Raw genomic sequence first — 142,911 nt, forward strand, 5'->3', positions numbered from 1 at the left:
GTGTTGAAGGGGATGAGAGAATATCCCACAGCTGGAAACATCCTTTGGGTAGACATTGACCATGATCAGCCCCCTTTGAACCACAAGACTTCCTCTAAAGGAACTGAGCCCCAGTCTCTTAATTCAACAAAATGATCAACAAATGCTACCCTTCTGAAGCAACTTGAATTGAACACGAATAATTACGAAGTGAATTGAAGTGACTGCAGCCTAAGGTCATGGGTGCTCTGGCTTGGAGGTGGCCTTTTTAAGAGTATCCCATGTGTCTTTAAGAGTGTCCCATACCAGGGCTTCATGTCTGGAATTTGGGAGGGCAGTCATGCTGATAAGCCCAGAACAGTTCTTTATGCAGGACGGACAGGTTCCATTATCTTGATGAGTTTCTTTTGGACACCATCCAGTTTCCTTGTTCTCATTCTTTGCTCCCCAAGCAAACTGTTGGTATATAATTTTGTCCCTCAAGCAGACTAATTCTGGAGCCAAAGTATACACCCTATTGGAAATGAATGAATTGGCCTCCTGGTGTACCAATTAGTTTTTGGTGAGTACAATTAGTGTACCTGGGTTTCCTGGAACCTGATCACTCTGGGCCGAGCAAACTCTGAAAGGCTGAGGCTTAGTGATGCTGTCCTGCCTGAAATGGCTACCCCTGGCTGGTGCTTTGTTGACTTTGTCGTTGGACCTGTAACCAGGGTTTCTCTGCTCAGTTCCAATAACCCCCTTGGAGAGGCAGCACACTGTGCTTCACCAACCTCAAGTGCCTTAATGGGAAAGAGTTGCAAAATAACTTCGGGAGGACAGTGATTGTTGGTGAAGCAAAATGGCTCTTGGGATCTGGGGTGGAGAAATGAGGGTAGTACAGAAGGTCCGGGAGCGGGAGTCACAGCTTCAACCTCCTTTTATTTTCCCCCTTTCCTGTAAACCTCCCCTGAACTGCTAGTTGCCTTTGGGATTATAACCAGGTCGGTGTAGATCTAGTGTTGCCATTAAAAATATTCCCCCTTCACTCTTTTGGGAATAGGCCACTTACCACCTTTTGTAGAGCTTATGTCAAAAAATCTGCACTCTTCCTGATGACCTCAGAGCCAGTTTTCCTTCTCCACCTATTCCTTTGAATGGTTCCAAATAGCAAGATGTCCTTTGTTGGAGGGGACTCAAACCCATCATTTGAATGGAAACATAGTCTTTTGGTGGGAAGGGGAAAGATTCAGCATCTTTTGGAAAAATACCAGGTTTTGGGGTCAGACATCGATTTAAGCTCTGGTTCTGCCAGTTTCTGGGTGTGTGACTTTCAGCAAGTTACTTAACCTCTCTGAGCCTCAGATTTCTCATACCAGGGGCAGTGAGTAGGTTAATGTGATGCCCTGTCCAAAGTCGTCCTCCCTACCACAGCTACTTTCTATGCCATTGCATTGTTCATTTCCTCCATCATTCTTACCACAATCTGAAATCCTTCTCCCTACTGATTGATTTCTTGTCTGTTGTCTGTTTTGCCTCCCTGTGAGGACAGGGAGCGTGTCCATCTGGCATCAGGCTGCAGCCCCACTCCCTAGAGCAGTGTCTGGCACATTGGAGGCATTAGTGTGTATTTGCTGAATGAGCAGATGAATGAACAGCATTATCCTTTGGCAAACACAGAACTCACTTGAACCATCTGTGCAGAGGGGCCTGGTCCTCCTTTTCCAGATCTGCCCATGCTCATCCAGTCAATTCAATCTGCAGATATATATATATTTTTCTTTTTGAGATGGAGTCTCGTTCTGTTGCCTAGGCTGGAGTGCAGTGCCATGATTTCAGCTCATTGCAACCCTTGCCTCCTGGGTTCAAGCAATTCTTCTGCCTCAGCCTCCTGAGTAGCTGGGACTATAGGCATGTGCCACACTCCCAGCTAATTTTTTAGTATTTTTAGTAGAGACAGGGTTCGCCATGTTGGCCAGGCTGGTCACAAACTCAAGTGATCTGCCCACCTTGGCCTCCCAAAGTGCTGGGATTACAGGCATGAGCCACCGTGCCTGGCCTGAATGCAGATATTTCTTGAGCATCTGCTACTATGTGTGAAGCATTGTTCTATGTTCTGAGTATACAGCAATGGATAAAACAGACAAAAATCCCACCTTGTACAGCTTGCATTTTAGTCAGAGCAGACAGGCAAAAGAATAAAGAAGTGAAATAGAAGGAGGCCAGATGGTGAGGAGTGCTGTGGGGAGAGGATGGGAGTGTTAGGGAGTGCTAGGGAGGAGCAGTCGGTAAGGCTGCATGGAGGAGGTGCTATGTTAGAAAAACTCTGGAGGAGGGGAACGAGTGAGTCTCCAGCCATTTGGGGAAAAAGTCTTCAGGCAGAGGGAGCAGCGAGTGCAAAGGCCCTGGGCCTGGATGATGGTTAGAGTGGGCAAGAGGGAGAAAGAGGCAGGGGTATCTCGTGCAGGGCCTTACAAACCATGGGGGCGCTTTGAGCCTTACTCTGAGCAAGACGGGAGGCATGCAATGGGATTTGTGTGTGTCAGGGGTCCCTAGAGGGCTGTTTATTGCTGGAAGATTCTGTGGTTGGATAGCATCCTGATGAACGTGGAGCTCATCTGTCCTTCAGATGGGAGGCAGCAGCTGCTATGAGTGCTGTCCTGGACATGGTCTCAGCTCTGTGTGGATGAACGTGGAGCTCATCTGTCCTTCAGATGGGAGGCAACAGCTGCTGTGAGTGCTGTCCTGGACACGGTCTCAGCTCTGCGTGTCATTTCCCCTTTCTGGACCTCATCATCCCCAAATGGAGGCTGAGTGGTGAAGGAGAACTGGCTCATCACCAGCCCCCGTTGAACCACAAGACTTCTTTCTGGGGACCTCTGGACAGCATAGGTGAGCCGCTCACCATCCCCACCTACAAAGTCATTGCCTGCCAAGCACCTGCTCTGCCTGGGGCACTGGAATTACAGAGGGGCAGCAGGAGACAACGGGTCTCAGCTTGGTCCTCAAAGCCCAGCAGAGAGGTGTGGGGTGGTGGGGGCAAGGGGGAGTGGGTGAAGGAGGGTAGGAAGGGGTCCCCTTGTAACCTGATTGGGAAGACCAGCTCTCTGAGCAACAAAAATGAGTGACATTATAAATATCAAATCCACAATGTCAAAAGATTGTTACAACGATAACAATGACTAGCAATTACATTGTGCTACTCAATGAGGGTACAATTACGGTGTGCTACTCAATGAGGGTACAATTAGAGTTTGGGGTCAGACTGACACCTGAAGGGGAGCTCTGGTCACACAAATTATGGGTTGCAGGGACTGGAAGGCAATCAGCAGCTGCCGGAAGGTGCTACAGCCCCGACCCTTCCCACCAGGTTCCCGTCCTTCTGTCCTCCTCATCTCTCTGTCAGGTCACCGGCTCCTGGCTCAGAAATCAGAGAACCCTCAGAGGTGGGAGGCGGGAGGGGCCCTGGGCTGCCTTCCTGATCTCCATCTTCCTCTGGCTTCCCAGGGCACTGGTCTGTGGGTAGAAAGAATCTTTAGAAAACGGAGAACAACGGCCTGTTTTGGGAAGTCTGCCTGGGACCCCAGCTCAGCTTCGTGGCAGAGATGTGTGCCTGGCAGCCCCAGGGGCCCTGCTGGGCCTCTCAGTGCCCTGTCTTATGAAGGGAGGGCTTGGCCACCCACAGGTAATCCTCAGCTCTGACGGCAGGTGGCCCTAGGGGAGGGGCCTGGAAGGGGACTCCCTCACCACAGTCAGGAGATTCCACTGCCCTGTTTTAGGTTTTGGGGCTTCCCCATGAATTCCAATTTAGGAAAGGATTCTGTAGCTTTAAAAAAAGCCATATATGGCTGGGCACAGTGGCTCACGCCTGTAATCCCAGGACTTTGAGAGGCCGAGGCAGGTGGATCACAAGGTCAAGAGATCGAGACCATCCTGGTCAACATGGTGAAACTGTCTCTACTAAAAATACAAAAATTAGCTGGGTGTGGGGATGCACGCCTGTAGTCCCAGCTACTCGGGAGGCTGAGGCAGGAGAATCGCTTGAACCCGGGAGGTGGAGGTTGCAGCGAGCTGAGATCGCACCACTGCACTCCAGCCTAGCGACAGAGCGAGACTCAAATAAATAAATAAAAAGCCACATATGACCCTTGTAGGGGGCTCTTCCCCATGAAGACCAGTCTTCTGGTGCTGGGATTTAGGGGCTTGGTCCGACCTCCTGGAGTGTGCTGTGAGGAGCCGCTTAAAATTGCCTGGGGAAGGTGCTTTGCAAATGGGGCCTGGGCGCTGAGTCTCTGAGCTTTAATGGGCTTCTCTTGCTTCCTGTTGTTCTTCATGGCAGTTCTGGGATGAATCAAATGGAATTTTGTGGTTGTGGTCTTCCGCCCCATGCTGTTTAAGCAGATGCTTCTAACCAGTAGGCAGGGGAAGATGAGGGTCCTCTGGGAGCGGCTGCTGCTGGAAGGGGTTGTCCCCCCAGAACCCTTCTCTTCCTCCAAGGAAAGACCTTTCTAAATGGTGTCTTAGGAGCCACAAAATGGCCTTGGGACAAGATGGGGCACCTGACGGTGAAGCCCGAGGACCCACACAGTGTTGGCAGGTGGCCCTCAACCCCATTGTCTTCTGCCCGCACGCCCGGGACCACCACATCCTTCTTGTTCCACTGATGTCACCCATTTCCCACCTGGGATGCCTACCTGGGCTGGCTTTGAAATGACAGCTAGCCTTCACCATTTCCTTCTTCCTGGTGTCTCCTGAATAAAAAGCTCACAAGCCCTTATTGTCTTAGGATCTTTTCTGCTAACCAGCGTGGACAAAGGATGCGGTCAAAACAACAAAAGCAGGGAGGTTGCACAGTTCAGAAAATCCCACACATTCTCAAGAAGGGTGTCCCTGGCAAGCTGAGAGATAGCTGGGACATCACGCTTTCCTGGAGGGGAAGGCTCCCCGCCCCCATTCCTGCACAGCTGGGAGAATCTCTCCTATTCCTCATCCAGTCTTCTCACTCTCATTTGCTGGGCTGACCCCTGCTGGTATTTCAAGACTGTTTGGTGCCACCATCTCTGAGGGATGGCCTCCATCATCTGATTTAGATGCTTTTCTTTACGTTCTCATAGTAGCTTGTACTAATACTTGCTACCCCCTGTTGAAATTGTCACCAGGCAGGTCTAAGACCAGGCAGTCTGCTTTTGTCTCGGAAGGACACTTATTACCCCTTCCCGTTCACAGGTATTGAGTATTCTTACCATCATCTTTCCCTGCTGCGCTCACGGCAGACAATGCTAATCTGTCATGACACTCTCGGAAGGACACTTATTACCCCTTCCCGTTCACAGGTATTGAGTATTCTTACCATCATCTTTCCCTGCTGCGCTCACGGCAGACAATGCTAATCTGTCATGACACTCTGAGGATCCCAGACCCAGCTGCATAATCATTCTCAGTCCAACACTCCAGGAACCAAGGCATCACAATCCCCTTCTAAGAGGAATCCAGCATGTGTCTGGTCTTGGGCATTCCCTGGTGGGTGAGTAACCCTGTTCTCTCATCACTCAGTGCTTATCAGTTGCTGATCTGAAAGTAGGAGGATGAAACACAGTCAGCCTATTCTGTGTTCGTGTTCTCCTCAAGGGGTGAAGAGGCACCTGGAAACAACAGGAAGAGTTGTAGGATTAAAAAGGAAATCAAAGATTGAATGTAACTTTCATCTGGATGAAGCCAAAGGCAGACTTCCAGCCCTAAATTCTGACTGGTGGCTGACACAGGACATGGGTTCATGGTACCCTTCTAGAATGCAGCACAGACTACTGATGAGCAGTGCATGGCAAAGAAGCCAAGTGTCATTTGATGGCCTCAGCCTCTCAGCTGAGAAGCAGGGCACAGCTCATCCAGGCTAGGAAAACAGAGGCAAGTCCTGGAAAACTGCCTGCCTTTAACTAAGAGTTACTGGCCATCAAGTGTCTTTTCCAAAAAATAAATGTCAGGCAACCTTCTCAGTAGAGTGTGTGGGGGGATTGTCAGACTCTGGTGATGACTTCTGAGGGTCCCAAAGAGTGAAGTGATATTTACATAGCAAATCCAATGAGGGGGATTGTGTGCAGTGTAGGTGGAGGTTGGGGGCAGGTTTTGTGGGTTTGCCAAGCTCCGAGGGTCATACAATGTGCATGTCAAGTATAAGAAATCAAAGCCGTGGAAATGGTTGGAGGTGGTTCAGTTTGAGGTCATGTGTTTCTCAGCTCCTGTTGTGGAATTAGTGTGAGACCCAGAAGACTGTGGCCAAAGTTATTATGGACTCATGGTCTCCATGGAATCATCCCTCATGCCTTCTGCTCTCCGGTCACATCCACACTCATGTCATCCTCATTCTTCCAAGGTGAGGTTACTTGCACTGCACAGGGGCTGATGAGAGAATGTCCTGCCAGGAAAAACCATCCCAAAGAGATTCTTTCCCCCTTGGCACTGTGTCTTGTATTTGCTCAGCAGCCCACATCCTGTTCTGCCCCAAACCTTGGGGCAAACTTCCCACAGGTTAATTTGAACTCCCCAAGATTAAAATCAAGCCCATATTCAGGAAACACTTAGGAGTCTTCGAGGTTCACCTAGAAGGAAGTTGGAAATTGTTCACTTATGTCAGTGCGTTTGCAGTTGGGCAACAGCCAGATTGTTCATATGGCAATCAATCAAACACACCTAAGTTTTTCCCACAGATTAGCCATTGACTGTTAGCAAAAGCCCTCACTTCCTTATATTGATTTATAGCAGCAGTAGAAATATGCCACTCTAGAGGACACACCTCCTTTTAGCTAGGTACCTATAAATGTCAAGGATTTTCTATTCAATTAAGAACCCAGCAAAATGGGGATCTTCACGGTCATCCTTGAAATATGTCTATTATGGGGACAAGTTCTATCTACAGGTATTACGTTTAATTATTATATTCATTAATTTCTCTCTTGCAGACTCAATCATGGCAAATTATATATACTGGTTTCCATTTCAAGGGAAGTTTTATATCAAAGAGTAGGTAGCCCTTTGCTGATAATTCTAATTGTTTGCAGGTATTCGGGAGGAATGGCTCTTTTTTGTTTTGTTTCTGGCTGAGAAATATAAATGGTTGTAGTTAGAAAAAGCCAGTCATTATGTCAATGTTTTCAGTAAGTCATTCAACTAAAGGAATGATTGATTGGTCTTAGAAAAATCCCTGAAGTTCAGGAAAGGTGGATGTGTATTATTAAAGAGGCCCTCAAACTTTGCAGCAATTGGTTAAACACACAATTTGTGTGCTATGAAAATGGACAGAAAGGATTCCCACTGTAAATGCCCTTTATGCGGCTTCTTTCTACAGGTGTGTCTGGCTTGATGGCTAATATTTGCCGAGCAAAATCAGGTCAAGTAATTGAGCACAGACAAAATCATTAAGATTCCAAGTTTGTCTTGGAATTCCAAGTTTGTCTGTCATGCACAGCTTTAAACAAACACTTGAAGCCCAGTCACTCAAGCATAGCTGTATGTTCTTAGAGTCAGATGATAAACGTGAGAGAGCCATCGGCAGAGTGTGCTGATTGCTGAATCTCAATGGCATTTTGCAGAGATACTAGGGGAACAAGTGATTCTCAGTTTCCCTATTCTGTCTCTCTCTCTTCCTCTCTCTATGCCTCTGTCTGTCTCTCTCTCTGTATCTTTCTCTCTTATCTATTGTGTAGTTATTATCACCTTTTCTCTCCCCTCTCTCTCCCTGTTTCTGTCTGCCTCTCTGTTTCTCTCTTTCTGTATCTTTCTCTCTTTCCCATCTTTTGGGCAGCTATCACTTTTTCTCTCTCCTTCTCCCTCTGTTTCTGTCTCTGCCTTTCTGACCCTGCCCGCCTCACTGTATCTTCCTGTCTCTCTCATCTCTCAGGCAGTTATTACTTTTCCTTCCTCCTTCCTCCCTCCTCTCTGTTTCTCTCTCCATCTCTCTTTCTCTTTATTGGGGAGATGTTATCACCTTTCTCTCTGTCTCTCTCTTCAACTATTGAGCAACTATTATCACCTTCCTTCCTTCTCTCTCTCTCTCTCTCTCTCTCTCTCTATCTCTCTATCTCTCTCTCTCTGTTTCTCTTCATCTATCAGGCAGCTATTACCACCTTCCCTCCCTCTCTCTTTTTCTCTCTCACTCTTTCTCCTCATCTATCAGGCAGCTCTTATCACCTTTCCTCCCTATTTCTCTCTCTCTCCCTTTGTTTCTATCTTCCTACCTTTCTTCCCTCCCTTTTGCTTTCTCTTCCTCTCTTTATTCATTTCTTTCTTCCTTCTTCTATATTTCCTACTGCCATTTTTTTTTCTTTTGTGTCACCTTTTGCTAGATTTATGAATTTCAGGAGACACGGTAAAAATCACCTAATTTTCAGATAACTTCCAGAACTCTCACTCTCCCCCTAGGCTCAGTGGGGGAAGCATTGAAGATTAAGTTTCATTTGGGAGGTTGCTTTCATGAAAGCAGCACCCCAAAATCCAGCCCTCACACCCGGGTGGTAGGGAGCAGGCCCACGCCCTGTGATGAGCGTGTGGAGGGGCTGGGGGTCACCAGACCCAGGACCTCAGGGGAGTGGAGACTGGGCATCCTCATCCTGCCTCCATCAGAAGCATCTGAAACTGGGAGGCTGCGTCCTCAGCCCCAGCTCTTGTCAGTACCGAGTTCACCCTCCAGATTGTCTCTGAACCATGACATGGAATTCGCGTCAGCCACTGCAGATGGAGTGAATTACCCTGTCTTTATCCACAAAGGAACAACAGGCAGCAGTGCTGTTGGATTGAGGAAATTTGTAGTTTGCCCATGATGTTACGTGCATGCATATGGACAGACACGCACACATGTGCAAGCAGGCCTGTGTTTGCCATTCAGAGGTGGGAATTCATGCTCTCTGAAATGGACCCGTATTCTTTTATTTAAATTTGCTAACATTCCTGAAGTTAGGAACAATTATTTCCACATTTCAGGTGGGGGAACTGAGGCTCAGAAAGGTTATTGACTTGTCCAAAGACAGCACTGGTGAGTGGCTGTGTTAGGGCTTGAATCTGGATCAAATTCATTAGCATTCAGATGACAACTCTGGCCCACTGGCCCTTGCTGATCCTTGTAGGGAGCTGAGGTGATGAACTGAACCGTGGCATCTTACTCAGTGCTTGGAGCCTGGTCACAGAGCTTTGCGCTGGAAGTACCAAGGTGGCAAGCACCTGTCAGCTTTGGTCTTCACACAAACTCTTGAGAATGCCCAGGTTTGTGCTGGGCAGGAAGGGCTGTGGTACCCACTGGCTGGCCCCAGCAATGCCCCTCCTCTGCCACTTGCCCGCTGTGGAGCCTCTGCGAGTCTCAGTTTACTCATTTATAAATGGGGGTTATGTTCCAACCCATGCAGTGTCTGGCACATGGACAGAGCCTCAGAACCATTTAGTGTTGCTACTCTAGACATTTTCCTCATGTTTTATCCAAAAGCAGCTTCCTAAAAGTAATGTGAACTCTTGGATTGGATCCTGGAACAGAAAAGGAAAAACTGGTGAAATCCAGATAAAGCCTGCAGTAAACTCAGTAGGAAGGTACCCGTGTTTGTTTGTTAGCATGGGAATCACTTGAACTCAGGAGGCGGAGGTTGCAGTGAGCTGCGACTGTGCCACTGCACTCCAGCCTGGGTGACAGAGTGAGACTCTGTCTCAAAAAAAAAAAAAAAAAAAAAAAAAAAATTAATAAATCATTTTCCAGAAGTGATTCTTACTTCTACCAGGAAAAAACAAGAGTAGCAATTCTTGCACTTTCACCAGCTCTGAAGTTACTGTTCAAAAATCTTGGCTGAACTGCTGGATGAAAAAATGCCATAGAGTCATTTAAGTTTGCATTTCTTAGTCTACAGTGAGAGTGAACATTTTTAAGCCATCTGTACTCCTTTCTTTGAATTCCTTATGTATTTTGTCCAATTTTGGGGAAAGTTAGTGTCTTCTTTATTGATTTATATAACCTCTATATATTTGGGATACTTATACTTTGCCATTATATTGATGACAAATATTTTCCCAGTTTGTAGTTTGCCTTTTAATCTTGATTTTTTTCTGCACACATATTTTATATTTTTATGTAATTAAATACACTGCTGTTTTTCTTTGTGATTTCTGCAATTGATTTTTTTTTTTTTTTTTGAGATGGAGTCTTGCTCTGTTGCCCAGGCTGGAGTGCAGTGGTGTGATCTTGGCTCACTGCAACCTCTGCCTCCCGGGTTCAAGCAATTCTCCTAGCTCAACCTCCCGCGTAGCTGGGACCACAGGCGCCCACCACCACACCTGGCTAATTTTTATATTTTTAGTAGAGATAGTGTTTCACCATGTTGGCTAGGCTGGTCTTGAACTCCTGAGCTCAGGTGATCCACCTACCCCAGCCTCCCAAAGTGCTGGGATTACAGGCGTGAGCCACCACGCCCAGCTGATTTCTTCTATTGATTTTAAATCTAGAAATTTCTAACAGGAATCAGATAAAAATGTAACTAGTTTCTTATTTTTGTGCCTTTAAAAAATAGTTCTTGAGTTCTGAAAATTATTTTACTTTCTGGTGTGAGTTATATCTGACTTAGGTTTTTTCTATATTTTAATTTTTATAGCTTTAGTTTAGTTTATCTCACTTTATTTTACTAATTTTGAGCAAATGTTTTTGAACACTGACTACGTGGCAAACACTGTACTAAACACTTATGTTTTCTGATTTTGTCTTCACAATAACCTTATGAAGTAGCATAATCACCCTTTTACAAATGAGGAAACGAAGACTGAGGAGGTCGCATGGCTTGTCTGTGTTCAGAGAAAAAATACATGGCGGGTCTAGAACTTGAACCCCAGTCACCTGCCTCCCAAGTCCATGGGGAACTCAGGTTCTCCCATCCCATTTCCATCCTCCTAACACCCTACCCTGTCAGTATTTTTTATTTTTCAAGAATGTATCGGTTATTTTTAGCCTATTCATTTGTCCTGGTGAACTTTAGAATTATTTTCTGAAAGAACTAGTCAAACAAAGAAAAACCCTTTGATAAAAATTATATGAAACCTATGAATTAGTTTTGAATGATCAACATTTCTATGCTCAGTGTCACCATCCAGAAACCTGGTTCTTCTCTGTCTGCCATGAGGCGCTCAAGAAGTTTTGTAGTTTGTAGCTTAATTCTTAGGAGGTTGTTTTGAAGGAGCAGTTCGTTCATAGTGTCTCTGCCTCCTTAGTGCTAATTTTAACCTGGACCTTCCCCTTCGCCTGGCTTTCCTCTGCCCATCCTGCCTGGTATAGCTCAGTGATTGACTTGAGGGTCAATCACATGTGACCTTTTGCTGTCCTCCTGAACATCCGTCCATTGGAGCCCTTAGTTTGCTATGCTCTACTTGCTTACCTGCATGTTTGCTGTAGCTACTAATTGCTTATCTGTACGTTTCACTCACTAGAGCCTAATTCCAAAGGGCAGTGGAGGCGTCGTATAATCTCAATATTCTCCCCGCCTGGTGGAAGAGCATCTATTATAGCCACAGCTCAGTATGTGGTTGTAAATGAATTCTTCCTTACCACACTAATAACATTGCTGCTACCGTTCCCTTTACACATGCTGTAAAACAGCATTTTTCAAGCTTAGTGTGTGTTAGAATCATGGGAGTGCTTCTGAAAACAGTGTTGAGTGCCACCTCTGAAGTTCCTGACTTTGTAAGTCTGGGTGAGGCTAAGACTTCACATTTTCATCAAGTCCCCAGGTGCTGCCTGATGCTTCCTGGAACCCACTGTGAGAATCATTTCTCAAGAATAACTCTTTTCTTTTTTTTTTTTGAGACAGAGTCTTGCTCTGTCGCCCAGGCTGGAGTGCCGTGGTGCGCAATCTCGGCTCACTGCAAGCTCTGGTTCCGGGGTTCATGCCATTCTCCTGCCTCAGCCTCCCAAGAAACTGGGACTACAGGCACCCACCACCATGCCCGGCTAATTTTTTGTATTGTTTAGTAAAGACGGGGTTTCACCATGTTAGCCAGGAAGGTCTCGATCTCTTGACCTCATGATCCACCTGCCTCGGCCTCCCAAAGTGCTGGGATTATAGGAGTGAGCCACCGCGCCCGGCCTAAGAAGAACTCTTCTCTAATGTAACTGAGACAGGTAGTTGATGGGTTATTCAAAAAAGTTGTTTAAAACGGGAAATCAGAAAATAGGATCTACACACTTTAGATGTTTCGTTTTAACTTAAAACATGTCATCCATACATTGATTCCCTAATTTGTTGATGTAGGCATTTCTCTCTGCAGGGATCTTCAGTAGTTCTGCAATGCTTTTCTGGCATAAACCACACCCACTATGCATTATCTATTATTTCTAATTTTAGTTTCTCTAAAGAGGAACCTGGCATTAAAAACATTTGCAAAGCAAATAAAAGTGCAAAAGTTCTATTGTTTTATTTTCCTTTCTTCTACTTATTTTTATTTTCTTTCTTCTACTGAATAAGTTTCTAAAAAGCATTCTGCCTTATCTTTATAGAAAGACATCTTTCTTTTTGCACCCATATTTCATTAATGTATTTAATATTTAATTTAATTTCATGCCAAGTACCGCTGGCACAAGTACGTTTGGGACTCACATCTGACTCTAGATGACCACACATTGCAGTTGGTTGGAGTGGAAACTGCCAGGTGTGCCAAATGTGCTTGGCCCACCCACACTAGTGCTCAGCAGGTTACAGAGGTTGAAGGGCTTCAGTTGACCTGGCTGGGGTTTAGCTAAAGGTCGGTGAAGAGAGCTTCCTGCCTACTGCCGCCTCTGGGGTACCTTTCATCCAGAGTTAACAGATTCCTCAAATAAAAATACAGGACACCCACTTAAATGTGAATTTTGGATACAAAATAATTTTTTTGTATAAGTTTGTCCCATGCAATATTTGGGACGTACTTACATTTAAAAAGTATTTCTTGTTTGTCTGACATTCAAGTTTAACTGGACATCCTGTATTTTATCTGACAATCCTATTTTTACCCCATTTTCTCTTGACACATGTCTATATCTCCTTCCAAACCTACGTGAAATATCCACTTCTCTGGGTAGTTCTTGCTCAGAGGGGCCCCGTGAATTGCTCCCTCTGATGTTTCTACTTCTCTACTCTGGGCCCCGCTTAGGCCAAAACCAAGTTATCAGGCACCAAGCTGTGTCTGCCCAAGTGGCCTGTGAGCTCCGGAGGGCTGAGTCTTACCTTTTAGGACAAATTCCTTCTTTTCTCCCTGACGTTTAATGCTTCATGGAGCAGTCAGAGATTATTCCATATTCACTGAGTGACTTAATTAACAAGTGACAAACCCAGTGAACCCCCAAACTAAAATGTAGTGTTGCCCCCCTCTCCTGCTCGAATTAAGAAGGGTGCCAGATCTAACTCTTGTTTTTAGATGACCTCTCATTTGGCCTTTTTGCTTTGCAATTTCAGCAGCAGTAAGCGTGAGACACGCCACAGAAACTGGTTTTCAGGAGACTCGGGTGATGACTGGTAATGCTATATCTAAGCTCTGGGGCTGGGGAGTGGTGCTGCCCAAGACTACCCCCAAGGAATCAGGAGGGTCTGCTGCAGAAGATCCTGCTGGGTTTTGTTTTAAAAGAAAATACATATATAGACATATATGTGTACATCTCAAATATATGTCTTGTTCTGATATATATATATATATATTTATATATATATATATATATATTTATATATATATTTGAGACAAGGTCTTGTTCTGTTGCCAGGGATGGGGTGCAGTGGCCTAGACATGGCTTACCATAGCCTCGACCTCCCAGGTTCAAGCCTTTCTCCTCCCTCAGCCTCTGGAGTAGCTGGGACCACAGGTGCACACCACTATGCCGGGCTATTTTATTTTATTTTATTTAACTTTTGTAGAGACAAGTTCTCGCCATGTTGCCCAGGCTGGTCTGCAACTCCTAGGCTCAAGCAATCCTCCTGCCTTGGCCTCCCGAAGTGCTAAGATTACACATGTGAGCCACTGCATCCGACTGCTGCTACATTTTAGACATAGGGCAGGGAGAACCTCCTTTAATGGGGTCACCAATGTTGGGCCCTTCAGCCCCTTCCTCCTTCCAGCTGACACGTCCTGGGCCTCCATGCCCACCCCTGCCTATGCATACCTCCTGCCTCTGATCTCTGCCCCCAGGCTGCCCCACTGGGTGTCCGGGGGATTGCACCCAGTCACCAGGGCAGCAGAGGCACATAAGTACAGCAGCATCTAACTGAGGACCTTTCGATATAATCCCTTATTTTTTCTCTTCTTTTCTAGAATTTGCAACACATCTTGAAACTTCTACCCTAGTTAATACTTCAAATGATAACTGCCTCCACTCAGTATTTCCTCATCTTATTATAGTTCTGTGTGTGTATGTGAGCACCTGTTTGTACAAAAGGATAGGCCATGAGTTGGGTCAAATGTTTCAAATGTTAACAAATATATAGCAGAAGGCAGAAGCGTGAAATGGTTAAGAGCAATAGCTTGAGGACATGTCCTGCTCTGTCACTTGCGAGTCAGTTGACGAGCAAGTGGGTGACCTTCTTGAGCCTCAGTCTCTCCATGGAGTTGTGTGGAGAATGAGCTAAGATGATACGTGTGAAGCTCTTGTACATGATCTGAGGTTCCCGTGTTAGCAGATGCCCCAAATCATCTGCCATGACTAAGCTTTCGAGATTGGCAGCTTGGGGCATGAGGGACTGGGGAGAAGAGGTATCAGGAGTGTGGAAGTGTGAAGCGCAGGGTTACAGGCACCTTAGAAGCAAGCCTAGCTCTCCCAGTGATACCTGGAGGGCTATTTTGTTTTCTGAAGGGAGCCCATCTGGAGTAATTCCCATCACAGTGCTGGGCTCACGTGGGGCACTTCCATTGGCGAGAAAAGGAGTTGCCGTGGGCAGGACAGGTTCTTCATAATTGGAACCTTACTTGAAAGGTCAGGCCAGAGGCACAGTGGAACTCGAAACTGATGATGCCACACAGGCCCCGTCAAGACGCAAGGTTGGCCAAACTCTACTGAAGAGTCAGGAAAGTCGAGCTTAAGTTCAAACAGGAAAACGCGCTGAGAAATCTGGGTTTTGGATCGTCAGTTCTTTTTGGGGTCCTTGCTCACAGTGTAGGGCAAGGGACAGAGAAGTGAAGTCTCTGTATCTCCCTCTAGATTTGACCCTGAGGCTGGTGAATGGAGGTGACCGGTGTAAGGGCTGGGTGGAGGTCAGGTACCATGGTTCCTGAGGCACCATGTGTGATGACTTCTGGGACATCAATGATGCCAACGTGGTCTGCAGGCAGCTCGGCTGTGTCAGCCCCAGGAAGTGGCTGGTTTTGGCCAAGGCTCAGGGCCGATTGTCCTGGATGACATACGCTGCTCAGAATATGAGTCTTACCTGTGGAGCTGCCCCCACAATGGCTGGCTCTCCCATAATTGTGGCCACAATGAAGATGCTGGTGTCATCTGCTCAGTTGGGCCTCCAAGAGATAATGCAAATGTGTAGCACAGGGCAGAGTAATAATAGTCATTATACCTATTCCTCCCTAAACTTCAGTTTCTCCAAAAGGAAAATGGAAATAATACTAATATCTTGGGTAACTTATTTTACCTCTAAGTGCTTCAGTTTACGTCTCTATAAGCCAAGAGGAAAAGCCCTACCATCACGAGTTGCCATAAAGACAAAATGAGATAATACAGGTGAAATGTTTAAAACACTGAGTGGTAGAAATTGTACAATCAGTCATCATCATCATTGATATTACTATAGTACCTAACCCTTGCGGTGTGCTGACTTTGTGCCAGTTAGTAGGATGAGAATTTCATCTGCGTTGTCCCCTTTAATTCTCCCAGTAACCTTATGAAAGGTAGGAAGTCTCAATAAATGATTATCTCTGTCATTTTATGGGAAAGAAAAGGCATTTTCATTGCCCATTGTCTCTGTCAACACATCACTTGACTTTTTAGAATTAAATGACCAAGTAATTGCTGATCTGAACTTTTAGCAATTTCATTCAGTTCATTGAAAGCTAGCAAATTAATTCAAAGCTCTCAAACTCAACTCCTCAGGCCTATAAATACAAGCTGGATGGGCTAATTTTTTCAAAGAAATAAGAAAAGCAACGAGTCCCACATTTGTGCACAAGCCTAATCTGCTTTTCCACTGTGATGAAGGGTTGATTGTATTTTAGTAAAATAACAAAGTATCTTCAGCAGGAAATATACAGGAGCAAATGTACAAGTTATTACCCAGTGTTTCATTAAACTTATTTTTAAGATATTGAGAGCCCTTTTTTTTTAATCGCCACATTTCCTGGGGCTGGTTTAGTATTTCACCTTGTATATGCTAAAGACTCAGGAAATTGTTATCAATTTGAATTACATTTCAAAAACAGACTATAGATCTGTTGATGGTGATTTATGTGTAGCCTCTATAACTCTAGTTCACAGCCCACTGTATTGGTTTGAAGGTGGGTGTTTTGGTCAGGATTCTTGTGGGTGAAACACATGTGTCTGATTTTTCTTTTATTTCTTTTCAGCTTCTGAATCATCTCATCTCACAATACCCAGTAAGCACTTTGAAAAGAATATCCTGTATTAGTCTATGATTTTAAAAAATCCTATATAGTCATTTATATCTTAAGAATAAACGCTGCTGCACTGAACTTTAATGAATGGTATAAGGACTGAATAAAACTTTGATTTATGTCCCTTCTTGAAATACAAAGGCAATAGAAACTTCTTTCAGTACAGCATAAATGGATTATAAATTGTGTTCTTTTTCAATGTTATTTTGTCTCTGCCTTAAACTTCAGTGCACGTCAGAATCAACTGGAGTATTTGTTCGAATAGGTCCTTGGAATTCCTCCCTCCAGAGACCCTGATTCGGAGGGCCTGAGGTGAGGCTCAAGAATCCTCAGTTTTATAGAACCACACGAGGATGGTTTGCAGACCACACTTTGAGAAACCATCCTGCATGGCCCAATACTGAATTAAACTTTGGTGTCTGCAATGTAATTTTGGAAGCACTACTTTGCTTAGAATTTACAAAGAAAGTGACAGAAGGGGTGTGTGTATGTGTGTGTGTGTGTGTGTCCTTTAAGTACTGCCTACTTTTATTTATTGTCAAGTGAATTTAAATTTTTTACATTTTCCCAAACAGTTCTTGGCTACATCATAAGTTTGACTGTTGATATTAAAGACTTTTTCATGAGCAGATTGGTAACACTGAACCTTTAACATTGACTTCTCAAAATGGCCTCGACATCCTTGCCACCTCATCTGGCAAACCCCAGTCCTCCTAGGAGCCTTCTAAGCAGGAGAGCCCACAGCTTGGGAACACATCCCCTGCCTTCAGGGATGACGCATCAACTGATCACACAGGCACAATGACAAAGTGTAAAAAGTGCTGGAGCCAGAGGTGCATAGCAGGAGAAGTGTGAGCAGCCCATCTGGGAGATCAACCCTGAGGAAGTCACAGGGAGCTGAGGTCGGGAGCAGGTGCAGGAGTAGCCAGGCAGAGTGGGGAAGGAGAGTATTTGCCTCTTACCCCCGGCACTGTTGAAAGAAACAGACAAGGACTTAGGTTGACTGTAGCCACCGTCCCCCAGCAGCCATATACTCTCCTCCCTGCTCAGCTACCCTAATGTGTATCTAGCCAGTGTGATGCTCTGATGGGAGGCTCTCCTGAGGTCCCATTTCTCTGTCTGTGTTCTTGATACACTTGCTGAAGCTCTAGGGAAAAAGACTGCTGATCAGTGAAGTTTTGAAAGTGGTGCTTGCCTGTGGTGGCGGGAAAATATTGGTCTTTGGGGATAAAGGGGTGAAGAGTGGGTGTGTGCACAGCTGTGGTCAGTCTTGGTTCTTATTTGCTTTCTAAGTCCTTGTCTAAATCTGGAGGGAGAGGGCAGGGGCAAGTCTGCAGACATAATCAGTGAGGAAATCTCTGGGGAGCTCATTCTTGGTCATGTCTCGAACCGACACATTAAGCAATGAACAATCCACCACTACATCCACTTTGTGGCATCCTCTACCTCCTCCACACTATCCCCTCGGGCTGTCCCCATTCACTTGGGGACAATGAGACTCCATGGCAAGTGCTCACATGAGGCTTCTATCCACAAAATCCTTAAACCGTGCTGAGACAGAGGCAGACTGTAGGGCAGAAAAGATAGTGCCTGAGAGTGTGTGCTTGTGATGGATGAAGAAGGGGGCTTACCACCTTCTTAAAGATGAAAACAGTGAAGATCAAAATGGTCTTATCTTGAATGGTGCTGCAAAGTCAATAGTAAAGCAATGTGGAGCTTTGGTCAAGGCTGCTGGGTGACTTCCCATTGAAGACCCACCTCTGGTGGGCTATGGAAAGTAGGTTGGCATGGACCACCTTCCTTGCATCAGCTAGAACCACAAGGAGTGGGTTGGTAGCAGACAGTGGTTTTGCAGGAGGCAGTCCAGGGGAAAATGGTGGACAGGGATGTTACAGTCTGTATGTCCTTGCCTACTCTGTAAACATCTATGCCTCAGTTCTCATCTGTAAGTGCAGATGACAGGGTTTATGGGAGGGTTAAAAGCGATAACATATATAAATAGTAAAACAGTATTATCTTCAAGAAATTATGAAGACACAGTAAGTCTTCAATGAATGTTTGCTTAGGTTCTCTTCCCGTAGTGCTCCTCCTCTTAGGCTTTTCTCCCAGCATCATTGGAGTAGCCTACTTGGTAGATATGGGCTGGCTTGATGATACCTTGCCTATTTTTATGTTCAAGCTCTTCATCAGCAGGTACATTTCTCACCTTCATGAGATTTGTGGCAGTGACTAAGTCCAAATGGAAAGGCGCCAGAACTCTTGGAAAATGCTTAGATCTTTGGGAAATACCTTGACAGATCTCTTTGTGGCTTCTGGTTGGGCCATTCTGATGGCTTAGCTATGTCGGACACTGATCCCCAGTGGTAGAGACCAGCCTATCTCCATTTCCTGGAAAACAAACAAGTGGAAGCTTCTCCCCTCAGACAATTTACCACCATTCCTACAATGGCAGCTGGAGTAATCTATAGCTATGTGGTTGATTCCTGGAAGACTACAAATTGGTCTCAATATGTGCAGAAAGGTCTATTCAAAGTGTGTGGACAGCAGAACCAGGAACAACTTCAATGTTCTGTTCCATGTTGTGGATGAGCCTTGTCAAGGCTCTGGAGCTCTGAGTTTCTGAGCTGGATGAGTTCGACTGCCATAGGATTAAGCAGGATACCTGGGGCCTGGCAGTGGGAATTGCATGCTGTCATGTAGACTGTGTTTAAATGGCAGAGTGTTGAATGGAAGGCTCTCTCAGGCACATCTGTCAGCTTGTCCTTGAGTGTGGGAGCAGGGATGGCATGTCAGAAATGAGGTGGGGATGTTCTGGTACAGATGTTCCCTAGTTTGCTATCTCTGTTGAAAGAATGTTCTGGTTTCTGGTTTCTTTTTTTATTTTATTTTTAAGTTTTTTATTATACTTTAAGTTCTAGGGTACATGTGCATAACGTGCAGGTTTGTTACATATGTATACATGTGCTATATTGGTGTGCTGCACCCATTAACTCGTCATTTACATTAGATCTATCTCTTAATGCTATCCCTCCCCGCTGCCCCCACCCCACGACAGGCCCCATTGTGTGATGTTCCCCTTCCTGTGTCCAGGTGTTCTCATTGTTCAATTCCCACCTATGAGTTAGAACATGCGGTGTTTGGTTTTCTGTTCTTGCAATAGTTTGCTGAGAATGATGGTTTCCAGCTGCATTCATGTCCCTACAAAGGACATGAACTCATCCTTTCTTATGGCTGCATAGTATTCCATGGTGTATATGTGCTACATTTTCTTTATCCACTCTATCACTGATGGACATTTGGTTCCAAGTCTTTGCTATTGTGAATAGTGCTGCAGTAAACATGTGTGCATGTGTCTTTATAGCAGCATGATTTATAATACTTTGGTTATAAATCCAGTAATGGCATGGCTGGGTCAAATGGTATTTCTAGTTCTAGATCCTTGAGGAATCGCCACACTGTCTTCCACAATGGTTGAACTAGTTTACAGTCCCACCAACAGTGTAAAAGTGTTCCTATTTCTCCACATCCTCTCCAGCACCTGTTGTTTCCTGACTTTTTAATGACTGCCATTCTAACTGGTGTGAGATGGTATCTCATTGTGGTTTTGATTTGCATTTCTCTGATGGTGAGTGATGATGAGCATTTTTTCATGTGTCTGTTGGCTACATAAATGTCTTCTTTTGAGAAGTATCTGTTCATATCCTTCACCCACTTTTTGATGGGGTTGTTTGTTTTTTTCTTGTAAATTTGTTTGAGTTCTTTGTAGGTTCTGGATATTAGCCCTTTGTCAGATGAGTAGATTGCAAAAATTTTCTCCCATTCTGTAGGTTGCCTGTTCACTCTGATGGTAGTTTCTTTTGCTGTGCAGAAGCTCTTTAGTTTAATTAGATCCCATTTGTCAAATTTGGCTTTTGTTGCCATTGCTTTTGGTGTTTTAGACATGAAGTCCTTGTCCATGCCTATGTCCTGAATGGTATTGCCTAGGTTTTCTTCTAGGGTTTTTATGGTTTTAGGTCTAACATTTAAGTCTCTAATCCATCTTGAATTACTTTTTGTATAAGGTGTAAGGAAGGGATCCAGTTTCAGCATTCTAAATATGGCTAGCCAGTTTTCCCAGCATCATTTATTAAATAGGGAATCCTTTCCCCATTTCTTGTTTTTGTCAGGTTTGTCAAAGATCAGGTGATTGTTGATGTGTGGTATTATTTCTGAGGGCTCTGTTCTGTTCCATTGGTCTATATCTCTGTTTTGGTACAAGTACCATGCTGTTTTGGTTACTGTAGCCTTGTAGTATAATTTGAAGTCAGGTAGCGTGATGCTTCCAGCTTTGTTCTTTTGGCTTAGGATTGTCTTGGCAATGTGGGCTCTTTTTTGGTCCCATATGAATTTTAAAGTAGTTTTTCCAATTCTGTGAAGAAAGTCATTGGTAGCTTAATGGGGATGGCATTGAATCTATAAGTTACCTTGGGCAGTATGGCCATTTTCATGATATTGATTCTTCCTATCCATGAGCATGGAATGTTCTTCCTTTGTTTGTGTCCTCTTTTATTTCATTGAGCAGTGGTTTCTAGTTTTCCTTGAAGAGGTCCTTCACATCCTTGTAAGTTTGATTCCTAGCTATTTTATTCTATTTGAAGCAATCGTGAACGGGATTCACTCATGATTTGGCTCTCTGTCTGTTATTGATGTGTAAGAATGCTTGTGATTTTTGCACATTGATTTTGTATGCTGAGACTTTGTTGAAGTTGCTTATCAGGTTAAGGAGATTTGGGGCTGAGACGATGGGGTTTTCTAAATATACAATCATGTCATCTGCAAAAAGGGACAATTTGACTTCCTCTTTTCCTAATTGAATACCCTTTATTTCTTTCTCCTGCCTGATTGCCCTGGCCAGAACTTCCAACACTATGTTGAATAGGAGTGGTGAGAGAGGGCATCCCTGTCTTGTGCCAGTTTTCAAAGGGAATGTTTCCAGTTTTTGCCCATTCAGTGTGATATTGGCTCTGGGTTTATCATAAGTAGCTCTTATTATTTTGAGATATGTTCCATCATGAATGTTCTGGTTTCTACTGTGAGTTTCTTCTTCATTTTCAGGGATGCGTAGCCACGTGGTTTCAGTGGCCCCCTTCCTAAGCCATCAGGGCAGCTGGGGGAGCCCATCATGGAGCTCACATTCAGACTGTTGAGGCAGGTGAAGAGGTTCTCTGACATACAGCAAGTCCTGTCACTGGCCTGTTGGTTCCATTAGAGAAATTCAAATCTCTGAACCATGATTGTCACTGCTATCAGGACCCACGTTTACAAAGAATCTGAAGAGCCGGGCATGGTGGCGCATATCTATAGTTCCAGTTACTCCAGGGCTGGAGGCAGGAGGCTCGCTTGAACCTAGGAATTTGAATCCAGCCTGGGCAATAGAGCAAGACTCTGTCTCTAAAAATAAAATAATAATCTGTCAAATGCCTTAATCCTCATTTTACCAGGAAGTAAAAAGAAAAGGAATAATGAAAGAAAGTATGTTGGATTGTTAATAAAAATTTAAACATAGCAGACCTTTTTGTATCACATAGATTTTGGTATATAAACATCACAAAAGACAAAAGAATACCATCACAGGTCTTTTTTCTAGCAAAATAAGATGATTGAAGTTCTTGCTGCAAAATATCATGTGATGAAATCCCTATCAAAGTGGGTAAGAGTATTGTATTTTATTTTTGTCCTTAGAATTGTATCTTTGGCTCCTGGATTCTTGAATTTGAGAAATTCATCTAGGATATCATCATCTGAGGACTCATAGTCTGAGACTTTTGTTGTACAATCAGTTCTACCATTATTTGTATCTGGAGTGCTATATCTTGTATCTTTATGTTCCTCTTCTGGTTCATCTAATTATTGTAAAAACATCTTCCTTTGTCAGTTTTCTTCTCTTTGCTATCACAAGTAGAAAATGAAAAAATTCTAATTCCTAACTGCATTCAATGAAAGCTAAAAGCAGACTATGAAGAAAGTATCTCTAGTCTTAAAAAAATCTTCTTGAAAGATAATACAATACTTTGGGCATGGAAGAATTATGACTTATTTCACTCGTTCATCTTCCTTCTAGGCAACTTGACCATTCTACCATTTTCTTACTATTTAATAATTGATGAATAATGATGCAATAATTTATTGGATGACAAAATAGTGAAATGTTTCAAGATATAGAAAAAATAAAATCAGGAGCCAATAATGAATCTTGGATTTATAAAAGGATCTAATGGATTCATATGATGATTACAAGATAGAATGAGTTTTATCCTTTTAAAAAATGAATAAATATTGTCTCTGATCTTTGAAAGACCTCTAAAATATATAAAAGTTGTGAAATATCAACACTCACAAGTATAGTTAGAACTGCTCAAAAAGAAACTCAAAAGCTACAGTTGAGTCCGACGGACCTTGTCTGGCCTCACTGAATATAAAGATCCAGGGATCTCTAGATTTCCATTTGCTTCAAGATAGAATAAAATGTTTTCAGGTTATGGGTCAGAAGGAACAGAATATGTGACACTAACATATTTTCTTATTTAGGGGGCATCCGAGTGGTTGTTGTCAATGCCAGCTATACTCAAATTTCAGACTGGACAACCAGCTTAAGCTGTCTTCTCTTGTTCAGCCCTTCTTTCCAAGCATAGATTACATCCTGTAGCTATAAGCTGTAGCCTTAGGGGCCTAGTAAAGAGACATGTGCGCTTCATTACATCTAAAATGATCAAACTCCTCATATCCAATCCCCTTGCTTTAATCTGCTATTGCAAAATTCATTTAGCAAGAACATCGGAGACACACAAACCCAAGATTGAGCCACAGCGCCCTCTGGTGTGATTGTACGGTGAAGCGAAAGCCAATTTCTGTGACTCATAGGAAATCATTTCTAAACAGTGTTTCTAAGACGAATTTGCGTTCTTTCCAGGTGAGTGGATCCCAAGTACTACAGACTACGGTAAGACCTTTTCTTCACTTGTCTTCCCTGGTGGGGTTGGCCAGTTCTCCTCTGCTGCTGTTGGCTAGTTGAGGCTGAGCACAGCCCAGGTCACAGAGCAAACACCCGCCTTGCGAATGCAGGAATGCCGGGGAGACAGGAGACGTGGGTACCAAGACCTGGGGCGTATCCCAAGTGCACACTGGATCAATCCCAGCTGTCGTTCGCCTTCCTCTTGCTCTCTGACTCTCAGTCATTTATCAGATGAGGTTAGCTTCAGTTTGGTGTGAGGAGAGATAGTTGAAAATAAAGGTCAGTACCTTTTCTTTCTTTCTTTCTTTCTTTCTTTCTTTCTTTCTTTCTTTCTTTCTTTCTTTCTTTCTTTCTTTCTTTTCTTTCTTTTCTTTCTTTTCTTTCTTTCTTTTCTTTCTTGGCGGAGTCTCGCTCTGTCGCCAGACTGGAGTGCAGTGGTGCAATCTCGGCTCACTGCAATCTCCGCCTCCCAGGTTCAAGCAATTTTCCTGCCTCAGCCTCCAGAGTAGCTGGTACTACAGGCACGCGCCACCACGCCCAGCTAATTTTTGTATTTTTAGTAGAGATGAGGTTTCACCATGTTGGCCAGGATGGTCTCGATCTCTTGACCTCGTGATCCACCCACCTCAGATTCCCAAAGTGCTAGGATTACAGGCGTGAGTCACTGCACCCAGCCAACCTTTCTTTTCACTAATAATGACAGATTATTGAAGATAACTAAACTCTACCAAGTACTTGCTATATACCATGCGTAAAATGATTTTCATGTATGAAATGAATTGATATATTTAAAAAATACTTAAAATACCACCTGGCACACAGTAAGTGCCCAACTAATGCACATAGTGAGTGCTATTGTCATGAAATCTTCCCAAGAACACTTTGAGGTAAGTAATATGATTATGCCCATTTTGCAGATGGGAAAACCAGGGCACAGTTAGCTAATTTGTCAATATTTCTATGTCTAAGATTATGTGTCTGGTGAGTAGCAGGGCAGAGATTTGAGCCTAGGATGGGTGCCTCCTCCTACCCCTGTCCTGGTCTTTGACTTTGGCTAAATGTCCCCGCCTCTCCAGTGAGAGTGCCTAAGTTTGATTTTTCAGGGTCTTCTATGTGTTCACTTAGGATGACTCTGCTCCTGGGCCCTTGGCCCTGTTGAGGTCAGTCCCTCCCTTTCCAAGACATGACTTGAGAGATCCAGAAATGGCCTGGGAAAGGCAGCTTTCTGACCAACACCCAGCAAGGGAGAGTCTGAGGCAGGGAGACTGAGCACTTTTCTGGAAGAACCATTCACAGGGTGACCAGGAGGGGGCGCATTGCCCCGCTGAGCCTCTAGGTTCATCTCTGCACCAGAAGAGGTGCAGATGTCATAGAAGGTAGCCTGTTTAGCTCCTAAGAGGAGCTCTTCCGAATAAGGCCTCAGGTCTGAACAGGCATCTCCTCCGTGGATTATGTCCCTGAATCTGGGGAGGGACAGAGCATGGGAGGTCCTGAATGTATTTTGGGGATGCCCTGAAGATGGTGCAGCTGGCCTTTCCTCCCTGTGGGAGAAAAAGCAACCTGCCCCCTTCCCTTGCATCCCATTCCAGCCTCTCACTCTGTGACCACAAGTTTCTCATAATCTCAAACTCACCATTGAAAAGCCACACCCGGGATCTGGCTGGTACTCTCAGGATGGTGGGCTGCACCCCTCAGGACCTGTGCCTCTTTTCCTCACACCATCAATGCAGGTTACCCCAGTGGGTGGTCTAGTGGCATTGTGTCAGGCAGGAACATGGTACTTATTGACTTCCCAGCATGGCCAGCTCTGTGGTGGGAAGCAGGCTGTTTCAGCCCCTCCCAGGATAGGAGGCTGGAAAAGTAGGTCAAAGCTTGCTCTTGGACTTGATCCTGATGGGACTGGAGAGTATATTGAAGCATTTTGAGCAAGGAATTGAATTGAATATATTTGTACTTTGTAAAGATAAAACTTGAAGACCACCTGGAGACTGATGAATCCTCTTAGCACGGAAATGGGCACAGAGTAAGCACTCCATCAATGCTGGTTGAATCAATGAATGTGGATGGACTAGAGAAAGGAAGAGCAGAGACTAAGGATTCAGCTGGGAGGAGGCCAGGTTCAAGGGGATGAAGGCTTATCCCAGTGAAATGGCAGTGGGAATGACAAGGAAAGAATGACCTTGGTGATGTTAGATATAGGACGTGAGGAGAAGGAGGAGTCGAATATGATGCCCTTGTTCCCAGCATGGTTGATGTGGAGCATGATGACATCCTTAATTCAAATGGAGGGAAGAGGCTGTGTTGAGTTTGGGATGATGTGGGGGATAGGATGACCAGGAGGCCACTGAAAATGCTGGTCTAGAGCTCAGGGCTGGGCTGTCAGGGCTGAGTCAGGATCAGAGAGGTAGATTTGGGGGTCTTCTGGAAAGTTCTCAGAGTACATGAGGTTCTCCAGGGGGAAAATACAGAATGAGAGGAGGGCAAAGACAGAACATGGAAGAACAAGGATATTTAAGGTCCTGTGGGGAGAAGGACTATAAATAGGCAGGGTGGTGAGAGGAAGAAGGGGGAGTGAGGTGGGTAGGGATGCAAGTCAAGGTGGCCAAGAGCACCAGGATAAGGGCTTCTCGCTGTGTCACTGCAGGTCTGCCTCTGAGACTGGTGAATGGAGGTGACCTGTGTCAGGGCTGGGTGGAGGTCCTGTACCAAGGCTACTGGGGCACTGTGTGTGATGACAGCTGGGATGCCCAGGATGCCAATGTTGTCTGCAGGCAGCTCGGCTGTGGCTATTCCATGTCAGCCCTGGACGGGGCCCACTTTGGTCAGGGCTCGGGAAACATTCTCTTGGGTGACGTGCATTGCTCGGGAAGGGAGCCCTACCTGTCAAGCTGTCCCCACAGCGGATGGTATAACCACGAATGTGGCTACAGGGAAGATGCCGGTGTCATGTGCTCTGGTAGTGTGGATATCACCTTGCTCTGTGTATGTGCAACTCTGAGCCAATATCAACACAGATGAGCATGTGTGTGTATGTATGTGTGTGCTCTGCAGCTTACTTGCTTTGCAGTAAGTCATGTCTTAATTGATATTGGAGGGCAGGTGGTTACCGGCCCATTTCATAGACAATGAAGGTCAAGGAATCATCAGCCTGTCCTGAAGCTGGATGTGGTGGAGGCAGGCTTCAGTCTCAGGCCCCCAGAGCCTGCTGATGCAATCACCTCACGGACTGGTTCTGATGAGCAGCATCACGACCACCCCTGGCCTCGGATACCAAATAAATATCTTCCTACGTGGCAGTTTCTCCTCCTTTAAAGGCTGAGGAAGATGGGGGAACTTAAAACAAATGTATACCAACATCAAATTGAGGAGTAACGCAAAGCATTCTCTTTATTGGGAATTAAATAAAGGATACTTAAAATCCTCAATGGAAAAGAGAACTTCTCCTGGACCCAACCCAGCAAATCTCAGTGCTGATGTCCTTTGTTCACATAGTGCCAGGATGTGCACAAAGACCAAGGGGTTCTTTGATCCACAAATAAACCTCCAAGGACACTGGCCAATGGCGTGCTCCCCAAAGAGGAGTTTCGGGTTAAACTGTCCACTTCTAGAGGAACGTGGCATTTGCTGTGTGGACTGGCCTGAGCCCATGCCTCTGTGCATGGGATGTGCCCTTGATAATCCAACCACCATGTAGGACTGGGCTCCCCAAGGGGGCATGGTTCTATATGCAGCCACTTTGTGAGTGGTTTAGTTTTGCATTCTGAAAAAGATAGTTTTCTTCGGAAACCACCTTTTTTCTGGTTGAATCACGTTCTCAGGGATGTTTCAGTGATGGTGAATATTTGTCATTTGAGGGTGTGTTTGAGCTATAGAAACGGCCAGGTGTTATTTGTCATCCAATCTTGTGACTAGGATGGGGCTGTGAATGGACTGGGTGACTTTTTGAATAGAGGCTGTGGCAGCAGAGCAGGTTGGGGGAGGGTAACAAGAGCAAAGGATGCTCGTGCGGCATCCTAGCCCAGCCTGGGGCCATTATGGTGACAGAGGGATTGGCAGTTGATTGGCTCTTAGTAATGGAGCCTGCACTTAGGCCCTGTGCTTCCAGTCTTTGCTTGAGAGCTGAGGAAGCCATGGACCAGCCCTTCCCAAGCGAGGGCTACCATCAATGAGCTCTTCCTTTCTCCACCCTGCAGGGTCTCTCATTACCTCGGAGGCGTCCCTGGAGGTAACATCAGCAGAAGGTAATGTCTACTATGGGGGATCCCTGTGGGTTCATTTCCCCACTGCACCCCTAGGTTCATCTCTGATCCAGAAGAGGTGCAGAGGGCATAGAAAGTGGTGAGCTGGCGTCATGTGCTCAGGTGGTGTGGATATCACCTTGCACTGTGTATGTGCAACTCTGAGTCAATATCACCACACATGAGCACGTGTTTGTACACTTGTGTGTGCTCTGCAGTTACTTGCTTTGCTGTAAGTGGTGTCTTAGTTGATGTTGGAGGGTAGGTGGCACTGCCCCCATTTCATAGACAATGAAGGTCAAGGGATCATCTGCCTGTCCTTCTGAAGCTGGATGTGGTGCAGGCAGGCTTCAGTCTCAGCCCCTCAGAGCCTGCTGATGCAATCACCTCATGGACTAGTTCTGATGAGCAGCATCAGGACCACCCCTGTCCTGGGATACAAATAAATACCTTCCTAGGGAGAAGTTTCTTCTCTTTTAAAGGCTAAGGAGGATGGGGGAACTGCTGGTCCTTAAGACATAAATGTATACCAACATCAAATTGAGGAATAACCCAAGGCATTCTCTTTATTGGGAATTAAATGACAAATAAAAGATACTTAATATTCTCAATGGAAAAGAGAACTTCTCCCGGACCCGACCCAGCAAATCCCAGTTCTGATTTCCTTTGTTCACACAGTGCCAGGATGTGTGCAGACACCAAGGGGATTTTTAATCCACAAAGAAACCTCCAAGGACACTGTCCCATGGTGTGATCCCCAAAGGAGGAGTTTCTGGTTAAACTGTCTACTTTGAGAGCAACTCTGGCATTTGGAGTGTGGGCTGGATTGAGCCCAGGCTACCATGCCTGGGGTGTGCCCTTGATAATCCAACTACCAAGTGGGACTGGGCTCCCCAAGGGGGCATCGTCCCCCANCTGTCTACTTTGAGAGCAACTCTGGCATTTGGAGTGTGGGCTGGACTAAGCCCAGGCTACCATGCTGGGGTGTGCCCTTGATAATCCAGCTACCAAGTGGGACTGGGCTCCCCAAGGGGGCATCGTCCTCCATGCAGCCGCTTTGTGAGTGGCTTAGTGTTGCATTCTGGAAAGGTTGGTTTGCTTTCGAAACTTCCTTTCTTCTAGTTGAAGCACTTCTCAGGAATATTCCAGTCATGGTGAATATTTGTCATTTGAGGGTGTGTTTTGTCATTTGAGGAGGTGGGGATAGGGTAATAAGAGTAAAGGATGCTCATGTGGCATCCTAGCCAGCCTGGGACCAGTACAATGACAGAGCGATTGGCAAATGGTTGGCTTTTAGCAATGGAGGGTGCCCTTAGGCCCTGTGTTTCCAGCCCTTGCTTCAGAGCTGAGGAAGCCATGGACCAACCCTCCCCAAGTGAGCGCTACCATTAATGAGCTCCTCCTTTCTCCACCCTGCAGGTACTGTGTTTCCCTCAGAGGCGCTCCTGGAGTCAACTGCAGCAGAAGGTAACGTCTACTATGAGGGATCCCTGTGGGCTCATTACCACTCTGCACCCCTAGGTTCATCTCTGATTCAGATGAGGTGCAGAGGGCCTAGAAAGTAGGGTGCTTAGCTCCCAAGAGGGCCCCTTCCACGTAAGGCCTTAGGTCTGAACAGGTATCTCTTGCATCGAGCGTGTCTGAGACTGCGGAGGTATCAACTTGAAGATACATCTCCAAGGAGTTCTCAGTGGACTCTTGTTTCTAGAGATTCTGTTATCCTTGCTTGTTGCTCGCTCCTGTGTTCCTCACCTAGCTGTGCTCATCTCTGGCCAGCCTATGGTGCTGGATCTCTGGGTACAGGGCCTTGAGAGGCAGGTGCCTACCTGCTAAACGTAGCCAAATTGCTAGGACAGCATCCTTGCCCTTGCCCTTTCTTTAAGCCCATGTTAGGCCACCCTTGTTTCTTCTTAACAGAGAGAAATCACAATCCTTCAACTTATGGGCATCAGAGGTCATGTACTTCCCCCTTGGGTACCTCCAGTGAGAAATCTGGGAAACATAGTAGCCTGGGATTCTGGCAGTCTGGGCTTTGGGAAGGGAAGTCACTTCCCATTTCCCATGGGAAACCTTGGCCCTAGGAGAAGCTCAAGGACAACATTCTCACCAAAGCCTCTGCCCTGCCCATGGTTGGCATGCAGCAGTTGGGAATGCAATGTACACGCATCGGGCCCTCCCATTCCTCAGGTCATCTCTTTCCTCTCCCTCTGGCCCATGGGGTGAAGCCTGACTTAACCTCTTTCTCTTTCCTATGATTAAGGACACAGAAGACACTAGAAATGAGGGTGAGACTGGCTTTATTCTGACTTAGCCATGTCCCTTGCCAAGATTCCCACATTTTCTTATTTGCAGCAGCTATAAGAGGAGAATCTGTTCCTTCTTCTGGAGTGGTTTCCCCTGAGGACCCTGTTACATGTTAAGAACCACATCTTGGCCTGACAAGCCCTTTGGCATAACTGGTCCAGCCAAGGATGGGAGCAAGAGGGTGGAGGGATTTGGCTGATCTGCCTGTCACACAGGATTGCAGATAGGACTTACTCGGAGTTGCTCTTATCAGGAACTCCAGTGTCAGGTGGGAGTCACATTTCTTCTAGATATAGAGACCTCATGTGGAAGCCCAGTGGAGAGCTCAGACAGAAGCTGAGTGCTGTGGCTGCAGTGGGTTAAGGGTAACTCTCAGGTCACTTCCTCTCCAAGCCCCAGTTCTTGTAGGTCAGTTCTTGTAGGTGCACTGGACAAATTCCAGGGCTCTGGAGCAATTCAAAAACAGAGATTCCAAGCCAGTATCTTACTTAAAGGGGAATATTAGAAGCATTTCCACTAGTGTGAAAAACAAGGCAAGTATGCCCTCCATCCCCACTGCTGTTCAATGTCATACTGGAGGTAGTAGCCAATGCAATTAGAGAAGAGAAATCAATTAGAGGCATAATAATGAGAAAAGTTATTTTTGCATCCCTCTCCTGGAGTTCTGTATAGGTTACATGTAGACATATCAGAATCAGAGTGAGTATGTTGGTACAGAAATATTTCCTCCACAAGCAGCCCTTTAGAATTGAAGAACTCAGTGCCAGACAGGTTTCTTGACTTTCCCAAAGTTACACAGCAAGACAATATCCAGATCAGGAGTGATGGCTTCTCAGCAGATCCTAGTTTACTTTCAGCCCATGAGTGTCCTCAGAGGAGATCTAATCTTATATTTTGTTTTTTTTTTTTTTTGATTTTGTTTTTCATCTTCTACAATTGGCAAATGCAGAGACTACCACCACAAATACCGAGTCTACTGTTGTGACAGATAATCAGTAATTTTGAGTCTGTTTCTGTTATGTCATGATGCCAACTATATCCATGGGCTTTACTGTTATTCAGGAAAAGTTTTAGGGAATGGGATGGGAGGGAATGTTGTGAGTACACAGTGATCTGGATCCCAGAGGTCAGCTAGAGTGAAGCTTCCTTCATTGCCCATGCTCCTGGGAGTAGGGAGAAATCAGTCAGAATGTGGCATCTCCAAGAGCCTGTGTGCTTTGGAAGCAGAGACCAGTGGGATCAGTCTCCAGTTCAGAGTGACAACCCAGCTCCCCCATCTCCACAGCTCTGTGCTGACCCCAGCCATCCTGGCCCTGAGGAAGGCTATAAGGCCAGGAAGATCACATGCAAAATGTGCTCCAAGCCAACCTTAGAGCTACAGATACACATCAGAGCTCCTTCCAGGACATCCTGATGTCATCACGCTGCTCTTCAGTGTGGGATGTTATGTGTCCCCTGTCTGAGTGAATCAGGCAGAGCCCATGGTCTGCTTAGAGAAGGGTCTTGTGTATCTCTAGGCCCCTTCCAGGATGCAGATTAGGTGGAGTCTTTTATTCTCTTCCAGCAGAAGCTCTAAGACTTGGGTTTGGGCCAAGCAGTCACTGTCCTCTTCCCCATGAAGAACTCTAACCTTAATGCATGTTAGAGCCCAGCCTAGTTAGAGATTCTCTCAAAGATATTTGCCTATGGGAAAGACCCTGAATGCCCTGCAGGCCCTGAGACCTTGTCTCTCAGTAGGAGTGTACAAGAGAAATTCTGTGCCTTCCTCTAGGATCTGATTATGATTTGGCCCTGAGACTGGTGAATGGAGATGGCAGGTGTCAGGGCCGGGTGGAGGTCCTGTATCAAGGCTCCTGGGGCACAGTGTGTGATGATAGCTGGGACACCAATGATGCCAACGTGGTCTGCAGGCAGCTGGGTTGTGGCTGGGCCATGTCAGCTCCAGGAAATGCCTGGTTTGGCCAGGGCTCAGGACCCATTGTCCTGGATGACGTGCGCTGCTCAGGGTACGAGTCCTACCTGTGGAGCTGCCCCCACAATGGCTGGCTCTCCCATAACTGTGGCCATAGTGAAGATGCTGGTGTTATCTGCTCAGGTAGACATCAAAGATCTCTGGAGGGTCAGGTGTGGTGGCTCACAACTGTAATCCCAGCACTTTGGGAGGATGAGGCAGGCAGATTGCTTGAGCTCAGGTGTTCAAGACCAGTTCTGGGCAAGATGGCAAACCCTGTCTATTAAAAAAAGAAAATCACTTGGGCCCATTCTGGGGACAGACTGTATTCAGAGAATATAGTGACAAACAGGTTTCTCACTCCAGGGCCCCCGCCCAAGACTTTCCTGGTTATCTGGTGGCTCTGGAGTTTAGTTGGGGCAACTGGCCTGTGGGTACAATGCCATGGTCAGCACGGATCCCCAAGCTGCAAGCAGTGCCCCAACATTGGTTTGGGGGTGACTGAGGCACCGGTGTTCAGACACAGGGTCCAGCATGCTGACATCGGAAATAACGAGCTTTTTACTCTGCTCTAGGAACGTCCGCATAACTCATAGCCCTGTTTTCCCCGATGCTCCTTCTCAGGGATGGCATGTTTCAGGGACCTGGTTGGTGAAACCTCCCCTCCCCTTGAACACCGTATTACCTTGAGTGCTGTCAGCCACTGACCCAGAGGGAAGGATGCATTTGTAAATAGTTCACTTGTGATTGCTGTGAAGAGAGGCAGGGAAGTGGGGTAAGGGTGGGAGGATGTCAGTGAGTCACAAATGGTGGGCTCACATGCGAGCTCAGCGTGGGGAGCAGGGGGACCTCCCAGAGGATCACCAAGAATCCATGTCAAACCTCAGACTCATTGCCGCTCAAGGGTGGAGAGTTAGGGTCTTCATCCACTCACTGCTTAGGGTGGCTGTTTGCTGCTCCCTGGGTGTTGATACTGAGGTTGTTGTGGCCAGTCCCAGGCACCAAAGTGACCTTCATATCCCTGGAGAGTGAGCTGCACGCACAGAGACGGAGGCAATGCCGGGGGCTGTGGGTTCCCTGAGGGACTGAGGGCTTCACGGTGGGCACTGGCAGGGCCCACTTGGTGGACATGTGATGGGCATCAGCTGAGGGTGTGGCTACCCCAAGTCACTTCAACCTTAACTCTAGTTGGAGTCACTGAGTGTTTGGTGTCTAATGTTGCTATTTTTTCTCATAGCTGCCCAGCCTCAGTCGACGCTCAGGCCAGGTGAGTCCCCAGAATCCTTCCTCGGGATACCCCTTCTCTTTCTGCTTGGTTACCCCTTCCCCAATCCACAGAGCCTTCCTGCTTCTCTGCAGATACTCTTGGGCATGTTATTTTCACCCCAGCTCTATAACTGAGACCCTAGCATGGTGCTTCTTAAGCACACGTAGGATTCAGCTTCTGCCTTCTCTTCAATCCATCTCAGCTTTCATCATATAGTTCCATGCTGTCCCAATGGAAAACCCTTATAGGTTCAGAAAGAAGCCACCTGTTTAATGAGCTTTGGCCCCTTTATGTTCTGGGCTGACATAACCTTTCTGAGAATTGAGGGTGAGACCCTCTAATGTTCTGTTGAAGGCAAGGTCAGTATAGGCCTGATACCTGCATCTCTCACTACTTGAAAGACCCTTGAAAGACCCCCAAATTCTGCAGGGCCATGTCTGCATTCAGAAGAGGCAGAGGCCATGCTCAGGTGAGAGAGAGGCTAAGAAATGTTTCTGGTGCCTTCACTTACCAGGAAACCTGATATCCCCCGGGTGGGCCCGCTAGTCCCCCGAATATCTTAGCTGCAAGCGTCAAGACTTGGCAGTGGTGTCAGATGAGTCAGACAGTCCATGTGTCAGTGGATGGTGGGAGATTGAGGTGGCGAAGGTTTCCTAATTGAGAAGAGGTCATCCCTGTCTCAGAGAGAGATGGAAGGGCCTGCATGGTGTCCTTTGTCCCTGAATGAGTTCTGTGGGCAGGAGACCTGGGCAGACACATGGGGAGCAAGTGGCTGGACCTGGGAGTGCAATTGTTTTCACAACCGGGTCCTAGGAAATGCCCGGTTTGGCCAGGGCTCAGGACCCATTGTCCTGGATGACGTGTGCTGCCTGGTCCAGAGAACTGCTTGTTTTTTACCTTTTTCCCTTCAAATCCAATTGTATCCTTTCTCTTTGTTGCTGTTTACAGACAGTTGGCCTGTCAGGACATCACCTGTACCCACAGAAGGTAAAGAATCCTCTCAACACTCCCTGGGGCTCACTTTCTACCTCTGCATACACTTCGGAGTTCATAGTTCACTTATGATTGCCATGAAGAGAGGTGGGGAAGTAGGCTAAGGGTGGGAGGATGGCAGCAGGTGATAAACAGTTGGCTCAACAGTGAGCTGGGCACTAGGAACAGGAGTAGGACCTCCCAGAAGATCATTAGGAATCATTAGGCTCACGATAGGATGAGGCTCAAGGTGGGCCCTTGCTTCTTCATGTTTCTGTGGGTTGGGTAGGGAGGAAGCTGGAGTCTCTGAAGACCCAGAACTAGATGTGATGTTGGAGAGTGGAGGGTGCTGGCGACCTGTCTCCTGTGGGATACTGTTCCAAGTGGTCAGGAAAGATCCTCATCTGTGTGCTCAGGACAAGCCTTGGGGGTCTCCCTAATCCTACGGGGACCTCATCCCTGCCATCTCTGGTACTTTCCCAGTCAGCCAGACAGGACCATGCTCCTGAATAAGGGAGGGGTCTGGGCCTGCCATCTGCAGCTGAGAAGCTCCATCCTCTGTGTACCCAACTAGATAGTGGGATATCCAGTCCTATCACCTCCACTGGGGTCACAGGTGCTTCCCCAGAAGTTGAGCATCCATAGACCTGGGCAGAGTAGGCTGTCAGTGCTACTTTCACTATAATTAAGCCTAATCTCTGGCTTCATTATGCAAAGGTGACTGCCTGCCTGGGTGACTTAGTTCATTAGGAAATGCCCTGAGTGTGGAACTTGCCCTAGATTGTTAGGGGTCTAGGCCTGCCATTTGTAGCTGTGTAGCTCCATCCTGTCTGCCCCCAGAGAGGGGAGTGGGGTGTCCATTCCTGGCCCCTCCTCTGGGATGTCATACATGCTTACCCATAACTTGAGCTTTTATAGACTTGAGTAGAATAGGGCATCACTTTTTCCACTATGACAAAGCTTAACCTCTGGGTATGGTAATCTTCAGTCGTGACTGCGTGTCCTGGTGACGTTGGCATTTGTATTCAAACTTGACTACTTTGCCTACTGCTCTGAGTGTTGTACATGCCTTATCCTTGACCTCATCATAGAGATGGATGAAGGGTTCTTGTGTTCCCCTGTAGGATCTGAATCCAGTTTGGCCCTGAGGCTGGTGAATGGAGGTAACAGGTGTCAGGGCCGAGTGGAGGTCCTATACCGAGGCTCCTGGGGCACCGTGTGTGATGACTCCTGGGACACCAGTGACGCCAATGTGGTCTGCAGGCAGCTGGGCTGTGGCTGGGCCACGTCAGCCCCAGGAAATGCCCGGTTTGGCCAGGGCTCAGGACCCATTGTCCTGGATGACGTGCGCTGCTCAGGACATGAGTCCTATCTGTGGAGCTGCCCCCACAATGGCTGGCTCTCCCACAACTGTCAGCACAGTGAAGACGCTGGTGTCATCTGCTCAGGTGGGTCTCCAAGACCTTGGGCTCCCTCTCTTGGAGTAGATTTTGCTCAAGAAGCAAGATCTCATGATGCTCTGATCTCCTCACTCAGAGCTTTTTCAACCTTTCCTATATTTCTAATATCTCCTTAGCTCTCTGCTAGGAAACAGCATGAGTGTTCATTGCCAGGTTTTGAGGAGGTCAGGCAGGACAATAGCCAAAGTGAAATAAGGGTCACACCTTTGTTCACCGAAGCAGCACAAGCAGAGGGAGAAGACGAAAGCGCCAGGTCTTTGCCTTTTAGTGTGGCTGGAAAGCAATAGCTTGGGCCGGTTTGTTCAGCTCAGCTTCTGCTGAGGGCCTCGGGCTACTTGTACTCCTGGCAGAAGAGGATGGGGAACTGGCCTGAGCAGAGGTCACATGGTGAGGGAGGAAGCAAGAGAGGGCAAGAGGGAAGGCCCAGGCTCTTTTCAACCACCAGCTCTTGCTAGGAACTAAGAGAAGAACTCATCCCTCACCAGGAGGGCAGTAAGTTATTCATGAAGGTTGGGTCTCCATGACCCAGACATGGTGCATCAGGCCTCAACTCTAAACTTGGGGATCCAATTGCAATATGACAGTTGGAAGTGACAAGCCTCCAAAGTATAGCACCCTGGCTCTCCAGGATTCCAACTTTCCCCTACTGAAAGATTTTGCATAAGGGTTATGTGGATGAAGCACATATAGGGGATGGGGGAGGGACTGTCTCACTGGAAGGAGCCCAGAACCAAAGGCTCCTGCTAGGAACTGCGGTCTTCTGCTTAGGCCCAATAAGGTGGTGTCTTAATAGACACAAGGCTAGGAGTGCAGATCTGTGTCTGTCTGTGTCTGGTCTGGGATTTGGGCACTGTGAGTCCTTGACCACAACTCCCTCCAGAGCACTGCAGTGTTGTGCCTGTGCACCAGTCTGGTGTGGAGTGTGCAGTTCCCATGAGGTCTGCTAGGCAAAGCCTTATTGTGAATGCTTGTGGGCTGGGCTGGAAGATCACAGGCAGGACTTTGGCTGGAGTGGCCTCCTCACATTTTTTGACTCAGGGACTGCTAAGATGTGCAAGGGAGAGTGTTGGTTTTGTGTCAACCTGATTACTATTGGCAGACACAAAGTTAATCACTTTGGAGTTGGCAATAGTGGACAGGATCTGCCTAGACACCTTCCAAGGAGCATCTCTGTGGGGATGTGCATGGCAATACCCCTCCCTCTGTGATGGAGACCTAGGGTGGACTGAAGGCATGACCTGTTTAGTTCCTTCCACCTTTGTTCTGGTTTTGCCAGCTTCGTAGTGCATCTGATCTGACCTCCTCTTTCTCACAGCTGCCCAGTCCTGGTCGACGCCCAAGCCAGGTGATTCCCCAGTGTCCTTCCTTGGGATGTCCCTCTTCTTTCTGCACAATTATCCCTTTCTGCACTCCACAGAGCCCTCATTCTTCTCAGAGTGGATACTTCAGGGCATATGATTTTCCCTTGCTCTGTAACTGAGACCCCAGCATGGCACTTCTAAACCAGACCTAGGGTTCAGGAGGCTTCTGTCTTCTGTTCCATTTATCTCAGCTTTCGTGAAGCAGTTTCATATTGTCCCAATGACCAACCCTTAGAGGTTTAGAAAGTGGCCTCATATTTAATTAGCTTTGGTCCTTTTCTATTCAGAGCTGATATGACCTTCCTGAGAATTGAGTGATTGCCAAAGTCTCCTGGGAAGCCAATATCAGTCAATAAACATGACTTCTGCCATGGGCAAGCAATGTCAGTGCAGGCCTAATACCTCCATTCCTCACTCCTTCAAACACCTCAGATTCTGCAGGGCCACATCTGCATCCAGAAGAGGCATAGGCCATGCTCGGGCAGGGAGAGGGATAATAAATATTTCTGGCAATTCCACGTACCAGGAAACTTGATACCCCTTGGTTAGCTCCTTGGTTCCCCTAACATTTTAGCTCGAACTAGTAGAGTCTCAGCAATGGTGTCAAATATGCCTGTTAGTCCATGTGTCAGTGCATGGAACAGGCTAACCCTTTGTGACTGAGAAGAGGACATCCCACACTTCAGAGATAGGAGGGATCGAACTAGTCTTCCGTCAGGCCTATGTCCCTTGCCGAGCTTGCTGAGCTGAAGACTTGGGCAGACACGTAGGGAACAAGTGGTAGGAACCAGAAGTGGGATAGTTTTCATGCTGCTTGCCTTGTCCGGAGACGTTTCCTTTTGGGGCTTTTCACCCTCAGGTTTAACTCTAGCCTTGTCTTTGTTGCAATTTATAGACGCGTTGCCAACCACCACCTTACCGGCATCGACAGTAGGTAAATAGTCCTCTCACTCCTCCCTAGGGCTCGTTCTCTACCTCTGGACAAATGTTTTGTCTGAAAATGATAGGATGAGGGTGAAGGAGGGCCCGTCTCTTTTTCATGTCCCTGCGGGTTGCGGGGGAGGAAGGTAGAGTCTGTGGGGACCCAGCTCTGGGTCTGATGTTGGAGGCTGGAGGTTGCTGGTGACTTGTCTCCTGTGGAATCCTGTTCCAAATGGTCAGGAAAGATCCTCATCCAGGTGCTGAGGAAAAGCCCTGGAGGATTCCCTAATCCTACTAAGACCTCATTCCTGTCCCTCAGCCCATGCATTGCAGAGGTGTGAAAAGTCAGTGAAAGTGACTGTCCCCGCACCTGTCTGGCCAAGGCCTTGTCATACCTGTGAAATTTTCAGAAGCCAGAAAGGACCATAGAATTGCCACCAAGCTCCTGAGCATGGGGAGGGTCTCGCCTGCCAATTGTAGCTGTGTAGCTCTGTCCTGGGTGTGCCCAAGTTAGGGAATGGAGTATCCATTCCTTTTAACTCCAGTGGGATCACAGGTGCTTCCGCAAAACTTGAGCCTTCATAAACCCAGACAGAAAAGGGTGTCACTGCTCCTTCAACTTTGATGAAGCTGAATCTCTGGTTGCAGTCATATTCAAAGGTGACTGCCTGCTCAGGTGACTTTAGCCATTAGGATGTGCCTTGAGTGTGGAACATTCCTTAGATCCTTGACCTCCTGATAGGGATGGATGAAGGGTTCTTGTGTTCCCCTGTAGGACCTGAATCCAGTTTGGCCCTGAGGCTGGTGAATGGAGGTGACAGGTGTCAGGGCCGAGTGGAGGTCCTATACCAAGGCTCCTGGGGCACTGTGTGTGATGACAGCTGGGACACCAATGATGCCAGTGTGGTCTGCAGGCAGCTGGGCTGTGGCTGGGCCACATCAGCCCCAGGAAGTGCCCGGTTTGGCCAGGGCTCAGGACCCATTGTCCTGGATGACGTGCGCTGCTCAGGGAATGAGTCGTACCTGTGGAACTGCCCCCACAATGGCTGGCTCTCCCACAACTGTGGCCATCATGAAGACGCTGGTGTCATCTGCACAGGTGGGTCTCCAAGACTTTGGGTCTCCTCTCTTGGGGTAGATTTTGCTCAGGAAATGAGGTCTTAATATGTTCTAATCTCCTCACTCAGAGCTTTTTCAATATTTCCTATATTTCTGATACCTCCTTAGCTCTCTCCTAGGAAACTGCGTGAGTCTTTACCACATTGCCAGGTTTTGAGGAGGTCAGAGAGGACAATGGGCCAAAGTGAAATAAGGGTCACACCTTTGTTCACTGAGGCAGCACAAGCAGAGGGAGAAGACAAAAGCACCAGGTCTTTGCCTTTTAGTGTGGCTGGAAAGAAATAGCTGGGGCCAGGTTGTTCATGAAGATAGAGGTTGATTTGAGTCGTGGCTTTGCAGGCTGCATAGGAGCATGGTGCAGGCATCTGCTCAGCTTTTGCTGTGGGCCTCAGGCTGCTTGTACTCCTGGCAGAAGGGGATGGGGAGCTGGCTTGGGCAGAGGTCACATGGTGAGGGAGGAAGCAAGAGAGAGCAAGAGGGAGGGCCCAGACTCTTTTCAACCACCAGCTCTTGCTAGGAACTAAGAGAAGAACTCATCCCTGGCCAGGGAGGTCACTAAGTGATTCATGAAGTGTTGGCCTCTATGACCTAGACGTGGGACATAAGGCCTCACCTGTATACTTGGGGATCCAATCCCAACATGAGTCTTGGAGGGGACAAGCATCCAAACTATAGCATGCTGGCTATCCAGGGTTCTGCCTTTCCCCTACTGAAAGGTTTAGGTGAGGGTGAGGTGGATACAGCACATATAGGCATTGGTGGAGGGACAGTCTCACTGGGAGGAGCCCAGAAGCAAAGGCTCATGCTGGGAAGTGAGGGTCTTCTGCTGAGGACTAATAAGGAGGCATCAGACTGGAAGCACAAGGCTGGGAGTGCAGTTTCGTGACTGTCCATGACTGTCCATGTCTGGCCTGCTTGACTGCAATTCCCTCCAGAGCACTGCAGTGTCCTGCCTGTGCACCAGTCAGGTGTGGTGGTGGTGGGGTGGTGGCAATGTCCATGTGGCCTGCTGAGCAAAGCCTTGTTATGAATGCCTGTGGGCTGGGCTAGGAGATGACAGGCTGGATTTTTGCTGGAGTGCCTCTTCATACTTGCTGATGCAGGGACTACTAACATGTGCAAGGAAGAGGGTTGGTTTTGTGTCAACCTGATTGCTATGGGCAGACACAAAGTCCTTCAAACATCCCCAGATGCATCAGGGCCCCATCTACATCCAGAAAGGCAGAGGCCATGCTTGGGCAGGGAGAGAGATATTACATATTTCTGGTGCCTCCACTTGCTAAGAGACTTTATACTCCTTTCGGCAGCTCCCTGATCCTTCTAACACTTTAGCTCCAAAGGTCAGAGGCTCATCAATGGTGTCAGATATGCCCATTAGTCCATATGTCAGTGGATGGGGCAGGCAAACCCTTTGAACCTGAGAAGAGGATATCCCACACTTCAGAGGCTGGAGGGATCAGACTGGTCTGCAGTGAGGCCTGTGTCCCTTGCAGTGCTCACTGGGCTGAAGACTTGGGCAGACACATGGGGAGCAAGTGACAGGAACCAGAAATTGAGTAGTTTTCATGATGCTTGCCATGTCCGGAGACTTTTCCTTTTGGAGCTTTTCACCCTCAAGTTTAATTCTAGCCTCTGTCTTTATTGCAATTAAAGACGCGTTGCTGACCACCACCTTATCTGCATTGACAGTAGGTAAATAATCCTCTCAACCCTTCCTAGGGCTCACTCTCTACCTCTGGACAAATGTTTTTTTCTGGAAAGGACAGGATGAGGGTCAAGGTGGGCCCCTGTCTTTTTCATGTCCTTGTGTATTAGTGGGAGGAAGTTGGAGTCTCTGGGGAGCCAGTCCTGGTTCTGGTGTTGGAGGCTGGAGGGTGCTGGTGACCTGTCTCCCGTGGGATCCTCTTCCAAGTATGAGGAAAGATCCTCATCCAGGTGCTAAGGACAAGCCCTGGAGGACTCCCTACATCCTAATGGGACCTCGTTCCTGGCCCTCCGGCCATGCATTGCAGACCTGCAAGGGTGGGTGACAGTTCCTGTCCCTGCAGCTGTCTGGCCAAGGCCTTGCCATCCTTGGCAATTTGCCAGAAACCAGGGAGGACCACGTGGGTGCCACCTAACTCTTGAACATGGGGACAGCATGGGCCTGCCCTCTGGAGCTGTGACACTCCATCCTGTGTGTGCCCAGATTAGGGAGTAGGGCGCCTACTCCTGTCACCTCCACTGGGGTCACAGATGCTTCCCCAAAACTTGATCCTCCATAAACCCGGGCAGGATAACGTATCACCTCTCCTTCCACTGTGATGAAGCTGAACCTCTGGTTGCAGTCATACTCAATCGTGACTGCCTGCCCAGGTGACTTTGGCATTAGGAAGTGCCCTGAGTGTGGAATGTGCCTTCGATCCTTGACCTCCTGATAGGAATGGATGAAGAGTTCTTGTGTTCCCCTGTAGGACCTGAATCCAGTTTGGCCCTGAGGCTGGTGAATGGAGGTGACAGGTGTCAGGGCCGAGTGGAGGTCCTATACCGAGGATCCTGGGGCACCGTGTGTGATGACAGCTGGGACACCAATGATGCCAATGTGGTCTGCAGGCAGCTGGGCTGTGGCTGGGCCACATCAGCCCCAGGAAATGCCCGGTTTGGCCAGGGCTCAGGACCCATTGTCCTGGATGACGTGCGCTGCTCAGGCTACGAGTCCTACCTGTGGAACTGCCCCCACAATGGCTGGCTCTCCCACAACTGTGGCCATCATGAAGACGCTGGTGTCATCTGCTCAGGTGGGTCTCCAAGACTTTGGGTCTCCTCTCTTGGGGTAGATTTTGCTCAGGAAGCAAAGTCTTAATATGTTCCAATCTCCTCACTCAGAGCTTTTTCAACCTTTCCTGTATTTCTGATATCTACTTAGCTCTCTCCTAGAAAACTGCATGAGTCCTTGTCACATTGCCAGGTTTTGAGGATGTCAGAGAGGACAATGGGCCAAAGTGAAATAAGGGTCACACCTTTGTTCACCGAGGCAGCACAAGCAGAGGGAGAAGACGAAAGCACCAGGTCTTTGCCTTTTAGCGTGGCTGGAAAGGAATAGCTGGGGCCAGGTTGTTCATGAAGATAGAGGTTGATTTGGGTGGTGGCTTTGCAGGCTACATAGCAGCATGGTGCAGGCATCTGCTCAGTTTCTGCTGCGAGCCTCAGGCTGCTTTTACGCCTGGCAGAAGGGGATGGGGAGCTGGCTTGGGCAGAGGTCACATGGTGAGGGAGGAAGCAAGAGAGAGCAAGAGGGAGGGCCCAGACTCTTTTCAACCACCAGCTCTTGCTAGGAACTAAGAGAAGAACTCATCCCTGACCAGGGAGGACACTAAGTGATTCATGAAGGGTTGGCCTCCATGACCCAGACATGGGACATCAGGCCTCACCTGTACACTTGGGGATCCAATCCCAACATGAGTCTTGGATGGGACAAGCATCCAAAATATAGTACGCTGGCTCTCCAGGGTTCTGCCTTTCCCCTACTGAAAGGTTTAGGTGAGGGTGAGGTGGATACAGCACATATAGGCATTGGTGGAGGGACAGTCTCACTGGGAGGAGCCCAGAAGCAAAGGCTCATGCTGGGAAGGGAGGGTCTTCTGCCGAGGACCAATAAGGAGGCATCAGACTGGAAGCACAAGGCTGGAAATGCAGTTTCGTGACTGTCCATGTCTGGCCTGGGTTTTGGGGGTGTGAGTGCTTGACTATAATTCCCTCCAGAGCACTGCAGTGTCTTGCGTGTGCACGAGTCAGGTGTAGGTCAGACAGTGCCCATAAGGCCTGCTGAGCAAAGCCTTGTTATGAATGCCTGTGGGCTGGGCTAGGAGATGACAGGCTGGATTTTTGCTGGAGTGGCCGCTTCATACTTGCTGATGCAGGGACTACTAACACGTGCAAGGGTGAGGGTTGGTTTTGTGTCAACCTGATTGCTATGGGCAGACACAAAGTTCTTCAAACACCCCCAGATGCGTCAGGGCCCCATCTACATCCAGAAAGGCAGAGGCCATGCTTGGGCAGGGAGAGAGATATTACATATTTCTGGTGCCTCCACTTGCTAGGAGACTTTATACTCCTTTCGGCAGCTCCCTGATCCTTCTAACACTTTAGCTCCAATGTGGGAGGCTCAGCAATGGTGTCAGATGTGCCCATTAGTCCATGTGTATCGGGAGAACCTGCTCCCAATGTTTAATGTGGGTTCTTTTTATTTCCTAAGTGTCTCGGCTGGGTTGGGAAATACAGGGGAAGAGCACAAGAGAGAGAAATTTAAAGCTGGGTGTTTGGGGGAGACATCACATGTCGGCCGGATTCGTGATGTTCCCTGAGCCATAAAACCAGCAAGTTTTTATTAGCGATTTTCAAAAGGGGAGGGAGTGCACGAATAGGGTGTGGGTCACAGAGATCACATGCTTCACAAGGTAATAAAATATCACAAGGCAAATGGAGGCAGGGCAAGATCACAGGACCACCGGATGAAATGAAATTAAAATTGCTAATGAAGTTTCAGGCACACATTGTCATTGATAACATCTTATCAGGAAACAGGGTTTGAGAGCAGGTAACCCGTCTGACCACAATTTATTAGGCGGGAATTTTCCTCCACCTAATAAGCCTGGGAGCGCTACAGGAGTCTGGGGCTTATTTCATCCCTTCGGCTTCAACCACAAAAGATGGGACGCCTTAAAAGGGGTCATCTATAAGCCTACCTTCAGGGCGCATTCTCTTTCTCAGGGATGTTCCTTGCTGAGAAAAAGAATTCAGCAATATTTCTCCTATTTGCTTATGAAAGAGGAGAAATATAGCTCTGTTCCGTCTGGCTCTCCGGCAGCCAGTTCAAAGTTACCTCTCTCGCTCCCTGAATCTCACTGTTATCCTGTTCTTTTTTTTTTTTTTAAGATGCCCAGATTACATATTGTTCAAACACACATGCTCTACAAACAATTTGTGCAGTTGATACAATCCCAGGGTCCTGAGGTGACATTCATCCTCCTCAGCTTATGAAGAAGATGACCGGATTAAGAGATTAAAGTGAAGACAGGAATTGGAAAACACAAGGGTATTGATTGGGGAAGTGATAAGTGTCCATGAAATCTTCACAATTTATGTTCAGAGATTACAGTAAAGACAGGTGTAAGAAATTATAAAAGCATTAATTTGGGGAACTAATAAATGTCCGTGAAATCTTCACAATTTATGTTCTTCTGCCGCAGCTTCAGCCGGTCCCTCTGTTCAGGGTCCCTGACTTCCTGCAACACATGTGTCAGTGGATGGGGCAGGCAAACCCAGAGGTCAGAGGGATCAGATTGGTCTGCAGTGAGGCCTGTGTCCCTTGCTGAGCTCACTGGGCTGAAGACTTGGGCAGACACATGGGGAGCAAGTGACAGGAACCAGAAATTGAGTAGTTTTCATGATGCTTGCTATGTCCGGAGACTTTTCCTTTTGGAGCTTTTCACCCTCAAGTTTAATTCTAGCCTTTGTTTTTGTTGCAATTAAAGACGCGTTGCCGACCACCACCTTACCTGCATCGACAGTAGGTAAATAATCCTCTCAACCCTTCCTAGGGCTCACTCTCTACCTCTGGACAAATGTTTTTTCTGGAAAGGATAGGATGAGGGTCAAGGTGGGCCCCTGTGTTTTTCATGTCCTTGTGTATTAGTGGAGGAAGTTGGAGTCTCTGGGGAGCCAGTCGTGGTTCTGGTGTTGGAGGCTGGAGGGTGCTGGTGACCTGTCTCCCACGGGATCCTCTTCCAAGTATCAGGAAAGATCCTCATCCAGGTGCTGAGGGCAAGCCCTGGAGGACTCCCTACATCCTAATGGGACCTCGTTCCTGGCCCTCCGGCCATGCACTGCAGACCTGCAAGGGTGGGTGACAGTTCCTGTCCCTGCAGCTGTCTGGCCAAGGCCTTGCCATCCTTGACAATTTGCCAGAAGCCAGGGAGGACCACGTGGGTGCCACCTAACTCTTGAACATGGGGACAGCATGGGCCTGCCCTCTGGAGCTGTGACACTCCATCCTGTGTGTGCCCAGAGTAGGGAGTAGGGTGCCTACTCCTGTCACCTCCACTGGGGTCACAGATGCTTCCCCAAAACTTGATCCTCCATAAACCCGGGCAGGATAGCGTATCACCTCTCCTTCCACTGTGATGAAGCTGAACCTCTGGTTGCAGTCATACTCAATCGTGACTGCCTGCCCAGGTGACTTTGGCATTAGGAAGTGCCCTGAGTGTGGAATGTGCCTTAGATCCTTGACCTCCTGATAGAGATGGATGAAGGGTTCTTGTGTTCCCCTGTAGGACCTGAATCCAGTTTGGCCCTGAGGCTGGTGAATGGAGGTGACAGGTGTCAGGGCCGAGTGGAGGTCCTATACCGAGGCTCCTGGGGCACTGTGTGTGATGACAGCTGGGACACCAATGATGCCAATGTGGTCTGCAGGCAGCTGGGCTGTGGCTGGGCCATATCAGCCCCAGGAAATGCTCGGTTTGGGCAGGGCTCAGGACCCATTGTCCTGGACGACGTGCGCTGCTCAGGGCATGAGTCCTACCTGTGGAATTGCTCCCACAATGGCTGGCTCTCCCACAACTGTGGCCATAGTGAAGACGCTGGTGTCATCTGCTCAGGTGAGTCTCTAAGACTTTGGGTCTCCTCTCTTGAGGTAGATTTTGCTCAGGAAATGAGGTCTTAATATGTTCTAATCTCCTCACTCAGAGCTTTTTCAACCTTTCCTGTATTTCTGATATCTCCTTAGCCCTCTCCTAGGAAACTGCATGAGTCTTTGCCACATTACCAGGTTTTGAGGAGTTCAGGGAGAAAAATGGGCCAAAGTGTAATAAGGGTCACGTCTTCGTTCATCTACTGAGGCAGCGCAAGCAGAGGGAGTTTGCCTTTTAGTGTGGCTGGAAAGGAATAGCTGGGGCCAGGTTGTTCATGAAGATAGAGGTTGATTTGGGTCGTGGCTTTGCAGGCTGCATAGGAGCATGATATCTGCTTGGCTTCTGTTGATGGCCTCAGGCTGCTTTAGTTCCTGGCAGAAGGAGATGGGGAGCTGTCCTGGGCAGAGGTCACATGACAAGTGAAGGAAGCAAGAGAGGGCAAGAGGGAGGGCCCAGACTCTTCAACCACCAGCTCTTGCTAGGAACTAAGAGAAGAACTCACCCTTGACCAGAGAAGGCACTAAGTGATTCATAAAGGGTTGGCCTCCATGACCCAGACATGGGACATCAGGCCTCACCTCTATACTTGGGGTTTCCAATCCCAAAATGAGTCTTGGATGGGACAAACATCCAATCTATAGCATACTGTCTCTCCAAAGTTCCGCCTTTCCCCTACTGAAAGGTTTAGGTGACAGTGAGGTGGATGCAGCACATATAGGCATTGGGGGAGGGTCAATCTCACTGGGAGGAGCCCAGAAACAAAGGCTCATGCTCGGAAGGGAGGGTGTTCTGGTGAGGCCCAGTAAGGAGGCCTTAGACTGGAAACACAAGGCTTGGAATGCAGATCTGTGTCTGTCCATGTCTGGCCTGGGTTTTGGGAGTGTGAGTGCTTGACTGCAATTCCCTCCAGAGAACTGCAGTGTCCTGCCTGTGGTCAGGTGTGGGGTGGGCAGTGCCCATGAGGCCTGCTGAGCAAAACCTTGTTCTGAATGACTGTGGACTGTGCTGGAAGACCACAGGCTGGATTTTTGCTAGAGTGGCCTCTTCATGCTTGCTGACTCAGGGACTGCTAAGACATGCAAGGGAGAGGGTTGGTTTTGTGTCAACCTGATTACTATGGACAGACACAAACTTAATCACTTTGGAGCTGGCAGTAGTGGCAGGATCTGCCCAGACATCTTCCAAGGAGCATCCTTGTGGGGACGTGCATGGCAATGCCCCTCCCTCTTGATGGGGAACTAGCATAGACTGAACGCATGACCTGTTTAGTTCCTTCCACCTTTGTTCCAGTTTTGCCAGCTTCTGTGTAGTGCATCTGATCTGACCTCCTCTTTCTCACAGCTGCCCAGTCCCAGTTGATGCCCAGGCCAGGTGATTCCCCAGTGTCCTTCCTTGGAATGTCCCTTTTCTTTCTGCACAATTGTCCTTTTTCCCACTCTGCAGAGCCCTCCTTCTTATCCGTGTGGATACTGTGGGTCATACTATTTTCCCTGCTCTGTAACTGAGACCCTAGCATGAAGCTTCTTAACCAGACATGGTTAAGAAGGTATGATCTTTCTAAGAATTGAGAGTGATTGCCAAAGTCTCCTGGGAAGGCAATGTCAGCTATAGCCTTAAACATGACTGTCCGTGGGCAAGCAATGTCAGTGCAGGCCTGATACCTCCATTCCTCACTCCTTCAAACACCCCCAGATGCGGCAGGGCCCCGTCTACCTCCAGAAAGGCAGAGGCCGTGCTCTGGCAGGGAGAGATATATTAGATATTTCTGGTGCCTCCACTTGCCAGGAGACTTTATACTCCTTTGGGCAGCTCCCCGATCCTTCTAACATTTTAGTTTCAAGTGTGAGAGTCTCAGCAATGGTGTCCAATGTGCCCATCAGTCCATGTGTCTGTGGATGGGGCAGGTAAACCCTTTGTAGCTGAGAAGAGGATATTCCACACTTCAGAGGTAGGAGGGATCGGACTGGTCTCCAGCGAGGCCTATGTCCCTGGCTGTGCTCCTTGAGCTACAGACTTGGGCAGACACCTGGGGAGCAAGTGGCAGGAACCAGAAATCAAGTAGTTTTCATGATGCTTGCCTTGCCCAGAGACCTTTCCTTTTGGAGTTTTTCACCCTCAACTTTAATTCTAGCCTTTGTCTTTGTTGCAATTTACAGACCTGTTGTCGACCAGCACCTTACCTGCATCGACAGTAGGTAAATAATCCTCTCACCCCTCCCTAGGGCTCACTCTCTACCTCTGGACAAATGTTTTGAATGAAAATGATAGGATGAGGGTCAAGGTGGGCCCTTCTCTGTTTCATGTCCCTGTGCATTGAGTGAGAGGAAGTTGGAGTCTCTGGGGAGCCAGTCCTGGGTCAGGTGTTGGAGGGTGGATGGTGTTGGTGACCTGTCTCCTGTGGGACCCTGTTCCAAGTATCAGGAAATATCCTCATTCAGGTGCTTAGGACAAGCCCTGGAGGGCTCTCTACTCCTGGGACCTCATTCCTGGCCCTCTGGCCATGCATTGCAGACCTGCAAGGATGGGTGAAAATTTCTGTCCCTGCAGCTGACTGGCCAAGGCCTTGCCATCCCTGGTAATTTTCCAGAAGTCAGAGAGGACCACGTGGGTGCCACCAAAGTCTTCAACATGGGGACAGCATGGGCCTGGCCTCTGGAGCTGTGGAGCTCCATCCTGTGTGTGCTCAGAGTAGGGAGTGGGGCGTCCATTCCTGTCACCTCCACTGGGGTCACAGATGCTTCCCCAAAACCTGAGACTCCACAAACCCAGGCAGAATAGGGTATCACCTCTCCTTCCACTGTGATGAAGCTGAACCTCTGGTTGCAGTCATACTCAATCGTGACTGCTTGTCCAGGTGACCTTGGCCATTAGGATGTGCCCTGAGTGTGGAATGTGCCTTAGATCCTTGACCTCATGGTAGGGATGGATGAAGGGTTCTTGTGTTCCCCTGTAGGACCTGAATCCAGTTTGGCCGTGAGGCTGGTGAATGGAAGTGACAGGTGTCAGGGCCGAGTAGAGGTCCTATACCAAGGCTCCTGGGGCACTGTGTGCAATGACAGCTGGGACACCAGTGATGCCAATGTGGTCTGCAGGCAGCTGGGCTGTGGCTGGGCCACATCAGCCCCAGGAAATGCCTGGTTTGGCCAGGGCTCAGGACCCATTGTTCTGCATGATGTGCACTGCTCAGGACACGAGTCCTACCTGTGGAGTTGCCCCCACAATGGCTGGCTCTCCCATAACTGTGGCCATCATGAAGACGCTGGTGTCATCTGCTCAGGTGGGCCTCCAAGACCTTGGGTTCCCTCTCCTAGACTGGAGTTTGCTTAGGAAGAAAATCCTAATTACATTGTGATCTCCTCACTCAAAGCTTCTTCTGTTTCCCGTATTTATGCAGTCTTGTTAGCTCTCTGCTAAGAATCTGTATGAATTTCGCTATAGGGCCTGGTGTTCCTGTGGTCACTTAGGACAGGGGACCAAACTCAAACAACCCAGACTCTCTCCCTTTCTTGAGGCAGTGCAAGGAAGAGGCAGAAGAGAAAAGTGCTGGCTCCCCAGGGCTCCATTTCTCCCCTGCTGAGTAGCACTGGGTGAGGGTATCATGGACGCAGGACAGACAGCAAGGCAGGGGAGGATTCCTCTCGCTGCGAGGAATTCTGAACTAAAAATGCTTGTCTGGAAGTGGGTTCTCAGCTGAGACCCAGTAAGGACGTCTGCAAATAGAGGCTCAAGGGTTAGGAATGTAAATGTGTGTCTCTTCATGTCAGGCCTGGGTTGTGTGGGGTTGGAGTTCTTGACCTCAGCTCCTCTTAGAACGCTGCTGAGCATTGCCTGTGCCCCAGGTCTGGTGTGGGGAGGGCAGCCCACATGAGGCCGGCCAGGCATGGCCTTGTTATTGCCTCTGGTCCGGGCTGGAAGATCACACAAGGGATTTTGGCTGGAGTGGCTTCCTCAGCCTTGTTGACTCAGAAATGCCTAAGACGTGCAAGGGAGAGGGTGGGTTTGGGGTCATCCTGGTTACCCTGGGCAGACACAAAGTTAATCACCTCAGAGCTGGCAATAGTGGACAGGATCTGCCTCGACCCCTTACACGGTGCATCTCTGTGGGGATGGCATGGCAATGTCCCTGCCTGTGTGATCGGAACTAGGATGGACTGAGTGTCACACTTGCCCATTTCTTTCCCTCGTTCCAGTTTTGCAGACTTCTGTGTAACGTGCCTGATCTAACCTTCTCTTCTCTTTCTCACAGTTTCCCAGTCCCAGTCGACACCCGGTCCAGGTAAGTTTCCAGTGTCCTTCCTCAAAACGTCCCTTCTCTTTCTGCCCAATCACCCCTTCCCCACTCCACAGAGCTCTCCTGTTTCTGTCTGTGGATACTGTGGAGCATATTATTTCTACCCTCAACACCGGCTATTAACTGAGACCCCAGCACAACGCTTTTTAAACACACGTCGGATTCAGGAGGCTTCTGTCTTCTTTTCAACCTCTCTCACCTTAATGAAACAGTTTCAAACTGTCCCAGTGGACAACCCTTACAGGTTCAGGAATTGGCCCGTGTTTAATCAGCTTTGGTCCTTTTATATTCAGGACTCACGTATAGTTTCTGAAAATTGAGGGTGTCACCTTCTGAACTGTTCAAGGCATCGTCAGGGCAGGCTCAATACCCCCATCCATCGCTGCTGGAAAAATTCCAAGATTATGATGGGCCGCATTTGTATCCAAAATAGGCAGAGTTTGTGCTTGGGCAGGGAAAGGGATAATAAAGGTTTGTGGTGTCTCTGCTTAGCCAGAAACCTGATTCCTGATTGTCCCCTGGGAAGCCCCTGGTTCCTCTAACATTTTAGCTTCCAGTGTACGAGCCTCAGCAATGGCGTCTGATATCCTAGTCAGTCCATGCATCAGCAGATGTGGGATGGCATGGTGGGGAGCATCCCCTAACACATAGAAAGATACCTCAGGATTAGAGAAATGGAGGGCTTAGTCTGGTCTCCAGCAGGACCTTTGCCCCTGGATGAGTTCACAGCAGAGGAGACCTGGGCAGACACATGGGAAGCAAGTGGCAGGAACAGGAAGTGGAATTGTTTCCAGTTTGATTCCCCCTCCCACGGAACCTTTTGTTCTGGGCCTTTTCCCTTCAAGTCTAATTCTGTCTTTTTTCTTTGTTGCAATTTACAGACACTTGGCTGACCTCACCTGCGTCAACAGCAGGTAAATAATCCTCTCACCCCTCCCTAGGGCTCACTATCTCTGGACATATTTTGTGTTTCAAACTGATAGGATGCGGCTCAAGGTGGGCCCCTCTCTTTCATGTCCCTGTGGGTTGCGTGGGAGGAAGGTGGAGTCTCTGGTGAGCCAGTCCTGGGTCTGATGTTGGAGGCTGGAGGCTGCTGGTGATCTGTCTCTCATGGGACCCTGTTCCAAGTGGTCGGGAATGATCCTCATCCAGGTGCTCAGGACAAGCACTGGAGGGCTCCCTAATACTGTAGGGACCTCATTCCTGGCCTTCTGACCATGCACTGCAGACCTGCAAAAGTGCGTGAAAATTTCTATCCGTGCAGCTCTCTGGCCATGGCCCCGCTATCCCTGGCAATTTGCCAGAAACCAGAGAAGACAGCATGGGTGCCACCAAACTCTTGAACATGGGGCCAGCATGGGCCTGCCCTCGGGAGCTGTGGAGCTCCATCCTGTGTGTGCCCAGAGTAGGGAGTGGGGATACCATTCCTGTCACCTCCACTGGGGTCACAGATGATTCCCCAAACTCTGAGCCTCCATAAACCCGGGCAGCATAGTACATCACCTCTCCTTCCCCTGTGATAAAGCTGAACGTCTGGTAGCAGTAATATACAATCCTTGATAGGGATGGATGAAGGGTTCTTGTGTTCCCCTGTAGGATCTGAATCCAGTTTGGCCCTGAGGCTGGTGAATGGAGGTGACAGGTGTCAGGGCCGAGTGGAGGTCCTATACCAAGGCTCCTAGGGCACCGTGTGTGATGACTACTGGGACACCAATGATGCCAATGTGGTCTGCAGGCAGCTGGGCTGTGGCTGGGCCACATCAGCCCCAGGAAATGCCCGGTTTGGCCAGGGCTCAGGACCCATTGTCCTGGATGACATAAGCTGCTCAGGGCACGAGTCCTACCTGTGGAACTGTCCCCACAGAGGCTGGCTCTCCCACAACTGTGGCCATCATGAAGACGCTGGTGTCATTTGCTCGGGTGGGCCTTCAAGACCTTGGGCTCCCACTCTTAAGTTCCAGTTTGCTCGGGAAGAAAATCCTAATTACATTGTGATCTCCTCACTCAAAGCTTCTTCTCTGTTTTCTATATTTCTGTAGTCTTGCTAGCTCTCTGCTAAGAATCTGTATGAATTTTGCTACAGTACCTGGTCACTTAGGCCAGGGCTCCAAACTGAGACAACCACGCAGACTTTATCCCCTTCCTGAGGTAGTGCAAGGAAGAGGCAGAAGAGAAACGTGCTGGCTCCCCTGGGCTCCATTTCTCCCCTGCTGAGTAGCGCTGGGTGAGGGTATCGTGGACACAGCACAGACAGCAGGGGCAGGGAGGGATCCTCTGACTGCAAGGAACTCTGAACTAAAGATGCTTGTCTGGAAATGGGTTCTCAGCTGAGACCCAGTGAGGACGTCTGGAAATAGCGGCTCAAGGACTAGGAGTGCAAATGCATGTCTGTTTGTGTCAGGCCTGGGTCACATGGGGTTGGAGTCCTTGACCTCAGGTCCTCTGAGAACGCTGCAGAGCACNACCTCTGCACAAATGTTTCTTTTGAAAATGATAGAATGAGGCTCAAGTGGGTGACTCTGTTTTTCATGTTTCTGCGAGTTGCCTGGGGAGAAAGGTGGACTCCCTGGAACCTAGTCCTGTGTCTGATGTTGGTGGTTGGAGGGTACTAGTGACCTGTCTCCCCCGGGATTCTGTTTTATGTAGTCAGGAAAGATCCTCATCCAGGTTGTCAGGAGAAGCCCTGGAGGGCTCCCTAATCCTACTGGGACCTTGTTCCTGGCCCTCAGGCCCCAGGCTGCACATGTGAGAAGAGTGGGGAAAGTGCCTGTCCCCGCCGCTGTCTGGCCAAAGTCCTGCCATTCCTGGCATTTTGGTAGAAGCCAGAGAGGACCCTGTGGGTGCCAACAAACTCCTGAACATGAGGCCGGTCTCGGCCTCCCATCTGGAGCTGTGCGGCTTCATCCTGTGTGAGAATGGAGCTCAGAATGAGGAGTGAGGCCTCCATTCCTGTCACCTCCAGTGGAGTCACAGGTGCTTTCCCAATTATTTGAGCTTTCATAGAGTTGGGCAGAGGAGGACCTCACTGCTTCTTCCACTATGATCAAGCTGAACCTCTGTTTGTATTCATATTCGAAGGTGATTACCTGCCCACGTGACTTTGGCCATGAGGAAGTGCCCTGAGTGTAGAACATTCCTTAAATCCTTGACCTCATAATCAGTATGGATGAAGGGTTCTTGTGTTCCCCTGTAGGAACTGAATCCAGTTTGGCCCTGAGGCTAGTGAATGGAGGTAACAGGTGTCAGGGCCGAGTGGAGGTCCTATACCGAGGCTCCTGGGGCACCGTGTGTGATGACTACTGGGACACCAATGACGCCAATGTGGTCTGCAGGCAGCTGGACTGTGGCTGGGCCACGTCAGCCCCAGGAAATGCCCGGTTTGGCCAGGGCTCAGGACCCATTGTCCTGGATGACGTGCACTGCTCAGGACACGAGTCCTACCTGTGGAACTGTCCCCACAGAGGCTGGCTGTCCCACAACTGTGGCCATCATGAAGACGCTGGTGTCATCTGCTCAGGTGGGTCTCCAAGACTCTCCAGACCCAAGAGTGGGCTCCCTCTCTGGGGTGGAGTTTGCTCCGGAGGAAAGTCGTAATTACATTCTGATCTCCTCACTCAAAGCTTCTTCTATGTTTCCTATGTTTCTGAAGACTTGTTAGCTCTCTGCTAAGAATCCATATGAATTCACTGCCTGGTGTTCCTATGGTCACTTAGGAGAGGGGGCCAAACTCAAACAACAATCCAGACTTTATCCCCTTCCTGAGGCAGTGCCAGGAAGAGGCAGAAGAGAAAACTGCTGGCTCCCCAGTGCTCCATTTCTCCCCTGCTGAGTAACAGTGGGTGAGGGTATGGTGGACACTGCACAGACAGCGGGGCGGACGAGGGATCCTCTCCTTGGGAGAGGCTCATGGTAAGGAAAGGACATATTTTGGGGTAGGGAATTCTCACTTAAGGCCCCAGTAAGGAGCATTTGGATTGGAGGCATATGGGTTAGGAGTGTAAATGTGTAGCTGTGCATGTGTGACCTGGTTCTTGGTCAGTTTCCACTCCTTCCAAAGAACTGAAGTGCATTGTCTATCTAGCAAGCCTGGTGTTGGGAGGGCAGCCACCATGAGATCTGCCAGGCAAACCCTTGTTATTACCTGTGGTTTGGGGTGGAAGATCACACGGGAGATTTTTGCTGGAGTGGTATCCTGAGACTTGCTGACTTGGTGAATTGCTAAAACCTGCAAGGGAAAGGGTTGGTTTTGGTTCAACCTGGACATCACATCCAGACACAGAGTTAATTGCCTTGGAGCTGGAAATGGTGGGCAGAATCTGCTTGGACCCCTTCTAAGGAGCATCTTTGAGTCCAGCCAAAGCACTGGCATTCAGCAGGTCTGGGTGAAACTCCTGGGTCTTGCTTGAAGCCTCTGGCCACTCCTTACCTCATTTGATGTGGAAGGTTCCCTTATTTACCAGTTGTCAATTGATCTTTAAAGAGGATTTATTATTAGGGATGCTTTTGTTTGCACATGGCAGGAACTGAACTCAAACTCTCTTTAGCTGGAAAGGAATTCATTGGCTCAGGTATCCAGAATGTTTAGTGGTGGATCTGGAGCTTCAGGTACAGCTGGTTCCAGAAGTTCCAAGTCTTTTTTCCCTATGCTTTGCTTACATCTACTCTTTTATCTGTGTGGGCTTCACTATCAACTTGCTTTTTGCATATGGCTGAAAGACAGCAGAGGGCAGCCCCAAGTCTATATCCCACCAGGAGAGGGAGTCAGTCTGTCCCAGTACCTCTGGCTGACAAGGCCTGGGAGGACTCTGATTGACCTGCTTGTAAACAGGTGCTTTCTTCCAAACCATCTCTATTAGCTCTGATGGCTCAGCCAGAGTTCTATACCCATCTTTGTGTTCCCTTGGGGCGATGGGAAGGATGGGAGCACTAGGCTGTACTTGAACCTTGTAGGATGCTACTTTTTAAAATAGGAATGACTGTTTCTATTAGAATAAAAAACAGGCAGGATGTTTGAGACAGAGTCAGCAGTCCCTTAGTTGGACCCTTCCTTTCCTTTGATACTCTCTGCTCTTTGTTGGCTGACGTTACCCTTCTATCCCAAGATGAAAACTTCCCTCCCCCTGGCTGTTGTCCATGTTCATTACCATCATTTCTATCTAGTTCCAGGACTTTTTCATTATCCCCAACTGAAAGCTCTTACCCCTTAACCATTCATAATCCATTCCTCTTTCCCTCAGCTTCTGGCAACCACTAATCTGCTTTCTGTCTCTGTATACAGATTTTACTAAGAACCCTGATCATTTTCTGTGAATGGAATCATAGCCTTTTCTGTCTGGCTTCATTCACTTAACATAATGTTTCCAAGGTTCATTCATGTTTTAGCATATGTCAGAACTTCATTACTTTTAATTGCCAACTAATATTCCATTGTATGGCCATGCCATCTTTTGTCTATCCATTTATCAGCTTATGGACATTTGGATTGCTTCCATCTTTTGGCTGTTGTGAATAAGGCTGCTATGAACATTAGTGTATGATTTTTTGTTTGCACTTGTGTTTCCAATTTTGGGAGATATATACCTAGGAGTGGGATTTCTGGGTAATAGGGTAATTATGTTTAATTTATTGTGGAAACGCCGAACAGTTGCCATAGCTGCTGCACCAATTTGCTTTCCCCCCAGCAATGCCTGAGGATTCTGATTCCTCCATATCCTCACCAACACTTGTTATGATGTCTTTTTCATCATGGCCATCCTAGTGGGTGTAAGGTGGTATTTTATGGTGTTTTGATTTGCATTTCCCTGATGACTAATGATGCTGAGCATCTTTTCATGTGTTGGTGGGCCCTTTGTATATATTCTTGGGAGAAGAGTGGCTTCGTTTTATAGATACTAAGCTGAAGACCAGAAGAACTAGACTAATATCAGTATCTTAGCCCAGCTCCTGAGCTCACCGGACAGGGTTCAGTTACACAGAGGGATCAGGATGCCTGGCCCAGTGTTGTGTCTAGCATGTGACATTCCTTCATGGAGGCCTAACTCTGCCATTTTTCCTCCACTCTCAGGCATAGGCACCTCTAGGTATGCACAACTGAGTGTTATCATAGTCACTTCTGCCCACTGTCCCTGTAGCTCATGGTATTCAGTGGGTCCAGGTTTTGTTTCAGATTGAAGGCAAGCTGTGGGTTTGAAAGTGACTCAGGAACAAGCCTCAGGCCTGATGGGGTGGTCCCTGTGAGCAGAGTGAGTCAGCCAGAGGTGGAGAGGTGGAATCTCCCAAGAACCAGGTCCTAGGGCTGCACCTTGCCAGGCAAGTGGGAGCTGGTCTCGGTTGCATCCTGCTGCAGGGGCGCTTGAGCCCAGTGGTCCCTGCAGATCCAGGCTGATGGCTCCTGCACTTTAACCTCTGAATCTGAAGGCCTGGCTCAGCACTTGAATTTCTGGGCACTGAGATAACTCCATTGGAGAACATGCACAGCTCAGTCCGTGCCCAAAGGTTCTAGAAGACAGCCCTTAAGGATAACATGTTGAAGAACAGGCTTCCATCAATGTCTATGCTGCTGGAGAACATTGACTGGAGACCTAGAAACCTTGGCCTTCTGGAAGAATTCAGAACTTCACTCTGACCTCAGATCCTCTTCCTTTAGGAGATACAGGAGAGAGTGAATTTTCCTGTCTCTTCTAGAATCCAATTCTGGTGTGGCCCTGAGGCTGGTGAATGGAGGTGACAGGTGTCAGGAGTGGAGGTCCTATACCAAGGCTCCTGGGGCACCATGTGTGATGACAGCTGGGACACCAATGATGCCAATGTGGTCTGCAGGGAGCTGGGCTGTGGCTGGGCCATGTCAGCCCCTGGAAATGCCCAGTCTGGTCAGGGCTCAGGACCCATTGTCCTGGATGATGTGCGCTGCTCAGGGAACGAGTCCTACCTGTGGAGCTGCCCCCACAATGACTGGCTCTCCCACAACTGTCAGCATAGTGAAGCCACTGTCATCTGTTCAGATGGGCCTCCAAGACTTGGGCCTCTATTTTAGTGCATGGTTTTCTCCATGACAAGGCTTCTCTTTGCACTAGCCTCCTCCCAGCCTGAGCTTCTCTTCTAGATGGCCAGTTTCTCTGATACCTCAACAGGGCAAGAACATCAGCAAATGTTTTCGATGTCTTTGACTTTTATGGGTAAGCACTAGCTTCTTCCTTACATAGGTTCCTATAGCAAACAAGGGTTCAGTCCACTTTCAGCTGTAAGAGTGAATTCTTCAAACACCTTTTTTTGAGACTAACCCTTAATGTTTATGTCTACTGTTCCACTCTCCTGGATGACTCTTGGGGAGCATTTCTAAGTGACAAGGTGGGGACAGACACTCAACATTTATCTCGCTCATCATCCTGGGCACTGGGACTGACTCATGTTTTCTTCTTTTCCTTGCAGCCACCCAAATAAATTCTACTACGTCAGGTGAGTCTGCTCCACCCAGCCTAGCAATATTTGTCTTGGAAATTCCACCCTCTCTTGTTTCCAGAAGTAGGAGGAGTAGGGTAAGTTCCCCCTGAGGGGTAATTTCTCTCTGAGGGCTCAGACCTTTGTTAGGGTGACGAGCTGAGTTCCCACTGCCATCACTCTCATGTCTGGCTCACTGCAGAGGGCCCCTGTGGCCTCCTGCTATTGCCTGCTGATAGTGCTAAGTGCTGGCAGAGATGCTGCTGCGGAAGGAGGCTTTGGTCCTCCCATTATTTCAGATGAAAATAACTGTCTAAATTAACCCATGGAAAATTGGGACCTTCATTTTAGAAACATAGCCAAGCGATACTTCTGCATGTATTTGTCAAATGAAGAATTCTTTCACTTTGAGGGAGCCATCCCCAACATGTTTTTATGCCACAGTGAAAATATCCTGGGCCAAATATGTTGGGAGGTGCTACATACTCTAGACCTTACTGGCCATGAACAGTGTAAACTGGAATGGTCAAGGCTCTGAGAAGTCCTGTACTAAGGAAAAGGATTTAACTTTGTCAGTCATACAAATGACTATGGAATGGAAAAATTATCTAGTAAATTCCTAAACAGCTTCATTATTTTTTCTAGATTGGTGGCATCCAACAACTACAATCACTACAAGTAAGTATCACATTTTCCACCTGAACCATAGGTCATGCATTTCTTATCCTCAAGCTTGGCTAGCCATGAGTGAATGCTCTGCCCCCACCCCAGCCTTCCTCAATTTGCACATAGCCCTGGCCTGTCCCACTACACCCTTCACGTCTTCATTTGAATCAATGAGATAAGTATTCTTAAAATAATCGACTTAAAGGCTTTTATTTTGGGGGGTATCTCCAAAGCTTTGGGAAGAAGAAGGGAGACAAATAGTAAATGGATAATTTTACTACAAATTATGCTTTTCCATGTCATTTTTATTTCACTATATGGATATGTTTCAATAGATTTTCATTGCTTTTAAAAAATAGTAGAACTACTTTTCTGTGTTATTAAATCTTTTCTCACAATCGTTTTAATGCCTGTATTGTATTCTACTATAGAGATATGCCATGAATTATTTGACAAATCCTCAGATACTAGATATTTGTTTGTATTTCTTCATTACTGTAAATGATTTTGTGATGAAGAATATTTTTATAGACAATTTTTTTGCATACCTCACTAATTTTTCCTTTAGGATATAAATGGGTGTACTGGACTAAAGTCAACATCAACATAGTGCCTGGTACATAGAATGTACTCCATACATACTAACTTTTACTGTGTTAGGTATTTTAAGATCTTGCTGTGTGTATGGTCCCACTACCATCAAGAATGGTTGTAAAATTATGTAATGATGTAACAGACAAAGTGATCTTCTTCCTCAGAGCTCACAGTATTATTTAATACACAACCAACTAGAAAATTACAGTTGTGACAAGTGTTTCCAAGGAAAAGTTCAGTGTGCAAAGAGGAAGTATTAGTAGAGATCTTCCTTGACTGGGGGGTTAGGGGAAATTCCTTATGGAAGTGACATTTAAGCTGGGAGTTAATAGAGGAGCAGGTTCATTTACTGAAGTGTCTTCTAACTAGAAGGAATGCTTTGAAGGCCCTAGGCTGGGAAGGAGCTTGGCTCTTTGAAGGAGAGTGGGGTGGGGGCAAGGAGGGACTGCAGGAAATCTGTTGGGTGAGGCCAGATCATTCAGGGCCTTGTGGGTGGGTTAAGACTTCCATCTTTATCCTAAAGGTAGGGAGGCTGTGGAAAGATTTTAATCTTGAGAATTAGCTAATTGTAAATATATTTGCAAAAGATCATGTTTATCTTTTCTGCCAAACTGCATTTCCTGAAGGCAGGGGCCATATGTGCCTTTTCCATAATGTATCCTTATTATGCAGCATTGTGTCTGCCTTTCAAGAACTATTTATTGAAAGAATAAATGAATGAATGGATAAATTAATGAATACATACATAATTACTGTTGGCATTTTGGCATACATTCCATACACTATACACACACACATACACAGTATGGCATGCTTTATATCCCATTGTATAACCCATCATTTTCATTTAAGTGTATATAATACTTTTTTCATGACCTTAAAATTAGCATTTTTATAGCATTGAAATTATTTGTATAGAAGAAGGTTTAATGACTACACAATTTTCCACTGTATAGATATACCATCATTTAGTTAAACAGTTACTAATTGTGGGACAAAAACATTGTTTCCAATTATATTTTATAATGTTAAGTGACTATATACAATAGCATATTTTATAACTATTTCTATTTAATGTTTAGAAATATGTAATTCATATCCTTGTCTCTGAAAGTTTGGCTTTATTCTTAATTATTTCCCAGTGTAGAAATAGAATAGGTGGGCAGGCCACACGATCTTCAAGAAACACTGTATTCCCACCAAATGGGAGAACACATTTCTATCTCATAAGGGACTTGTACCTATGATATATAAGTGACTCTTGTAGTCAATGATAAAAAGTCAAATAACCCAACTGAACAATGAGCAAAAGACCTAAAAGGTATTTCTCTACAGAAGATTCACAGATGGCAGAGAAGGCATTGGAAAGATGCTCAATGTCATTAGCCGTCAAGGAAATGCAAATGAAACACCCAGTAGGTGGGTCGTAGTCAAAAAGCCAGATCATAGCAAGTGTTGATGAGGATATGGAGAAATTGGAAACCTTATGCATGGCTTCAGGGAATGTGAAATGGTACAGCCACTTTGAGAAGCAGTTTGGTGGCTCCCCAAAAGGTTAGACCTGGAGTCACCGTATGACCCACCACTTGAACTCCTAGGCATATACCCAGGAGACATGAAAACATATGTCCACACAGAAACTTGTATGTGAATGTTCAGGACAGCTTCATTCGTAGTAGCGAAATGTGAACGCAATGCATATGTTCCTCATGGTGAATCGAGAAACAAGTATGATACGTCCATGCAGTGGAGTATTATTTGGCAATAAAAATGAATTTAATAGTGGCCGGACGCGGTGGCCCACGCCTGTAATCCCAGCACTTTGGGAGGCTGACATGGGTGGATTGGCTGAGGTCAGGACTTCGAGACCAGCCTAGCCAACATGGTGAAACCCTGTCTCTACTAAAAATACAAAAATTAGCTGGGCGTGATGGTGGGCGGCTGTAATCCCAGCTACTTGGGAGGCTGGGGCAGGAGAATCGCTTGAATCTGGGAAGCGGAGGTTGCGGTGAGCTGAGATCGTGCCATTGCACTCTAGCCTGGGCTACAAGAGCGAAACTCCACCTCAAAAAAAAAAAAAAAAAAAAGAATTTAATACTGATTTATGCTACAACATGATGAACTTTGAAAACATGTTGAGAAGTAAGTCAAAAAAGACTACTATATTGTACAATTTGTTTTATATGAAATGTCCAGAATAGTCAAATCTATAGAGACAGAAAAGTAGATCAGTGGTTGCCAGGAATGGAGAGTGTTGAGAAGAAATGGGGAGTGATTGCTAATCACTCCTAAACAAGGTTTCTTTTTAGGGTGACGAAAATAATCTAAAACTGTGGTGATTTCAGAGCTCTGAGTATGCTAAAAACCATGGACTTGTCTCCTTAGAAAAACTAAACGAAGAGTTATGAAAAAGAAAAAAACCACGTTTTAATTTATATCACTGAGTGTGCACATTTTTAAAAAATTTTTATTACTATAAACCACCCACAAAATGTTTGACTGTTTAGTATTTATCCCTTTCTGATAAATAGCAATAGCTAATATTGCTGGGTGCTTATGTGCCTGGCACTCTCTAAGAGTTTATATAGACATAGAAACATATCTCATGTTTATGTGTAAATGTTCATATATACATATCTTATTTAATCCCCATAAGAGTCTGATGAGGCAGACGCCATTACCACTCTCATTTTTCTGATGAGGAAACTGAGGCAGAGAGGTTAAGTAACTGGCTCCGGATCATGGAGCTGATAGAGGCAGAGCCAAGATGCAAACCCAGGCTTCTTGTTGCAGAAACCCTACTCCTAACCCAACGTTGTGCTACTTGTGAATTGATAGAGTCCTGTGCTCATGGAAGACGCTAGGGGACATCCTGTATTATGGAGTGCTCTCCATGGGTCAGTGCTGTGCTCAGCCGGTACTATCCCACGTCCCTGTCTGTAGCGGATTGAACAATGATAGCAGTCACTTTGTTGCTTTCTTGGCATTTTTGCTAGAGGTGACACATGCTCCTTCTGAAGCTTAGGTCACCTCCTCCCAGAGGATTGCTGTCCAGGCCCAACAGGGAAAGCAGACTCGAATCAAAGCTCCTAATGTTGGGCCACCTCGAACCAGGCCCCAGAGAGGGGACTTGTTTACAGGGAAAGTTAAGTCATGTTATAAAGTGCAGAAGATGAAACTGGATGATACTTACACGGATGATTGCTTGTCACAAAATACCTGAAGACCTGGTACAATGGAGATGTCCCCTCTCTCCTCTCTAGGACCCTCTTCAAATTGTGGTGGCTTCTTATTCAGTGCCAGTGGGACATTCTCCAGCCCATCCTACCCTGCATACTACCCCAACAATGCTAAGTGTGTTTGGGAAATAGAAGTGAATTCTGGTTATCGCATAAACCTGGGCTTCAGTAATCTGCAGTAAGTAATGCCTGGTCATCTGGTGAGGGGTGAGTCCCTCTGCAGCACACCCAGTGGTTTAGACTGTGTCCTGGGCTGGGATGCTTTTCACTCTCGTGTGCTGTGGACAAGCTTTTGGTGGCTTTGGTTCTTATCATAAAGCATCAGGGAATACTGATGTCCTTTGGCTTAATTGAGGAAGAGCTAGAAGAAAAACCTGTATTCAACGGCATCACTCGTAAAGTCCAAACTATTTAAAAAATGGAGGGCCAATAGGAATTTCGATGTTGACTTGAATACATTTTCTCCATACAGGCTGGAGGCACACTATAACTGCAGTTTTGATTATGTTGAAATCTTTGATGGATCATTAAATAGCAGTCACCTGCTGGGGAAAATCTGTAATGATACCAGGCAAATATTTACATCTTCTTACAACCGAATGACCATTCACTTTCGAAGTGACATCAGTTTCCAAAACACCGGCTTTTTGGCTTGGTATAACTCTTTCCCAAGCGGTAAGTGCACACTAGACCATGCCTACGAGGCTTGGTGGATTTACCCAGCTGCCTCTTTGGGGGCATCATGGTTCCCCAAGGAAATCAATGAAGGGCCTCAGCGATGCATTGCCCATTCTCCTTCTCTTAGCACTGGCTGTGTGAGCCTCAAGGAGGGGCAGGCCCTTGGGAAGACAGCAAAGGGTGCAGACTGGGGGGTCACACCTGGCCTTGGGTCTGCCACCAGCTTTCTGGGGGACCTAGTGACTCTCCTTGCAGAGCCACCCTTCTCTGTCTGGAGGTGAGGGGATCTGAGCTTGGTGATGTCTGGAGCCCCTTTCAGCTCTGCGTGGAGTGGTCCAGTACCTCCACTCCAGCTTTTCCACATTTCTATTTGATAACTTTGGAGGTGGGGAAAGGCCTGTGGGATGCTTGGCCTTTGAGGTTTGTTGTGGGACATTTGCTGTGGGAAATGGCCATGATTTCCCAGTTAATGTGTCTTTCAGATGCCACCTTGAGGTTGGTCAATTTAAACTCATCCTACGGTCTATGTGCTGGGCGTGTTGAAATTTACCATGGTGGCACCTGGGGGACAGTTTGTGATGACTCCTGGACCATTCACGAAGCTGAGGTGGTCTGCAGACAGCTGGGGTGTGGACGTGCAGTTTCAGCCCTTGGAAATGCCTATTTTGGCGCTGGCTCTGGCCCTATCACCCTGGACGATGTAGAGTGCTCAGGGACGGAATCCACTCTCTGGCAGTGCCGGAACCGAGGCTGGTTCTCCCACAACTGTCGTCACAACGAAGATGCTGGTGTCATCTGCTCAGGTATGGCCCAATGCCATGGAAGGCCCATTTCACCTGTAACCTGCTATAAAGGGAGAGTTTAAGGCCAGTGGCTGATGGTGTCTGTGGCCCAGGCAGGAGCTGGTCATGTGTGCTTGTGGCCTGTGCACTCCAGAAGAGCATGCAGGGGGCTGCTTTATCTTTGGCCAGTTTCTGGACCCAGGGCCATTATGCTGAACACTCATCTGACTAAAGGACCTCCAGCAATGATTCAACTTCTTTATGCTTCAGTTTCCTTGACTGTTGAGTCAGGGTGGCTATGATAGTACTTGCTGCCAGTGACAGTTGGGATGATTTTAGAACAATCATGGTCAAGGAGAGAGTGATGGGTGTTATGATCTCAGCTGTAATACTGATGACCACAAGTATGACGGGACTTAGGGAGCATCCAGGGAAGCTGCGAAGGCTTCTCAACAGCAATTGCTCGGTAGACCTGGGGGTCCTTGGTGAGGGGGTCAGGTTATAAGCCATGTACGTGTATCTCTGCCTCATTCTGGCCCCTCCTCAAAGCCACATGTCTGTGACCTATGCTTTTCTTCTATTCCTTTTCAGGAAACCCACCATCGACACCTGGTAAGTCCCCCCGATTTCCATTCCACTCCCTGGTCTCCAGGTCTCTCCATTGCTGCTGCCTAGACTGTGCAGGGCGTGTTGCTCACTCTCCAAGGAGTTTATCTGTGGTGCCCTCCTCTACAGCCCCTGTCCCCTCCCCTGCCAGCCACCAGGACAGTGTGCCCCTCTCTGTGCTTCAGTGGCTTGGCCCACCTAAGAGTAGGATCTCTAGTCAGTCCCGAGGTGCGGCCTGCCACCTGTCAGATTTGCCTGTCCTCGCAGACACTAGACCCTGACCAGTGCTGGCCAAATGGGGCCCACTGCATCGCTAAGCTCCTCCCTGCCTGCTCCTGAGCTGCTCTGAGTGTTCCCAGCATGGCCCTGGCACCTCAGGTCTTTCCTTTCCAATATCACCTCCCATCCCTGCTTGCCTTGTCATCTCCTTCTGGCCTCCCACAGCAGCAGCTTCAGGCCTGCCCCTCTCATCCATTCTCCACTGTGCAGCCCCTTCAAGTGATTCCTCAGGGTCTTCTGGTGGTGACCCCCTCCTCAGCACAGCATGACTGCCAGGGCTCCCTATGCTTGGTGCCCTCTCCCCCTCCGCTGCCTGCTCCGGAGGTTTGGAGGTTCCCAAATCTCTTCCACCTGGGTGCAGTTGTACAGCAGTTCCTCTGCCTGGAACACCCCATTTCTACCTTTTTGCCTGCCCTCTAATTACTGCCCTTTTTTCCCCATTCCATCTGGGGCAGGGGCCAGACTTCTAGGCTCCTCTCCTTCCCCAGGCTTTGGTCAATCTCAGCCTCTTCCCACTCTGCTGGGATTCGCTCTCCTCCAGACCTCCCCAAGGGCAAGTGAGCTCCCCAAGGGCAAGGCCTGTGTCCAGCTCCTCCCTGTGGACTCAGGCTTGGCACAGCATCTGCACAGCTCACAAGCAGTCGACAGCTGTGCCAGGGATGCCGGAAAACTGATCCTGATCTTTTCTTTTTGTCAATAGCTCCTTTTCTCAACGTCACCCGTCCAAACAGTAAGTTCTGAGCTCCCTGATGAATCTGTGGCAGAGTGGCCTGGAAATCCCCCTTCCCATTTCCTCAGTGACAATGGGGCTGGGGAGGAGACGATTCCCCAAAGGTGATCTCCCTGCAAGAGTGCCCCGCCAGCCCTCAGTGGATGGTCCAGATCTAGGCCACCTCTTGCTTTTATTTGGTTTCTGTCTTGGGAATTATTTTTTAAATTTTTAAAGTAATTTAAATTTAAAATAGTCCCCAGGTGACTGTGCAGTGTGCTCTGGGGGTCTCCGACATTCCCGTTTTTTGTCCTGACAGCAAATTATTCCTGTGGAGGCTTCCTGTCCCAACCATCAGGGGACTTTTCCAGCCCATTCTATCCCAGGAACTATCCGAACAATGCCAAGTGTGTGTGGGACATTGAGGTGCAAAACAACCACCGTGTGACAGTGGTCTTCAGAGATGTCCAGTAAGTGTGCGCCAAGAAGAATGCCTTGGGGCCTCACAGACCTTTCAAGAGGGAATAAATGCTACTTAGAACATCAGGAGAGATGTTCGCTGGGAGACATTTTTGACCTAGCCCAGAGGCATCCTGGGGAGAGTTGGGGAGGGGGCACAAGAGCCTTGGACTGGACAAAAGCTCTGGTTTCAAGTCCTAGGTCTGCCACCAATTTGCTGTGTGACCACAGGAAGTCACTTAACTTTCCTGAGCCTCAGTCAAAAGAGGGGAATAAAATACCTGCTCTCCTCACCTCATTGGTTACTGGGAAGGTCACAAGAAAGAGAGAGGAGAGAGGGAGAGAGATGTGAAAATATTTACAAAATGTTGTCCAATGGAAAAGATGGCTGTTAAGTAGTAATGATAGACTTAGGGGCAATAATAGCACAAATAATCCTATTAGCACCCACACTGGCCAGGTATGGTGCCTCAGGCTTGTAATCCCAACAGTTTGGGAGGCTGAGGCAGGAGGATCACCTGAGCCCAGGAGTTCAAGACCAACCTGAGCAACGTAGGGAGACCCCCATCTCTATGAAAAAAAAAAATACAGAAATTAGCTGGGCATGGTGGCCTGCACCTGTAGTCCCAGCTACCCAGGAGGCTGAGGTGGGAGAATCGCCAGAGCCCTGGAAGTTCAAAGTTGTGGTGAACTATGATAGCGCCAGTGCACTCCAGCTTGTGGAACAAAGCGAGACCCTGTCTCAGGAAAACAAAACAAAACAAAACAAAAAGAACAATTGTATCGGTTTTGTGGAACCCTTTTTCTCCACCCTCTCCTTTCTTCATGTGAGTTCCCCAGGGATCAGGGAGAGATGGAGGAATTGCTGCTGCAGAGGGTAGGGTATCTGCTCTGCATCTAATCACAAGTAGAAATCATCGTTTTAAGCAGAGGGGACATTACTAAAAGCACTTTTCTTTTCTTTCTTTTTTTTCTTTTTTTGACACGGAGTCTCGCTCTGTCACCCAGGCTGGAGTGTAGAGGCACGGTCTTGACTCACTCTAACCTCCGCCTCCTGGGTTCAAGCGATTCTCCTGCCTCAGCCTCTCAAGTAGCTGGGATTACAGGCGCACACCACAATGCCTGGCTAATTTTTGTATTTTTATTAGAGACGGGGTTTCACCATGTTGGCCAGGCTGGTCTTCAACTCCTGACCTCAGGTGACCCTCCCACCTCGGCCTCCCAAAGTGCTTGGATTACAGGTGTGAGCCACCATGGCTGACATCAAAAGTACATTAATATATGATTTATCCAAGGAGGTGGGTGGCCCAACTGACCGCGAAGAGGCATCAGTATTTTCTAGTGTCCTGAACAAGGGGCTACACTAATTTCTTCTCTAACAGCCACTATTGAACAAAATAGTTTTCCCTGTTGATTTCTGTTTGCAGTGGGTTTTGGAGTCTCTGCTTTAGTAATTCATACGGGATTTTGCAAAAGATACATCATTTTATTCTCTTTGTCATTACAATACAAAGATTGCACTTAAAACTTATGCAGTCCTATGGGAAAAGGTTGACCATGACTGGTTCTTTAACCAGCATCTTGATAGCAATGACCATCACCATTTGTGACATTTTACAAAGCCCTTTTCTGTATGTTGTTTTATTTGAGCTTCACCATAGCCCTCTTCAGCGTGCATGGATCAGATTATTTTGCCTTTGTAAACAGGAAAAGCTTTAGAAAGATTATTTGACTTGCCCAATATTTATTCAGTTATTTATTTCTCTCACTATGAACTCATGCATATTGATTTTATTCTGTGGGGGCACCAGGGACTTTTCAATAGAAGAAAAATGGTCTAGATCAGGATGCAAGCCCTTCCTTTCCTGATGTAAAGGGCTGACACGTGAGGGGCTGTAGATTTCATATTTGTGACCGCAAAGGGCAGGACTAAGACCCAGGCATGGAGGTTGAGGGAAGATGAGACTCTCTTGATTTAAGGAGACCTATGACTTTCTTTTTTTTCAATTTTTCTTTTTCTTTTTATTTTTTGAGACAGGGCCTCACTCTGTCGCCCAAACTGGAGTGCAGTGGCACGATCTCGGCTCACTGCAACCTCTGCCTCCCGGGTTCAAGCAATTCTCCTACCTCAGCCTCCTGAGTAGCCTCCCTCACACTACAGGCTTGTGCCACCACGCCCAGCTAATTTTTGTATTTTTAGTGGAGACAGGGTTTCACCACATTGGCCAGGCTGGTCTCTAACTTATGACCTCAAATGATCCACCCACCTCAGCCTCCCAAAGTGCTGGGTTTCTAAGTGTGAGCTACCGTGCCCAGCCAAGGAGACCTATGACTTTCATTGATGAACTTTGTCAGAGTTTCTGGCACGGAGGTGCGACCCCACCCTGAGATCTGACCCCTGTGTCAAATTCCAGGAGGAAATGAAGCCAATGGTGTTTCCTCTCTCTGCAGGCTTGAAGGTGGCTGCAACTATGATTACGTTGAAGTGTTCGATGGCCCCTACCACAGTTCCCCTCTCATTGCTCGAGTTTGTGATGGGGCCAGAGGCTCCTTCACTTCCTCCTCCAACTTCATGTCCATTCGCTTCGTCAGTGACCACAGCATCACGAGGAGAGGGTTCCGGGCTGAGTACTACTCCAGTCCCTCCAATGACAGCACCAGTAAGTCCCCTTGTGGGAATTATTTGTTGGGACTGGGGACATCCTGAGAGCATCTGTGGCTCAACTGTCCCGTGGTTGTGAAATAAGAAATGAAGGAACCCTTTCAGGTCACCGCGGCTTGATTTTCAGCTGAAAGGGGCCAGGAGTAGTGGGCCTCAGGACTCTGGCTGCCCAGAAATGAAGTCAGGACTAGAACTGGCTGACAGGTGATGATTGGCCTTTCTGTGGTCAGCAGAGACTAAGTAGAGGGTCCCAGATGATGCTTTTAGCGGAGATGGATGAGTCAGTGCCAGAGACAGAGGTGACCTCTTGGCTTGAAACCTTGTGACCTTCTCAGAATGTGGGACACTGTGTCCATGGCCTGAGACCTAACACATTTGGCTTCTGTCTGAAGATAGACTGAGCTGGGTGGCTGGAAGTGGCTGAGATAAGGTCTCTCAGCCACTTCCAGCAGAGCCTGTATGGCTATGATTTGAGTTGCTATATGGACTGATATATGGATTGGCCAAGGACCAGGCAAGGTGACATTCAGGGTCTCTTATGCAGTCAGGATTAAAGATTGACTTGCTTCATGGCTAAAAGACCTTGTTTCATGACATTCCCATAATTTGACCATGCAGTTACTTTCCTTTATAGATAAATGGTAACTTGGCCAAACATTCCACTTATTTAAAAATGCTGCCTCCAATTCTCCATCAGAGAAATCCTGAGTCCACGTGCTCTCCCTGGGCTTTCATAAGAATGGGGCTGACTTGACCCTAGGGTCCTTGAGGGATTGCAGTGAAGTCTGTGCCCACACCCTAAGTGCCCACCCTCCCTGTCAGCCACCCTGGTCTGTGCACTTTTTAAGTGGAAAGGGCATCTGACTCCGTAGGACTTGTGGAGTCCAGGGCAGTGACTGAGTGCCTTATCTGTCCTTGTCTATCAGACCTGCTCTGTCTGCCAAATCACATGCAAGCCAGTGTGAGCAGGAGGTACCTCCAATCCTTGGGCTTTTCTGCCAGTGACCTTGTCATTTCCACCTGGAATGGGTACTACGAGTGTCGGCCCCAGATAACACCGAACCTGGTGATATTCACAATTCCCTACTCAGGCTGCGGCACCTTCAAGCAGGTAAGCCTGGGGCTTCCCATTCCATTTCCCAGTGTATGAGCTTTCTTATAGTGGTATGTGCTGTGCTTCTTGAATTCTGGGGATGCAGAAATTATGATTTTGGCATAATCAGGACATAATTGGAATAAAGGAAGATAAAAAACTTTTGGTTTTTTCCATCAATAACAATAGCAGCTTCTGGAGCAGCTCCAGATTTTGCAGGGCCCGAAGCTTATAGAATTAGGGTTGGCGGTGAGGGGCAGGTGTTGAGAGGGGCAGGGGCCTCGTTAAGTCAAAGAGTGCAATATCTATGAACTTTTATAAACTTTATGACAACGTATGGCTGTGCAAACACATCACTAGGCCTTGAACGAGGCCCGCACATTGCACCAGGCAGGGAAGAGGGGCCCGAAAGCTTCAGCTTCATTAGCTCCACAGTCAGTTGGCCTCTGCAGCTGCCATTTGTTGAGCTATCACCATCTAAGATGGCCCCCTGTGTCCAATTTTGGGTGAAAGTGAAGCCAAAATGGTGTGTCCCTTCTCTATAGGCTTGAAGGTGACTGCAGCTATGGTTATACTGAAGTTTTCAATAGCCCCTACCACAGATTTCTGTGATTTGCCTGGGACTTTGCAGATTTTAGCATAGAAAGTCCCACATTCCAGGAAACCCCTCACTCCCAGGCAAACGAGGACAGTTAGTCACCCTACAAGTGGCAGATGCTGTGATTAGTCCTTGTCATACTCCCCCAGTGAAGGCTCGGCCTTAATTGTGTTGGGTTCTGGCTTGTGAGTTTGGTCAGTGGAAGTCAGTTCACTGAAGGTGACCATTGTTCCTGTGCCAAGTGTGTAGCCTGGAGACTGCCACCTGAGCAGCCCTGCTGAGAGCCCTTCACACCTGTTCACACCCATTTGGAGCAGCCAGACAATTCTCTCAGCCCTGTTTCTTCTAACTTGGCTGATTATGCACAGCACATTCCACATTCTTATTCCTCCACTTATTTATTTATTTTTATTTTAATTTTTTAATGACAGGTTCTCATTCTGTTGCCCAGGCTGGATGCCCAGGCATGAGTGCATCGTAGCTCACAGCAGACCTGAACTCCTGGGCTGAAGTGATCTTCCAGCCTCAGCCTTCAGAGTAGCTGGGACTACAGGCATGCGCCACCACACCCAGCTAATTTAAAAAATTTTTTTTGTAGAGGTGGGATCTTGCTATGTGTCCAGGCTGGTCTCCAACTCCTGAGCTCAAGTGATCCTCCTGCCTTGGCCTCCCAAATGCTGGGATTATGGGCATGAATCACTGCTCCTGGCCTCCTCTATTTCTTTAAATAACTATATTTCCTATCACACTGAGTGCCTCAGGGGCAGGGCCAATGTTTTGTTCATCTTTGCAACCCCCAGTGCCCCTGGTCCTGAGCCTGAGAGTTGATATAGTGTTATTAATAGCTCATACAGCTATCAGACACTGAACTAAGTATACTATATAACTTTTAAAATTCTCAGGACAACTTTATTCCCACTTAATTATGAGGCAACGGAGGCTTGCAGAAGGTAAGCCACTTGCCCAGGACCATATGGCCATGAGCTGTGAGTCTAAGACACAGAGGTAGGGCTGTGCCATCCATGGCTGGAGCTTCCCACAGCTCCACTAGGCTGGCCTGTGATAATGAATCTTAATCTAAAATTAGAACTGCTTCTTCTGACCAAGAAATAAATCTGCACTCCACGTTCATTGTTTGGAGTGGATTCAGAATTTATCTCCATCGTAGGCACCATAGGCAAAGGTGACGTCCATGCAAATGATCATGTTAATGTACAGGGTTCAATGGAAAGCACCTGAGAGTATCTTTGAAAGACTAAGAAAGGTCATACTGTCACATGCATCTGTGTGAAAAGACCACCAAACAGGCTTTGTGTGAGCAATAAAGCATTTTAATTACCTGGGGGCAGGCGAGCTGAATCCGAAAAGAGAGTCAGCGAAGGGAGATAGGGGTGGGGCCGTTTTATGGGATTTGGGTAGGTAGTGGAAAATTACAGTCAAAGGGGGTTGTTCTCCGGCGGGCAAGGGTGAGAGTCACAAGGTGCTCAGTGGGGGAGCTTCTGAGGCAGGAGAAGGAATTTCACAAGGTAATGTTGTCAGTTAAGGCAGGAACTGGACATCTTCACTTTTTTGTGATGTTTCACTTACTTCAGGCCATCTGGATGTATACGTGTAGGCTCAGGCTCAGAGGCCTGACATTCCTGTCTTCCTATATTAATAAGAAAAGTAACATAAAATAGCATTGAAGTGTTGGGGCAGCGAAAATTTTTTTGGGGGTGGTATGGAGAGATAATGGACAATGTTTCTCAGGGCTGCTTCGAGCAGGATTAGGGGCGGTGTGGGAACCTAGAGTGGGAAGGATTAAGCTAAAGGAAGATTTTGTGGTAGGGGGTGATATTGTGGGGTTGTTAGAAGGAGCATTTGTCATACAGAATGATTGGTGATTGCCCGGATGCAGTTTTGTATGAATTGAGAAATGAAATGGAAGATACAATATCTGAATAAGAGAGGGAGAAAAACAGGTATTAAAGGACCAAGAATTGGGAGGACTCAGGACATCCCATTAGAGAGTGCCCAAGGGGATTCAGCATAATTATTTGCTTGGTTGGTGAGTTTTTGGGCTGTATTCTTGATTTTTTTAATGTTGTCGTACACCAGGCCAGATTGATTTAGGTAAAAACAACAGTTTTCATTAAAAAATATACAGAGTCCCCTTTTTTCAGTAGTGAGTAAGTCGGGGCTTCAGTGATTTTGGAAGAAAGAGAAATGCAAAGCCAGCAACTGTTTGTTAAAGAAGGATTAGAAATGGCTAGGACAGAGTGAGTGAGATTGATAGTGTGGTGGAGATAGCTGGGGAGAGGTAGAGGGTGGCTTAAGAACAGGAACGAGAATAAGATTTTGAGTATAAAAGTAAAGAATAGGACTTCAGGGTGAAAGTATTGGAGCATACTTCCTGTCAGCAAAGATTATCTATCCACTTTAAGAGAGACTTAAGGGTGGTGGTTTGAGATAAAACCAGGACATATCAGTTATGATGGTTTGAAGGAAAAGTGTAAACCGGCAGTGTAAACAAAGGCAGGGTATTTATGAGTAGTTGAGAATGGTGAATAGGAGTATGACTAGACAGAAGACAGTAGGGATGACAAGTTTTTTGGGGTGCAATTCAAGTTGGGCTAGTGTCTGGAATGAGACTGAGGCCTAATAAAAAGGAGCGTCCATACAGGAGTCCAAATGGGCTGTACCCTGTAGCATCCCGGGGACAGGCTCTAATTCTGAGAAGGGCAAGAGGTAAAAGTACTGTCCAGTCCTTTTTAAGTTGAAGGCTGAACTTGGCAAGGTGTGTCTTTAAAAGACTATTAGTCCGTTCTACCTTTCCTGAAGATTGAGGACAGTAAGGGGTATGAAGGTTCCACTGAATACCAAGAGCCTGAGAAACTGCTTGGGTGATTTGACTAGTAAAGGCCAGTCCGTTATCAGACTGTATAGAGGTGGGAAGGCCAAACTGAGGAATTACGTCTGACAGAAGGGAAGAAATGACCACGGTGGCCTTCTCAGACACTGTGGGAAAGGCCTCTACCCATCCAGTGAAAGTGTCTACCCAGACCAAGAGGTATTTTAGTTTCCTGACTCCAGGCATGTGAGTAAAGTTAATTTGCCAGTTCTGGGTGGGGGTAAATCCCCGAGCTTAATGTGTAGGGAAGGGAGGGGGCCTGAGAAATTCCTAAGGAGTAGTAAGATAGCAGATGGAACACTGAGAAGTGATTTTTTTGAGGATAGATTTTTATGATGGAAAGGAAATGAGAGGTTCTAAGAAGCAGGCTAGCAGCTTATAACTTACATGGAAGAGGTTATGAAATGACAGAATAGAATGGGCCTGTGAGGCTGGAAGGAGATATTTTCCTTGGTCCAAGAACTATTTACCTTGTGTGGGAAGAGATTGATAGGTGGCAGTTTCAGTGGGGGAGTAGGTGAGAGTGAGTGATGAGAAGGAGAAAAACTGGCCATAAGGGACAGAAGTTGGAACGCTAGCTGCTCCTTTAGCTACCTTATCAGCATAAGCATTGCCCTGAGCGATGGGATCTGACTCCTTTTGGGAGTAGGTGAGAGTGAGTGATGAGAAGGAGAAAAACTGGCCATAAGGGACAGAAGTTGGAACCAGCATAAGCATTGCCCTGAGCGATGGGATCTGACTCCTTTTGATGGCCCTTGCAGTGAATGACTCCAGCTTCCTTTCAAAGTAAAGCAGCCTTGAGAAGAGTTTTTATTAAAGAGGCATGAATGATGGAGGACCCTTGCGTAGTGAGGAAACCTCTTTCTGCCCATATAACAGCATGGTGGTGCAGGATATGGAAGGCATATTTAGAGTCAGTATAAATATTGATGTATAGTCCTTTTGCAAGAGTGAGGGCCTGAGTTAAGGCAATGAGATCGGCTTGCTGAGAGGTAGTGGACGGGGGCAGAGCAGTAGCCTCAAGGATAAATGTGGAAGATACTATAGCATAGCCTGCCTTTGCTGGTGAGTAGTGATTAGGCCTGGTTGAACTGTCATCAATAAACCAAGTGTGATCAGGGTGAGGAACAGGAAAGAAGGAAACATGGGGAAATCGTGAATGCCAGGTGGATTAGAGAGATACAGTCATAGGGGTCAGGTGTGGTGTCAGGAATAATTTGGGAGGCTGGATTGAAGTCCAGGCCAGGAACAATGGTAATTGTGGGAGACTCAAAAAAGAGTGAATATAGTTGAAGGAGCCAGGGAGCAGAAAGTATATGCATCAGGTGTGAGGAAGAAAATAGATTTTGGAGGTCATGAGAACTGTAGAGAGTGAGTTGAGCATAGTTTGTGATTTTGAGGGTCTCTAAAAGTATTAGGGCAGTGGCAGCTGCTACACGCAGACATGAGGGCTAGGCTAAAACAGTAAGGTCAAGTTGTTTGGAAAGAAAGGCTACAGGGCACAGTCCCAGCTCTTGTATAAGAATTCTGACTGCAAAAAAAAAAAAAAAAAAAAAGAATTCTGACTGCATAGCCCTGTACTTCGGCTGTGTGTAATGAAAAGGATTGGGATGAGTTAGAGAGAGCTCATGTGGGAGCAGCTTTTAGGGCTGTTTTTTACAGATGGAAAGGGGAGTGAGGAAAGGATTTAGGATTTATGGGGTCAACTAGCATTTCTTTTGTGAGTTTATATAATGGTTTAGCCAGGATGGTAAAACTAGGTATTTAAAGGCAGAAGTATCCAACCACGCCCAGGAAGGAAAGGAATTGTTGTTTTGTAGAAGGGGTTGGGGTTTTGGAGATTAGCCAGACACGATTAGCAGGGAGAGCACATGTGTTTTTATGAAGAATTATGCCGAGATAGGTAATGAATGAGGAAGAAATTTGGGCTTTGGAGGGGGATACGCGATATTCTTTTGAGAATAGATGTTGGAGGAGCAGAAGGGTGTCCTGTTGGGAAGATTTGTAGGAGCGGCTATAAAGTAGAAGGTTGTCAAAATATTTAATAAGGTGAGAAGCAGATGGATGGAAAGAAAGTAAATCATGAGAAAAGGCTTTACTGAAGTAATGAGGGCTGTCCCTAAAGCCTTGTGGCAGTACAGCCCAGGTAAGCTGCTGGGACTGATGGGTGTCAGGGTCAGTCCAGGTAAAAGCAAAGAGAGGCTGGGATGAGGGGTGCAGGGGAATAGTGAAAAAAACATCTTTAAGATTAAGAATGGAATAGTGAGTTGTGGAGGAAGGTATTGAGGACAAAAGAGTGTATGGGTCGGGCACCACAGGGTGGACAGGCAGAACGATTTGACTGATAAGGCGCAGATCCTGAACTAACCTGTAAGACTTGTCCAGTTTTTGGACAGGTAAAAGGGGGAATTTTAAGGAGAGTTTATAGACTTTAAAAGGCCATGCTGTAACAGGCGAGTGATAATGGGCTTTAATCCTTTTAAAGCGTGCTGTGGGATGGGATATTGGTGTTAAGCTGGGTAAGTGTGATTAGGTTTTAATGGGATGGTAGGATGCATGATCGGTCACCAAGGAGGGAGTAGAGGTGTCCCATACCTGTGGATTAAGGTGGGGAGATACAAGGGGAGGATGCGACGACGGCTTTGAACTGGGGAAGAGGGCAGCAATCGGGCGTGGCTATCAGCTAGGAATAGTGAGGGAAGCAGATAATTTAGTTAAAATGTCTCCACCTAATAAGGGAGCTGGGCAGGTGAGGATAACTAAAAAGGAGTGCATAAGAGAATCCTGTCCAAGTTGACATCAGAGATGGGGAGTTTTAAGAGGTTTAGAAGCCTGGCCATCAATACCCACAACAGTTATGGAGGCAAGGGAAACAGGCCCTTGAAAAGAAGGTAATGTGGAGTAGGTAGCCTCCATATTGATTAAGAAGGGGATGGACTTACCCTCCACTGTAAGAGTTACCTAACGCGTCCATGATGGTCCAGGAGGCTTCCGAGGCGATGGGGCAGCATCAGTCTTCAGCCACTAAGCCGAGAAGATCTGGGAAGGAGTCAGTCAGCCAGCCTTGGGCCAGAGTTCCAGGGACTCTGGGAGTGGCGGCCGGGTGAGCTGGAGAGTCTGATTTCCAGTGGGGTCCTGCACACGTGGGACACAGCTTGCGAGGAATCCCAGGCTGTGGGCATTCCTTGGCCCAGTAGCCATATTTCTGGAACTTGAAGCAAGATCCCGACGGGGGAGGTCCTGTAGGAATGTTTGACCACTGTGGCTTAGGCATTTTGAAGTTCTTGTGTGCTGGAGATGTGGCTGGGGTTTCTCTCACAGTGGAGGCAAGGAATTGCAACTCAGAAATGTGTTGCTACTTAGTTGCCTCTATTATTGTACACCTTGAAGGCGAGGTTAATTAAGTCCTGTTGTGAGGTTTGAGGGCCAGAATCTAATTTTTGGAGCTTTATTTAATGTCGGGATCAGATTGGGTAATAAAATGCATATTGAGACTAAGACAGCCTTCTGATCCTTCAGGGTCTAGGGCTGTAAAGCATCTCAGGGTTGCTGCCAAACAAGCCATGAACTGGGCTGGGTTTTTATATTTGATGAAAAAGAGCCTAAACGCTAACTGATTTGGGAGAGGTCAGATAAAGAAAAAGGAGCATTAACCTTGACTATGCCTTTAGCTTCCTCTTTAAGAGGAAATTGTTGGGCGGGTGGGGGAGGGCTAGTCGCTGAACGAAACTGTAAACCGGACCAGGTGTGAGGAGGGGAGGTGATAGAAGGATTATAGGGTGGGGGAGTGGAGGCTGAGGAAGAATTGGATCCTGATTCAGTCAGGTGGGGAGCGACCTGAGAAGTAGCAGTCTGGGTAGGAGGGGAGAGGTCAGATGGGTAGGTAGAAAAGGAAGATTGAAAAGACTCAGCGACCCTTGGGGTTGGGACTGAGGGGACAGGCGGGAGGGAAAGGAGGAGGATTTGGGATGAGTCGCACTGGGAACAGAGACTAGGGAGTGACGGATGATGTGTAAAAGAATGCCTGGACGTCAGGCACCTCAGACCATTTGCCCATTTTACGACAAGAATTATCTAGATCATGTAGGATGGAAAAATCAAAAGTGCCATTTTCAGGTTATTTGGAACCACTGTCAAGTTTGTAGTGGCGTTAAATTGCATTGCAGAAGAAAATAAGGCATTTAGGTTTTAGGCCAGGTGTGAGTTGAAGAGGTTTTAAGTTCTTGAGAACACAGGCTAAGGGAGGAAAAGGAGGAACGGAGGGTGGAAAGTTGCCCATAGTGAAGGAGGCAAGGCCAGAGAAAGGATAGAGACACGAGAGAAGGGGTTGGGGGTGCTTGCCCCTCAGAAAAGCGGTGCTTTCCACTAAGGGTGAAGGATCAAGGCAGGCATCCCTGCAGTGATCAGACACCTCTGAAACGTGGAATAATCAAGCAGGCATCCCCACAGTGATTAACCACCAAGGGGAGACTGTCTTCCTGAGTCTGTGACTGGCGCCGGAGTTTTGGGTTCACGGATAAAACGTGTCTTCTCTGTCTCTACCAGGAAAGGAAAGGAACTGAAATTAAGAGAAGGCAGAGATTGAAGGAAGGCGCCAAGATTGAAAGGAGAAAGAGGCTGAGGGACAGTGAGAGAGGTTGGGGAAGAGAGTAAAAAGTGGCCACTTACCCGATTTAAAATTAGTGAGATGTTTATTGGGCTGGTCGGTCTGAGGACCCGAGGTCGTAGGTGGATCTTTCTCATGGAACAAAGAGCAGGAGGACAGGGGATTGATCTCCCAAGGGAGGTCCCCCAATCTGAGTCACGGCACCAAATGTCACACGCATCCATGTGAAAAGACCACCAAATAGGCTTTGTGTGAGCAATAAAACTTTTTAATCACCTGGGTGCAGGCGGGTTGAGTCCAAAAGAGCGTCAGTGAAGGGAGATAGGGGCGGGGCCATTTTATAGAATTTGGGTAGGTAGTGGAAAATTACAGTCAAAGCGGGTTGTTCTCTGGTGGGCAGGGGTAGGGGTCACAAGGTGCTCAGTGGGGGAGCTTCTGAACCAGAAGGAATTTCACAAGGTAATGTCTTCAGTTAAGGCAGGAACTGGCCATTTTCACTTCTTTTGTGATTCTTCAGTTACTTCAGGCCATCTGGATGTTTATGTGCTGGCTTAGGCTCAGAGGCCTGACAATACGGTTTATTGTGGTCATATGGTTTAAGTCATATGATTTATTGTGACAACTGTTGGTACTGAAATATAAAGCAAAAAAAAATTGTAAGACAGTTTAGAGTCAGAAAATGTAGCTAAGAGCAGCTGGGCAACGTAGAACCCCTTCCTGTGGGTCTTCCCCAGACCTGGAACCAGAGTGTGGGCTCTGGCATCCTCTGCTGCCTCATAGCTAAAGGACAGGCATGTGCCATCGCCATCTCTGAGTGGTTCTGGGAGGGGTGGAAGTCTTGCTGAATCATGTCCCTCTCATTCACACCCAAATCAGCTGTGGGATTCCCTTAGCAGGTGACATGTGCCTGACTCTGCTCTCTTGCCTGCCTCTCCTAGGTAGACAATGACACCATCGACTATTCCAACTTCCTCACAGCAGCTCACGTGGCATCACGTGGCATCATCACGAGGAGGAAGAACTTCCGTATTCACCTCAGCTGCAGGATGCTTCAGAACACCTGGGTCAACACCATGTACATTGCTAATGACACCATCCAGGTCGAGGAAGTCCAGTATGGCAATTTTGACGTGAACATTTCCTTTTATACTTCCTCCTCTTTCTTGTATCCTGTGACCAGCCACCCTTACTATGTGAAGCTGAACCAGGACTTGTACGTTCAGGCTGAAATCCTCCATTCTGATGCTGCACTGACCTTGTTTGTGGACACCTGCGTGGCATCACCATACTCCAATGACTTCACGTCTTTGAATTATGATCTAATCCGGAGTGGGTAAGGAGTGTCTTTATGCAATGGCCTTAAATCTTTACTTGATAACTCAAACATGAGTAGCCCTAAAGGCTTGAAGAATGCAAATTTTGATGGACTGCAGTTCCCAGTACTTCAAGCTTAACTAGATCCCTTTCTACATGTAGTAATATCCTGTAGCTTTTACCTTTGAGGTGATTTTACTCTGTGTTCTGTATCACATCCCTGATTTCTCATCAGGTAGGATGACTATGTATCATCTCCAGTTAACATCTGGGGAGGTGGGTGTCTGGAGAATAGAACAGCTCAGCAGTGTTCACTCAGCAGGTTAGCTGTAAACTGGGATTAGACTCCAGGTGACTGAACTCCAGCCATATGGTTAAAAAGACCTACGTATAGTGAGAAAAGCATTGATTTGCAGCAGACCAAGTTGAAATGTCAGCTCTGCCACGTGCCAGTTGCATGATTCTGGGCCAGTGAAAGCAACTCTATGGCCCAGCTGCTCGCCTGTCAGGTAGGGATAATGACACACACATCGTAAGGCTGTTGGGAGGATGAGATGAGAGAGAGTGGACGGGGCACTGAGCACAGACAGTGTGCGGCAGGTGGTGCACCAGGAATGTGCACTGAAGATGGCAGGAACCCTGCTGCCCTCCTTCAGTCTGGGAATAGAAGCTCTGGGAGTCCATGGTTCTAGTTAAGCTCAGGAGGTGCAGAGGTCAGGCCAGGAATGTCAGGCTGGGGCCAGAGGGTGTCCAGGCTGGGCTGCTCTACCACAGCCCAGCTTCCTGGGATGACTGCACGTGGATGAGGTGGGGTTTGACTCTTCTGCACTCACGACAACACCATGATGTGCAACTCCAGCCCCCTCTGAAGTCTCTGTTGATGGGTGTGTACCACGCTTCTTGGCTTACAATATAGACCTGGACACTTCAGTAGCCATTGCCTTCCAAGAGAATTTATACCAATAGGGTAAAGGGTTCTGCTAGGAATTAGAGGTGGGTGGATTCAATTCAACACCCCCTTGATATGCTAAGCATAGCACCTCTTTCCAGGCACAGTGTGAACATATGTCAGTTCAGTAAGCAGGTGTTGAGGCTCATCTTGTTCACAGTCTATGCAGTTTGTTCAATTCACAGCAGCCCCCTTGGTGGCTGAGAGGAGGTGAGAAAGCTTAACCAGATTCCCTTTGTACAAAGAGTCATAAGGTGACATTTAAATTTGTGTGAATTGATTGACATTAATGAAAACGAGTGGGTGACTTAGTTCTTCCCTGCCAAAAGATCCTTTCTGGTCAAATCCTGCCATTTATATATGACAATGCAATTTGCTGGGAAGATGGGGATGTGTGTGCAGGGGTAGATGCACCCCGGCTATACCTGGAGCACAGGGACTTATTGGCTATCCCTGGCCATCAACAAGATCATGCACCTGGATGTACATTAGAATGACCGGGGCTCCAAACACACCCTGCCCAGGCCCCACCCATACATTCTCTGTATTTGGCCTGGTAGGGCCTGGGTTACATTTAAAAAATCTTCAGTGATTCTGAGGTGGACTCTTGGCTGTGGCTTCGCTGTGGCATTCTGGTCTGCCTGAAGCCCTGAATGGCAGGGTTTGATGGCAAATACAATGACTGCCCGGGGGCTTCTGAGTGACCCTGACCTTTTTCCCCAGTGTCCCACCTCTGAACAAGCCTCCAGCTATTTTTGATTCCTCCTTTGCTACTAAGGGAGCTACTGTGGAAAAAAAAAAATCTTGGTATTTGAGAGAATCTGGGTTGCCTATGGAGGAAAGAAGGAGGCTCTAAAAGACAGAAGGAGGGGAGCAGATCCTGGCCGGGTTCCCAGGCTGAGCCAGACTGCCCTGGAGACCACACCCACCACCCATGAGAAATGCCCATCCTAGGCCCGTGGGCCAACTTTCCTGGCTCTTCTGTTTGCCGCACCCTTCAAAATCCCACCAATCTATAATAACTGGGTTAGTGTGAGCTGCTTCTTCCATATCTTAGAAAATTCCTGTAAGCATATCCTTAGGTTATTTTCCTTCTGACAGTGGCTGAGAGGAGGTGCCCAAGGGAATGAGGAAGGGGTTGATATCGGGGTAGGGGCTACTGGAGGGTTCGCAGGCCAGTGTGGAAAGTACAGTTGCGTAGGGCTCAGGGCAGGCTGACGAGGGTCAGGAGAGGGAGGGCCAGGGCACTGTACTCAGAGTGCAGCCCAATGAGACCTTGCCTGGCCCTGACACCAGGAGAGAGAAGGGAAGGTCATTTCCTTTTCTGCTCTGTCTCTGGGTCCCGCTCCTGGGCGCCAAACTCCAGCTACTTCCCTGACTCACCAGGCTTACCCGGGTACATGGAGCGTGTGGTCATTGTGGAATTAGGCTGCAACCCACTATGCAGTATGGGGCCTGCTTGTCTATCGGGAAAACCCCCGCAGGCTTTGCTACCTAAAGATGGCGGTGAGGTACCAGAGCTGCCAGGATTTGTCTGCAGGCCCCACAGTGAGTGTCTGATCCACACGTTCTGACAGAAGGAAAGTCAGGTGTGCAGGAGGCAAGGGCAGTGAGGACAGGCTGTGGAGTTCCTCACCTGGCATAACTGAGTCATGAAGAAAGAATTGGGCCTTGGTGAGAGCTAAAGGGCTACTGTTCTCTTCCAGATGCGTGAGGGATGACACCTACGGATCCTACTCCCAGCCGTCTCCTCGCATTGCCCGCTTCCGGTTCAGGGCCTTCCACTTCCTGAACCGCTTCCCCTCCGTGTACCTGCGTTGTAAAATGGTGGTGTGCAGGGCATATGACCCCTCTTCCCGCTGCAACCGAGGCTGTGTGATGAGGTCCAAGAGGGATGTGGGCTCCTACCAGGAAAAGGACGTCGTCCTGGGTCCCATCCAGCTGCAGACCCCCCCACGCCTAGAAGAGGAGCCTCAGTAGGTGGTCGCTCTCAGACCCCACTGCCCACCGGGGCACAGACCCCTGACTCTCGGGGACTTGGGATGTTTCTCTTGGTGTCATACTCCAACTCAAATTGAGCTCTACACTGTGCTGCACCTGGTCATACAGAGTTGAATCAGACCTGGTTCCTGCCTTCCCCAAGGCTCATGGTCCTTAGAGGACCCATTGCAGGGCGAGGTCAAGAGAGTTCTGACCTGGATGGCCCATAAACCTGACGTCCTAGAATCCATGCTTCCCACCTGTGAAATGAAAATGTCAATACTTACTTCTTAGCACTGTTGAGAGGGTTACATAAAAGAATTTTGGTGAAACTGCCTCAGCCTGTTCCTGGTGCAAGTCACTGAGTGCTTGGTAAATGGTAGTTTTTGTTACTCCTGTTGTCACCCATGTTAACAACACTAATGATGACAGTATTCCTCACAATGATAGTAACTATAACAGCAGACATGTTGACATCAGGGTCTAGACAGGGCCATGGGGATGCCAGCTGCATCGATTTGTCCTGACCGCTGGCAGGCTCCGCTCGGCACAAGCCATGTCACTTTTCTCCTCTGGAACAGGGAGTGCACCCGCTGCTGTGTTGCTGTGCTGCTGTGCTGCTGTGTTGCTCTGTTGTTGTGTTGCTGTATTGTGTGCTGCTGTGTTGCTGTGCTGTGCTGTTGCTGTGCTGCTCTCCTGCTGTGCTGCTCTGCTGCTGTGCTGCTGTGTTGCCTGAGCTCCTGTGCTGCTGTGCTGCTCTGCTGCTGTGCTGCTGTGCTGCTGTGCTGCTGTGTTGCCTGAGCTGCTGTGCTGCTGTGCTGCTGTGTTGCCTGAGCTGCTGTGCTGCTGTGCTGCTCTGCTGCTGTGCTGCTGTGCTGCTGTGTTGCCTGAGATGCTGTGCTGCTGTGCTGCTGTGCTGTTCTGTTGCTGTGCTGCTGTGTTGCCTGAGCTGCTGTGCTGCTGTGTTGTTCTGTTGCTGTGTTGCTGTGCTGCTGTGTTGTTCTGTTGCTGTGTTGCTGTGCTGCTGTGTTGTTCTGTTGCTGTGTTGCTGTGCTGCTGTGTTGTTCTGTTGCTGTGTTGCTGTGCTGCTGTGTTGCTGTGCTGTTGTGTTGCCGTGTTGTGGACATGGATGAGGGAATGAATGTTCGCAGAGTAATGCCCAGGATTTCTGGCCCAGTCTGGGGCCAGGTCAATGGATGTGGTGGCAGTGGTATTGGGGATGGGTAGGGCAGCAGTAGTTGTCCCAAACCCTCTTCTTGTTCAGGGCGCTGTCCATGGGACATCTTTGACAGCTCTCTCTCTTCTTTATTCCTATTCAGGCCGTCTTTATGTCCAGCTGATTCCAGACTCTTTCCTCACTTGTTCATTCATTCGATGCATATTTAATGAAGGAATGTTATGCACCAGGAGGCAGATAAAGTCTTGCAGGAAAAGATACAATTCAGAATAAGTCTCATGAATGGTGCATGCAATGGGGTTGGAGTGAGGAGCAAAGGACATCAGGGTAGGGCGATAGGCGCCTGCGGGCACAGGCTCACTTCCCTCCTCTTCCTCCTGTTCTCTGCAGCTGCTGTAGTAGCTCACGTCCTGGAGGCCTGTTACCTGGGACTCTTGTAATCATTTCCCAGCTGGTCTAAAATGCCCAATTCTCTCCCCTCCCATCCATCTGGAGCTTCAGGCCAGATTCGTTCTGCCGAAGCCCAGTTCCCAGTTCTTGCTAAGAAAACCTTCCCTAACTCTCCTTGGCTGACAAACGTGAAATCTCTCTAGTCCGACAGTCAGCTGCCCTTTGGGGTCTGGCCTCAGTTTCCCATTCAGCACTTCCTTCTCCAAGTTTTTTATCCCTTCCCACCAAACAGTTCTGATTGTCTTTACCATGCCCAGGGGGCCACGGCCTTTACTTGTCTTCCTCTCCTCCTCTGCCGGGCTCTGTCCTGGTCCCCACTCTATTATTGTGGTCTCCTATCCTTCCCAGACGTGTTGGTGGCTGACACCAACTGGAGACAGCCAGCTCCCAGGGGAGCTATCACAGCACTGCTATCTCTGCTGGGGTCTTCCTGGCTGTGGTGGCCTTCACCCTGGGGAGGAAGACACATAGCACCAGTGGCCGGCCTCTGAGCTCCAAGATGTGAAGCGCAGAGAAGGTCTTTAGATATTGGCTCTGTCAGCCCAGGCACCCGAGAGAGGATGGAAGAAACAAGGGTGCAGAGCTTGGGGCCCGGCAGCACCTGAACTCCATTTGCCTTGGCACAGGTGTATGGTGGGGTGGGTGGAGGTGGGGTGAAGAAAGGTGGGGCCCAGGTTTTCCCCAGATCCAAAGGCTCAGTTCTGGGGCAAAATGTCAAAGGTAAACAGGTGCTAACATCTAAAGTCTCCCTTTTTTTTTTTTTTTTTTGTTTTTTTTTTGAGACAGACTCTTGCTCTGTTGCCCAGGCTTGAGTGCAGTGGCACAATCTCAACTCGCTGAAACCTCCGTCTCCTGGGTTCAAGCAATGCTTCTGCCTCAGCTTCCCTAGTAGCTGGGATTACAGACACGATAGACCACGCCCAGCTAAGTTTTGTATTTTTAGTAGAGATGGGGTTTCATCGTGTTGGCCAGGCTTGTCTCAAACTCCTGACTTTGCGTGATCTGCCCACCTAGGCCTCCCAAAGTGCCAGGATTACAGGCATGAGCCACTGCACCTGGCCTCTTTTCTGACCTTTTATAAGCTCGCTTCTTAGGCCTGTAGCATAAATCTCAGCCTTTCCTTAGGGTAGAGCCAACTGAACAAAGAATCTTTTTCAGAGTAAGTGTCAGTTTGGATACTGTTTACTTTATTTCCCCTAAGAACTAGATCCCTTCAAATTAAGCAGACAGGTGGGGTGGTTGTCATACAGAATGAGAAGGGGCAGCTCGTGTGTCTTCCCAGTGTCCTTGGAGTGATTTTGTTCTTCCCAAATCAGGATATGCAGGATGCAGCCTGGAGAAAGACAAGAATGCTAACTGCATCATAAGTTTCAGTGGCTGTGATTGAAAATTAAAGATGATTGCCTCCATTTCTCTAGGGATCTGCCTGTTGGTTTTTGACACATCATCTCCAGAACTGTGGACTGGGGCAGTTCAGGGAAAGAAGCAAACTCCTTAGGGCCCTTAGGAAGAGAGTCCTGTTTGCATGAGGTCTCCAGAGAGAAGGAGATTGACAGGTGACCCAAGGAGCTCAGAAGAAACAAAGGGATGAGCTGGGTTCCAAGGAAGCAGTGAATTTGCCTAGAAAATCAGAGAGAAATCAGGCTCAGAACTCCTAGGTTAGGCTTGGCAGGAATGGGAGCTTTTGTTTACTGCCCTGGCAGTGCCAGTGTTTGCCCCATGAAGCCAAATCTCAGGACCCCTGTCCCAAGAGGGGACAGCTCAGACAACCTAACACTGGATGTGTGAGTTGAGCTGCATGAGATCCCAGCAGGGCAACGGCTACAGGGGAAACCCCAGGACGAGGGCACAGAGAATTCCAACAAAGACTTGGCCACAGCTGCCAGCTCTGACTAGGGCTGCCCAAGAGCTGCCCACCACCAGCAGCTGTGGTGAGAGGCCATGAGCCTCCATGGGATGCAGGGTAAGTCCTGAGGAGCTAGGGGGCCCCAGGGACTGTCTCTTGTTGGTTTCCATTCTCCTTGCAATCACCCCCCACACTCACCCTTACCCTCCCAGGCTGGGGCAGTTAAGGAAAGCCTTGAGGGTCACCCTGTGACCATGAGTCTGCCCTGAAAAGCAATGTCAATACAGTGGAATGCAGGCACCAGCCCAGGACTGGATCTGAGCAGTTGCAGAAGAAGCAGGAACCTGGAGTGGTGTGCAGGTTTGAGATACACATCAACCACAGTAATGAAGTGGCAAGTCAGACATCCGAGAATTCAAAAAAGTTCAGAGGCTGGGAACCCAACATGGAATCCCAACTCCCCATTCATTCATTCACTCATTCATGAATGTCCAGGTTGTACCCTGTGCTTGAGAAGGAGCAGTGGAGGCTGCAGGTCCCCGCTGTGAGGATAAGGGGGACCCTGGGGTTGGGGGCTCAGCAGGCTTGCCCTGAGTGGTCCCCATGGTTCTAACCCCAAGCCAGGCTCTGTGCTTGAACCTGTGGATACAAAGAGGGGTCATGCAAGGGTCACCATTATAAAGGGGAAATTTATTTCCACCGGAAACATTTCCACTTCCTGAAGTGTCCTCTCTCCTTAAAAAGAGCCCCAGTAGCCAGTGCTGCTTCACAGATAACCACCACAGTCTTAGCCACTTGGCAGCCTCTCAAGGAAGGAGGTAAGGGCCCCTTTATCATCAGGGCCCAGCCAGGTGAGTGGCTATTAGGGACAGATGAGTTTGGTAGCAAGAGACAGTAACATCCAGGTGACAGGTGGAGCAGAAGACAGGGCCACTGGTGACAGGGGCTCTGGACTAAAGCTGTCAGAGTGTGACTGAGGGTCCAGTCACAGGGGACACAGAGAACAGGCTTGCTTGGGAGCAGGGACCCGTCCCCCGCATCCACACCACACTCAGGGAGGATTGGGCTCACACCAAGTGGCTGTGATTCCCAGCAACTGAGACTGTGGTTTGAGGCAAGGGTGCTCAACTCTACTGCACATGAGAATGGCCCAGGAGCTTTTGAATCTGCTGCTGCCAGGCTGCACCCAGGCCAGTTAGATCAGAATCTAACCAGAGGGTAGGCCTGGACATTGGTGACCCACCAGACTCAGGTTGTTCCAATATTGTGAGCTGCTGGTTTAGGGCTCCTTAAATCCCTCTGAAAGAGTCCAGGTTGTGCCCTGAGCTGAAGAAGGAGCAGTGGAGACTATGGGTCCCTGCTGTGAGGATGAGGGAAACCATGGGGGCCGGGGTCTCAGCAGGCTTGCCCTGAGTGTTCCTGAAAGATCTACTTTCCAAGTCCCAAAAGACCATATCAAAATACCACTGACCTAAAGTGCTTCATTTCTGCCGATTCACATTTGCCCCAGCCTCTGCCATCCATAAGAATATGCTGTAGAGGAAACACTGATTAAGCATCTTCTGCCAGCCTGGCACCTTGGACATAATCTTCTAATCCTCTGTGTAACCAGGTATTATTCTCACCTGTCAGGGATGGAAACTGAGGCTGAGAGAGGTGAGTCAGCACAGAACTGCACAGGATTCGGGCAGCGAGTGGCAGAGCTGGGGTCTGAGTCGGGGTCACTGACTCCTGGTCCTAGGTTCCCTCCTCCCTGTTCCATCATCCTCAAGGCACCAGGAGCCCAGGAGCCCAGGAGGCCTGGCCTCACATTGAGTTTGCACAGAGAACTGCATCAGACACACTCCTGTCTGCAGCTCCTGTGTGGGATGTAGTACCAGGTGCAAAAGGAGGGGTTACAGGAGGGTTGTGATGTCTACACCACACCCACACCCCAGCTGGCCCCACGGGACTGTTCACTTGACCTGTGGTGGCTCCTCCAAGTTCTCTGCACCTCCAGGACCTGCTCATAGCCCAGTGATCCTGCCCCAGGCTCCACCCCTAGCAGAGTGACTGACAACTAGACGCCAGGAGAACACAAGGCTGGGCCACATGGCACCTGTTTTGAGCTGTCTCCTGTGACCTTGTAGGGACAGAAGCTGCCCTCCAGCCACTTCGAACCACAGCAGCATCTCTCACCACCATCCTGTTGGCCCACCTGCCAGTGCCAGAGGGTGCTGCAGAGTAACCTTGGAACCATTTATTCCTGAGGAACTTGTTACTGTGTTTACTGTGAGTGCCAGTGGTTGTCCATTATAGGAAGGGGTTCCATAGTTTTCCGCTCTAATAAAGGACTCTTGTGAAAGCCTGTCCTGGCTCCTTTCCCTTAGTTTAAGAGGACAGAATCCGATCTATTCTCTGACAACAGAGTGGATGGTAGCTCCCCTTTCTGCCTGGTCCCTACCGCAGGCTGAAGGTGGCATCCAGCAGCCCCTCGAGACCCTGTCCCTTCCAGCCCTGTTCCTGGCATCCGGATCCCTGCAGTGGCCAGTAAGGGGTTCTTCCCTGGGCAGGGGCTCTATCCTCTGCAGGTTTGATGGCACCTGAATGGCTTCTGGTGTGTGGGAATCAGGGACAGTCCCAGCCAATGGTTGTTTCCTGTAGGGGATGAAACTTTTGACCTCAGTGTCTCTCCCCATTGCCTGTGTTGGCTGGAGTACTTTTAAGTGTTCCGAGTGCTTAGCGAGGCCACTCAGGTGTGCAGTGACTGGAGTGAGAAGGTCCTCTCGGGAAACCTGTGTCTGTGAAATGCTGCATTTTCAGAAATCATACAAGCTGGATGTTATATGGCCATTATTAAAAATTAAATTGTAGAGTCTTACAATTAAGTAAATTATATTAAAAATAAAAGTATTAAATACCAAAACTCAGCACTTTCTGGTTATTTGACTCCATTTTACTATTATCTGTGCCCAAGGATATTTACATCACATCGTGTCTGTCTGCTGGAAATACTGTCCCCTGCAGAGTGACTGCCCAGCTCTCCCAGCTCCACATGCACTGGGGTCTTACTGCTGGCATAAAATGGCCATGGTGGGGGGGATTCACACCGTGGAAATCGTGCTACAAAGGAAGCTTCCCCCATCCCAGAGCCTGTTGGTAGAGATTTCACAACACCCCACTGCCTACAGCTCACCCAGAAAGGGGCAATTATGCTAGGAGAGCTTGGAAAAAGCCTTCATTGGCCTGCCACCATGTTCAAGTTTCCTCCATTGGCATTACATTTTTTTTGGAAAGCATCTGTATTTTAGCAAGTGTGGAATCCAAAGCTACCTGGGCAAGGACATGCCTCGGGAAGCTCCCACAGGCTCTGATGAAAGCAGTGGTTGTGGCGCTTGGCCTACTGTGGGCCCCTGGGAAAGGGAAAGCTGTCCAGGTGCAGGTTAGGGGCAGGCCAAAGATGGGGAGCCAGGTGGTGGAGGCTACGGGATGGCACATGTCAGAGTACTGCCTCATCTCCCTCTGCCTGAGTCCAGCACCAAATTCCCTCTCCTGTTCCTCTTAGCCATGAGGAAGTCTGATACCCCTCAGCCCCAGCTGTGGATCTCTGGCCTGAGCCAACCTTCAGGTGACAGTTCTGTTTTCCCTGGAACTCTGTACCTGTAAGTGCCTGGGAGCCCATATGGTTTGTCCAAGCTTCGAAATGAGGAATAGCATCCCTGCTGAATCAGAGACAAACATTTGTTTCTGCAACAGCATCTTCCAAGAGGCTTAAGCTCCAAGATTAAGTGATGGAGTCATGTGGGGGCACTGATGGCCCACAGGGCTTGGCCTGGGACAGCTGCTCAGGACAAAGGAGAGGCCAAGGCAGAGTGAGGCCACCATGTTGGGTTATGACTCATCTGACTGAGATCTAAGATTAGTACAGAGCTGGCAGGGAACATAGAGGGGTGAACCGCTCCATCCTCATTCACAGCCTACTGGGGAGCTCTCCATGGTCAGGGAGGCTTGGAATGTGTGCACAGCCACCCAGGCTTTCCTGTGTTCTGATGAGTTAGAATCTCTCCTCAACCCACCTCCACCCCATTCACCATTGCAGCTTTCTATATATGGGGCTACAGGTGGCAAAGATGGAGAGTCTTTGCTTCTTGATACCTGTCTTCTCCCAAGTATGTAAATACTGGAGGGCTGAGTGTTGGCCTGGGGTGCCGAGGGATAGTGCCAAGCTCAGACTTTTGTATTGGAGGGGTGGGTGGGGGTGGAAGATGATGAAGAAACTCACAGGGGACACAGGATCAGTAACTTCTCAGAATAGAGACCCACAGTGATTGTCCCAGCTTGTCACCTTCTCCCAGAGGGCTGTCTTCTGTGTGCTGTGAGGAGAGGAGTGGAGTTGGTGAGGGGGTATTAGGAAACTGCTGGAACTCTTAAATCTTTGTGGAAGCCTCTCTGGTTAGGTTTGGCCAGGATCTGGTTGGCTCCCATTATGTCAGGATGGCTGCCTGGTTAATAAAATTGTTGTCTCTTCAACTTTTCTCTGATCACCGGATTTTCCTTTAAATTCCATCCAGAATTCTGGTAGGGGAACCAATTCAGTACTATTTTCCTGGGACTTTTGTTAATAAAATCTCTGTCTCTTCTCCCTTCCTCTGATCACTGGATTGTCCTTTAAATTACACCCAGAATTCTGGTAGGGGAACCAATTCAGTACTATTTTCCTGAGACTTTTGTTAATAAAATCTCTCTCTCTTCTCCCTTCCTCTGGTCACTGGATTGTCCTTTAAATTACACCCAGAACTTTGGTAGGGGAACCAATTCAGTACTATTTCCCTGGGACTTTTCCAGTTTTAGCACTGAAAATCTCAAGTTCTGGAACCCTTCAATCCCAGAGAAACCAGAATAACTGGTCACTCCAGACCTCTGGACAAGGCTATAGGGAAGAGGAGGTCCAGATGCTATAACAATCACCAAACACAGAAGACTGGAAAACCTTTAGCAATGAAATTTAGACTTTCACTTTTTTAGTCTCTTTTCAACCCAATTTGAATAATTCCTTTTAGCATTTCTTGTAGGGTAGGTCTAGTGGTGATAAACTAATGAACTCCCTTGGTTATAGGTAGTCTGGGAAAATCTTTATATTTCCTTTGTTTAAAAAGGACAGTTTTCCCGTCTAAAGTATTCTTGGTTGGATAACTCTTTTCTTTTAGTATTTTGAATATATCATTATCCCACTCTCTCCTGGCCTGCAAAGTTTCCACTGAGAAATTAACTCAGTCTTAAGGGGAACGTCTTTGTATATGATAAATTGCTTTTCTCTTGTTGCTCTCAAAATTCTCTCTTTGACTACTGAAAATTTAATTATATTGTGTCTCAGTGTAAACCTTTTAGGATTCAACCTATTGGGAACCTTTGATCTTCATGAATCTGGACGTCCATTTCTCTGCCTAGATATCAGAAATTCTCAATTATGATTTTCTTAAATATGTTTTTCTCCCTTTTCTCTCTCTTTTCTGCATCTGGAATTCTCAGAATATTTACATTTGTTTACTTGACGGTGTCACATAAATCCCAGTCTTTTCCCTCTCTTTTTCGTCTTTCTTCTTTTTGTTTATCTAACCAAATGATTTCAAATAACCAGTGTTTGAGTTCACTGATTCTTTCTTCTGCCAATTGTGCTTACTATCAAAGATCTCTTGAGTTTTTCAGCTCAGTCATTGTATTATTCAGTGATAGGATTTCTGCTTGTTTCTTTTTATGGTTTCTATTTTTTAAATGAACTTATAATTTTGGTCATTGTTGTTTCATAGATTTCATGTAGTACTAAGTCTGTTCTTTTCTATGAACTTCAAGACAATTATTTGAATTATTTGTCAAGTAGTTAATGGATTTCCACTTCTTTAGAGTTGGTTACTAGAGGCTTATTAGTTTCCTTTGATGGAATCATGTGATTCTTAATGGTCCTTGTAATCTTGCATTGGGTCTGTGCATCTAAAGGAGCAGTCGCCTCTTCTGATCTTTAAAGACTGGATTTTGTAGGAAATGATCTACTGGGTCTCAAGACAGATATGCTGCCTCTGGGACTGCAGTCAAGGTGGGATGACCTTTGGTCATGGGGCTTCTTTCATGTCTTCAGCTGGGTCTATGGTTGGCAGTCCTATTATCCTGGGTGTGGGTGAGTATAGTTTCTGTGGGGCCCCCAGAGAAAAGAGACTGCTTTTAACACTATGGATAGTAGGGCTAGAGTTGACTATGCAGGCTGGTTTTGAGTCTGGGGCTGAGTCCATGGTAGCTGACCTGTTCCTGGGACACAGGCATACCTTCTAGAAGCAGATTTCCATGCTCTTAGGTTCCAATGGTGTGTCACAACCTCCTACCTGGGCCCTGAAGCTTCCATACAGGTATATGTGTCTGTGGATGGTTGCCCAATTGTTGTTCTGTGGAGAAGTGAGACTTGGGGATTCCTATTCCACCATCTTGCTCACATCACCCTTCCCCTCTGCCTTGGACATTTTTTCTTTAAACAAATAAATTCATCAGTTGGCATATAGCCTTGAACTGTATAAGCCTGGATAACTGTAATAAAAGTTTCTTAGGCCTACATTTGTGGGTGTCCACAATCACCTTCGATATAAGGAGCAATATGAAAGTAGGTTGATGTTGACCTTCCTTCTTTCCTTTCCTTTCCTTCCTTCCTTCCTTCCCTCCTTTCTTTTCTTTTCTTTTTTCTTTTCTTTCTTTCTTCTTTCTTTCTTTCTTTCTTTCTTTCTCTTTCTTTCTTCTTTCTTTCTTTCCTTCTTTCTTTTTCTTTCTTCTTTCTTTCTTTTTTCTATTGGGGACATAGTTACTAAGGTCATAACGTTTATCTTTTGGTAGCTATGAACCAGTTACTCATTAGGATGTAAATATAATTAGCTAACATTTAACCCCCACATTATAAACAATAAATACCACTGTGATTTTAAAAACAGGAATGCTTTTTAACTCTTTAAAATCCATGGTATTTCTCTTTGAAAGCATTTCATGTTTAAATAAAAAAACTCCCCTCTAAGCAGGAAAGAATATTTTATGCTCTCCATGTCAAAAATGGCTGAAACAGCCTCTGATATGTGAGAAGAATTGGATGGTCAAAAGCAGTGAATGAAAAGGATTTCAAGATAATGGCTGACCTAAAAGCTATACAACTCTTTAATAAGAGCAGTTACCAAATGACAAGTGATGGGCCAATTTGGAATGGAGTGAAATTCAGTGATGCATTTGGTATTTTTGTAGACTTTAAGTCTTAAGTGCTTCATCTCTCTGATTGCTATTACCACAGAATTAAAAAAAAGAGAGAGAGAGAGGTTAAAGGAAAGCATCAATTAATCTATATAGGAATTTTTATATTTTCATTGAAAATGAAGTCTTTTGAACTTTCTGGGTCTGTTTAATTTAAAACATTCTGAGTCTGTACCAAAGATGAGCAATAATTGCTCACAATGGTGCTGGGGTTATTTGTTGCATTGTGAATATGGAATTATAGCAGTAGTTAGCAATATATAGTCCATTGATTCTAGCTATGTCCTGGCTTTCCATGGTTTAATTTTTGCAAGCCCTGTCAATACAGTTTAAGATTAGGAAAGTCATTAAGAATCATTCTGTGTAAACTGTCAGGATGAGTGTTTTACAAGCACAGTATTTTTCATATTTCTATCTGATTATTTTTGATATTTATTTGGTTATATTCTAGAACAGCTTTGACAGGCTTTTGGAGACTGGGGTGAAGTACTGAACCAAAGTCGCAGATATGCACATATGCCTCTAAGAAGATGAAGTTAACAATTGTTAGAGGGACTTGGAAGATTTCTTTGTAACCAACTGTCCAAGGAGTTTGGTATCTCTAAAAGTGAACAGGCAGAGCATGTCTGGTTAGTTCTGGAAGGGGTGTGACTAACAGGTGATGGAGTGTTGTTCTTGTGTTGACTCTCTTAAGGGGTGTTTTATTTTCTGGTATTCATGGGACATTGTAGGGGTTAGGATATTTTTAGCTTCATGTAACAGAAACTCACTCGAGTTGGCTTAAACACCAAGGACAAATACAGTAGTCCCTGTTATCCACAAAGTATACATTTCAAGACCCTAATGAATACCTGAAATTTTAGGTAGTACTGAACCCTATATATACTATGTTTTTTCCTATTCATACATACCTATGACAAAGTTTATTTCATAAATTAGACAGTAAGAGATTAACAACAATGATAATAAAATAGAACAGTTATAAAAATACACTATAATAAAAGTTATGTAAATGTGGTCTGCTGTTGTCTCTCAAAACATCTTATTGTACTGTAGATCTTAGCAACTTCAGCATACACATCTTTTTTCCTTATTAAGCCGAGAATATTCACATTTTCACTTAAAGAAAGCACTTCATTACTTCTCTATGGCATATCCGGATTGTCATGATTCCACGTCCTGCACCTTAAGGCCATTTTTAAATAAAATAAAGGTTATTTGGATGCAAGCATGGCTATACAACACACTCAATCTTGTAACTCAGATGGCTCCTAAGTGAATAATGGGCAGGTGGGAAGTGGCAACTCAGGCCAGTTCTCAGACCTGAGTATGAAGTCAGTTGCCCCATGGGCACATTGGGCGCATGGGGTGAGAATAGATACATGGACAAAATTGGGGTTCTATAAAAAAGGAGGGAAACTATGCTGGAGAAGCAAGTTATGAAATGCCCACAAGATCCTTAAACTCTTCCCGGTAATATGAAAGCAAGGGTGCTGGGGAGGTGGATGATGACAGACACTGGGGCAGTGGTGAGAAGACCAGCATGACAGTTCTGAATCTGTGGGGGCAGACAGTCAGAGGGGGTCTTTGAACAAGATGCGGAGAATTACTAAACTCTCCTGGAGAAGCAGAGAGAAAAACTGCAGTGCAGAAGGCTATGAGGAAGGAACATACAAATGGGAGAAACGCTGGTATGCCTAGGACCATTTGGAAACTAGGAATGACCTGAAGGAACAAAGATCCAAGGGACACAAATCCTCAAAAGCTGGTGTGAACCCAGGTCTTTCCTCCAAGAGGACACTGTTTGGAGTACCTAAGACTTTGATTTCTGGGGTCCCCCAGAAAAGAAGTTAGGTAGTAAGAGATTAACTGCTTCTTCTTCCCAGGCAGCTGCAGCCATGCTGGGATGCTGCTGGGTGGGGAGCACAGCTGCCCTGACACACTGGAGCCCATGGTAGCATCCTCAGCATGGACTACCAGAGGAAGGACATATCCTCTCCATGGGCTCCTGCATTTGCTCCATCTGGGCATTTGCATCCAATGGTGGGGAACTTTGTCCTCCCCCAGCCCAGGGCCAGAAGAAAGATAAATGAGGGGTAATGGGACAGGGTATCTGGAGTAAGAGAAGGAAGGAGAATTGTGAGGAAGCATTGCAGTTTACTTTGGTAATACCTGGGAGCTTAACACTAAAACAGCCTTAGCAGTGAATTCTGAGCAGAGAGGAAACTTACCAACTTCGCTTCTGCCTCCCTTCCTCAGTTGGGATGCTATGGATGTCTAGATGGCTCCTAGCCCAGCAGGGTCGGCCTGTTCTACTTGAGTTGGAAAGCTCCTTCACACTGTGAACCCATCAGGGCCTGTGCAAATAAAGTTATGGGAAGGAAATGACAAGTGTGGCCTCTATGATTCATAAGAAGAAGAAGAGCAATGCAAGAGAAAACTGTTCTGAAAGAATGGACAGGCATTTCCAAAAGAGCCTCAGCTGGGGCTCACTGAAAAGATGCCAGTCCCACTGGAATTCGGGAAAACACATATTTAATAAAGCTAGGTATTGTTTCTAGCATAATTGATCAGCAAGACACATGAAAAGATTTGGTAAATAGTTCAGAAAGGTGGATACTTCTGTTGTCTTGGTTGTTGTATAAATTGGCAACAGTCCTTGGTAGGCATTGCAGCTCTCATTCGTATTTATGGTAGAGGACCAGTCCATCGTAAGTCCATACCACGTTTTACTTACTTATTCATCAGCTGGTGGACACTTGGGTCGCTTCCACATGATAGCTATTATGAGCAGTGCTGCTATGGAAATTCATGTACCAATTTTTGTGTGGGCTTATGTTTTCATTTCTCTTAAGTATATAGCTGATGAAATTTGTGGACCATAAGGGAACTCTCTGAGTAACAAGGAAAACTGCCAAGCTGTTTCCACAGAGGCTTGTGCTGCGTTTTCTTTGTTTTTTTTTTTTTTTTTTTTTTTTTGAGACGGAGTCTCACTCTGTCGCCCAGGCTGGAGTGCAGTGGCACTATCTCGGCTCACTGCAAGCTCCGCCTCCTGGGTTCACGCCATTCTCCTGCCTCAGCCTCCCGAGTAGCTGGGACTAGAGGCGCCCGCCACCGTGCCCGGCTAATTTTTTGTGTTTTTAGTAGAGACGGGGTTTCACCATGTTAGCCAGGATGGTCTCGATCTCCTGACCTTGTGATCCGCCCGTCTCGGCCTACCAAAGTGCTGGGATTACAGGCTTGAGCCACCGCGCCCGGCCTGTGCTGCGTTATTTTAACCACAACCCTGCCCTGGGACTGAGCTGTGTGGGTCCGAGCATGACCCACGTGTAATAAATACAGACGCAGGTACTCACGCCATCCACCTGGACATTCCCACACAGGTGGACCTGCCTCTGCAGTGGCCCCACCATGACCCACTCACACCTTGAGCGGCTCAGGGGCCTGATTCTGTGCCTTTGTCCTCCACGGACAGAGAGGGCCGTGGGAGCCACAGGCAGTCAGGAGATCAGGACCTCGCCCTGGTTCCACCCCTGATGCCCTGTGACTTTGGGCAAGTCTCCTGGTCTTTGTGGGTCTTGGTTCCTTGCCTGTCCAAGGACTCCTGCCCTGCCTCACCTCTCAGGTGTTATGAGGCGTTTGCAGTGTAACACAGGTGAAAGTGCTATGAGCTAACCTAAGGCAGGCGGGCTGCCCAATTAGGAGGTTATGATGGTCTGTGGTCAGCTTGTGATTCTTCCTCTGAGACCACCCAGAGAGGAAATGAGAAGGAGAATCTGATCGTTATATCTCATTCTAGGTGACAGAGGACTCTGAACCAGACTGAGAAAGATCAGTGTTCATTAGCATCTAGCCACACCTCACACTTCCCTGTCTAGACCACCCAGTGCCGCAGGTGATCCTGCAGCACCCTCAGATCCTGCAGCTTGGACAGCCTTGGCTCCAGGTGGGAGGGAGGAAGTCAGATTTCAGGAGTGGTTCTATATAACCCCAAGCCACCAGAGCTGTGCTCACTCCTAAGGCTGGTGCCAGGCTTTGCTCAGGATGAGGCTGTTCAGAGCCTTTGCTTGGGCACTGCTGTGCAGTACAGGTAATGTGTGGCCCCTAAGCCCTTTGTCCTGGCCTTCTCTTTGCTTTCCTATTCCATTCTGAGGGTGTTGTAGCTTGCTTTTTGCATAGGAAGAAGCTCATGGCTGATTGGCTGTGAGATACTCTCCTCCATACAAAATGTGTCACTTTCCCCTTAGTACTGGAGGAGGAAGGGGCAGACAGGGATTGTTCTGGTCACTGGGCTGATGTCAGCACGATTTTTAACATTTCTCAGCTCTTGGATCTATGGGCCTCTTCCTTGCCTTAAGCAACTTATGCTGAGATTCTACAGTGGGCCAGCCTGGGCTCACCCAGAAGTGGCTGAGAGAATGAGATACGGTTTTTGTTTTGTTTTGTTTTTGTTTTTTTTTTTTGAGACGGAGTTTGGCTCTGTGGCCCAGGCTGGAGTGCAGTGGCCAGATCTCAGCTCACTGCAAGCTCCGCCTCCCGGGTTTACGCCATTCTCCTGCCTCAGCCTCCCGAGTAGCTGGGACTACAGGCCCCCGCCATCTCACCCGGCTAGTTTTTGTATTTTTTTAGTAGAGACGGGGTTTCACCGTGTTAGCCAGGATGGTCTCGATCTCCTGACCTCGTGATCCGCCCGTCTCGGCCTCCCAAAGTGCTGGGATTACAGGCTTGAGCCACCGCGCTCGGCCGAGATACGGTCTTGCTTTGGAGGCGTTCCAGGTGATGTGAGCATCTGCTGATGCTCCCCTGGCCCAGGCGAGCCTGGCTCCGCACATGTTGGGCAGAAGCTGCACCTGTGACTGCAGAAATAAGGTTGAGCCACAGTTTTCCTGGATCAGCCTTGGGTGAGGGAGAAGGAGTACGACCCACTGACCCTTCCAGAAACATACATGGATTCTGTTCCAGCATTTCTGTACACCTACTTCTTTGGGATCAGTAGATCAGATGTGAAAACTATTCTATCGTTCCTGTCCTCTTGATATTGGAGCATGTGTCTCTTAGACTCTATCTTCTTCCTCTTGGTTGATGTTTTTATAAGCCCTATGCATTTCCTAATGTATTTATGCAAAATAAGTAGCATGTGAACTTTATAATATCAAGGATGTATAATACCCAATGTCTATATAAGATATATAATCCTAGAAAAAACATATATAAAATAAAGAAACTCATAACTCATGGAACGTGATGACAGCTGGTGCCCTGTGAATCACTACCGAAACATACAGCACACATTCCCCATCCCTAAGAGGCTTGTATTCAATTGAGGACTGAAACCAGCTCACACAGTCAAACAGCAGCACAAGAAGCAATGGCCCCCAACACCCCCACCAGGCAGTGGGCGGCAGCTGCAGACCCTGTGAGGTCTGAGGTTTGCCCAGCTGTGCTGATCAAGCCAGGCTTCCCAGTGAGGTGGAGCTCAGGCCTGGCCTCCAGCATGGGGAGGTCTGATGAGACCAGAGTAGGACATGCTGAGCAGGTTCTGTGAGCAGAGGTGGAGTCACCTGAGTGAGGTGAATTTAGAATCAAAGAGAACACAGAGAAAGGTGCTCCCTCCATATTATGAGTGTTTCAGGACGGGCAAAGCTCACACTGGGGCGTGGGTTAGGCACATTTGAGCATATGTGAGTGCATTTCAGGCACATTGCCGAAGTGACCGCTTCTTGCTTCACCATGCGTGAGGTCTCTCTGGGAACAGAAGAGGGCTTGGCTCCTGGTCTTGGTTCTAGATGGGTCTGGGTTTTTTCCCAAGACACTTGGTGGGCTTTGGGGAGCCCCCACAGTCCTCCGTGAATGTGATTGCGGGGGAGGAGGACACAGGGTCAGGGACCTTCCAGAGCTACCCTTGCAGAGTTTCCCTCCACCCATGAAGCTGGAAGGAGCGCCCGGGTCCTATAAACCTCACATAAAGCGAGCATCTCTGTCATGTCATCTAAGTTGTTTTGAATGTTTGTCTTGGAGCTTGAAGGATCACCTGAAACTCACTGACACGTGTGGAGAAGAAAAACAAATCCTACTTTTATTTGCTCTTTCTGTTTTTCTAAATTAACAGATACAGAGGCGCTGCAGGCAGGCATTGTCCTCTAGCTCCGGCACGTAGCACACGGTACCCTGGGATTTAGTGTGAGCAGATCCAGGTCTTTGATGTTCCTAGAGCACCCTGGAATAGAATAATACGATGGGACCAGCTGAGTTCTAGCTTCTGCTTAGCACACTGATGTCTTTGACTGGACAGGGTCCAGGGAAACTCTGGCCAAAAAAGAGCCAAAGAAATAAAAATAACAAGGTGCCTGTGTCCATTCTCCTGCTGACTGACATGCTGCTCTAGGTCAGACCTTTCACCTCTGTCAACCACAATTTTCTAATTTATGAATTGGAGATAGAAACAGGTAACAAAGAAATAATAATGGTGAAGACCATTAAACACTTATTCAGCTCTCAACATTCTCTAGGTACTACATTAATAATTTCACACAGGTCGTCTAATTTCATCACGATTAGAACTTTTTGAATAGTAATCCTTTTCCCAAAATTTTTAGGGTTTGAGAAAGTAAATAAGTTGAAAACAGCTTCCCTAGAGGCACATGCTCTCATGCCAGCTAGGATTGTGATGAGGGCCGTGTGATGCAGAGGCTGGGCTCCTGCCACCATGTCTGTCACGAGTGTGGGCCACAGAAACACGTTGCCTGAGGGAGGCCCTGCAACTGCACCCAGAGTTCCTGCATCCAAATCCGTGACACGTCCCTGAAATGGTGGGCCTTCCATAAATAAACGTGTCATTTCCCTTCTCTTAAAAATTTTATTCAAGTTGATTATTGATTTTATTATGAAATTTACAAGAAATGTTTAGAAAGGGTTTAGTGTGAAAAACTCTCCAGTTTTGCCCAAGATGAAAGGTTTCATGGACAAGTGATCTTCCATGCTAAAGCAACAAAAATCATCAAAAACTAGGACAAGACAGTCCCCTTGATCAGAACAGTTTTTCAGACTGTGGTGTCAGAATGTGGACATTGCATTTTGAGTTGAACCAAACAAGGAGAAAGCAGTGAGTGGGCTGGTCCGTGAGTGCTGAGAGCCATTCCTTCCTTCTTTCCTTGTGACCCAGGGCTGCTCCAGGGATGGGGACAGCAATGTCCCCTCCTCTCCCTGCCCAGCTCTGTCCCTTTGCTTTCAAGCTCCTCCTCATAGTGTGGTCATTTTCCATCCTCCTCCCTTGACTCATTGGTAACTTCGGCTTTTCGTTTTGCTTTTCTGTTTTCATGGTTATTCAGGAATAATCCATTCACCAACAATGACAAGAAGTAAACATGAGCAATATATATTCACCCTTTCCCTCTCCTCACACAAGGACTGTATTTCTGAGTTGGACACCATATGTCTCAACAGGAAGTGTGGGACCTAAGCCTTTTTCTTGGCCAAAAGAATGTGGTACATGTATCTGAATATCAGCTTTAGCACTGATACATCTTCAGCTGAATCCTGAAACTTCTCTCTCCACATATGGTCTTCCTTTGTGTGCTCCCCAACTCCTTCAAGCCCATGGAGCCCCCTCTCTTCTCCTGCCTTCTCTGCAGCCTCACTGTGCAGAGAAAGGAGCCGCCTCTCCACCCAGCTGTGTCCCAGGAGAATGGAGCCTCTTCTAAACCCCTGGAGTTCCGGAGAGCTGAGGGGCTGCTGTACCCTCGGAGTCAGAGATGAGAGCCTTGAAGGAAGACGGAAGAACTGCAGCATGGAGAGTGTGGGTCAGAGGGAAGAGAGGAGAGGTTTCCTCCTGCTGCAGGCAGCTTGTTGATGGATGGATTTATTTACTTAGTGCTTAGCCGGTTGCTGGGTACCTGCTGGGCACTTTACACACCCGAACACGTTTGCCCCCTTATGCTAGGTGCTACTTTCATCTCACTGAACAGTGTTCTGGAGCCGCACCCTCGGGTCTTACAGTGACATGGATTCTCATATATGAGGGGTTAGGCCTCTCTGGGGGCAGGAACACTGCCTATTTGCTATTTTTTCTGGCTTCCTTAGGAAAGGACAGTTGGAGAGGTAGAAAGGAGGTATTCGTGCTGACTTTCTGTTTTCCATTGTGGCAGTGGGGTAGAGGATAAGGAATATTTGGTGAGGGGTGCTAAATTTCCTCTATTTCCCAGTGATCTAAAAGAAATTATACTACAAATGGGTGTGAGAACTCAAAATCTCTGAGTGTATGAAACAGAAACCACATTAGTTTTGGCGGAATGGCTATCTGGTCACCAACTTTCTTTTTTCTTTTTCTTTTTCTTTTGTTTTGTTTTGTTTTGTTTTTGTTTTTGTTTTTTTGAGACCGAGTCTGGCTCTGTCACCCAGGCTGGAGGGCAGTGGCGCTATCTTGGCTCACTACAACCTCCACCTGCTGAGTTCAAGTGATTCTTGTGCCTCAGCCTCTTGAGTAGATGGGATTACAGGCATGCAAAACCACACCCAGCTAATTTTTGTATTTTTTAGTACAGACAGCATTTCACCCTGTTGGCTAGACTGGTCTCAAACTTCTGATCTCAAGTGATCTGCCCGCCTCAGCCTCCCAAAGTTCTGGGATTACATGCGTGAGCCACCGCACCTGGCCTGATCAGCAATTTTTCTGAGAACTCCTGAAAGTGGTGAGTATCAACAACCATTTGCCCCAGAAATAGCAAAGTCCCTCAGCTCAGGAGATGCCCTGGAGCCATGCTGGTTCCTGATTCTGTGGTTGTAGGACCCACTCAGTGTGGGGGTGTCCTCAGTGTGGGGTTTCCTCAATGTAGGGGCATTCTTAGTGTGGGGTTGCCCTCAGTGTGGGGGCATCCTTGGTGTCGGGGATGTCTTTGGTGTGGGGGCATCCTCAGTGTGGGGGTGTCCTCAGTGTGGGGGTGTCCTAAGGGTGGGGGTGTCCTAAGGGTAGGGGCATCCTCAGTGTGGGTGTGTCCTCAGTGTGGGGGTGTCTTCGGTGTAGGGGTGTCCTCAGTGTGGGGGGTGTCCTGACATATTCTCTGGGAAGGTTTTCAACTCAGTCAGGAACAAAACAGAATGTGTCTGGGTCATCCGGGTGAAACCAAAAGAAAATCCATCTGTCATTTCCTCTCCTCAAGTGAGTGCTCAGGATGCGATTTTCTTTGTTGATGGTACAGTTTTCTGGGATGAAATCCACCTGTCATCTTGCCAGTTTACCCCTACCCAACCCAGAGGCCTCTAAATAGAATTGGAGCCTTCCTTTCCCACTGCAAATGCATTTAGTGCCTCCCTGTCTTCCAGGTCAGGTTCTCTCTCCTTAGCCTGCATTGCAAAGTACTTCCCATTATGGCTCCTGGACCTCTGCTTGTCTCCACCCACTCGTGCCTTCGGCCCCCTCCACGCTGGGGTTCCTGGCACCGTCTGTGAAGCAGCTCATTGCCGTTGCTCACACTGGGCTCTGATGAGAACGCCTCCTTCTACCTCTGTCAGACTCATCTGCCCTCTCCTTAGGGTCCTCCACGAGGATTTCATGATTCAGCTGGAGGCCCAGCTCTTCCATAGTGTCTGCATGACTCCTTCCCAGATGGGCAGAGCTCTCTCTTTTGCACCCTACTAGATACCTTCAGAAAAGGCCGAGGTGTCTTTTCAATGGGCACTGACACTTGTTTCATTCTTTGGCGCCACTGCAACGGAAGCTCTCTTTTGGGGTTCAAGGCAAAATTGATAATGAATGAATACATGAATGAATGATTGAATGAACGAAAGCAGTGATAGGATCCCTGAAGGCAGAAAACCCTGTAGCATTTATACCCAAGACAGTCTGTTCTGACTGAGCATGGCAACCACATTTCCATCAATTCCAGACCAAGCCAAACACAACCCAGGATGCGGATGAGAAAGATGATGGAATCTGTGTGACTAAGGTCCCCCTTCCCCTCCATACTGGCTTTTGGGCTTGGACCTCCAGGTAATGCAGGTGCTCTGTGTGATGAAGGACATCTTTCAGATGGCTGCCTCAGATATAGAACTTAGACCATTTGCCGAACACAGGCTCCAGTGATTCTGAAAAAGGATGTGCAGCCCAGGAGACCAAGATGGGGAAACAAGGAGAGGAGGTCGGAGAAGGACCTGGGATAAAGGAGTTGGGAATTCCCTGTGCCACCATTTTTCCGGGCTCAGAAGGATTGGCAGCTCTGAACATTTTCCTGTATTGTTCCTTTGCCCTTTTCAAAGATTGGTTTTAGATCTCACTGTCCTTGGCATCAAGGAAGAACTCAGGCTGGGCCAAGAACAAAACTAGTATAAAGTCAACCCTGTGTGTTTCCTAATGGGATATCTCTTAACGGTCTTCTCATACTTCAGAGAAGCTGTAAACACTCTTCCATGCACATAAAGCTTGCTGGGGGCTAATTGAGGATGAGAGGTCAGGTTTGAAGAGTGAAGGGGGTGAGAGGAGTGGGGAGACCTCTCAGGAGAGTGACAATCCATGTCCACAATATCTCACTGTAGGTAAGAAATGGAGGCCCCTCCCTGCCTTGAGTCAAGGAAGCCAAGCTTGGGCTGGCGACCCTCGTTGCCCCTCTATTTGCCAAGGGAAGGAGAAACAGGAATCACGGAGTGGCATCCACACACTCATGTCTGGAGCATCTCATCCTGACACAGAGGCTGTGATTGAAAACCCATGTCCCTGAGATGCAGATTTTGTAGCTTGTGGGGCCTGAAACACAGCTGGTGTCTGGAATTAAAATTTCTGAGTGGTATTCCCATCCACAGGCAGGGCTCTCAAGGGGACTTGGAAGATGCCTGCAGCCCTGGTGAACAAAACATTTATTTTATTCAGGGGTTATGGAAAGAGACTAATCTGTGCACAGAAGAACTGTTAGACTTTCCATTCCTTGCTCGCCCCAGGCCTTGCACTTCTGAGAAGCAGAGCTGATGAAAGCTGGTGCCAGTCGCTGGGGAGGAGGCTGCCTGCTGGAGGGAGGGTGATTCCAAATGCTGACACCTGTCAGTTCTCTGCCCCACAGCCTCACCTGTGGGAGTGAACAGGTAGAAGTCTTGGATCGATCTCTGCGGTCCAGATCCCTGAGCAAAATGTGTAAAGACGTGTCCCTGACCTACCAATCCTCTTCCAATATTATGACCATCATATATAACAGAACTTTCAGCCAACCATCCACATTCTTCGATGCATATTACCATAGTGACTCAGAAGGTAGGTGGGGAAGGGGGGAATGTGCTGATTCTCCCCTTCTCTGTGGAAGCCAGCAGAGTGACATATGGCATATACAGATGTTTCTGTGACTGCCAGTAAAAAAGGTGAGACCACCTTCCAGTGGCCCAGTATTGAGTACAGGTAGTACAAAAAATGCGTCTGGACATACAATTATAGCCTGGAGAAAATCATGTTGACACACGAGTGGACCAATGCCCAGTCTGCATCCCCAGAGGCTTGTATTCAGTTGAGGACTGAAACCAGCTCACACAGAGTCAAGTGGCAGCACAAGAAGCAATGGCCCCCAACACCTCCACCGGGCAATGCGTGGAAGCTGCAGACACTGTGACGTCTGAGGTCGGCCCCACCTGCACTGATCACACCAGGCTTCCCAGTGAGGTGGAGCTCAGGCCTGGCCTTCAGGATGGGGAGGACTGGGAAGACTGCAATAGGATGTGCTGGGCAGGTGCCATGACCAGGAGTGTAGTCACCTGAGTGGAGTGAACTGAAGGACAAGGAGAGAGAGGCACTTCCTCATGGTCCCTGTGGGCATTGCTGGTCCAGAGATGTGTGCACTGGGGTGGGTTGGGGCAGGACAGCTGGGTGGAGCATTTGAGAGGCTCAGACATGAGACTGGACCTCTCAGGGGTCTCCTTCCTGGAACATCCCCCCAGCTCTGTCAACTCCTTTCCAGCATGAGGGTCCCCTCTGCCTTCCCATCTGGGAAGCCTCACTGGGCAGGGAAAGGAGCTGCCTCTCCACAGAACCTGTGTCTCAGGGGGACAGGAGCCTCCTCTAAGTGCCCAGAGTCTGGAGAGCGGACGGACTGCTCCGTCTTCAGAGTCAAAAGTGAGAGCTGTGAAGGAAGAGGGAAGAACTTCAGCACGGAGGATGCGGGTTGGAGGCGGGAGCAGTTTCCCTGTGATTCAGACAGCTTATTAATTTATTTTTTATCAAGTACAGAGGACTTGCCAGGTACTGAACAAACCTTTTAAAATAGGAACATATTGGATCCTAGAACGCCCTCGAGGAAATGGCTATAATTGTCCTCGTTAGACAGTGTGGAAACTGAACCCTCATTACTGAGAGTCGTGGGAGCCCATTCAGATGCACTTTTTAAAGCAGGTGGATTCTCATTTTCTGAATGGTTCAGCCTCTGTGATGGTTAATTACAAGTGTCAACTTGACTGGACTAAGAGGGATCCAGATAACTGGGAAAGCAGTATTTCTGGTTGTGTCTCTGAGGGTGTTTCTGGAGGAGATGGGTGTGAATCAGTGAACTGAATTGAAAGATTCACCATCGCTGTGAGTGGTCATCATTCAATTCATTGGAGGCCAGAGAGAACGAACACACCAGGGAACCATGCAGTCATGCTCTCTGTCTCCTGGTGCTGGGACATCCTTCGTCTCCTGCCCTGGACATCAGAACTCCTGGTTCTCTGGTCTTTGCACTTTAGGACTTGCAGCAGTGCACTAATAGGTTCTCAGGCTTCATCTTCAGATTGAGAGTGACACCATCATCATCTCCCATGGTGAGGCCTTCAGACTTTACTGCACCACACAACTGGCATCCCTGGGGCTCCAGCTTGCAGATGGACTCTCATGAGACTTCCCTGCCTCCATAATAGCATGAGCCAATTCCCCCCAATAAATAAATTGCCTCCTATCTATTATCTATCTATCTATCTACCTACCTACCTACCTATCATCTATCTATCTATGATCTATCTATTTTTATCTATCTATGTATCATCTCTCTACCATTATCTATCATCTGTCTACCTATTATCTATCTATCTATCTATCTAATCTGTCTATCTATCTATCTGTCATCTATCTACCTATTATCTATCTATCTATCTATCATCTATCTACCTATCATCTATCTATCATCTCTCTTTATCAATCGTCTATCACATTGGTTCTCTCTTTCTCTGGAGAACTCTGACTAATGCCGTCCGTCTTGAAGCAGAACTGATGATTTGCTGTCTCTTTGGCCTGCAGTAGTAAAAGAACTCCAGGGAACATAAATGAGGTGTTGGCCTTGGTTTTCTGCTCAAAAATCTGCCAAATGTGGTGAAAATAAAGCATGTTTTAGGGGTTCATGTTACATTTCTTCTGTTTCCTACTGACTGAGAAGAAAAAGCCCTTCGAATCTGGGTATGGGTCCCTTTAACAACTCTGAGTAAAACAGAAAAGCCTATGCTGTTGGTGGGAGCCTCACACACCGGGCATCTTTGCTGTGTGCTGTTCCCGAGGGCTGGGAAGTCGGGAGGATGAACAAGGATATGGACCCCGGGAATGGCATAGCCCCTCATGTCCTGGAGCAGCCTTGAGGTGCCCTGACGTCCTTCCCTTCTGGTTTTAGAGCCTGGGGAATGTGAGGGCCTCTTCACGCAAGCTTCAGGGCTGGTTCATCAACTCCCTCTGGAACAACTTTCCTTATATCTGGACCATCCTAGTGAAGCCAACTGAGCAAGCCTTGCTGGCGTTTCCTGCACCCAAGTGAGTGCTCAGGATGTGAGTTGTCTTTGCTGAATGCGCTGTAAGTTTTCTAGGATGGAGTCGACCTTGACCTCTTCTACTTCATCTTCCACTCATGTAAAGTAGCAGGCCTGTAAAATAAGCCTGAATCCACTTTCAGACCCTGTTAATAACTCCCTACTTGTTTCCTGTCTTCTAGGTAAGCTTCTCATCCTAGCATGGCTTCTTAAAGTCCTGCCCAGCCTGGCTTCTACACCTGTTCTCCATTCTCATTTTTCTCCCCTCCGGAAGCCTCTCTCTGTGCTGGGCATGAAGCATGGAGACTTCTGGAAACACCAACTGTTTGGCAGAGTCATATTTTTGCTCACGCCATCCCCTCTGCCTGGAACACATCTTTCTTCCCCATCTGACTCATCTGCCCTCCTCTGAGGGTCCTCTGTTCGTGTTTCCTGGTGCATCTTGAAGGCTACCTCTTCCATGCCACTTTTTTTTAACTCCTCAGGTGACTGTGTCTCTCTCTCTCCTTTTGCCCCATCAGTCACTCCATGAAAATCTATAGTGGATTTTAGCATAAAATGTTATTTGCATTTTTATTTTTGTCTGCCACTATGGAAACTCTTAACTGTGGGTTCAAGCCATTTTTCCCAAATGAATGAATTTGTGACTAGTATGATAAGATCACGGAAGGCATTAGCAACATAGCAATAAGTTACTGCCCTGCTATCCCAGGGCCATCATCATGAATTTTAACGTGGGAGTCACATTTCCATCAACTCCAGACAAAGCCAAGCACAGGCCACAGTGGTGGATGAGACAGGTGATGAAATCTGAGAGGCTAAGGGCTCCTCCCTCTCCAGACATGGGGTGGTGTCAGGACCCCCACTAAGTTACTCGAGGCTTTCTAGAATGAAGGACACCTGGGAAACAGCTCTTACACAAGCAGTGCTACAACCCTCTACACAAACTTTGTTTTCATAAGGCAGAAAATAATGGTATGTTCATGAAGGCCGTGATTCAGGGAACAGAGAGAAGGAGCTTGAGGGGAGGACAGGGCTGAATGAGCCAGGCATTTCTTGTGTCGCTATTTCTCCAGGGGTCAGAGGAGTGAGATGTTTGGAACATTTTCCTATTGACCTTTTCTTTTTTCAGAGGTTTTTTTGGTTCTGACTGTCCCTGTCACCAAGAGGCTCAAGGTTCAGCCAATAGGAAAACCAGTACAGAAGGTTCCCGTATTTCTGCTGCTCTGGGATGTGCCCCTCTTATCTTCTTATCCTACAGAGCCTCTGGGCTCCCTCCTGGGAGCAGGAGATGCACTGGGGGCTAAGTGAAGACGAGGGGTGCAAGATCAGGCTGAAGTGTTGGCCCTGGAAAGTGCCTGGTCTGGCCAGGGCTGCAGGCCTATCATCCTGGAGGACACACTCTGCTCAGCACAGGGCTGCCCTGTGGAGCTGCCCCCACAGCAACCTGCTCTCCCGTAACTGTGGCCATGGGTGAGAGGCTGGTGTCCTCTGCTCAGGCGGGCTTCTAAGTCACTGGTCCTCTATTTTGTTTTGTAGTTTTCTTCAAGAAAGTGCTGAAAGGGCTCCAGTGCATGGGGCCATCTCACACATTTGGGCATATTTCCTTAATTTATGAGTACTCCTTTATTTCTAAGCCAATTTAGTACCTTCTGGCCACAACACATAATAAAACAGATGCATGCACATGTAAATACATCAAAGCACATATACACACTCATACAAAGATCCTATAGCTTTTACTCTGGAACTCTAACCAAGAGATATCAACACAAACTCACCAGTTTATTAAAAAATAGTTGGATGCAAGCAGTAGTTTTTATCTTAACACCAGTAGAATGGTCCTCTAAACTACAAAAAAAATACATTTTCTTAAGCAAAAACCATATCCTTATGTTTTTGTTTCACCAAAACCACGTCTTATTCTCCTATTTCTCTAATTCTTAGTAACTCTAATTCCCGGTAAAAATTCTGGGAATACTTAATTTAACATAACATGACTTTAAGATTTCAAATCAACAGAGAAAATTAAATTTACCAAATTAATCTTACCAAAGATTACCAGAGTCATGTGAACTGAAAAGCCTCTGAACTAGTTTCTGTTAGTCCAATAAACACTTAGACTTTTCTTTAAGACAATTAATTAGAGTTCTTTAGACTTTTCTTTAAGACAATTAATTAGAGCTCTTTCATATAACTTGGTTGAGAAATATCACTTCCACATGACACATATAATTCTATAGATGGACACAGACAGAGGAAGATATTGGTGTGTTTTCAAAATTTTGTTGTTCCCTACTTTAGATTATTAATCTCCTGATGATCTGTTCCACGTCCAAAATAATTGTTAACTAAGCAACTCTAAATGTACAACTCCAAAGACACGGCTTAGGTGAAACAGGGTAGAAAATGTGCATCTCAAAGGCACAGACTTAGACCTAAACAAAGCCAAGGTCTGTTATGTAAACTTTAAGCCATTGTCTTCCCCCAGTTAAGGTTCCTAGCAGTACAGATGCAGAGACGGAGATTCCTTACAAAACAGAGATTTCCTTTAATGATGTAAATTTTCTTTACAAAATGTTTTTATTAAAGTGACTTAATTTGATAGGTGTTTTTTTGTTTGTTTGTTTTTGGGTTTTTTTGGGGTTTTTTTGAGACGGAGTCTTACTGTGTCGCCCAGGCTGGAGTGCCGTCACGTGATCTCAGCTCATCACAACCTCTGCCTCCCAGGTTCACGCCATTCTCCTGCCTCAGCCTCCTGAGTAGCTGGGACTACAGGGGCCCGACACCATGCCCGGCTAATGATAGGTGGTCTTTTAACTTAGCTTGATTAGATGACTGGCTTTAGGGTAGAGCTCTTTGGGGAATGGGGCCAAGAAAGCATGCATTTTTAAAGGACTAAACCACAATGTTCTTATCCAAATGTGTGAAGAAAGGAGTATCTCCCTGGAGTAATGACCATTTCCTGTCAACTATCCTCAGCCACCCCTAAAATTGTAGCTGTTGTCTGCCATTACATACACAAAAGTCTGATCCTCTCACAGTACAAGGTAATCTCTGGTACCCCCCAAAGCCAAAGAAACCAGGTAATGCAATACAAGACAGAAGAGCTTTAGACATGAGAAGAATCTGCCCATGACTGTTGAAACTCCACAAAGAAAGAAGAACAGCCCTAAAAGGAGTGAGTGGTGCCTTTATCCTGAGCTCTTTAAGGGATCCCAATTATTAGAAGCCTTTTCTAGATCTTTCTTTCACTTGGTACTGAAGATGGCAACAGGACGGAAGAAAAGCAAGTAAAACGACAATTTTTAAGAAAGGAAGTGAACAGAGAAACCAAGAGCCTGTTTTTTTGTTTTTCTTTTTGCAGCTGTGGGGGATTTTAGCCAATTCAGAGGCCTCATTCTCCGTAATTTGGAATTATTATCCAGATTTGACCAAGCCCAGTACAGTTGGTCAAATCCAATGGGAGAAAGACCAAAAAAAAAAAAAAAAAAAAAACCCAAAAAAACAAACAATATGATTATTCTTCTTATTCATATAGCTGTATTTTTTGGATGACTGAGGATGGCTATTTGGAGATTTTGGTGAAGCAGTAAACTGAAGGAGCCAATATGTATGTGTTCCTCAGGGCCTCTGAGAAGTTGACATAGTCTGCATTTAGTCAAAGGGACCTTGAAGGTTTCTGTGTCACCACCTGCCCCACTGAACGCTCTAATGGTAAGGAGAAATTAAGACCAGCAGGTTATCAGTCTTAACTTTTAGTCAGTAAGAAGAATTTTCAACACAGTATCCCAACTCAGCCACTTACCTAGGAATGGGTCCCAGGCTGAAGATTGCTCTCTACCATCTTAGAAGCAGGAAAAAAACCTCAAACTCAACTTCCTTGTTGCAAGTAAGTGGAAATTCCAGGAAGGACTTACTTTCCTGTTTCCAATGTCATCAAAAGCAGGGAAACAAACTTACCTTCCTTGTTGGAAGCGAGTAAAACTCCAGAAAAGGAGTTGTAAGGCAAAATAAACCTTAGATCTCACCCAGTTTTGGGGGAGATCAGGGATTCTCTGGAGTGGGGAAGCTCCCAAGACTCAGCAAATTGTCCCATTGGTTTGAGAAATAAAGATAGCCCAAGCCAGACCAAACACCCACAGGAGATTCATCAAAGGTCAGGGGCACCTCCACTCAGAGTCTCTTTAGTTGGTCACCAATTTGTAAACCAAAAGGTGTCTGAGACAGGTCTCAACTGATTTAAAAGTTTATTTTGCCGAGGTTAAGGACATGACCAGAAATTGAAAAAACAAACACATACACGCACGCGCACACACACACACAATCACAGAAAAAGCTTGTGGTCCCAAGATGATTTTGTGGGCTTCAGTACTTAAAGGGGAAAAGATGGCTGGAAGGGAAAGAGGGAGGGTATGGTCATCCACATATCTATGCCGTGCCGCTCGGGCTGGAAGGTGTAGGATTAAGCAGCTTCTCTTGCATCTCTGTTCCTACATTTCATTGTGTTGATTTTGTTTCCTTCTCAATCAATAATCTTAACTCAATTACTTTCAAAACATTTTTAAAGTCTTAAGAAAAGGAGCAGGTAGGAGATAGTCAATCATGAGTTTTTCTCACACTCAGTAAATAAGCATTTTACGTAAGATAAGATGAACATAGAGTAACTACCTGTGTAGATAGTTAACCTTTTATCTGTAGCTCTCTGCTTAAGAACAAAAGGAAAGGCAGCTTCTTGCATGCCTCAGCTTTCAGCTTAGTTTCATTTTTCCTTTTGACATAGTAAATTGGAGTTTGGAGTTTTTATTTTTCTTTCACAGAAGATAGACAGATAACAAATAAGCATAGGAAAAGATACTGCCAAATGAAGATGGAATTTTTGCTGTGGTTACCGGCATAAGGGCTTGGAGGTTAGCCATAGCCTGGCTTTCCATGATTGATTTTCAGAAGCCCAGTCAATAGATTACGGTTACTTTACTCAGTAACTATCATTTTATGTAACTCTTCAGGATGAGTGTTTCCCAAGCATAATGTTTTGCATATTTCCCTCTGCTTATTCTTGTAATTTAGATGGCTGTATTTTCTGATGGCTGTGGCTGGTGTCTGGAGTTTGGTGAGGCAGTAAACAGAAGCACACACATGCACATGAGCCTCAGGGCCTCTGAGAAGTTGACATAGTGAGCATTTTGTCAAAGGGACCTTGGAGGTTTCTGTGGCACCACCTGCCCAAGCCGTTTGGAATCTCCAAAATGAGGTGCCGTGGCAGGTCTGCTCAGTCTGGGGGACGTTAGCAGGTGATGGATGGTTCTCATTCTTCTAAGACTCTCTAAAGAGCAAGCACTTTAATTTCTGGTGTTTGGGGGCCTTGTAGAGCTTAGGATGTTTTCAGCTACATGCACAGAAACCCCACCTCAAATTGGCTTAAACAACAAGGACAGGGATTGACGCCTGTGTCTGGACAATGCAGAGGCTTTGGGACTGATGTCACCAGCAGCTCTGGCGTGGCCTTCTCACCATTGCCTTGCTCTGCAGCTCTGCCAGTTGGCTTCATCCTCATCCTGGCAGCAAGTGGGGAGCAGCCATGTCTGCCTCCCTCTGAGTCACACCTGCCTTTGACGCCATTGGACCAATTTGGGTCACATATTCGAGTCTGCATCCATCACTGATACAGAGGGTGAGTCTTCTTGTCACCATCCATGCCACCTTCCTACTCTACTCAGGCCAGCTTTTGGAGCTGGGCTTGGGGTCGGTTGCTCCCAAGACACATTGGGTATGCTGGGTGAAAATAGATAACCTGGAAAAAAGTTGGTTTTTTTTTCGTTTCCAACTGGAAAATCATGCTAGGGAGACAACACATAAAATGCTCATCAGACCCTAAAATTCTTCCTGGTAAAGTAAAAGTAAGGGTGATGGGGAGGCAGATAACGGCAGACCTGGAACAGAGGAGACCAGTTGGACAGTTCTGACACTGTGGATGGCAGTCAGTCACAGGGGTCTTTGAACAAGGTGCAGAGAATTACTAACCGCTCCTGGAGAAGCAGAGGACAGGTCTGAGTGCAGCAGGCTATGAGAGAAGAACATAAAAAGGGAAATAAACAAATCCACTTAGGGCTACATAGGAGCAAGGGACGACCTGGGAGGATAAAGATCTGAGGGACGCAAATCCTCAGAAGCTGGTGCTAACCCAAATCTTTCCTCCAAGTGGACATCATGACTTGCGGTACCCAAGACTTTTGTTTCCAGGGTCCTCCAGAAAAGATACTAGGTCTTTGTTCCTTCAGGCAGCCACAGTCCTGCGGGGACGCTGCTGGAAGACACATAGCTATCCTGACACATTGGAGCCCATGGCAGGATCCTTGGGCGGGGGTAGAAGAGGAAGGATGTATCCTCTCCATGGGCTCCAGCGTTTGCTCCATGTGGGCATTCACATCCAATGGTGGGGAGCTTTGACGTCTTCCCAGCCCAGGGCCAGGAGTAGGGTGAATGAGGGGTAATGGGACAGGGTATCTGGAGTAAGAGGAGGAAGGCGAATTGTGAGGAAGTTTTGCAGCTCACTTTAGTAATACATGGGGGCTTAACACTAAAACAACCATTTTCAGTGACTTCTGAGTAGGGAGAAACAACTGGGCTCCCAGCCCAGCAGTGTCAGTCTGTTCTGCTTGAGTTGGAAAAGCTCCTTCACACGGTGAACTCATCAGGGCCTGTGCAAATAAAGTTGTGGGAAGGAAAGGCCAAGGGCGGCTTCTATGATCCATAAGAAGACGAGTGATGCAATACAAGATTGTCCTGAAGATATGAACAGGCATTTCCGAAAGAGCTGCCGTGGGAGTGGAGGCATTGAAAGGATGCCAGCCCCATTGGACTTTGGGGAAATGCATTTTATAACATTAGGTATTATTTCCATCATATTTGATTATAAGATATATTAAAAGATATCACAAAATCAGGAGTTGGTTAGAGTTTAGGAAAATGGGTCCAATTTGTTGTATAAATTGGTCAGTCTTTGGTTGGCAAATTGGCTCACATTCCTTCATATGGATTAATAAATTCCCATTATGGCTATACCAAGTGTTCTTCATCTGTTCATCCATTGATATTAGATGGTTTCCCCTCTTAACTAATATAAGCAATGCTACTATGAACATTCATGTACAAATTTATACCTAGACATATGCAGTTAATTCTCTTTATACAGCTAGTGGAATTTCTAGACCATAAGGGAGCTCTCTGTGGAAGCTTCTAAGAAATTTCAAGCCTGTTCTCCACAGAAGCCTCTTTTAACCGTGACCCTGCCCTGGGACTGAGCCATGTGGATCCTGGCATGACACATGTGCAATACAGGCAGACACAGGTACTCATGCCATCCACCTGGACATTCCCATATGGGTGGGCCTGCCCCGGCAGTGGCCCCACTGTGACCCACTCACACCTTGATCTGATCAAGGGCCTGATTTCATGCCTTTGCTCTCCAGTGACACAGAGAGGGCTCTGGGAGAGATGGGCAGTCAGGAGTCCAGGGCCTCACCCTGGTTCTGCCCCTAATGCCCTGTGACTTTAGGAAAGTCTCCTGGTTCTCTCTGGGTCTCTAATCTTCAGTTTTCCAAGGACTTCCCGCCTGCCTCACCTCTGGGGTGTTGTGAGGCTTCTGCAACGTAATACAGCTGCAAATGCTACAAGTTAACCCGAAGAAAGAGGGCTGCCCCAGTAGGAGATCACGGATTGAGGCCAGCCTGTGATACTTCCCCTGAGTCTGCCTAGCGGGAAAAGGAGAAGGAGCACCTGGCCATTATATCTCTGGCTAGGTGACCTGGAACCCAGCTGAGAAAGATCAGTGTTGATTAGCATCTAGCCACACCTCACCCCTCCCTCTCTAGACCACCCAGGTGATCCTGCAGCACCCTCAGATCCTACAGCTTGGCCAATCTTGGCTCCAGATGGGAGGGAGAAGATCAGATTTCATGGGTGTTTCTCCATAACCCCAAGCCAGCAGAGCTGAGCTCACTCTTGAGGTTGGTGCCAGGCCCTGCTGAGGATGAGGCTGTCCAGAGCCTTCGCCTGGCCGCTGCTGTGCAGTATAGGTAACTCTTGGCCCCAGGCCCTTTCTCCTGGACCTCGCACTGTTTTTAACTGCAGAGATTTTTAAATTTGCTTATTGCCAAGGAAGAAGCTCATGGCTGATTAGCTGAAAGATACTCTCTTCCATACAAAATGTTTCACTTAGTGCTGGTGGAGGAAGAGACAAATAGGAAAGTATCTATGTCATTGTGCTGATGCCATCGTGATTTTTAAACATTTCTGGGTTCCTGAGCTCCCTGTTTTGATGTGTTCTGTGACCCTCCTTCCTGCCTTGATCAATGTATGCCGGTTCTGCAGGCCTCACCCAGAAGCATCTGACAGAATCAGACATGATCTTGCTTTGGAGGCTTTCCAGGTGGTCTGATGGCAGGCAATGTCTTGGTGAGGGTGCCCTGCATGGAATGTGTCTGGGGACTTCCAAGGGGGTAACTGTGGTCCTCGGGGGAGCTCACAGCAGGAGGGAGCTCTGCATCTGCCCAGTGAGTTGTCACATGGCTGCTGCAGCAACTTCAGGAGGAGCAATAACCAGCAGCTCCCACCGCTGGCTGGGAATGCCTGGAAGAGGGGGAGTCACTTGCCCTCTAGAGGGCTGAGCCCTGGGAATTGTGTCAAATGCATGAGGATTGGCCAACTGATTTTGAATGCAGGCAGGAAAGGAAGAGGGCATAGGTTTCCTCAGGGAGAGCTCTTTGTCTCTATGTGTCTCTTCCGCTGGCTCTCTGGTTCCCTCATTCTCCCCACCTTCTTTCTTTGTGCCTCCTCTTCCTGTCCCCTTTCCTTCCTGACCTCCTGTTTCCTACTCTCCTCACCTCTTTCTCCTTTCTTGCCCTCGCCCAGTCTCTCCTCACTTCTTTCTCCTCTCTTGCCCTTGCCCAGTCCTTTCCAACCTTCCCATTTCTCCTGCGCTGCTCCGCTTTGCTGATGGCACACTCTCGTCGGGGCGGCCCCGTCGCCAGGTGCTCTCCTCCCCTGCCAGGATTTCAGCCTCGCTGTAGGCCCCAGCTCTGCGTGGCCACCTCTGGCTAAAGCTTCAGCTGCCCATCTACATTTCCAACTCAGATACCAGCTTACAGCTTCTGTTTAAATTAGGGCTACAGTGAGGCCTTAGGGCCACTGGTCATAGGAACCCTGAGAGCTTGGTGGAAAAACTTAATATGCTTGACATTTGGTTTCCTCGTCCTTGGTGAAGTCAGGAGACACAAAGACAACTTGATGAAAAAGAGGCAGAGGCGCTGAGCTTAAACGCAGAAACTAATGAGTGCTGCGTGGGCTTGGCCAAGTCACCCAACCTCTCCTAACCTCAGCTGTAGAATTGGGGTGCCTCAACAGGACTGTTGTTAGGAGTTAGTGAAGCAGAAGATCCCATTCAAGCAGATTTAGAAAAATTCATTACTAAAGCTCCCTGGAGTGATCATTAGCCTCACAGCCTGAGAGATTGTGTAGTTAGTTATTGGTAAGGGGTGGCTTCTTCCCCATGCCTCAAGGCCTTTGCCTAAGAATCTAGATGAAAAGAATTTAAGGTAGATGTGGTGACAGTACAGAAATGTCACTCACTATGACAGGCGTGTTCAGGATTTGCACTTGAGGTCTGCTTTCTGGGGAATCATGATTTTTTTCTTCCAGAACCAACTTGGCAGAGGCCCCAACTGTAGGGGGACTCTTCTTTGCACCCACAAAGGACCAATATAGTCTCAGGCCCAGGAAGGACAGCTAAGATGTCCTGGTTGACTTTCTTGTCAGAATAGGTTCTGTAGCATTATGAGGATGGCTAATTTACTCAGTAAATAAACATCATGTCATTTGGAAAATGAAGCAACTGTCTTGAAAGCGTTAGAGTGACAGATCAGGTGTGTCCCAGACTACCCTGTGCTGGGCATTGGGCCATGGGGTCATACACCCAGCTTCATCCTGTAAGGTAGTTAAAATCAAGATGCCCATTGTATAGATGAATGACTGAGGCTTAGAGAGAGTAAAAATTTTGTCCAAAGCCATTCAGCTGTAGGCTGCTAGGGACAGTTAACCAGGGCCTTCTCATTCTGAACCCGTGCGCCTGCCTGCTAGATCATAGCCTGACAATGAGCCCAGTGTCATGCACACTGTGGGGTGTATGAGATTGCATGCAGGGCTGGCTTGGATCCAGGTATTTAACTCCGGTCCCTGAATAGTGAAATTTCCATAAATAAACACGGCTCACTTCTACTCACTTAAAAATTTTAGTCAACAGATTTATTTCAAAATCAAATTAATCACTGGTTTTGTTATAGAATTTAAAAGAAGAAGTGTTTATATCACAGTTAAGGTAGCCGGCTTTTATTTTTTCCCAGGAAAGTGGGATGTGAGATCTTTAGCTAAAAGATCAGGAATGTCTCAGGTAATTAAGACAAGCTGACCACTCTATCAGAGCAGTCATTTCTGACCACGGCGCCTGAGTGAGACAATTGAACTTTAATTGAGTGGAATGGGAAAAACAAGAATGCTCTGAGTGAGCTGGTTTGTGAATTTGTGAGTGCTGAGAGCCATTCCTTCCTTCCATCCTCTCTGGGTGACCCAGGGCTGTTTCCAGAAATGGGGACAGTGATGCCATCTCTTCTTCCTGCTCAGCACTGTCCCTTTGCACTCAAGCTCCTCTTCACAGTGTAGTCATTTTCCTTTCTTCTGCTTTCACCCATTGGTAAGTTCAGATTTTCATTTTGTTTTTTTCTTTTGTTTTGTCTTTCAGCCACAACTGTTACAGCTCCATTTGCCACAGGTAAATGCAGACAAGACTGTTAACCTGTTTCCCTTGCCTCACACAGAGACACTGTTTTGGGGTTGAAATCCAAATGGATCAATGAGAAGGGCATGTACCAGGGACAATTCTTGTCCTAAAGGACTTGGTGTTTCTGTACCTGATAATTGGATTCAACCTTCATAATCCCTAATTCCCCCTCCCACCCTCTCAGTGCTCTCCTTCATGAGCCTCCTTCCAACTTCCCCAACACCTCCAAGCCCTCCGAAGTCTCTTCTGCCCTCCTGTCTGACCAGCCTGCTGGGCAGGGAGAGGAGCTGCCACTCCACAGAGCCTGTGTTCCTGGAGTATGGGAGCCTCCTCTAAACACCTGGAGTCTGGAGATCTGAGGAACTGCTCCATCCTCGGTGTCAGAAACTGCTCCTCCCTCTAACCTGCTTTCTCTAGGCTGCAGTACTTCCCTCTTCCTTCGAGCTTCTCCATGAGGATGCAGGCTAGAGGGAGGAGCAGTTTCTTGTGATGCAGGGTGGCTTGTTGATTGATTGGTGGATTCACCTAGTGCTTAACCAGTTGCTGGGCACAAGCTAAGTGCTTTAGAAACCAGAACACATTTGACCACTCAAGGAAAGTGCTCTTTTCATCCTCAGTCACACTTTCGGAGCCTGAGGCATCATTGAACCTCAAGCAGATGGATTCTCATTTGTTCAGGGATTGGACTACTAATGGGGCAGGAGCATTGCCTATTTGTTATTTGTCCAGCCTGCCCTAAGAAAAGATCTGTAGGGAAATGGAAAGATAGTGTTTGTGCTGATTTTCTGTTCACCAATCGGTCAATACAATTGGTGAGAAAGTTTTAGTAAGCAGAGTTAAGTTCTTCTATTTCCCACTCATCATAAAAAATTGTACTTTAAAATGAGTGTGGGTCCCCTAATAAACTCCAAATAGACTAAAACCAAAAAGCCCACCTTGTTTGTGGAGCCATCAGACTGGGCCATTAAGGTTGAATTTTCTTTCCAAGGATGGGAAGTTGGGAGAATCAGTAACGACACGGGCCCCCAGAATGACACAAGCCAATCCCAGGCCTAGAGCATCCCTGCAGTGCCTGGGCCCTGTTTCTCCTCTTGTAGCACCCAGTGACTGTGGGGGCCACTATACGGATGAATACGGCAGGATCTTCAACTACGTTGGTCCGAAAACTGAATGTGTTTGGATCATCGAGTTGAACCCCGGGAACATAGTCACGGTGGCCATTCCAGAACTCAAGTGAGTACTGGGGTTGTGAGTTTTCTTTGATGATATTGTTATTTCTAGAAAGGATCCCATCTTGACTTCTTATGGTTCACCCTCCACAGCCATTTGACACACAATTTGACTGCATTTTCACTTCATGTTGAAAGCTTTACACTGACTCGTTATTTTCCGAACAAAGTTTATCTTCTTGTCGTGCCTTTCTCATTCTTCACAATTGGCTTCTCTTCTCTGCTCACTTCTCATCACTTCTCTCTGGACCCTGCTATGGGCTGAGCCATTACACTGAGTTTCCTGGACACACCAAAGTCCAGCAGCTCCTTGCATTTGGTCATACCTGCCCTCTGCCTGGAATGCATCCTTCAATCCCTGCCAGACTCATCTGCCCTCTGCAAAGGGTTTTCATGTTGTATTTCATGAGTTAGCTCAAGGCCAACAACCTCCAAAACAATAAAACCACTTTCCTGACTCTCTGCAGAGGAGGAGAGATCTTTTTCTCACAGGAGTTTACATAATACCCCTGGAATGCTCTACACTAGTGTAATATTACTCTTGCCTATGACTTCATTTGTGTCTACTAGGAGTCTGTCTTTGGATTGCAGGTATTTTTCTTAAATAAATGAATGAATGAATGAAGTGATAAAGCCACAGAAGGCATTTCCAATGCAGCGTAAGTTACTGCATTGCTATCCCAGGGCACTGTTCACTGATTTCAGCATGGAAACCACATTTCCATCAATTCCAGACCAAGCCAAACAGCCCACAATTGTGGATGAGACAAATGGTGGAACTGTGTGACCCAGAGGTCCTGTCCCCTCCAGACAGCCTAAGGGCTCAGAATCCCACTATGTTATGCAGTTCTATGGGATCAAGGACACTTCAAGACAGCTGCCTCAAATACAGGGTTTAAACTATCTGCCCAACTTGAGGCCCAGGGATTCAAAAAAGGACGTGTTGCCAAACAGACTCAGATGGGGAAACAAGGAGAGAAGGAGGTTGAGGGGGGACCTGGAATGAAAGCGTTGTGTACTTCCTGTGTCATAATTTCCCCAGGGCCAGAGGAATGGGCAGCTATGGACATTTTCTCACATTGTCCCTTTGTCCTTTTCAAAGTTGATTTTGAATTTGATTGTCCTTGGCACCAAGGAGGAACTCAGGCTGGGCCAACAGCAAGCCCTGTGTGTATCCTGGTGGGGTGTCTCTTTGTTGCCTTGTTATACCCCAGAAAGGCTCCAGCCCCTCTCTTGTGAACTGAGACCAGCTGGGGGCTGAGGATGAGGGGTGGAGATCAGGACTGGAAAAGCACAGGGAGGAGAGGGAAGTAGGAAGTTCTACCAGTTACTGAGAGATCCCATGTACAGCTTGTCTCTCACAGAATGGAGATGGAGACCCCTCTCTCCTCTGCCGTGGGTAAGCAAGGCCAAACTTATGCTAGTGGGGGGTCATGCTTCACCTCTTCCTGTCCCATCTGCCAGCGGAGAGGAAGGCAGGAACCAGGGAGTGGCATCCACACACTCATTTCTGATGATTTTTGTCCTGACACAGAGGTTGTGGTTTAAGGAAACATACCACTCTGCTGGCTGCATTCTCTGTTTGGGGAACTTGAAACACAGCTGATGTTTTGACTAAAATTCCTGGGTTGGAATCCTAGGGCCATGGGCTGGGCTTCCTAGAAGACATGGAAACCATGAGACTGGGAAGCTACCTGCTGCCCTGGTGGAGGGGAAGGTTTCTGGGAAGATGGAGGGGGTGCTCGGGCCCCTGCTTGCGTTATCGAAGAACCGACAAACTTTCCTTCTTTCGTTCTCATCTGCCCTTGCACTTCTCTTGAGCAAAGCTGTTGGGATCTAGCGAGGATTCATTGGTGGAGGGAGGTGGTAGCCTGGCTGGAGGACAAGTTCAAATGCTGATGGTTGCCTTTTCTTCTGACCCAGAGGATTTGTATGTGGCAAAGAGTACGTGGAAGTGCTGGATGGACCTCCAGGGTCTGAGTCCTTGGGCAGGATTTGTGAAGCCTTCAGTACATTCTATCACTCTTCTTCCAACATCATCACCATCAAGTACTCCAGAGAACCCAGTCATCCACCCACTTTCTTTGAAATATATTACTTTGTTGACGCTTGGTCAACACATTAATAGGTAGGTGGGGGGAAGAGGCACCTGCTAATGCTCCCCTGCTCTGCCCGAGCCTGGCTCTGCATATGTTGGGCAGAGGTTACACCTGGGACTGCAGAAATAAGATTGAGTCACAGTTCTCCTGGACCAGCGTTGGGTGAGGGAGAGGGAGTGTGACCCTGTGACCCTTCCAGAAAAAAGATATGGGTTCTGTCCCAGCGTTCCTGTACAACCACATCTTTGGGGTTAGAAGATCATATGTGATAACTTTCTTTATCGTTCCTATCTTCTTGATATAGAAGCGTGTATCTCTGAGAAGCCATCTTTCTCTCTATTGATCTTATTATAAGCCCTGTGGCATTTTCTAGTGTATTTATGCAAAGTGAGTAGTATATGAACTATATACTATAAGGAATGTATAATATACATATTCCATATGATTATATAATCCTAGAAAATATATATAAACAAGAAATATATATATAATATATACATAAAATATATATAAATAAGAAACTTGTGCCTCCTGGACTGAGATTATACTTGGTGCCCTATGAGTCATTCTCTGGACACACTGAAACACACAGCACACATTCCCCATCCCTAAGAGGCTTGTATTCAGTTGAGGACTGAAACCAGCTCACACAGAGTCAAACAGCAGCACAAGAAGCAATGGCCCCGACACCCCCACCAGGCAGTGGGTGGCAGCTGCAGACACTGTGAGGTCTGGGGCTCACCCAGCTATGCTGATCACATCAGGCTACCCAGCAAGGTGGAGCTCAGGCCTGGCCTCCAGCATGGGGAGGTCTGGAAAGGCTGGAGTAGGACGTGCTGAGCAGGTGCCGTGAGCAGAGGTGGAGTCACCCGAATGGGGTGAATTTAGGAACAAAGAGAACACAGAGAGAGGTGCTCCCTCCATCTTTTTGAGTGTTTCAGAAAGGGCAGAGCTCACACTGGGGCCTGTGCTGGGTGTATTTGAGTGCATTTTAGGCACATTGCTGAAGCGGCTACTTCTTCCTTCACCATGGGTGAGGTCTATCTGGGGACGGAAGAGGGCTTGGCTCCTTGTCTTCATTCTGGATGGGTCCAGTTTTTTTTTTGTTGTTTTGGTATTTTCCCCAGGATACTTAGTCGGCCCCCAGGAGGCCCACAGTCCTCCCTGAATGTGACCAGGGGAAAGGAGGACACAGGGTCAGGGACCTTCCAGATCTGACCTTGCGGAGTTTCCCTCCACCCATGAAACTGGAAGGAGCATCTGGATCCTGTAAACCTCACATGAAACCAGCCTCTCTGTCGTGTCATCTAAGTCGTTCCAGAATGTTTGTCTTGGAGCTTGAAGGATCACCTGAAACTCACATGTTTGGAGAAAAAAAAAAACAAATCCTAGTTTTGGTTGTTTTCTGGTTTTTCTAAATGTACAAATCAGAGGCACTGCAGGTAGGCCTTGTCCTCTAGCTCTGGTGCACAGCACACAGTAGCCTGGGACTTTGTGTGAGCAGGTCAGGTCTTTAATGTTCCAAGAGCATCTTGAAGTAGACTAATACAATGTGACCAGCTGAACATGACTTCTGCTTAGCACACTGATGTCTTTGACTAGAAAAGGTCCAGGGAAACCCTAGACAAAAAGCAGAGTCAAAGAAAAATAACAGGTTGCCTGTGTCCATTCTCCTGCTGAGTGACATGTGGCTCTAGGTCAGACCTTTTACCTCTGTCTACCATGGTTTTCTCATGTGTGAACTGGAGATAGAAACAGATGACAAAGGAATAATAATAGTGAAAACCATTAAATGTTTATTCAATACAACATTCTCTAGGTACTACCTTAATAATGTCATACAGGTTGTCTAATTTCATCATGACATGACGTCTTTTGGGGTAGTATTACTATCCCTAATTTACTTAGGACTTGAGAAAGTTTTGTTTTGTTTTCTGTATGTATGTTTGTTTGTTTGTTTCTGAGATGGAGTCTCACTCTGTTGCCCAGGCTGGAGTGCAGTGTCATGATCTTGGCTCACCAAAAACTCTGCCTCCCAGGTTCAAGCAATTCTCCCGCCTCAGCCTTCCTAGTAGCTGGGATTACAGGCGTGCTCCACCTTGCCCAGCTAATTTTTGTATTTTTAATACAACGGGGTTTCACCATGTTGACCAGGCTGGTTTCAAACTCCTGACCTCAGGTGATCCACCCGCCTCAACCCCCCAAAATACTGGGATTACAGGTGTGAGCCTTTGCGTCTGGCCTAGGATTTGAGAAAGTTAGTTGAAAATAACTTCTCCAGAGGCACACAGTGTCATGCCAGCTAGGACTGTGATGAGGGCCATCTGATGCAGAGGCTGGGCTCCTGCCAACACATCCGTCATGAGTGTGAGCCACAGAGCCACATCCCAGAGGGAGGCCCTGTGACTGCACTCAGGGCTCCTGCATTCAAGTCCATGACAGGTCCCTGAAATGGTGAAAATTTCATAAATTAAGATGGCTTATTTCTCCTAACTCCAAAACAATGTATTCAATAGGTTTACTCCAACATTAAGTTGATTATTGGCCTCACTACAGAATGTAAAACAAGAAATATTCATGCAAGCATTAGTGGGACTGACTTTTCTGGTTTGCCCAGAATAAGAGGTTTCAGGGACAGGAGAACTTCAGCGATAAACAACAAACCTTATCAAAAACTAGGACGTGAAGATTGCCTTGGTCAGAGCTGACTTTTCTGTCTGTGGCTCCAGAGTGGGGATATTGCACTTTGAGTGGAATCAAAGAAACAAGAAGAAACCAGTGAGTGAGCTGGTCTGTAAATACTGAGAGCCAGTCCTTCTTTCCTCCCTTCTCCCTGAGGGACCCAGGGCTGCTCCCAGGGATGGGGACAGCGATGCCACCTCCTCTCCCTGCTCAGCTCCATCTCTTTGCACTCAAGTCCCTCTTCACAGTGTGGTCATTACAGATTCTCCTGCCTTGACCTACAGCTAACTCCCAGCTTTGCATTTTGTTTTCTGTTTTAGTGTCCTTTTATGGAAAATCAATTAGACAAGAAGGATACGAGGTAAATGTGGGCAATCTAATTTCATGCTTTCTCTCTTCTCACACAGAGACTATGCATTTTCAGGTTGAAATCCAAACAGCTCACCTCTAAAAAATCATGTTCTGAGGCATGTTCTTGGCTAAAGGAAAGTGGAATAAGTAACTGACTATCTGCTTAAGCACTTCATAATCCCTAGATCGCCCTCTCTGCCAGGTGCTCACCACTCTTTCCTCCCTGTTCCTCCTCCCCTCTCCCCCTGCAACTCCAAGTCCTAGGGACCCTCTGCCCTCCCTTCTGGGCAGCTTCCTGGGCAGAGAAAGTGGACACCACCTCCAGAGCCTGTTCCCAGGAGAGGAGCCTCCTCTAAACCCCTGAAGTCTGAAGAGCTGAGGGACAGCTCCATCCTTAGTGTCAGAGATGAGAGCACTGAAGGAAGAGTGAAGAACTGCAGCGTGGAGGGTGCTGGTTGAAGGGAGAAGAGGTTTTCTCAGGATGCAGGGAACTTTTAAAGTGTTTATCCACCTAGTGCTTAAAAGGCAGAAATTATGGACTCAATTATGGGCTGAACACTTTACAAGTAAGAACACAATTGATCCTAGATCATCCACTGTGATAGGTACAATTATCGTGACAATTTAAACTTAGCTGAGACTAATCTTCCTTATCTGTGATATGGGAAAACAGCAAGCTTAAGGAAAGTTCTTCACCATTTTTGTTCTGGAGAATGGCTTACTAGAAAGATCACCCTCACCCATGTGACTTAGATAAGACTCATATGATCCCACATTTTCCTTGGGCAACCCAGACACCCCAAATTCTCACTCTTTCTCTTCAATGATTAGCTGAACTGTTTTCCTCCCTTATCAATTGAAATGAAATGCTTGCCAAATTGACATAACCAAACTTTAGTTAAGCTGGTCTCCCCCCACAGCTTCCCCACCTTTGATTCCTCCCTCAAGGTAAACAAGAACTGCAAAGCAGAATAATCCTCCCAAAGACCCTTCTGGAAATGAGCTGACCATGAGATACACATTCCTGGTCACCTGTCACACTACCTGCTCATCCCGTCTCCCACCCTCAGTCCTTCCAGCTTCTGTCATCCTCCCTAGAAACCAAGCTCCTTTCTCTCTGACCTCTGAGATCCTTGCCAGTCCTCTGGTTGGAGCATTCTCAGTACTGCTGTAAGCCTTTTGAATAAAGTCTTTGTATTAGTCCGTTTCCACACTGTTCATAAAGACATACCTGAGACTGGGCAATTTACAAAAGAAAGAAGTTTAATGGACTCACAGTTCCACATGGCTGGGGAGCAGCCACAATCATAGCAGAAGGCAAGGAGAGGCAAGTCACATTGTATGTGCATGGTGGCGGGCAAAAAGAGAGCTTGTGCAGGGAACTCCCATTTCTAAACCATCTGATCTCATCAGACTCATTCACTATCATGAGAACAGCATGGGAAAGACCCACTCTCATAATTCAGTTACCTCCCACTGGGTCCTTCCTATAACACACAGGAGTTATGGGAACTACAATTCAAGGCGAGATTTGGGTGGAGATACAGCCAAACCATATCAATCTTTTTAAAGCTACATTGGGATTTGGTTTCTTATTTGACAATCTTCCTATCACAGTTTGGGGGCCTGGGCATCACTGAGCATGATCATGCAGCCTCTTCTGACCTGTCTTTAAAATCAGATGGATTCTTGTTTGTCTGAGGTCTCTTTTGAGGCAGGAGAATAGCCTGGCTGGCTATTTCTCTCCCCTGAGCTGAGAAAAGACCTGCAGGGACACACAATTGAGAAGGTGTCGGCTTTCTGATCACCATTCTGCCAATGTGGTGATGCAGTATGCTATGGTGACGGTGTTAAAGTTCTACTATCTCCCACTGGTTGAAAACTCATTAGACTACATATGGGACTGGGTCCCTTACAAACCTCTGCATGGAGTAAAACAAAAAGCCCACCTTGTTTGTGTGATCGCCACCCTCCAGTTACCTATGTTGTTTTCAGCTGTCACATAACATTTTGAACAGACGTTGGTATCTCTACGAATATACCCAGCTAAGGTTTTTCTGTGAAATGTAGAGATTAAGGAATAAAACCTCTCCAATCATAGCTCAAATGTGCATGACCATATGTATAGCCAACTCTCCATAAAACCAGTAGTTCTGCCTCACTCATGACAGTAGTTGGCCTACAAATGATGCTTAAGTTCCTGCTATGTATAAAATGAAACTTTCCATAATATTTGTGGATGAGAATCAGTTAAATGCTCTTTGCTTTGAGTGGAAAGTTGACTTCAAATGCTATCTTGGATGTTTGAGGTGGGATCTAACCTTTTCACTCCTCACTTGTAGGCTGGTGCCCTTCTCCAATTTCTCTTTGGTTAACTTGACATCTTTGAAGGCTCCTGGAACCATTTTCTATTGAAAAATATCCATGGCCTTCTGGGAAGACATCCTCTCCCAACGAGACGAAAGTTCAGTGTTTTAGTGAACTGACTTAATGGCTATTACTATACTATAATATAGCTGGGTTAGTGTGTTGGGCCGTTCTTGCATTCTTATAAAGAAATACTTGAGACTGGGTAATTAAAAGAAAAGAGGTTGAATTGGCTCATGGTTCTGTAGGCTATGCAGGAAGCATAACAGCATCTGCTTCTGAGTAGGCCTCAGGAGGCTTCCAATCAAAGCGGAAGGCAACGGGGGAACAGGCACTTTACATGGCAAAGCATGAGCAAGAGACAGAGAGAGTTGGGGAGGAGGTGCCACACACTTTTAAACAACCACATCTTGTGAGAACTCACTCACTATTGTAAAGACAGCACCAAGGAGATGGTGCTAAAGCATTCATGAGAAATCCACCCCCATGATCCAATCACCTCCTATCAGGCTGCACCTTAAACACTGGGGATTACATTTCAATGTAGGATTTAGAGAGAATACACATCCAAACTATAGCAGTTAGGGACCCAATTGATTGGCTGGCCAATCTGATTCAGTACTTCTTCTTCTTCTTTTTTTTTTTTTGAGATGGAGTCTCACTCTGTCCCCCAGGCTAGAGTGCAGTGGCATGATCTCGGCTCACTGTAACCTTTGTCTCCTGGATTCAAGCGATTCTCCTGCCTCAGCCTCCCAAGTTGCTGGGATTACAGGCACCTGCCACCACACCTGGATAATTTTTGTATTTTTAGTAGAGACAGGGTTTCATCATGTTGGCCAGGCTGGTCTCGAACTTCTGACCTCAGGTGACCTGCCCACCTTGGCCTCCCAAAGTGCTGGGATTACAGGCATGAGCCACCATGCCCAGCCTGATTCAGTACTTCTTATCACACTCTTCCAAAAAAGGATAATGACACCAGCAGGAAGCACAACCAACATTTGTTCCTATATCTATATTTCCATGTAAGTCAATCTATTCATATATCTATTTATCTACCTCCATTTACCTGCTTTTTCCAGGTTGACTGAATGCTGAGAAGAATCACTTGCTATTACTTTAGTGAATGTCTTTTTTGTTACAAGTAATGGAAATATACTTTAGGTAGATTGAGCAAAAAATGAGGAAATGTATTGAAGGATTCAGGAGTAAGTCTCAGAACTGAAGGGGCAGTGGAGACAGGGAAGCAATTTGGGAAGCTGCCCTCACCTGTCTGTTTTTGATGCCACCTCGCCTGACCCTTGTGTTTTGCTTTCTCCTCCCCTCCAGCCTGGCAACGTCCTCTTCTCTGCTTGTTGTAGAGGACGGCTGCCTCACAGCTCAGCTCCCAAGTGTATCTGTTTGTGTTAGTCCATTCTCACATTGCTATGAAGAAATACCTGAGACTGGGTAACTTATAAAGAAAAGAGGTTTAGTTGGCTCACAGTTCCACAGGCTGTACAGGAAACATGGTACTGGGATCTGCTGAGCTTCCAGAGAGGCCTCAGGAAGCTTCCAATCATGGCAGAAGGCAAAGCGGGAGCAGATACTTCACAGGGCCAAAGCAGGAGCAAGAGACAGGCAGGGGGTGGGGAGTGCCACACACTTTTAAATGACCAGATCTCAAGAGAACTCACTCACTGTCATGAGAACAGCACCAAGGGGACGGCGCTAAACCATTCATGAGAAATCCTCCCCTATCATCCAAACACCCCCGACCAGGCCCCACCTTCAACACTGGGGAAATGGGGAGTAAAATTCGACATGAGTTTTTGCGAGGGGACACAGATTCAAGCCATATCTTTGTTCATAGTTCAAAGTGACAGCAAAGATTCACCTGCGCCTCTGATTTCTGCCTGGAAATTTCCAGGGAGAGACTGATTTGTGTGAATTGGGTCGAGTATCCACCTGTGGTTGGATGGCTGATCACCAGCAGGGCAGACTCAAAGAGCACAAATGTGAGGCTGCCCATGCAGGCAGCACTGGGCTCAGGTTTCAGAGGGAGGTTGGTGGGGCCCCAAGGAGCAGTGATTCCAGAAACTATCTACAGTGTCACTTGTCATGTCTGCCTGGCCAGCTTTTTTTTTTTTTTTCCCCCATATTGCTCTTGAACTTGAGGTTTTAATCTTATCTTTACTGAATACTTCAGGTATCCAGTAGGAAATGAGTGGTTAAAGAGAAGAAATAAAAATGAGAAAGTGATGATAAACTGAACATGACCAGTGGAAAAGTGAATCCAGCAGTGGAATGAGGAAACTGTCTTTGCCCATCAAATATTCTGCCTTTTGGGGACATATTGTTGACCTTGGCAATCATCTGTGGGTGAGGGAAGCTCAGCAAAGACTATTTGTTCTGTCGTGCTGATGAAGCCCAGATATATTAAGCAGTCAGTGACCTTTGTCTCTGGAGGGGTGACATTTCAGCCAAAATGTGGAGCCAGCTCTCTGCAGAAAGAGCATTCCTGCAAGAGCAGAGGATCTTTAGCAAGAGCAAGCTGGGCTTGTTCTGGGTGCTCAGAGAGGTTCAGTGGGGCTGAAGTGAGTGAAGGTCGGGGGAGAGAAAGAGGTGAGAGCAGAGAAAGGACCAGGGGCCAGACCCAGGGAGGTTTCATGGGCCACAGTTAGAATCTTGGATCCTGTTTAAGTGCAAGAGGAAGCATGGAAGGGTTTTACATTTGTTTCCTGCTGTAACAGAGCACCACCAGCTGGATGGTTTAGAATAACAGCAACTTCTCTCACAGTTCCAGAGGCTAGAAGTCTAACAGCAAGCTGTCAACAGGGCCACACTTCCTCTGATGGTGCTAGAAAAGAATGTGTTTCAGGCTGTTGTCCCACCTTCTGGTAGCCTCTGGTGTTCCTTGACTTGTAGATGGCCATCTCATCCCCATGTTTCTTCATATCCTCTTCCCCCACAAGTGTCTGTGTCCAAACTCCCCCTTGTTACAAGCACACCAGTTATATTGGATTAGGTCCCATCCTCCCAAATTTGTTTTAATTTAACTACCTTTGTAGAAACCCTATTGCCAAAAAAGGTCACATTCTGAAGTACTGGGATTAGAACTCCAACATATCTTTTGCGGGAAGGGGGACACAATTCAACACATAAAGTTTTAAACAAGGAAGTAACATGATGTGTTTTAAAAATATCACTCTGGCTGCTGGGTGGATTGTGAGTTGTAAGAGGGTCCTTTGAAGAACCTCCTGCATTAGTCCAGGTGAAAGATGGTGGCAGTTCGCATGGAGAGAAATGGCTGCCTAGCTATAGCCTTGGCCTGAGCCTGCGGGACAGGCAGGAAGTGAGGCAGCTTGGAGCCAATGATAATAACAGAGATTCAGATATTATAAACTCTTAGCTAATATGAAGTAACTACGAAGTACTTACTAAGCCTCATGCTCAATTAGCTGTTCTTAATCTTTCTCATAAATTTTCTCATTTAATCCTCCAACTCCCTATGAGGTAGACACTATTATTGCCTCTACTCACAGATGGGGAACATGAAGCTGAGCACTGCCTGGAAACTTGGCTGAGATCCCACAGCTCACCCGATAATGAAGCAGCTATTCCCACCCATGTCTGCTGCTGCTACATCCAGGCTCTTGGTGACGTCTCAGCACTCTATTTCAGAACACGCTGAAGGCTTGTTTGCTGAGACTGGAGATTTATGGCAAGAGGGAGATAAGGTTGGATAGGTGGGGCACCCATTTTCATCATTTATGAGTATTTCTCTCATTCTTCAACTATTTATAAGCTTGTTGAGGGTAGAGTCCAGGCTCTCTCTATATATGTATATATCCATATAGAGGTGGACATGGGTGTGTATATACCCCTATGTAAGTACATATGGGTTGTATATACCCATATATAAGTATATATACAGTCTGGACTCTACCCTTAACAAGGGTATATATATATTCACACACCCATATATAGCTATATAGATATACAGGTATCTATCTATATCAATGCTAATATTGAGCTGTTATCATGTTCTGGGCCTCGTTCTGAATCAGGGTTTCTTAACCTCAGCACTATTGGCATTTTGGTCAGGTCATTCTTTGTCATGGGGCTGTCCTGTGCATTGCAGGATGTTTAGCAGCATCTCTACCCTCCACTAGATGCCAGTTGTGACAACCAAAAATATCTCCAGACGTTGACAAATACCTCCTGAGGGACAAAATTACCCCTCGTTGAGAATTACTAATACCTCACATTTAACATGTCCAGGAACCCCATTAGGCAGGTACCATTCTGAATCCATTTGTGGGAGAGGAACTCGAAGCTCAGAGATGTTGAGATCGATGTCCTAGATGATTCAGCCAGGGTTTATGTAACCCCTCCAACATCTGAGCTCATGGTAGGTGTTGACAGGACGCTTACTGGATGGATTGCCAGTAGCTTTGACATTGAGGCATAGATATTTATGCATGGCTAAGCTTGATAGGAAACCATGAAAGGTTTTGACCCGAGTAGTGATCTGAGAAAAGCAGAAGTTTACAGAAAACACACACTCCCTCCCCTCTTCAAAGATAACTTCATATTTGGGATCCTTGGGCCTGGGGTCAGAAGGGGTTAGAGGGTAATCTCATTCAGGAAGGAAAGGGTTCCAAAGACCACCGATGCTTTTCTGCTTCCTCCTTTCCTCTTCTCATATGAAATTTTCTTTCTACCAAATTACGTAAGATCCTCTAGGCATCCTGCATCTTGTCACTCCCTAGACATTTTGGTAATAAGAGCGTAAGGATTAATTACAATCCCCTGTGAATGTTTAATGCAATTACTGTTCACTAGCTCCCAGTAATTTCCAAGACATAAATGGGCAGTGAATAGACAAAATCTCCATTTGCCAACAAAGCTACAACTTAGCTTTTAAATTAAATAAAAACCACCTACCATTTTTTAACTTTTATTTGAAGTTCAGGGGTAGCATCACTGCATGATTCAATAGGAATCCAATGCATCCATTCAATTATTACTGGTTGAAAAAATTGTATGAGACCTGATGAATGCCAATTGATTCCACTATAGTCAAATTAAAACTGATATAACATTAAAAAAAGAAACACTTATTAAAAATCCAGGAAAGAGATAAAAGAGGAAAAATAGGCACTCAACTTCCTCATGATCTCCTTTCCCATAAAATATCTTGCGTGTAGTATGTAGAGTGTTGCTCATAAATTCATCACAATAAATCATTCTTTTTCGTTTTTCATGCAGCTCTGGATTTGGGGAACTTAAGAGATTCTCCTTTGCTTAATCTATTGCTCTTTACAGTCCAAGGCATCTAGTCCCAAACTACATTGTCTACGGGCAGCCCTGAGTCCTCCCTTTTATCTCTTACATTGTCAAGGTTTTGGTGACAGCATTACAAATAGACACGACTGCTGTGTCCCACCCTGACTCACTCATACACTTTTAATTTAGATGTTCCCATCCCCCAGAGCAGAAGCCACCTCATTCATATTAATTTTATTTTCTAACTACTTTGATTACTATTCTATCAACTCCAAAGTGGTCAAGTTTAAGTTTAAAGCCTTCCAGTTTCTTAACACAGTGCAGTGCATTCTCAGTGTAAAGTGCTCCATGTGCAGGGCAAACAGTAGCTCATTCCAATGCCACAGGGCTGCTCTTCCAAGAGCCAGGTGAGAAACCCATCCTGACCAGCCCAAGGTGGACCTGGGACCAATTCTTCTACAGAGGGAACCATCTCTGAAAACAGTATAATATGGTAACAGATGGTGATCTTGTTCTGTGTTCATGGTCAACTGACTAGAGCAAATAGCTGGGTGACTGAGATAAAGTATGGTGAACCCAATATTCAAGCTGCCTATATTTCTAAGCACCTATATTTTTCATTCACTTACTCATTCATTCAGTCTGTAACCCCAAATCTAGCTTAAGCTCACTGGCTTCTTAGGCTCTAGATGAGGCAGGCTCCACTTCGCAATTTCCCTCTGGTTGAAGTTCAAAGCCTTCTTTGGGATTTCTGCAAACTGCCAGGAGGCTGTAGGACACCATTTGCACACATGCTGCCTCTCTTCTGAACTCTCTGCCTGACACAAAACTCAACCCTGTCCTCAATTCACAAACACAGTCCCCGAAGCTCATTCATACAACATAGTCATGAATTTAATGGGCTTTTCTGATGATGAGGGTCTCAGGGAGGAATCTGTAGAGCTCTGCATAGCAAACAACTTACAACAACATGTTAGGTACTTCTTGTCTCCAAAGCCCACAGCCTCCTTGATACATGGGGTTTTACAAGGCCCTTCATCCCCATGCAGTGGGGTACATCTCACTAGTGGATCTCTCCTCTTCCTCCCTTCTTCTTTTTCTTTTCAAGGGAAAAACAAAATTCCTCTCATTTCCTCAAGCAAAGAGGTTAACCATTCTTTCATTGTTAGGAGGCTTCTCAAGTATCCCCTTCCAGCACCAAATAAACTGTAAGGTATTTTTCCCCAAGAAAAACAATTTACCTTAATATAAATTTGGGTGCCAGCTCTTAAGGAATATAAATGTTGCCACGTTATGATTTTACAATCATTTATTGAAGTACATACAGTATGTTAGGTACTAGGGATACTAGAATGATTAAATTGGGCTTATGCACTGGCTACAGAAATGTCTTGTCATCCAGTGGGTTATACCTGAGATGGATGGCATGTGGAAGGAGGAAGCCAGTCAGTGAGAGGGAAGGAGCAGAGTCAAGTTGCTATGGGATCCCTGAAGAGGGCAATGGATTCGGTTTAGGGATAAATTATAGAACAAATGCAGTGTCTCTTCAGGAAATGGAGGTAAACATCTGGTCATATCCAAATTGTTAGCCAGATGTTTTACCCCAGGATCCTCCAGCTTGTTTTTGTTTGCTTTTGTTTTTGTTTTGAGATGGAGCCCTGCTCTGTCACCCTGGCTGGAGTGCAGTGGCGTAATCTCAGTTCACTGCAACCTCTGCCTCCTTGGTTCAAGCTATTCTCCTACCTCAGCCTCCCGGGTAACTGTGATTACAGGTGTGCACCACCATGCCTGGCTAATTTTTTTTTTTTTAAATAGAATTGGAGTTTCACCATGTTGGCCGGGCTAGTCTTGAACTCCTGACCTTAAGTGATCCACCTGCCTCATCACCCCAAAGTTCTGGGATTATAGGCATGAACCACCACACTTAGCCTTCTTTAGCTTGTTTGACCCCAATTTAGTCACCCACTTCTGACACCATCATCATAGAGGAGCCCTGCCTGATTTCACAGGGCCCTTGTGAGTCAGGGGTGAGACCACATTAAAAGCTATATAGCCTCTAGGAATGGAAAAAATGATAGCGTCTGTTTACAAAAGCAATTCTAAATAAAACCAATGTCAATTTATAAGTGAAAGGAAGTTCAAAGAAGTTCTGACTTGTTCAATAATGACTACTTTCAGCTTATGTGAAAATCTACTATCAGATTCTTTTCCTCCAAAATATCTATCTTTTAGTTTTTTGAGACAGGGTCTCGCTCTGTTGCCCAGGCTGGAGGGCAGTGGCACAATTTTGGCTCACTGCAACCTTCACCTCCCAAATTCAAGTGATTCTCTTGCCTCAGCCTCCCAAGTAGCTGGGATTACAGGCATGTCACCACACCGGATAATTTTTGTATTTTTAGTAGCGATGGGTTTTCACCATGTTGACCAGGCTGGTCTCGAACTTCAGGCCTCAAGTGATCCACCCGCCTCAGCCTCCCAAAGTGCTGAGATTACAGGTGTGAGGCACCATGCCCAGCCTATTTATATTTTGCTTTCGTCTGTTGGATAACCCAATAATAAACTTTTGGTAAAAATTTAATTGATCACTTGTTCTCCAAGGCTTCTTTGTTAATCAGCATTCTCAGGGAAGAGGGATTGTGAGAAATTTCAGATTAGGCAACTCATTACCAGAGCTCTCTTTTGTGTCCAGTGCTTATGTCAAAGACTTTCTAAATTCGTTATCACCGTTAGCATAATCTACTGAGCATAAGACTCTCATAGGGTCTTGTGGTCACTTATCTCTTCATCAGATATTATCATCTGGATGTATTTATGAAACTCAGGTAAGTGGTGGTTAAGATAAATAAGTACTTAATCCAGGGCATTTTCTAAAACCTTCAAAAATTCAAATCCGAATCTACATTTATTTTCATGTAGACTTCCTGAAAGATGGCATACACATACATGGTAAACTGTGGGCATATTCTCAATGGCTCCAGGTAATTAATGTTTACTGCAATTAATATCACACTTATCAACAAGTTTGCTATTGACAACAGCCAGTAAGGCAATATCTTGGCATTCTGTTGACCTCTTCTCTTTCCAAAGGGTTGAATTTGTTCTCAGAGGTGATTTCCACATCTCAGAGAATTTGGGTCAGTGAAAATATCTCTATGCCAGCACCACCCGGCCTTCTTGTAACACAATACTTAGGTTGTTACTGTCCACACTAAGCAGATGGTGAGGAGTCGGCAACTATTGAGTCAACACCCAACTCCATTGAACGCAGCTAATTAAATGAATGATAGACCTGAGCCTTGCTGACCATTTAACACAATGCACTCGTTTAACTGATGGGGAAGTTGAGTCACAGAGTGCCTGGTGGCTTACCCCTGTCACACAGCTGGTTGGGAACAGAGCTGTAGGGAGAGCACTGATCTCCTTATTTTTCATTTAGCAAACTTTATACCACATCATGTAGCTGATCCTAAGCAATTTTTAGGGTCCAGATAAATCATTTTCAGTTTTTTCAAACTGGCTTGAGTTTTCAGAGGATGCTTTGGTATTCACTATTTTATACATATTTAAGAGGGTATCTCAACATTGGAAATAATGTTTTCCTCATCTCCACCTCCAATTTCTAACTCTGCCTCGGCTGAAAAGTTAACCCATTTCTTTGATTCAGGCTGATTCTTTAATCAGAATCCACTGATATTTGGGGACAATGCTACAGCGCCCAGAGTCACTGTCTTGGCCACAGCAGCTGCTGACACAATACTTCAAAATGCTCTTAACTTGGAGCTGTGGCCAATGGAGTTGTCCTGAAAAATGAGAAAGGGTGAAGTGTCCTGCTAATGACATTCCCTCCGCTTGGAGGGGAGCTGTGGCTTTGAAAAGGCCGATTGTGGAAAATCCACCGACAAGAGGGAGCTAGAAAGGAACCTGACCTTGCCTCAGGCCGTTGTAAGTCCCTGTGGACAAGTTCAGTGTCTTGCCAACTCTGTGAGGAGTTGCTGAAGACACAGTGTGATTAACCGAGGAATCCCTGTATGCTTCAGATGCAGACGCTGAGTAAGTGCATCATGTGTCTCAAACGGTGAAGGTGCTGGCTTGAAATCAGGGAGAGATTGTTAGGGAAACAGGGTGACACCGTTTTAAAATAAACTCCATCTTAAAACTAGCAAGGCACATTCCTTGCCAGTCATGACCCATGGTCATGAAATGTTTATGGCTGAGGAAACAGATTAATAATGCTTCTAAGGAGAAACTCCTACTACAATGAAATGTCCAAATGTCCCGATATCACATAATCACATATGCTTTTAAGATGATTCTAGACATGCTTTGATGTACCTACACACTAAAATACCAAAAATAACTTTTCTTTAATCAACAAAGTAATACATCTTGGCACGCTGTCGGCCCACCTCACATTGTCACAACTTAGCTTTTACATAGATAAGACGCTTGTATAAGAAAAGCTTAAAGATGATGCATTCCTCTGCTTGCTTTCTGAGGACACCCTACTCTGGAACTGAGTAACTTTCAATAAACTATCTCTTCTCAGTGGTTTCTGCTACTCACCTTGAATTTCTTCCTACACAAGATCCAAGACCCTCTCTTGGTGTCTGGATCAGGACCCCCTTTTTTGGCAACAAGTTCTGTCATTTGGGGAAAAAATATCCTCATTTCTTCTAGATGTCTAAAAATGCTTCACCTCATATTTACACCTAGAACTCGAGTCTGACCTATAAGGTACTTAAGAGGCTGAGGGTTCATGTCTCTGTGCAGCCCAGGGTCTGGTTGTCCCCCAACTCCCATGGCTCACTGATTAATGGGCACTTCAGTTTTTCACTGAATAGCTCAGCATCAAGAAAATGGCCTGTGAGCAAGCCTACAATTTGAAACAGTTCCCCGAGGTCATGGACAATGGCCAGCTGTCTTCTCTCTTGATTACTGGGAAAGGAGGGAAGGAGATTGGACTGACACGTCCAGGTTCTATACAGGCTATGTGTGCTTTGAATTTGATGAAGTCTGTGCTAGCCATGAAAGTCTGACAGAATGGCTATGAGTTGGTGGTTGGTTGTGAGTGTGGCTCAGAGCAGGTGTGAGGGTCATTGGTGAAAACTGGAGACTTGTCATGAGAACTACACAATAAGCAAGATCCCATGGCAGTGTCTATGTGTGTGTGTATGTTTAGAGGAGGCAGTGTACAGGGAAGAGGCTAGAAAACTCCTGGCTTCCAATTCTTTCCTCCCATGAGAACCTGTTTTCATATTTTGTAGCAAACTTGGAAGGGTCAGCCCTTCTCTGAGCCATCCTCCTTGTTGATGGCCAAGCATTGTAAGAAATAAAAGCTCCATCTTGGTAAAGTCCGACTGCCCAAGTTGTTGTCTACTATATCTGCCACATTGGGGCACAGGCAAAGCCTTGATAGGAGTAGCAATGGTGACCTCAGAGACATTTGGTGCCTGCTCCTGACATGCCCAAAGGAATTGTGCATGCTACAGCCATGCCTGCCTTGCGACTGCACTTGACTTGATGAGGAAGGTGTGGACTGCCTGGCTTCATTGAAGACAAGGGTAGCAAAGAAATAAGGCTGGAAAGGGCTGGCTCTACCTTCCAAGGCAGAAGCTGTATGCCTGGGCAGGAAGTGGACAGCATGAAATAGACCTCCAACTTTTAGATGTGGGCATAGTGTTCTTTTCTTCAGTTGTACTACAGGCTGTTCCCAGCTCCAGGGACTCTGCTATTGACTGTATAATGGTTCCAAATATTCCCACTTCTTTGTCTTCATGCCTTTTGCAATGTGGTCTCTCATCAAGAGATAAAGTTCATTTACCTACTCTTGCATCTAGGCTGGTCTCAGGTCTTGCTTCGGACAACAGAAATGTGGCAAAAGTGACAGTGTGTCAGTTATGAACCTTGATCTTAAGAGGCCTTGTGAACTTCCACTCACCCTCTTGGACCCCACAATGACCCTGTGAACAAGCCTGGGCTAGCCTACTGGAGGAAGGAAAAATGTGGCCCAGTCATCCCCATGGACCCAGTTAACAGTTGTCAGTTCCCAGAAGGAGAGCCAACTAATTTACCTGCAGTTAACTACAGACACATGAGGAACCCAGATGAGCTCAAGAGAGGCACTCAGCTGAGCCCAGCTTAAATTGCTAACCCACAAAATTGCAAGTAAAATTAATGATTTTTGTTTTAAGCTACTAAATTTGGGGGTGATTTGTTTCATGGAAATAGATAACAGACACACACCCCAATGGGAGTAGGTTAGGAGAAGGCCTGGGCTGTTGCTGAGGGTGGGAGCGACAGCCAAGAGTTGCCTGAGGTCAGGAAGCCTCAGCAGGTAGGTCTTACCTTGAGGCCCTCCTGGAGACTGGGCAGGGGAAGCCAAAGTCCCAAAATAAGATGGGGTGGCAAGGAGCCTGGGGCACAGCTGGCAGGAATAATAAGGACCAGGACACGTGGTAACCCTGGGCAATAAATAAAACTTTAATAATGATAAGGAGTTGCTTTACGCATGCGCTCTTTCCAGGTGCTCTCTTCTTCCAGGTTGTAGGTCTTGACCACATCACTGAAGTGGTCTCTCCGTGATATAAAATCCTGATTCATTAGCATTAAGTCACCAGGGAATTCTGATACGCAGAAAAGATTTCGGTTCGTTAGGCCTGTGATGGACCGTTCCGGTTTCTTTGTGGGGAGGAGAGATTTGCGATCATTTCCATGGTATGTCAAACATTTTTTTGGTTCTTTTGACTTGAAAACTACATTCATTTTTATTTCTCGTCTTTTTGTGTTTTTTCCCTCTGCCACCTCTTTCTCATCTTGGTTGGCATCATCACAATTATGGGTGTCATAGGTGTCCTCCTTTTGTCTGGCCTTATTTTTTGCCATTGAACCCAGGTCCACCCCAGACAGAAATGAGGAGCGTGTAAACCTTTCAATGTAGGGTAAACGCTGATGATTTCCCAGAGCCCGAGCAAGCCTCATTCTCTCTATGTGCTTACTGACGTTCACCTGCTCTCGTTGTGGCATTTTAAATGCCTCTAGGGGCACAATCACCTTTGCTGTCCATATTTTTTCTAGGGGTGCACAAATAGCACAAGGTAAGGAATGTTCCTTTTTATACTCCGTTGCCCGTTTGTAGTCCGGAGATGACAACTGTAGTTCCTTAAGCATTTGGCATTCTTCCTCGTGCTTGTAAGCCAAAAGCCTTCTTGCTGCTATGGTGTGAATGCCACCTAGATGCTGGCAATGCAGAAAGGATTATTAAAATCTCAAGAGCGCAGGGGCAGGTGGCACCCACAGAAACAATTTGCTAGTGACTGGTTCTCCCTCCGTTGTGGAAAGTGTTTGAGCCCCTCTGTAGTGGAAAACAGGTGAACCTTTCAGGTCAGATAACCTTGGGTTCAAATCCTGACTCTCCTCTGACCTACAATGAATTCAGAATAATTTTATTGACTTTACAGGGTCTTGGTGAAGCCTCGACAAGACAACATATATGAAAGTGACCAGTGCAAGGTAAGAGCTGAAGAAATAACTGTTTTCATCATTTGTTATTACTTATATTTGTAAGTGGGACTTGTCGGTAAGGGTATTTTGCTGTGCAAGTGTGGAAGCCACTAGCAGATTCAGCCAATACAAGTCTACTGTTGGAGAGGCGGCTCTGTTACTGGTGGTTTCTGAACCTTTGGCTCCCCCTAGCTAAACTGGCTGGCTTTAGTGGGGCCCCTCTGTGTGAAAATTGCGGGACACTTACTAGGATCTCTTTTTCCAAGGGGGAGTATTTCCCCAGGGCAATCCGTGGGTCTGATCTGTAGAATTTGCTCCATGTCCTGCAAGAAGAGAAGCAGGAGTATCAGAATTATCAGAATTCTGGAAAAGCTCTTCCTACTTTTCCCTTCTGGAGTAGGAAGGCTCATAAAGGGTTATTCTGCACCAGCCAGGCTGAGGCCGCCATGAGCAGGAGTTTCTGTAACCACTGGGTAGGCTTCTCCACTTGGCCTCTTTCTGACATGGACAGACTAAAGTGCAAGTCAGACTCACCCCAACGGTGAAGCAGAACTCAGATCCTCTTGGCAACACCCTGGGGCTTGATCCTGAAAGGAATAGTTAGTATTAAATATTCTGACTGGCTTTTCATTCTTCCTTTCTTGGACCATTATGTCACTAGCCCTCTGTTTTTCAATCCTCTGACAGTCATTCTTCCGTTCTCTGATCATACTCTGCCAATAAGCTAGGACGGGAGGTGTTCATGCCTGGAGTTTGTTTCTAAGACAATGTGATGAGGGCCCGAGGGTAAGTCACAAACATTTCTTGCATCATAACTGGCTTACCTGGGGGCTATTGTGAGGTCTGAGTTTGAGACACTGAATGATCCCCTGGGGTGAAATGGACACACACTGCCAGGCTCCTGGTGTGTTGGAGTCCAGAGGAAGAGAATGGATAGAGAATGTGGCTGGGAGGCAATCTGCCCATGTCACTGCCACTGACAAACCCACAGGACTGCTCAGTTTTCACAAGAGGAAGACTCAGTCAACTAAGGTCTCGTTCACTGGCTTTTGCTTGTCTCTTCAGCCTTAGCTCCTCGTGCTTGATCAATGCCACACTATCCATCATTCTCAAAACAAGCGTCTAAGCTATTGTTCACAGTCCCCTCATGTGTTGAATACCTCTCTTATCCTTGGCAATTTGTTTGTCTCTCAAGACCTAGCTTGATTGTTGCTTCCTCTGAATGTCTCCTTGCAGAATAAATCACCCTTTGTCCACGTTCTCATAGCACTTTCTGCATGATGCTATGGTGCTTTCTCACATACCGACTTGCTTGGTAAGTCAGATTTCTTGGTAAATCTGTCTCTCCCTCTATTGAAAGAAGGTACCAACAGCATCTTATTCTTCTTTGGGGCATGGTTCTCAGCAGAGGGCATGGTGTAGGGCAGATTTTCAGTTTGCTAACTCAATAAACAATTGTCCTGAGTCCCTGTTCAAAGGTGTGGTTAAGAATGGCACTGGTGGGAGTGGATATTGCCAAAACTCCATGGAAGGTAATTTGGCAATATATATCAAAATTTTAAATGTATTTGCCAGTTATGTGGTACAAAATAAATTACGCACAAGGTTGGTCAGTGCGACCTTGTTTGAGGTGACAAACCTCATGGCAAACTCAAATACCCATTAACCAGTAATTGGTCAGAGAATTCTAGTTAGCCCTACAATGGAGTAGCATAAGAGTATAGGACTATAGGAGTCAAAATGTTCAAGGAAGGAAGACCTTTACTTATGTGGAAATAACTCTAAGAAACATAATTAAATGCAAAAAGCAAGATGATAACATATATATATATTCTAGAATAGTTTTTTGTGTTGGAGAGGGAAAAAATAAGCATGTATGCATTTGTATTTGCATAAAGAAACTTCAGAATAATACACAAAAAACTAATGAAACAGTAGGTATTCAGCAGATGAAGTGGTGGGAATGAGCCATTTCATGGTATACATGATTATATTGTCTTGAATGTAGAACCACATGAATGTATTAGGTATTTGAAAACATAAATTTAAAAAGTAAAGAAGCAGATCATGGAAAAAGATTGCCATGTTATGTCTGACAAACACAGGTCCTAAAATTCCTTTGCCTTACCTGAAATCCACAATGGATATTTGTGAGTTGGGCCAGTGCTCAGACCCATGTAGGCACTAAAACACAGAGGTACTTTTCCAGTCGACACAGGCAAATTCAGTTACCTGGACCATTTGCGAGCCTGGGCATCAGCAGAGGGCCTCTGAGCAGTGAAGAAAATGCCTTTTGCAGTGCATTCATTGGCTTTCCCATGTGTCCCACACTCAACTGCTAATTAAGAGTGACCTTGAACAAGCCATACAACACCTGGCACATCATATGCACTCAACAAATATTTCTGGAACAATTGATGGGATTGTTGGACTCCAATTGATGGAATATCATGTATGTACCCATTAAAAATTGAGTCTTTAAAAAATTTTCAATAATATGACATAATGGGATGCAAAAATAGGCAGAATATAAAACTTATATAGGATATAATTTGGATGCTGTAAAAATACAAATACGCAAGAGGAAAAAAAGACCAAAAGGAAATACACAGTGACACTAAGGTTACTTCAAGCTATGGGCTTGTGGGGATATTCCAGGGCTGCTGGTGCATCAGCAGGCTGGTCAACTCCAGATATTTAGATGGAAAAGTTATGGCCCTGCCACAGCAGGTACAGGCAGGTAAAGGTGCCATTGTCAGGGTCCAGCTCCTCCAGACTTCAGAGAAAAGGAGGGTGAGAAAGGATACTATCAGGGGAAACCCCACCCCTGATATTTAACGTGGGTTCTTTTCTATTTCCCTAAGCATCTCAGCTGGTTTGAGAAATAAAGGGAAAGAGTACAAAAGAGAGAAATTTTAAAACTGGGTGTCCGGGGGAGACATCACATGTTGGCAGGTTCCGTGATGCTCCCTGAGCCGTAAAACCAGCAAGTTTTTATTAGCAATTTTCAAAAGGGGAGGGAGTGTACGAATAGGGTGTGGGTCACAGAGATCACAGGCTTCACAAGGTAATAGCATATCACAAAGCAAGTGGAGGCAGGGCGAGATCACAGGACCACAGGATGGGGTGAAATTAAAATTGTTAATGAAGTTTCGGGCACGCATTGTCATTGATAACATCTTATCAGGAGACAGAGTTTGAGAGCAGGTAACCTGTCTGACCAAAATTTATAAGGTGGAAATTTCCTTGCCTAATAAGCCTGGGAGCACTGTAGGAGACTGGGACTTATTTCATCCCTTCAGCTTCGACCGTAAAAGACGGCTGCCTCCAAGGGGGCCGTTTATAGACCTACCCTCAGGGCACATTCTCTTTCTCAGGGACGTTCCTTGCTGAGAAAAAGAATTTAGCGATATTTCCCCTGTTTGCTTTTGAAAGGAGAGAAATATGGCTCTGTTCCGTCCAGCTTACCGGCAGTCAGAGTTTAAAGTCTCATCTCCCTTGTTCCCTGAACTTTGCTGTTATCCTGTTCTTTTTTCAAGGTGCCCAGATTTCATATTGTTCAAACACACATGCTCTACAAACAATTTGTGCAGTTAATGCAATCATCAAAGGGTCCTGAGGCAACATACATCCTCTTCAGCTTACGAAGATGATGGGATTAAGAGATTAAAGTAAAAACAGGCATAGGAAATCTCAAGGGTATTGATTGGGGAAGTGATAAATGTCCATGAAATCTTCACAATTTATGTTCAGAGATTGCAGTAAAGACAGGTGTAAGAAATTATAAAAGTATTAATTTGGGGAACTAATAAATGTCCATGAAATCTTCACAATTTATGTTCTTCTGCCATGGCTTCAGCTGGTCCCTCCGTTTGGAGTCCCTGACTTCCTGCAACAGGATACACCTGGGTGGGATGTCACCACAGCAACAAGGCTCTACACTACGGGCAAGTCCGGTTTTCTCACACCTGGTTCCACAAACTACTGCTTTTAGCTCACTTCCTTCTCTCCTTCTGTTTCTCTCGTTGTCATTCCCAGGCTTTTTGCTTTTGTTTTCTTTTACAGATATTTCCCCTCAATTGTTTTTACATTAGGTTTTATTCTTGAATTTTACCTGGTTTTGTCCTGACTTGTATTCACAGGCATCAATCTCATCTCCTGGTTCATTTTCAAATTCTCTTGACCTGCCTTTCACATCTGTCTTTTATCTTTTACTTCATGTTTACTTTATTTCTTTGTCTTGTACCCTTTACCTTTTATACATATTTCATTTATTATTAATATTTGTAAACACTTTTACCTATTGTATCAGGGTTCTCCAGAGAAAAGGCAATACAATTTGTGTGTATATGTACACACACACATACACACATATACACAAATATATGTATACACACATACATATATATAAAAATCCAATTCTCTCATATGAGAGAGACTTATTATTATTATTTATTTTAGGGAATTGGTACACATGATTATAGAGGC

The 142,911-nt window shown here is 46.8% G+C and overlaps 3 protein-coding genes across 3 annotated transcripts; 2 read left to right on the forward strand and 1 right to left on the reverse strand.

Moving 5' to 3' along the window:
- The first annotated feature begins 6,810 nt into the window (after nt 1-6,810).
- DMBT1 (deleted in malignant brain tumors 1) lies at nt 6,811-81,968 on the forward strand. Its single transcript, XM_025395559.1, is given in 38 exon segments — nt 6,811-6,871; nt 15,134-15,272; nt 15,274-15,295; nt 15,297-15,434; nt 23,596-23,671; nt 26,184-26,495; nt 27,733-27,780; nt 29,197-29,244; nt 31,853-32,176; nt 33,270-33,299; nt 35,363-35,719; nt 37,047-37,076; nt 37,988-38,026; nt 38,789-39,112; nt 41,553-41,929; nt 42,165-42,180; nt 44,646-44,684; nt 45,444-45,767; nt 47,957-47,995; nt 48,754-49,077; nt 50,047-50,076; nt 50,973-51,005; nt 51,688-52,045; nt 53,253-53,608; nt 56,776-56,826; nt 56,829-57,089; nt 57,517-57,546; nt 58,174-58,206; nt 62,052-62,205; nt 62,500-62,702; nt 63,188-63,508; nt 64,079-64,099; nt 65,073-65,102; nt 65,401-65,551; nt 67,992-68,200; nt 69,129-69,313; nt 78,328-78,722; nt 81,359-81,968. Coding segments are annotated over 38 exon segments (6,162 nt in total). The 3' UTR covers nt 81,633-81,968.
- A 32,157-nt stretch (nt 81,969-114,125) lies between these two features.
- Nucleotides 114,126-120,281, forward strand: LOC112631957 (carbohydrate-binding protein AQN-1-like). Its single transcript, XM_025397547.1, has 4 exons — nt 114,126-114,171; nt 116,889-116,918; nt 118,025-118,160; nt 120,080-120,281. Exons 1-4 carry the CDS (start codon nt 114,126-114,128, stop codon nt 120,279-120,281), a joined length of 414 nt encoding a protein of 137 aa, XP_025253332.1.
- A 17,100-nt stretch (nt 120,282-137,381) lies between these two features.
- On the reverse strand, nt 137,382-139,160 carry C9H10orf120 (chromosome 9 C10orf120 homolog). Its single transcript, XM_025397545.1, has 3 exons — nt 138,958-139,160; nt 138,671-138,746; nt 137,382-138,159 (listed from the first exon to the last, which is right to left on the reverse strand). The coding sequence occupies exons 1-3, from the start codon at nt 139,131-139,133 to the stop codon at nt 137,404-137,406; spliced, it is 1,008 nt and encodes a 335-aa protein (XP_025253330.1). The 5' UTR covers nt 139,134-139,160; the 3' UTR covers nt 137,382-137,403.
- Between the last annotated feature and the right edge of the window lie 3,751 nt (nt 139,161-142,911).

Source organism: Theropithecus gelada, chromosome 9 (assembly GCF_003255815.1).
Source record: "Theropithecus gelada isolate Dixy chromosome 9, Tgel_1.0, whole genome shotgun sequence".
Taxonomy (NCBI): Eukaryota; Metazoa; Chordata; class Mammalia; order Primates; family Cercopithecidae; genus Theropithecus; species Theropithecus gelada.

What these genes read in the sequence shown, in the direction of transcription:
- C9H10orf120 (XM_025397545.1), bottom strand. Translation starts at nt 139,133, where the DNA reads ATGATCAGAGAACGGAAGAATGACTGTCAGAGGATTGAAAAACAGAGG. An exon ending in AGTTCTGCTTCACCGTTGGG is followed by an intron (nt 138,747 to 138,957) that starts GTGAGTCTGACT and finishes CTCTTCTTGCAG; the next exon opens with GACATGGAGCAAATTCTACA. An exon ending in CCTTGGAAAAAGAGATCCTA is followed by an intron (nt 138,160 to 138,670) that starts GTAAGTGTCCCG and finishes CTGCATTGCCAG; the next exon opens with CATCTAGGTGGCATTCACAC.
- LOC112631957 (XM_025397547.1), top strand. Translation starts at nt 114,126, where the DNA reads ATGAGGCTGTCCAGAGCCTTCGCCTGGCCGCTGCTGTGCAGTATAG. An exon ending in GCCGCTGCTGTGCAGTATAG is followed by an intron (nt 114,172 to 116,888) that starts GTAACTCTTGGC and finishes TTTGTCTTTCAG; the next exon opens with CCACAACTGTTACAGCTCCA. An exon ending in GTGGCCATTCCAGAACTCAA is followed by an intron (nt 118,161 to 120,079) that starts GTGAGTACTGGG and finishes CTTCTGACCCAG; the next exon opens with AGGATTTGTATGTGGCAAAG.